Genomic DNA, 144,179 nt, shown 5'->3' with positions numbered 1-144,179 from the left:
CATGAAAGTATACAGTGAAATATTTATCCAAATATGGTTAGAGAACCTTGACCATTAAGGTACAAAAAATAGCAGGAACATTGGTTAGGGAAAATGGCATTACTAAAAATTCTTACGAATTGTACCTCGTTACACATGTTTTTGGTACATCCTCCTTGGAAACTCGTGCTTGATAGTAGTTTGATCTCAAATCCAACTTGGTGAATCACATACTATCCCCAAGTTTATCAAACAAGTCAGCAATAAGAGGAATTGGAACTTGTTCTTTACCTTAATTTCTTCGAGTGTCCAATAGTCGATACACATCCTCAGTGACCCATTATGCTTCTTATGAAATATAATGGGTGCATCGTAGGGTGATTTGGATGACTAGACTTGTCTAGCATCCAACATTTCATTGAACTTCCTCCTCAAATCCTTAAGGTTGGAAGGCACCATTCAGTATAGAACTACCACCAATGGTGTGCTTCCAGACACCAGCTTGAATGACATGTTTAGTGAGTTAAAATGACTTCCATCTTAGTTGGAGAGAGGTCATGTAACTGTTGACTAGATGTACTGAGCTTGAAGGACATGTTTAGTGAATTAAAATCCCAAGTAATATCACCCAATGTCACTAGTCATTGAACCCTTAAGACCATCTCGCAGCCCCCTAATGATATTACCATGAAGTTCGCCAAAAATTAGTGATCATGCATCACACATTGAAACCTTTCACAAGCATAAGAGCACAACACTTCTAGGCCATTGGCCACAGTAATTTTGATTGGATCAATAGCCTTCAAAGTGCATCCCAACCCCTTTACTATCATAAGATCCAGAAAGTTATGTGTGCTACTTGAGTCCACCAAAATGTGTAGTGACTTCTTAAAATTGGCAATTAACATCATTGCTCGGGGCGATTTCTCCCACGGTTCTCCCATAACACATAAAAATCTCAGTCAAATCTGTCATACCTTTTGTTTCCACTTCCAACTCTTCTTTTGGGCACTCTTGTACCATGATCATATGCATGTAGCTCTTCTTACATTAGTGGTTTAGTGTAAATTTCTCATCACACCAAAACATAGATATTTGACCCTCTTATCGGCTAACTCTGTCTCTGTTAGTCTTTGAGCTTTAAGCTGGGTTGGCAATGGCCTAGTGTTTAGTGGGGGCATGGGTTCTAGGATTTGGATGAAGGAATTCAGTTAGCAACTTAGGAGTGTTTGGTGTAGGTAGAAGTGGATGTTTATAATGGGTGGATGTGGAGAACGAGGCAATGAGGGTGAGTGCTCTATACATCTTATATTCAATCAAGAGCATAAGCCTGCTGTAGTGTTTTGGGTTCCAACATTTGTAGTGGATACTCAATTTCAAGGAAACGATTCAAAACATTTTCTTCTAAAAGGTTTACTTTATGTGAACAAACATCTAAGGCCTCCATGCATTCCAAAGAGAGAATTTGTTTGAACCAAACCAGCTGCTTCAAATCAGCCATTAGATCTTCATACACCCTTTCCCCAAATCTCTCTTTCACTGCAGTGACCATATTCTCTAGGTAATACTGATGTCACTCTAATGCTCTACCAGTCAAACCTTAGCATTAGTTGGCCGTTTGGTCAATTTAAAAAACCATCCTTCCAAATCGGTTCCATCAAACCTTGGAAAACCAACCTTGGTGAATCTCGTAGTGAGTTGACAAGGCTAGTGTTTTGAGGGAGGGAGGAACAACTTTTGTATTTCAAAATTGCATAACCAGCTCAAAACCAATTAGAGGGGAGAAGATAATAACAGACTACTGAGGATAAGACACGGTTATCCTCCCTAACTAACTCAGCTAATCGACAAAAAAGACTAAAAACGCAGCTTATATAAATAAAACAACATTCAACTTATTTTTCTCACATATCAGGTCTCAAGCACAAAATATGTCATAATACAAGGAGAAGAGGCACCTGCAGCAATTGGAAGACATTATCAGCATCTCAAACTTGGGTCATTTACATAAATCAAGCCAGCCTAAAATTAAGCAGCACACTTGCCAATATACAGGAACCTCACTCCAATAATCCATTTCCATTTTCATTTTCGGTTCCTCCAGTTTGGATATAACATTTAATGCTTTACATAGTGTCAGGAGGCAGTTTACTTTCTAGTCTCTCTTTTCTCATCCAGTTTAAACCACACCAAGCTTGCTTAATCAAGAATTTTCCTGCAACCTGTACATTGTGATTTCCTGCTGCTTAAAATATCGTCGATCTTCCTCATCGACCAGAACAAGGTTCAAATAATACTTCACACTGAATTTGTTGTTAATGTTGCGATGTGTTGGTGTCAATTCGTAAGGGCTAAGGAACAATCTGATTGGTATTGACTCACCTGTGAAAATAAGCATACTCTTGTAAGACTTGCTACATTTGTTTGCAACATAAATCAGACTGATCTATATAAACATTTCATATTTAAGGGCTTCCAAAGTGAAACAATGGGCATCTTTGTGCTTATATCTTGTTGGTTAAATTTTAAAATCAACTTTAAAACTTATAATTAGCATACCTCTGACTGGAGCTCCGTCCATCAATTCAAATTTAGCTAGTGTTTCTGTCTCAACGTGTGTATTGGCCCCTGCTCCTGTTGATTCACGGCGCCTGATCTCAAGATCCATATTCTTTATCTTGATTCGTACAAGGAGAAAGTATATCTTTCCAATTATTACATCTTTGAGATGGTACCTGTACAATTTAATTTCCAATTAACTGCAGAAATATGCACCTTTCAAAAGCTAAATACCAGAAAAATAAAGTCATTCCCATCAAACTGTTATTCAGTCAATAAGAGATTGATTGAATGCCTATTCACTAATAGACTTACTTGCTTTTATTGTATTCAAACTCGATATGTAGACAATCTTCAATTCCAACTTCCATCTGCATAATTCACAATATTCTAAATTAAGGCCAAAGAAATCATAAAGGGATTGCCAACTCTGCACTTCTGGGGAATCTGTAGTTTCAAACTTACAAGGGTTAACCACCCTAGCCCCCAACCAAAGATTTTACCTTAATAATATTTTTTTCCATTCTCATTTCAAATTAAGTAAATTCACTCCTTTCAATATTATTAATGAAAATTGAAATTTAGTCAAATTTAAAAATCTCATAGGCTATTTTCTTGTATAATTTAAAATGTCATAGACCAAAATGTTGTGTGAATTGATATTTGTATAATTAAAAACCACTAGAGTATACAACATTTAACAAATCTTAAGAACCAAATTTTATAATTTTAAAAGCAGGCAAAGTATTTTTTCAAGGTCAAACCTCAAGAAATCATAACTTCGTTCATTTTTCATTGAGGAGACTGGACACCAGCTAACCCGCCAAGTTATCTCTTGTAGACTATGAGACAAGTACTAGTAGAAAGGGCCCTGAACTTTCATGTTTATTCAACTTTAGTATACCCTTTATATATAGGAATTTTTTAAACACAAGGGATGCTGTTTATTGCTGGTTGGGAAAACAAAAACGAAAAAAAAGGTATATCTATACAATTTAGTGACCTCATTGACCATATTGGTTGGAATATCCTGATGCTTTCTGCTAGATAGTCATAGGCTAAAAGCTCAATGCAAAGGCTTCTGTAGAAGGCATTGTGGCGTCAAATTGTGGCTAGATATTGACATAATGAGTATGTGGAGATAATAGTTACTATTCGATGTCAAACTGCAACTTTCTCGAAATTGCTTGTGCTAATAGATTGGCAGGTGTAGGTTATTGTCATGTAACCATTTGAACTAAAAGCTCCAGCTGATAGTTAAGGCCCAATGTAGATCTTATATTAGTCTCTGACACACCCCCACACGCAAATGCCCCTTGGGCTTGCAGCGTCAGCGTGTACAACACAGGCCCATCCCACCATGTGTGTTTTTAATTCCACAAATTAATGAGGTTGCCAGGACTCGAACCCTCGACCGTTTGGTCCAAGCGGCTCTGATACCATATCATGGAACCATTTGAACTAAAAGCTCAAGCTGATAGTTAAGGCTCAATCGTAGATCTTATATTAGTCTCTGACAGTTATTATGATGGGTACTGGGAAGGTACCTTCTAGTTTCTGTAGCAAGTAACAACTAATTCCAAGGTACCACAATAATAGCTTAGCAAACTAACCACAATAATAATAACAAGAATTGTCCCCCGATTCGTTATCAGCTCTATTATCATGAATCTGTTATTTCCTCTTCAAATATGGGAAATTAGTCACCTAAGTCTGAGAGTCATCACAATGGAAAACTGAAAACATAAGTACTGCTCTATAGAATCACATTACTATTAATAATTTTTACCTTGATGCTATTGTTGATTGATGGAGGTGGGGAATAGTTGCGAACCTGATCCATGACAATTATATCAAGACAAACATTAGAAAAGATGTTGAATTAGTAACAGTAAAGCAGATGGACCAATATCTGGTCTTTCTAATACAGACAGCCGTTGCTGCGACTGATGAGATTCGCGTTTTTCATATACATATTGATGACTCTGAATGGAACTACACATTCCAGAACTAGTAGCACCCATATGCCACGACTCACAAGTACTGAAAATTCAATGACAAACAATTGGCCGAGTTTCAATAAGAACTCCTTAAAAAGCACTTACCAATACTATGCCATTTAAATTAAGCACCAACAATTGAATCATGCATTCACACTTGCTTGTGTGCGTTCTGTGCAAGCATACACTACAGGAAGAGATGCAACCCATAGAATATGAAAATACATTACCATGAAGTCCTGGTATTCAATGATGCTTCCTGCATAACCACGACTAACAGTCACCTTCAGAACATACCTGTACAAGAGCAAAAAGCAAACTGTTGTAACATAAGTTTTCTATTATACAAATCAACTTTAGATTTAGAATTTAAAATTTTCCTATGTTCTAAATTACCATATATATATATATAGCCAAATTTTTGAAGTGACATATCATCAATTATGCAAAAGAAAGCCAGTAATTTACACAGAAATACAGTTGAAACTGAAAGTATGAGATGCACGTATATGATTCTAGTCTCAATTTTTGCTTTAAGTGAAAGCAAGTTTTAAATTGCTAAATCACGCAATGCCAAAACCAAAAACATAACATACAGATGCTTGAGCATACATACGAACAGTCAATAAACAACAATATTGGAGGAACTATCGGGGTTGGTACTTCCATCAAGGAGTTCAAAAATAGAAAAGTACTAAAATCATGGCGAAAAATAATTCATCCCCCAGCAGATCATCAGCACTGAAGCAACCATATTTCTGAGAAACTTACTACCAGCTTGACAAAGAGAATAGGGGAAAGTTCAAATAAAACCCCTGTGGTTTCACTAATTTTCAGATAAAGGACTGTGGTTTACTTTTTGTCAAAACGAGGACTGAGGTTTCGCACTTTTAATAATGCTATTAAAACTATCTTTAACGACCTGAAAATGAAAATTTTCAAGAATTAAAGTTGTTCAATGTCATATTTTCTATGGAACTACATTTTCGATTTTAGAAAATCATCTTTTTTGGAACTTTCTCTCTCTAAACATTAACTTTCTCTCTCTTTACCAAACATCATCTAAATAATCTTGAAATAAAAAAGTTGAAGAATTAAAGTTGCTTAGAATATTAGTAGTTCTTAAAATATGTCATTTTTGAAGTTGTTAAGGGTGATTTTAATAGTATCAATCGAAAAAGTCCTTATTTTGCTAAAGTTGAAAACCTCAGTCCTCGTTTTGACAAAAAGTAAACCACAGTCCTTTATCTGAAAATTAGTGAAACCACAGGGGTTTTATTTGAACTTTACCCAAGAGAATATGCAGAAGAAAGAAATCTGAAAGACCATCTTTATTCTATCAAACTGTCAAAATCAAATCTAACTCACTTCTTGTAACAAACTAACCAAAGGTGCTCCATAAAATACCAACCAATATTCAATAAAAAGGGATTCAAGGTTTGCAAATAAATATTGCATACCTGAGTCTCACATTCACGCCATTATATGTCTCGTAAGGCATCTCTACTGTAGAAAACTCAAATGGGTATGATTTTCTTTCATATAGTTCCCCGGGAACATCTAATTCGCGTACTGCAAGTTAGGCAAAACCAATGAATTTTTTTTCTTTTCCTAAAATGAATTTTATTGATCAAAGATAAAAAAAAAAATAACAGTTCAAAGATTGCTCGGCATTTTAGTTAGAATAGAATAGCTTTTGGAATAATAACGCCACTGGGAAACAGACGGCTTTTCAGATTAAGATAGCTGAAGCATTCTGAAAGTAAATTTTTGCTGCTTCTGAGGATAGGATCCAAATAAGCACTTCTGTCAATTAAATATGGATACAGAGAAGAATTGCATACTAACCAAGGGAAGTAAAATCATAAAAATTTCCTCTGTCAAAGTACATCTCTGCAAGGTACAATAGAAATGTTATTTAACTTCATGGGCGGCAACAACCTTAAATAGTTTGAAAGCAATATAACCAACAAACTTCAGCATGCAGATAATGAACAGAAATTAAACATCATACAGTAGAATCCAAGTTCAACCACCTAGTGCACACACATTATAATAACACAAAGAATATTCCTGAAGAAACCAATTCTTGCATATTTTGTAAATAAACAAATGGCTAGAGCTTACAATCAGTTTTGCACAGCTAAAGTTACTAAACCTTAGTCTCTTTCTTGTGGATTCAGGTTGTGAACGTGTTCAACAACAGGTTAAAGCAATATGCCTAAGAGTATAAACCGGCTCAGCCACAAAGTAAGAAGGCTCCGAATAAACAATAGGGCTCCACAAGGATGAGCACAATCTGCTATTCACAACCCCCATGGAAAGAGTAATTGCCTTTATACCCAACAAAGGGATTGTGAGGACGACACCCTAATGGTACGATACAGTTTAAACAATTAAGAGCAGTCGGCATGTACTAGCGGAAAACAAATTGTGAAATTATAAAAACAAATAAGAAAAATGAAAAAAAAAATGAAGAAAAGAGAAGATTAAGTAATAGTCGTGGAGGATAGCTTACTTTCAAACAATGTGAAAAGGGTTACATATTTTTTATTTGTTTTTAGGGAAGCTTCTACCATTACTTTGTTTTAAATAAGATGTATATTCTGTTAATAACCACATTTGGATGACTATGGCTTAACATCAGCAAAGACTGTATAAACATAGTGGAAGTACAAGCAAACTGACACCATAGAAAGCACCCTATTTAATATTTGAGTGCATTTGTGATTTCACAGCAGAAACTTTGATTTTAAAGCGTTTCACATTTCCGTATCCATTTTGGAAACCCGAAACTCTTGGAAACTTGTACGAAACATTTCAGGTCATGTTTCCGTAATTCAAAAAAAATAGGAAACTTGTTTCCTAGGATGTGATGTGTTTCCAAAAATAAATGAATGCTAATCACATGATCAATAAATCCTTAATAGTTTCTAGATCATCTTCTACAAGCTCTCAAAATGAAAGGAAAAAAAAACATCCTTCTATTATGTGACCTATATGTAATTTTTATAATGTATATATATAAAAAAAATTAAACATATATTATTATAATTTTAAAAACTTATAGATATATCTATATATTTTTATTATTTACACATTTGTGATTCCTATACTTTTTACAATATCGTTTCAGAGTTTCCGTGTAACATAGTTGCAGATATTTGTTTCAGAGGATTTCAATCTACTGAGAATTACAGATTTGGTTTTCCACCAAAATATTAACAGGGAAAAGATAGATGATGAAGATTGGAGGGGGGTGAAACAGATTGCTTTAAGCACCAGTATCCATATTTCTGGCAAATTTGGTCTTGTATAACATGTTGGAAGAGAATGATGCAAGGGCCTATAAATAGACATGAAACCTATGCATGACAAAGGGTGGAACAAGTAAAGTTTTCCTAAAACATCTGCATACCTTCAAGTTACAAGGAGGTAATTTGATAGAACATATTCGCATGTTTAACCAAAAAATCAATGACTTGTTATTGAAGCGAAGTTTTGTAATGAAGATAAAATTATGTTGGTATTTTTTGTTTACTTTCATTGTTCGCTAATTTGTACATTGCCTAATGGTTGGAAAGAACATAAGTATCATGTGAGACACTCATCAGACAGAGGAATTCTTAAGTCACAAGCTTCTAATTCAGAAGGGATGATTATTAGTTCAACTAGTGAAAGAGGTAACTAGAGAGAAAGCTCAGTCATGAAGCAAGTCCAAGGGCAGAACCAAGTCCATGGCTAAAAGGGAAAATTTCAAGAATGGAAACACAAGGGATACTCCAAATGTGATTTTCAGGAAAAGAAGATAAATTCTCGATTTAACATTTGTGCTAGTGTTGGAAAAGATGAAGACTAGATGCTCATCTCATCATGTATGAATTCCCATATTGCTGTTATACCTAGACTCATCCAGCTTGCCTCATTATATTGTACATATAGACTGATTTGATATTATAAAGTATGTAACTCTGCTAGTGCAATATTGGTAATTATTTTTGTAAAGTGCTAGGCATGGAGAAAGTCAAAATAAGAATACACAACAGGATGGTTTGATTGCTTAATAATGCTAAGCATGTTCAAGAATTGAGAATGAATCCAACCTTCCTCGGCTATCAAGAAAAGACATTGCACAACTATTCTACAGATGTAAGCCATATTGGATCACTTTTTGAGTTTTGACTATAAAATTTGATGTGAATGATCTTGGTGCTGCAGAAAAGACCATTCACATGAAAACTGAAGTATGGGTTTCATAGGAAAAGTATATCGTGCAGGTGCCGATTTAGCATGCACAATCAAAAATCAATATCCACTCCATTATTAGATACTTCAGATAGTCTACTTCACAATGCCATCAAATAGATAATGAAGTAGAGTCAATGTTATAGTTTCATTATGCTAAATGCAATATGTTGCTTGATGTGTGCTACGGCATACACTAAATTAGATTTAGCTTGTGGTGTCTGTGTGATTATCAAGTTTATGGCCAAACCAATAAAGGAAAATTGGCACGAAATCAAGTAGGTATGCCAGTACATGAAGGTACATCTCTATATAATATTTATTTCAACTCAGTTAATAAGACAGCTTCAGTTATAAGATATATAGATGTGAATTATGCAGGTGATTTTAACAATAGAAAATCTAACACACGATATCCAAATTATAGTGTATGTAATGTCAGCCAAAGCGCAATTTATTTGCCAAAGTATCATGTGTATCATGCTCTACTATTATACTCACGTAAGTTCTCAAAAGATCAGAGTTGATGTCTTCCAACGACATACTATTAATGAAAGTGGGTAAAAGTAATAAAGCAGCTGAGACTTTGACAAAAGGTACCAGCTATGTTGCACAGACACGGACAGGGAAACGTTATTTCTAAAGCATAACCTTCATAAAATAGTCTTCAAATACAAACAGAACAGACACGGATATAAGAAATGGACACAGACACGCAAGGCAGAATGAGGAGTGCCAGTGCAACATAGGGTCCCAGCTATCAAGAAAGGCAAACATCAATTAGACTTGCTCAAAGTTTATTCTTCTTGATTAATAAGATTCCTATTTTAGGTGGTGTATATTTTCTATGGGAGGGTTGTCTAGGGCTCGGATTGCTTCCGCTATTTAGGGTCTATTATTCAAACGGATGGAGAAGTGGATGGAGATGTTGCTCATAGGATTAATTCTGGTTGGTCGAAGTGGAAGAGTGCTACAGGTTTCCTTTGCGACCCCAACATGCCTAATAGATTGAAGGGAAAATTCTACCGCACGACAATTAGACCTACATTGTTATATGGTACGAAATGTTGGGCAGCGAAATACTGTCACATTCATAAGATGTTGGTGGCGGAGATGCGTATGTTGTGATGGATGTGTGGTCATACGAGAAAGGATCGGGTGAGGAATGAAATAATTAGGACGAAAGTAGGGGTTACATATATTGAGAATAAAATGAGGGAAAATCGACTAAGGTGGTTTGGCCATGTAAGATGAAGAGCGCTTGATGCGCCGGTTAGAAGGATTGAAGAGTGGCAAAGGGATGCAATGGTGAGGGGTAGGGGTAGGCCTAAGCAAACTTGGAAGAGGGTGATTGAGAATGATATGAGTTTACTAGGGATTGAAGAAAATATGACAGTGGATAGGACGGAGTGGAGGGAGAGAATTTATGTTGCTGACACGACTTGATTTCACGGTTTCATATGACGGTTCATGTTAGCCGAACCCGAATCATTTCGGGACTAAGGCTTTGTTGTTGCTGTTGTATTTTTTCTATGGGTTACGCTAATTTGAAAGGGTAGTCACCATGGTGGAGAATCTTCTGTTATGACATTTATTTTCAACAGACATTTTTCACCAAAATGCTCATAGTAAGGTTTGGATGCGAGAATATTATTTTTGGGTCAAAAGTTGCTAACTGCTATTTCACCTAATCTAATCTTTTATATCTGAAAGAAGTGTCGGATTTTTATATAATTACAGGCATATAACTTTTTGATATTTATCATAATTACAGGCATATACCGGGTCTAGTGAAAGTCAAATCATGCTGAATGTCTTTAGTACCATATTAAGTCAAGTGAAAACATCGAAAAGATTGTTTAAGTTCAAGTGACTTTTAATGTTTGACAACAAATTTAAAGCATGCTATGACTTGCACAGCTGACACCAAGAGATTGTCAAAGATGGAAGAGATGAAGAAATTATGAAGTGGAAGAAGATGAGGAAACTAAATAAATAAGGAAAGAAAATGACCTAAGGAAAGAGAATAGAGTAGCGAACAAATCTATATAACTAACTAAAGAAGTGAACCAATCACTAACACTCAAATCTCAATAGTCATCATGCTTCTTCAATGAGTCTACACTACACAGACAAAATTATTCATTGACAAAATTAATTAATGCAGATAAATAAATAAAAACCAACAAATATATGGAGCTCATCGACAAACATAACAAACCACAGCTCATTTAAAGCGTCAATTGAGATGACTAGGGTTAAAAGAAAAATAGGATCTAGCAGTATTAACCTATCATAAATGTAGCCATAAACACAGCGAAACAAAGGCAACCATGGAAATAGCCAACTGCTGAGTTCAGCAGCTTGAATTTCTTTGTTCTTGAAAAGTTTAGAAAAATTACAACTCATTTAAAGTGTCAACTAAGATGAAAGGTTGAAGAAGTAAAAGGTTAGCAGTATTAATCTATCATAGATTTTAGATGAAAACGCAGTTGAACAAAGCAAATGATGCATATAACCAACTGCTGATTCGGAAGCTCGACTTTCTTTTTCCTTGAAAGCTTTAGACTAATTCATATATTCATGTAAATCTTTTTACTTCCCAATTCTAGTTCTCATGTTTATTTCTTGGTAAATCTTTAGAAGGCTAAAATACAATCCATAACATGGTCAAAAGTCATCCATGTGAAAGGCACCCTCTTCAGGAAAGGCATTAATAAATTAAAACAATCTAATAAATTAAAACAATCTGTATGTGTTGCATGTATTTATTTTTACGGTGGTGATCTTTAGGTGCATGAGGTTCACCTTACAACATTGGGAGATTTGTTATAGGCCGTTTTGGGATTTAGCAGGAAGGAGGCTAAAAGAACAATAGTGATAATTTGAACTTGCTGTAACCCAGAGAAAAGTGCCAAGATATTTTGACTTCCATTTTATTATCCAACTGTGAAGAAAAATATATGTTTCTATCTTCATATAGTGTTCTGTGGGGGGGTTGCTCTCGTTGATATTCAAACAGATGCCAAAGTTTTTTAATTTCATTTAGAGCAGCCTAAGCCTAGTATCTTTTTTGTCATTATCATGTTCTTTTCTCCTATTAAGAATTGATCTTTCTCCATAAAAGGGAAATGCAAGTATTAGGAAATACTCACCATTATGGAATCTGCACTATATTCTCTTTAAAGTGTCAAGAATCCTTCATATGGTAAGCATGTTTTGTTACAAGAAATTTATCACATCCAGAAAACTCACCTATTTGACCAAGAAGTTCAACTTTGATGCCATTGTGTTCAACCTTCTTCCCTTGAAGTGGCTCTACAGAAATCTAGAGTCACACACACATGAAAATTTTCAAAGCATTAGTCACTAACTTGAGAAGCGTAAGAATTTTCACTACAATCAACAACAACAGCACCTTCCCAGCAATATTTTCTTGACTTTGGAACAGTGGAACCATGACCGTTTGGCCATTCTCCTTCTTCATAGGAACCTATACACATGCAGCATAATACCAGAAAAGGAAGAAAAAAAACATAAGATCTATAGCACACTACATAAAGAAGAAAACCTGAAGTATCATAAAGGCAGAACCCATATAACAATAAATAAATATTTCATTATCTGTAGGAAATTCAAGGAAAATTGGTAAGCAAGCCCACATATCAATCCTTTTTTCCCCTAGGAAGAACTATGCAAGTACTCAATACTAAAACTACATAGAGAATTATAGCTAGACCACGTTTAAGTTCCACCCCATTTTCTATAATTATGCTAATAAACTAAGTTAGAAACATAAAGTAAGACTAGAAAACAGCAATTGATAGAAGAAAATAACAGTATTAAATAGTACGCCACCTGCTTGCGAGTTTTCCCATCAGTAAATGTGATGGAGATATTACAAGCTGGCTTGAAAGCTCCAATCAGGTAATTCTACGGGAAAAAAAAAAAAAAAAAAAACTTTGTTAGTAGATAATCATCCATACTTCAACCAGAAAATACTAATTTGGAAAAAAAAAATCACCATGCTGTTTATGGTACAAGCCCGATCCTAAGCAATCTGTTGCAAACACCTGTAAATTCAGCGACAGTGTCATAAATGGACGAATTACTGATCAATTTCTCAAATTAGCGAATCCCAATTCAAGTGAAAAAAGCTGCATTCATCAAGCTCTGATTAATTTAACTATAACTATCATATTGATTACCAAAAAAGAATTCGAACAAAACCTAATAGTAAATTATAATGATGATGATGTAAGATGCAGAAAGAGGATGATCTTGTTATGAAAGAGATGAAGAGGCAAAACCAAGGAGTGAAATTGAAAATATCAATGTAAGTGAAGTTAAAAATTGGAAATAGGGAATTGATCGCGATACCTGTAGATATAAATATTTGAGAGAAAGATGGATAGTGATGACTGATGAGCTCGAGAGATAGGACAGGAAAAGAAAAAGCACATAAACCTAGCTGACTTGAGATTTCGCATAAACCGATCCGAGATGGGGTTTGTTCCTTTTCTTTGTTTTGTTTTCATCGACGTTATATCATATTAGAAGGATCTCATGCTTTGGGAAGAAATTAATTTTGAAAGCCAAAAATCTATCTTTTTTTTTTTAACTGAAAAATAAATCATGTACTTTGAAGTTTTTTTTTTTTTTTTAACAGTGGAAGGCTAAACACCTAGGGAAAAACACAAAAAGAAGGAAAAAAGAGCAACAAAAAAATCTAATTTGTTACAATCCTAGATAAAGTGACGCCGCTTTCATCATCAGACAGTAAATGCTCGAGGTCACGAGGCGTAACACACTCGTGAAAGCCCAAAATAAATGAGCCTGCGAAATTCGCCATCCAATCAGCAGCTCTACTTACTCCCCAAAAAAAATGAGTAACTTTGAGATCCCAATTCATGATTTTGAAATTATAACTCTGCGTGATAATCCAAGCACATGGATGATAAGTGTGGAGGGGATCATTCATAAAATTAACCACAATTTGAGAGTCTAATTCAATCACAATCCGTCGGTATCCTTTCTCATAGGCCATATTTAAACCGAAATACAGACCCATCAGCTCGGCTAAAACCGGTGAACAGATCCCTAAATTTGCAACAAAACCGCCATGCTAATTCCCCTATAATCACTGAGTGGCCCCCTTGCAAAAGCTAAGCCTGGATTACCAATCTCGTATTTTAAAACTTTATAAACATTTAAATGGCATTACTAATATAAGTATATATTAAAATTACATGTGATTCGAAAACCAACACTAACCTGATTATACTACATTTTTTTTTTAGATTAAATTAGAGTGGATTGATTTGATTTAACACAATTTTTTTTATTATAACATACATTTTTTTCTATTAAATTAGGATTGACTCATTTATTCACCTGATAATCGCACCAACACAAGTCAATAATTGACATCTTTACCTAATGGCTTTCTCAAATCAGACTATTTTTTTAAGTATCTCGCCAACTATTAAAAGGCTAAATTTACCCCTAACGTTTCAAGTGAAGTACAAATTTAGTCCTAATATATGAAATGATGTAAATTTAATTCTAATATTTCCAAGCAAGATTAATTTGCTATCAAATTTTGAAAAGACTGATTTGATTATTATTTAAGTGTGACATCGAATCTTCCAAACAAATTTATCGGTAAATTGAAACGGTTTTGTACACTGTAGCTGGTTTTTTATAACTATATTAATAACATAGTAAATATTTTAGACAATTAGACAAAAGAAATTGTGATTAATGTATATGTAACAGATTTCGTTTTTAGCATTTTACAGAATTTTTGTAATTTTTATCAGTAATACATTAAATATTTTAGATATAATTGAATTTGGAATGTTTGAAATGACAGTTAAATACTAGTTAAACTAGTTTTTTTATAATTTTCGATAACGTATAGTTAAAATTGATCTTAATTGAAAATGTTAGGGTTAAATCATTATTTTATACATTAAAACTAAATTTGTATTTCTTTTAAAACGTTAGAAATAAATATAATTCTTATCTACTAATTAAAATTGACTTCACTTAAGTTAGGTTTGAAATTGGAGCTCTAATATAAATAGAAAGCTTTAATGTGAACTTAAAAGGTTCTTAATGAGTCAATCAAAAAAAAGTTCTTAATGAGACTCCAGCCGGGAAATTTGATAATTTATAAAAAAAAAATGTTGTCTTTATCCCGTTAAAACAGTATAGTTGGGGCCGGTTTGTATATATGGATTATAATTTAATGTAGGTTTTATTTTGGTTTTGTAAATTCTATCTAGCATTTAATCGCGGCTGACATGGTGGAATTGTCAAGGGAAACGCTGATTTGAAAAAGAAAACAAAAAGGGAATTATTATTTTTTAAGCAACAAAAAGGGAATATTAAAAAAAAAAAAAAAAAGAGAAAAGTAACCCAAAAAAGAGGAGGAGAAAAGAAATGTCTACGTACTAGTATTTCTTTTTTTTTTTTTTGAAGAAAAGTTATCAATCTCATAAATGAGCCCTTACAGGACAAACATTATTCATTACATGTACAATTGAATAAGGTATAGTAGACAAAAGAGACGGACAAGTAGAAGAACGGGATCCCCTAGCCAAAGCGTGAGCGACCTCGTTAGCTTGTCGTTTAACAAAAGAAACTCTGTACGAGTCATGTTGTTGTAAAAGGGTACGGCAATCATTGATAATATCGCCGAACTCGTTGCAGTGTATGTCACGGGACAGAATTGCGTCAATGACAACTTTTGCATCAGATTCGAATTCAACTCCTGCATACCCCAATTGGCTTACCGATTCCAAAGCTTCACATACAGCAGTGGCCTCGCATTCCGCTAGCGGTGGAGTTCCTTCAAATATATTGGTCCTAGCGGCCACAAATCTTCCGCTGTCATTGCAGAGAACTGCACTAATACCGAATCGAACTGCACTAATACCTAAAAAAAAAAAAAATACGGTATTCTTTAATAATTTTAAATATACACCTGCATCAATACCCGCTTCTTAGGTAAAATGGAATATATTATTTTTTGGTATACAATTAAATTTGTTGTTACAACAAAATCAATTAAATAAAAAAGATAAAAAAAAAAAAAAAAAGCTTCTCAGAATTTTTTACATGAAGGAATTTGCTAAAAAATAAATAAATAATTAAGCAGCATGCCTAGATGCCTCTTTTTCTTTATCTAAACCAGAAGAATAATCTATCAATGGAGATTCCTCTTTCCTTCTACTTCCCATTTTCAAAAGTCCATACAGTTTCCTGAATTCTCTTACGGTATGAACACTTTCTCTGCAAAACACTCCAGCTCCTCCATCATTTTCCACCGCCGATGATGATTCCGATACTGATGATCTCTGACTACTTATCTTCATCTGCATAGCTGAAATCACCGATTTCAAAGCTCTACTCGGCGAATTCCTATTCGAAATCATAATCTCACCAATTTCTGCTGGACTTAATGATGAACTTTCAAACATTTCTTCAACTTGGCTGAAAAGCTTGTGTTCTTTCACTCCTAAATAACTATTTGCTAAACTCTTGAATCCTGTGAAATTGCAGTGTTTGAATTCAATATGAACATCTATTCTTCCTGGTCTCATCACTGTTTCTTCATCAATTTTCTTATTCATTGTGAAAACCATTACTCTTTCTTCTCCACAGCTTGATATTATTCCATCCATGAAATTCATTATTCCTGTTTTGCTGATCAATCTTGGCTTTTCCCCCAAAAATTGGTCCAGATCTTCAATTACGATTATCGAACGACTTGTGGTTTGCAGTAGAAGCATTTTCAGATCTGAATCGTCGCTTACCTTGGACATATCTATCTCATAAACGTCGTAGTTTAGGAATCTCGCCATGCCTGCTACGAAGCTTGATTTACCGGTACCGGAACCGCCGTAAAGAAGGTAACTCCGTTTCCAAACACGCCCTAATCTGTGATAATACTGCTTTGACTTCAAAAATGATTCCAGATCAGCTTTGATTTTATTCTTCAACTCGCCGTCCATAACAACCGTGTCGATGGTGGCCGGATGAGTGAACGGAATACCTCTCCATCTTCTTCCTTTTTCCGTTTGGAGATTCATGTAGAACTTAATCTCTTTATTTCTCTGTTCAATCTCGTCGGCGGCTGCAAGAATGTGCTGCAAGTAAGGGCGGAGGATTCGTTTCTTGTCCTTCTTTCTGAGCTTGAGAACTAAATTAGAGTTTCCGTCATCAGTTTCAGATTTCTGATTACTCCACCAAACTGTAGCACCGAAGATAGAGTCCTGAACCACCTGATTTTCGTCGAGGCGGAGAATGATATCGTTGGATTTAGGACCAGAAAAGAGGTTGGTGAAATCGGAATCTTCCATAGCCGGCAAGGAACTAAGATAAGTTGAGACCTTACGAAAGAGGTGATTTGGTTGAAAATTTTCATTGAATTGAGGAACTTTGTAGAACTGGTAAACATGAAAAAGATCTTCAAAGGATCGGAAGCATCTTAAAATGATATGAAGAAAAGACGTTTTGGATAAGAATCGGAGGAAGATGATGATAAAAATGACTGGGAAAACAGCGAGAAGAATGTTGGGAAAGATCATGATAATCATCAACTATTTGGAGTGTTGATGAGATAGTTACAGAGAAGTTATTATGTATAGAGATAAATAAGAGAAACAATGGATGAAAAGAGGAGGAAGAAGAAGAGGAGGAGGGAGGAAGGAAACAAAGCAGCGTTTGGTTGGCAGTGAATTTATGACTATGTATATGGGAGAAATTTCATTAAGAATGAAGGAAGAGGGTTTGGTGTTGGTTTTTGAATACTTCAATTCAACTCATTTATTATTCAATTTTCTTGACTTTCTTTTTCAATGACAGGTTTTTTGGAATTTTTACACTTTCTTTTTCTTTTGTCTAGAGCACCTTGTGACACCATGTTGTAATTTTAGTCTTACAAATTCAAGCAGATTACTAGTAATAGGTTCGCACGACTCTAATGGTAAGAAAATCACTAGAGTCCTGGTACAAATCTTCAACGTATACAAATACACGAGGTATATCACATTCATTATGTCCTAGTAGTTAACCATCTAGTCAGAAACTCAACCTTTCCGATAGGAATGAATAATTCGAACGTCCCAATCCTTAGCTAGCAGTGCTTTACCGTGTTGAATGATCCAGAAGTAAGGGTGATATGATATGAGCGTCTTATTCGTGTACCCCACCACGAGTCCAATTCCACAATTAGTTTATGAGTACCATTGTCCCACGCCAAAGTTAGACCATAGTACAGTCCCCACAACTATATCATAGTCACAGTGCATATCCCGATATTAATTGCAAAACCACCTCGCCACACGCCATTGTGATCACGTTTGTCACGACCCATCCCACGGACCGTGACCGGCGCTAGGGAACGGGTAAACTGAAGCTACCGGAACCCGTAGCAAGCCTTAATATAATATAAAATCAACATTACCAATAATTTTAACATAATTTAATATTAAAACCTTCAAAAAGAAACGCACACATAATCCTCAAACTGGTACTGCGGTCTAGAATATAAATTTTTAACATAATTCTTAAATAGTCATACATAGTAAGATAGATGTGCTGCCCGAAGAAAGAAATAGGCTGCAACAGACTTCTAATCACCTGAAAAATTAAAGGAGTCAAACCTCCCATAGTGAATTAATTATATGCAATGTATGAGTAATTTAACATTTATGTCACACACAATAATAATAATCATAATATATAATATAAGTGATCATACAATATGCTTTTCATAAAATTGTCTTATAAATAAATAGATAGGTGGTTTAATACGTGTGTTAGACCCTAAACCTCAATACCCAATCTAATAATCCACCAATAATCACCATTTCACTCCTATCCAATATAATTGGGGGACGGAGAATAACTCAACCGACCACACGTCCAGTTAGCTGGAGGACCGAGAATAACTCAACTGATTCCGTACCCAGCCTCACTTAAATCCAAAATCCACATATCATATAGCCCGAGAATATCTCAATCGAGCTTATCCATATATCACAACATTCACAATACTAGTATCATCAATATCCAATAACCCGATAGTACCTGTGCGCACAAGGTCCTGATGCCGCTCACCAGGAAGCATGTCCATAACACGTATTTATTCACAAATAATTACGTATAAATTATTATAAACAATAAGACACTTTTATAAGTAAAAATAATATTTTACTTGAAATATTATGAAATCATTTATTATGAATGCAAATGCTAAATTAAAAATGCAAAACATATAATTAACTCACAAATTGCTCCTAGCCGACTGTCCTAATTTTCAGGTACTGCTGCTCCTCCTACCAGTTGAGTATCTAAAAGAGATAATATTATTTTTAGAATTTATATACGTTTAGAAAAATATTAAAACTTATTTTGTCTCGTTTTACAGACTGTCTACCGAAAATTCGGCAGAGTCTCCCCTATAAAACGAACATCCTCCTAGTAATAACTAGGGTCAACCCTGCAATAAAATACACTTCTATATTCAAAATATCCAAAGTCCAAACCGGTACTCCATAGACTGCAATTATCAACCCGGTTGGACATCAATCATCCGACAGTTCCATAACTGTCAGTAATTCCAATACTTTACTTCCAAAATTACTCATAATCAAATAACATATAAACATATATACTTATAATTTATTTTCACAATATCTATATTGATCAAATTAACTAACCAATAATTTTAAGAGAAGAATTAATTAATTATGCTTAGTTCAATCTCCCTTCAACCTTTATTTTTAAAATTATATATTCTGGATTTTTATATAAATGAGGATCCAAAAATTATTTTTAACCCAACTTAATTATTTTCCTTAATTTCGCTTAACTATATACCTTCATAATTTATAGAGACTAAACGGTAAGGAATTTGGCCAAGGTCCAAGAATTAATATTGCGCCAAATAATATTTAGAACATTCTGAAGTTAACCAACAATTTTTTCTGCACTTATTTCGTATGTCAACGGAAAATATCACCGGTGTTCGGGATCCGCCTATCGGAAAAATTAAAGTTGATTGTTTTGAGAAATTAATTATACCACTTTGTTCCTTATGATTCCAGGAGTCTGGAATCACTCTCAAAACACTCAAATTCGACCGGAAAATTAAACTTTGGTTAGATTTCTTACTTTTTCCGGTGTAGCTCCGATTACACCTCAAAACTCCTTGTATCATCAAAATCTAGTGTATCCATAGGTAAATCGATCCCCTGAGTCCATTTTTGGTGTTAGAATTACAAAATAGTGAACATAGGACCAAGAAATAGAGAGAATAGCAAAAGTGACGAATTTTCTCTCTCTAAACGATTTTTAAAAACTCAAAATCTCACAATAAAACTTACATGCACTTGTAGCTGGAGTTGAGAGCTTCGTTTCGGTATAAAGAACGCCAAAAATGGTGAAGAAATGAGGGAGAATGAGGTTAGAGAAGAATAAAGAAAGGAAATGAGACTTGAAGGTTACGGGGAAGAAGATGATCATCTCCGATTAGCACAGATCTTATTTTAAAAAATTGGCCAAATGTCCATAATAGTCCTTATACTTATAATATCTTTTAAATTTTTTCTCAAAAGTAATTATACTTTAGTCTTAACTCCTTCTAACTAATTCATTTTAGCAATTAGCTTAATTATATATAAATTGGGGTATTACAATTCTTCCCCCCTTAAGGAAATTCGTCCTCGAATTTAAAATTGAAGGACTAACGTCATGATTGAAATAGATAAGGATAATTGTTCTTCATCTCCAATTCGGATTCCCAAGTACACTCTTCCATGGAATGATTACTTCATAACACCTTCACCATTGGGATGACTTTTGATCGAAGTTGGCGAACTTGACGATCCATTATTGCCACTAGTTGCTCCTCATAAGATAAATCTTCATTAACTTCTATCGCTTGAGGATGAAGAACATGAGAAGGATCAGGAACATATTTCCTTAGCATTGATATATGGAACACAGGATGAACGTGTGATAAGTTAGGAGGCAATGCTAATTGATATGCAACTTCACCTATTCTCTTTAAAATCTCAAATAGTCTGATGTATCTAGGTGTCAACTTTCCTTTCTTTCCAAATCTCATCATTCCTTTCGTTGGTGACACTTTGATAAAAACATAATCCCCTTCCATGAATACCACGTCCTTCCTCATTGGATCCACATAGCTTTTCTGCCTACTAAAGGCAGTTTGCAATCTTTGACGAATGATAGGAACCTTTTCAGAAGTTATTTGTATTATCTTGGGACCAGTGAGCTTCCTTTCACCAACTTCTTCCCAACATAAAGGAGATCTACACTTTCTACCATATAATGCTTCATAAGGAGCCATTTGAATGCTTGAGTGGTAGCTATTATTATATGCAAATTCAATGAGAGGCAAATATGTATCCCAATGACCACCAAAGTCCAACACACACATTCTCAACATGTCTTCCAGCGTTTGGATTGTTCTTTCAGATTGACCATCTGTCTGTGGATGAAAAGCTGTGCTAAAATTTAACCTAGTGCCCAAAGCACTTTGGAGTTTTTCCCAAACTTTTGAAGTAAACATCAGGCCTCTGTCTGACACAATTGACACTGGTACTCCATGTAGGCAACCAATTTTATCCACGTACAACTGTGCCAATTTTGCCACTGAATATGTTGTCTTTACTGGAAGAAAATGAGCTGACTTGGTTAATCTATCAACTATGACCCAAATCGAATCATATCCGGTTAACGCACGGGGCAATCCAACTATAAAATCCATGGTTACTCTCTCCTATTTCCATTCTGGAATAGGCAATTGTTATAATAATCTAGAAGGCTTTTGATGTTCGAGTTTCACTTGTTGACAAGTCAAACATCGAGATACAAACTCTGCTACATCTCGTTTCATACCATTCTACCAATACAACTTCTTAAGATCTTAGTACATCTTAGTAGAACCCGGATGTACATTATAAGCTGCAAAATGCGCCTCTTCCATGATCTCTTTCCTCAAATCATCTACATTGGGAACACAAATCGGTGTCCATGCCGTAGACATCCACCATCGTCAATTCTAAAATCTCGAGCCTCACCATCATTCAATTCTTCTACAGTCTTACACAACTGAGGATCTCTTGATTGAGCTGCCTTGATTCTATCAAGTAATACCGATCTAACCTTAAAGTGAGCTAATAATGTGCCATGATGATTCAACTCTAGTTGCACTCCAGAATCATACAGAGCGTGCATTTCTTTAATCAAAGGCCTTTTTTCTGAGCTAATATGAGCTAGACTTCCTGAAGATTTCCTGTTTAGAGCATCTGCCACGATATTAGCTTTAACATGATGATATAAAATGGCACAATCATAGTCTTTCAAAAGTTCCATCCAACGTCTCTACCTTAAATTCAAATCCCTTTGCTGGAATATGTATTTAAGACTCTTATGATCAGTGTAGATTTCACAAGCTTCTCCATATAGATAGTGTCTCCAGATCTTTAGTGCAAATACTACTGCTGCCATCTCTAAGTCGTGAGTTGGATAATTTTGTTCATGTTTCTTTAATTGTCTTGAAGCGTAAGCTATAACTTTATAATTTTTCTATCAGTAAACGTCCCAAGCGAACTCTAGAAAAATTAGAATATACAGTGCATCCTCCTGATCCAGATGATAATACTGATGTTAAAGTCAAACATTCTTTTACCTTTTGAAAACTATTCTCACATGCTTTCGACCATATAAAAGGAACATTTTTCTGAGTTAGCCGAGTTAAAAGTGTTGATATATTGGAAAAATCTTGAACAAATCTCCTATGTTAGCCGACTAAACTTAGAAAACTATGAATTTCTGTCACTGTAGTAGGTCTCTTTCAATTGGTGATTACTTCTACCTTTTCAGGATCTACTTGAATTCCATCTTTGGACACTACATGTCTTAAAAAAGCCACACTTTCCATCTAAAACTCGCATTTAGAGAACTTAGCATAAAGTTGGTGTTCTCTCAAAGCATGTAATACCATTCTCAAATGGTTGGCGTGTTCCTCCTCGTTCCATGAATATATCAAGTTATCATCAATGAACACAATCACAAAGCGGTGTAAGAATGGTTTGAACACCCTATTCATTAGATCCATAAAGGTCGCTGGTGCATTGGTTAAGCCAAATGACATTACCAAAAATTCATAATGGCCATATCGTGTTCTGAATGCTGTCTTGGGTATATCTTCGCTCCTGATTCTCAACTGATGATACCCAGACCGCAAATCAATTTAAGAGAAGTGACACGCACCTTGCAACTCATCAAATAAATCATCAATTCGAGAAAGAGGGTATTTGTTACGGATTGGCACCTTATTCAACTATCTATAATCAATACAAAGCCGAAGTGATCCATCTTTCTTCTTAACAAACAACACTAGAGCACCCCAAGGAGACACGCTAGGTTGAATAAAGCCTTTATCAATTAAATCTTGCAACTGCTCCTTCAACTCCTTCAATTCTGCTGGTGCCATCCTGTAAGGTGGCATGGATATTGGGGTAGTACCAGGAACTAAGTCAATACAAAACTCAATTTCTCTTTCAAGAGGTAACCCTGGTAATTCCTCGCGAAAAACATCTGGAAATTCATTAACAACAAGAACATTCTCTACTTCGCCCTCATTTACCACTGTATCCTTAACTAAGGCCAAATATCCTTGACACCCTTTTTGCAATAACTTTCTAACTGCTACGGCTGATATGAAAATCAAATAGGAAGTATCTTTATTGCCTTGGAATTGGAATTCAACATCTCCTGGTATGTTAAATCTCACCACCTTCCCACGAGAATCTAAAGTAGCAAAATATTGAGATAACCAATCCATTCCCAAGATGACATCAAAATCAATCGAATCTAACAGAATCAGCTCTGCTAGTAGATTTCTTCCTTCTACTGTAACAGGACAAGGAGAAAATACAAGATTTGTTTCCACCGAGTTACTTAGTGGAGTAATTAAGATAAGAAGTATCTTAAATTTATGGAGTTTATTTTATTCTTATAGGATATCATGAAGCAATAAAAGAATGGGTAACTAGGATCCAAAAATATTGTAGCATCCCCCGAAACATTTCAAGTCTAATTATCTTGTGGAGCAAAAGTGAATTACACGCTAACTTGTCCATGTTCAAACTATGAATTTTTGCCAATTGTCCTGTCTCTACAAACAAAACAACTCAGTTGACCCAGATGCATCCCACACATTCTAGAATTAAGATGATGTAGAAAGATTCCCAATTTGAATAAGTAGTTTGGTCTCAATGCACTAGATGAAGACCGCTGAAAAAGGAGGTTAATTGGTTTTTTTTTTTTGCGAACATTATTTCTCATATGCCCCCACTACTTACATAATATCTACTGGTTGTAACATAATAAAGACCATGATCATTTGGTCATAAATATTATTATCTTTTTTTGATGGTTACAAACTTTTATTATTATTATTATTTTGACGAGGACTTCATTAATTAATTTCTTAAATTTAGCCCATATCATACTTTTCGCTCAATATTAAATATAATCTTTGAACCATACTCATATATCACTCTTTAAAGAGTATTCTACCATAAAGATAGTAAGACAGTCGTCACACTTTTCTCTACTTAATTTAGCTAGTCCATAGGGTCATCTGTGACACCATCATACATGGTATGCATCATTCTAGAAAACCTTTCAAGTGACATAAACCGCAATAACTTCCACCAATATTCTATTATCTTATCAAAATTTGTACAAGTTGAGTTGAGGTGAATAGTTGTGTGTGGTACGAAGGTTAGTAGATGGTCAATAGGGTTAATAAGTTCTAGGTTCGTTAGAAACATGTAAAAAAACGAACCAAATTATAGATATATGTGTCGCACTTAGGAATTGAGGGCAAAATGAGATAAGCTTTAATGTAAGGCATTGAGGTCATAATTCATAAGAAAATATAATAGCAGTTCGGTAGACCGAAGTTTGAGGAGAAATGTAATACTAATAGAACAGATGAAGGACAATGAAAAATAATTGATTGAATTTTAAATCGTCGACATTTCTAGAGAAAATTATTTCTCCTTGCCGAACTTGTTGGTTCAAATGAGATTCCACTTATTTAGTCCTCTAGTTCGTTTCCCTTATAAATCCGCATCTTTATCTCTGAGAAGCTAGTCAGGGTAATAGATCATTCCCCTTTTTTGCGAACAAAATTTCATCATCAAATTATGTGTAATCATTTGATTTAATAATTCGATTTAAACTATTTTAGATATTGATTGCCTCGTTATGTAAATAAACAAAAGAGTATTAGCAATTAACAAGACTCTTACGGTACGCTGAATCTAACTAAAAGAAGACTATCAAAGACGAATTTGCAATCCTAATTCCGCAGTAACCAGATTTTCTATCATCTTAGGTCATACAATCTCTAACCTAGGCTCTGATACCAACTTTGTCACGACTCATCCCACGGACCGTGACCGACGCTAGGGAATGGGTAAGCTGAAGCTACCGGAACCCGTAGCAAGCCTTAATATAATATAAAATCAACCTTACCAATAGTCTTAACATAATTTAATATTAAAACCTTAAAAAAGAAACGCACACATAATCCTCAAACTGGTACTACGGTCTAGAATATAAATTTTTAACATAATTCTTAAATAGTCATATATAGTAAGATAGATGTGCTGCCCGAAGAAAGAAATAGGCTGCAACAGACTTCTAGTCACCTGAAAAATTAAAGGAGTCAAACCTCCCATAGTGAATTAATTATATGCAATGCATGAGTAATTTAATATTTATGTCACACACAATAATAATAATCATAATATATAATATAAGTGATCATACAATATGCTTTTCATAAAATTGTCTTATAAATAAATAGATAGGTGGTTTAATACGTGTGTTAGACCTTAAACCTCAATACCCAATCTAATAATCCACCAATAATCACCATTTCACTCATATCCAATAACTGGGGGACCGAGAATAACTCAACCGACCACACGCCCAGTTAGCTGGAGGACCGAGAATAACTCTACCGATTCCGTACTCAGCCTCACTTAAATCCAAAATCCACATATCATATAGCCCGAGAATATCTCAACCGAGCTTATCCATATATCACAACATTCACAATACTAGTATCATCAATATCCAATAACCCGATAGTACATGTGCGCACAAGGTCCTGATGCCGCTCACCAAGAAGCATGTCCATAACACGTATTTATCCACAAATAATTACGTATAAATTATTATAAACAATAAGACACTTTTATAAGTAAAAATAATATTTTACTTGAAATATTATGAAATCATTTATTATGAATGCAAATGCTAAATTAAAAATGCAAAACATATAATTAACTCACAAATTGCTCCTAGCCGACTGTCCTAATTTTCAGGTACTGCTGCTCCTCCTACAAGTTGAGTATCTAAAAGAGATAATATTATTTTTAGAATTTATATACGTTTAGAAAAATATTAAAATTTATTTTATCTCGTTTTACAGACTGTCTACCGAAAATTCGGCAGAGTCTCCCCTATAAAACGAACATCCTCCTAGTAATAACTAGGGTCAACCCTGCAATAAAATACACTTCTATATTCAAAATATCCAAAGTCCAAACCGGTACTCCATAGACTGCAATTATCAACTCGGTTGGATATCAATCATCCGACAGTTCCATAACTGTCAGTAATTCCAATACTTTACTTCCAAAATTACTCATAATCAAATAACATATAAACATATATACTTATAATTTATTTTCACAATATCTATATCGATCAAATTAACTAACCAATAATTTTAAGAGAATAATTAATTAATTATGCTTAGTCCAATCTCCCTTCAACCTTTATTTTTAAAATTATATATTCTGGATTTTTATATAAATGAGGATCCAAAAATTATTTTTAACCCAACTTAATTATTTTCCTTAATTTCGTCTAACTATATACCTTCGTAATTTATAGAGACTAAACGATAAGGAATTTGGCCAAGGTCCAAGAATTAATGTTGCTCCAAATAATATTTAGAACATTCTGAAGTTAACCAATAATTTTTTCTGCACTTATTTCGTATGTCAACGGAAAATATCACCGGTGTTCGGGATCCGCCTATCGGAAAAATTAAAGTTGATTGTTTTGAGAAATTAATTATACCACTTTGTTCCTTATGATTCCAGGAGTCTGGAATCACTCTCAAAACACTCAAATTCGACCGGAAAATTAAACTTTGGTTAGATTTCTTACTTTTTCCGGTGTAGCTTCGATTACACCTCAAAACTCCTTGCATGCATCAAAATCTAGTGTATCCATAGGTAAATCGATCCACTGAGTCCATTTTTGGTGTTAGAATTACAAAATAGTGAACATAGGACCAAGAAATAGAGAGAATAGCAAAAGTGACGAATTTTCTCTCTCTAAACGATTTTTAAAAACTCAAAATCTCACAATAAAACTTACATGCACTTGTAGCTGGAGTTGAGAGCTTCGTTTCGGTATAAAGAACGCCAAAAACGGTGAAGAAATGAGGGAGAATGAGGTTAGAGAAGAATAAAGAAAGGAAATGAGACTTGAAGGTTACGGGGAAAAAGATGGTCATCTCCGATTAGCACAGATCTTATTTTAAAAAATTGGCCAAATGTCCATAATAGTCCCTATACTTATAATATCTTTTAAATTTTTCTCAAAAGTAATTATACTTTAGCATTAACTCCTTCTAACTAATTCATTTTAGCAATTAGCTTAATTATATATAAATTGGGGTATTACAACGTAGAACCCCTCCCACAGACGACCAACCCGGGTTGCCTTTGCAAGCCCCATCCATGTTCAACTTCTCTCATCCCTCATCCGGAGGCTTTCATTTAATCCAAATCAAGCTACTAATCCGCTCACTACCATGGTGCAGGGATGTATAAGCAGCCACACATTCTTTGGCCTTGGCAAGGACGAACTGAGCTCGAAAGCAGTGGACTGAGCGATCGTTGAAAACCCACTTGTTACGCCACTTCCACAACCACCATAACGATAATGCAAAGACAATAGACCACTGGACATTATCAATTAGCATAAAGGAATTCAAGTTTAAAACTAACCACGATATGAAGATACCTGAATTGAAGCTGGCCCGAGCACGAGACAAAAACGAGAGCATCCCAAACCTTGCTTATCTGCCTGTAGCTTTAGAAAATATGGCTATGGTCTTCCTCTATGCCACACGATTTACACCCGCTAACCAGTATTAGATGCCATCATTTCCTGTGGATGTTCGTCATCAGGCTGTCCCGAGTGAGCAGCTAAAGGAAGGTTCAAATCCGCTCCAGCACCCCAATGCGCCAAACTAGCGACAAATCTATGATCAGAGGAGGCTCTGTGTCTTTCTAAAGCGCATTATAGCATGCTGTAGTAGAATAGTCTTTCGTCGCTGAAGAGTTATAGTACCAGCTATCCGAATTCTTGGTTTCCGGGAACACCAAGTACGAAGCCATTACAAAAACCATAATCACAGGGAGGAAGTGAGCAAACAGGCTCAAGTTCTAACAATTATATATCGTGCGATAGCTAGCTACATCCAACGACTGCAGCTCCAGCCCGACCTCTGTGATAGCAAGTTCAATCAAAGGTTTATTCCCGCACCAACTCTCTTTCCAGAAATTAGTATCCCTTTCATTCCTAAGGACCCGCCCCACACATTTGCACAACACTCAGAACCCACCACAATGCTATGGCAGACAACCGACTCCCCACTCTTCGGAATAAAAATTTCCAATCCAGATTTATTCTTGCAATATTTTTTCTCTCAGAACCCTTACCAAGAGATTATCCACATCCACTAAAATCTTCCAACTCAGCTTCCCGAGAAGAGCAAGGTTCATATCGCGGGTGCAACGTATACCCAAACCTCCTTAAGCCTTCGGCTTGCAAACCCCTTCCCAGCTAACTAGACTCATTTTTAGTGTCATTACTGTTGGTCCCGTGTAACGTAATAAGATTAGTTCCAAGGGGGGGTTAGGAACTAATATAACTTTTTCGCTTAATAATGCTGAGTTAATTGAATGTTTGATATTTTAACTTAGTTTCAGGTCAGCAAGGCTGAGTGTGGTGTGAGACAGCTTTAATCAGATGCTGACTAGAGCTGTTTCAGTTGCGAGTTGGGAAGTAACACTTAAGTCAGTTTCCAACTCAGCACTCAGATTACTCAGCTTCAGCTTGTACAGATTATTTACTGAGTAATTTTAAACAAGAAACACACACACACACACACACACACACACACACACATATATATATATATATATATATATATATATATATATATCAAGAGAAAGTGTTAGAAGTTACTCAGCAGACTTATCCTGGTTCGGCCTCTCCGCATACGTCCAGTCTCCGGAATCCCTCCGAGATTTTTCAATCCTCTACTGAGCTCTTTAAAGGTAGAGCACAAACCTTTTACAATAGCAACTGAGTATGCAAGAGTACCATCCTCTATTCATCTACTCAATCCTATCTACCACTGAATACTATAACCGAATATTCTGCTTCTCTCTACCACTGAGTACTATAACCGAGTACTCAGCTTCACCTTTCTAACCTTTTACAAATGATAAGAAGTTGTTCTTAATACAACAAAAAACACTTTAGATTACTGAATCAATCTAGACTTTTACACAATGATTGGAGTTTGGTGTAAGAGCTTGTTTTTTTTTCTTTTCAGACAGTTTCTATTTTTGGATCTTTGACTTAGCGAAGATTTTATTGTCTGTCTATATCTCTTGTATGTGTGTCTTTTATCCAAGTGATGATTTGGCCTTTATATAGCAATCTTGTGGCTTCAATGATTTGAATTCTGACATAGCCGTTGTTGGAAAACGGTCTTCTTCGTCATCACGTGGTCAGCTTCCAGAGCTGCAGGCCAATCCTGTCTTCTGTTTTGGACAGGTGCCAGATTTATCTTCTTATGCCAGATTTGTCTTCTTACACCAGGTTTGTCTTCTAGCAAAAGTCAGATGGTCCATGCGTCTCGAAAAGGTCCTTAAGATGGATTTTTTAGGCTTCTGATTTGTTTCAGACATTTTTCAGATCTTGTCTTGCAAGTTGATGGATCATTGATGCTGACTTGATTATTACTCAGCTTGATTCAGCGGCTTCGCCTTCAAGCTTTTCTGAAGAAGACATTTCTTTAGCAAAGCTGACTTGCATTCTACTCAGCTTCTGATGTGTGACTTGCTTAGGCTGACTTTGTTCTGTCTTTCTTTTATAGACTTTCAGTTCCTGTTCTCGTTAGTTAACTTACTCAAAATTGAACAAACACATTAGTACAATTAAATCAAAACACTTAAATTTAATCGTTTTAATCATGGGAATAATTTTGTCAAATCAAAATCATGTGTAAAGGTGTTTCAACAAACTCCCCCATGATGTTGGTATGATGGTGATAAAGGTCTCACTCCAAGAATCAATCATAGCTCCCGAATTTAAAATGTCAGAGATAGCAGTACTAACTTGAGAGCCAACACTATTCTAGAGATGATGAAAGAAGATGGCTTAGAACGCATTCGGCCCCGAGGCCTTGTATGGATCTATGCTAAAGATAGCATGTTGCACTTCTGTAGCTTCAAACGGGCGGAAGAGCTCCCTACTATTCTACCCCCCATGAATCGAAAAACCATTAGACGTATAGAGCATAGGACAATCAAGGTTTTCTTCCATGTACACTGTCCCAAAAAAAAACGATTATTATATCCTAGAGCTTAATATGATACCAAACCCACACACCATTCTCATTTCAATCCTTCAATCTTATTTCTCATGTGCTTGATAAGAGTATAAGTGTGAAAAAAGGTCATATTCCAATCAACAAAGTAGAGCCATTTAACCCACGATTTTTGGTACCACATAATTTCCTCATACCCTAGAACATCATCAAGTTCTATGTTAATCTTTTCTTCCATCCGGAGTAACCTATTGTTTGTTGTACTTGCCAAAAGTCTCCACACACCCTCAATCCTGAGGATCAAACTCTACTTTCTGCTATTAACATTCCCAAAGGCCGCCCGGTTCCAGCTTGAGAGTGGCTCAGTCAATGCAGCCAAACCGCATATAGTTTAAATTTGAGCTGACTCTCCTAACCTTGGTCGTAGCCGCGAAACGGGAGAGGAAAATGTCTTTGAGTAGGTCAAATGAGTGAAATGGATTCAGGAGCCAAACCTATGTACCATTCTTACGCACTTCCGTACAAGGTAGTGGGAAAGACTTTAGACATAATGTCCTCATCCTTCGAATATAAGTTTATAATGCTCATAAATGAGGCAATATGGTCATTGGGTCCTCAATGGTGGAGTAGAAAGCGAGCTTATGGGTTTTCGAATCATTGGGAAACCGAGTTTCAATAATGCGATGTACGAGTGGGGTTTTGCTTGATGTGATGTTCCCCCATAACTATGCCTAAGGCCCACTTATCAATGAACACTTGGATCTTGGATTCCAGTAGCTCTTCGACATTCTGCGGGGGGGCATGGAAACTAGTGCTAGAATGACCACTGATTGCATAACTTGGGGAACCTGACCGACAGGCTATGGGGCCATCACTGGAGATTGGATGGGAAGTGATGTAGGTGGGGTGACTTCGGCGAGCAAGGTTGGGATTACCATCATTGGTGCTTGAGAAGTTGATACCATAGGTCACTGTTGTGGGCTCGCTTGGCCTTTTATGAATTCCAAGATCTTGGTGTTTTCCATTTAGAGGGCTTGTTGTTGCTCAATGATTTTTATTTGGGCCACCATTTGCACCGCATGTGTTGTTTGAAAACTCCTAATCATGTTGATGAGCTGTGCTGAGGGTTCGAAAGCCTCTTCATCAGAATCGACCTCTGTGAGCAAAGGGCCAAGGTTCTGATGTTAACCCTTTAGGCTTAGGTGGGCTTCTTCCTACTGGGAGCTTGACGCCCTGATCAGGAGGTTTTAACATTTCTTTAACCGATATGGGAGTTGGTTGCTTGTCCAACATTGAGTATATCTTCGCAGAAGGAAGTTACAGTAAATGATGAGAGTCGTTTGTTACTCCACATTCACCGTATGAAATAATAAGAAAGTGGAATCTTCGAACGGTTCATGTCGGTTGATTCTCCTCATGTGCTGGAAATGGTCCCTGAGACACTTTGATGGTCAAGTTAGTAATCGAAAAAATTGAGAGTAATATATATATTCAATCCAATCTCATTCTCAATTATTTCAATTCTCCTTTTAGAAGAGTTTATGTGGTTTATCCTTTACATGGGTTTGACTTAAAAGTGAGCCTGTTGGGCTTGATCATGTAACTAATCAATTTTTCCTATATTTTACTGATCAATATTTGTAATTAGATTAGAATTGATAATTATTCTTTTAAAAAAAGGAAAATTACACAGAAATTCATCTTTTAAAAACTATTTATAACTATGTCAAATTATAATTTTGGATTATATCAAATTAGTAAAATTGGTACTTTTAATATATTTTAAAGATTATAATTTATAAATTAGAAGTCCAGAATATATTTTCTAGGGTTTATAATTTATTAATTGGAGTCTAGAATTTTTAAATTATAGTATAAAATCATAATATATAAAGAATAATGATATATTAAAAATTAAGTTTGGTGATATGACTATTTATGCATTTGATCTGTAAAATATATTTCTGGTGATATTTTAATTAATTAATATATATTTCTGGTGATATTTTAATTAATTAATATTGAATGATAAAAAGAAATTTCAGTGAGCGCCATCTCAGGGCACATGTACATACGAACAAAAAGGTACATGAATTGTCAGCATAATGAAAAACCAGGTGCAATTAACTTTCTATTTAAAATAATTACAATATGATTTCAATTTAAAAGAATTGCCAAATTTGAGAATCTAGGCTCTCCGGAGCCCCAAACAAATACCTGATCTAGGGTTTGGGCCTGCGTCTGTAGTCTCCCCCTCTGATGGATTTCTTCGTTTGGAATGTTAGAGGTGCGGCGAGCAAGGCTACCCGCATTCATGTCAATGATCTCATTAAACAGTTTAACCCTTCCTGCTTTGTCCTTCTTGAGACCAAGGTTAGTGGAGCCAAAGCAGATGAGGTGGTTAGAAAGTTTAAGAATTGGAATTGCGTCAGGTCGGAGGCTACTGGCCGGGCAGGGGGGATTTGGCTCTTTTGGAAGCCAGGTCAAGTCAATATTGATATTGTTACTATGGACAGTCAATTCATCCATAGTAAGGTGTGTTACCCGGGTAATAAACCCTTCTTTATTACCTTCGTCTATGCTGATCCTGTTTCGACTAACCGAAGAAGGCTGTGGGAGATCCTTCATTCTTTTAGCTCTAACATGGTGGAGGCGTGGTTGGTTGCCGGGGATTTTAATGACATTGCCCTCTTGAGTGATCAGAGAGGAGGGAGTAATCATTATGTGAACCGGTGTCTTAATCATAAGCAAAGTATGGATATGTGCGGGCTTTCGGACCTAGGTGCTGCTGGCCACAAATTTACCTGGAAAAGGAATAGTGTGTTTGTTAGGTTGGATAAGGTGTATGCTAATGTTGCAGCGATTTATAGGTTTCCTGAGGTCAAGGTACTTAATCTCCCTTTCCGTCACTCAGACCATTGCCCTATCCTCATTAATTTGGTCAAAGGAAATCGGCTGAAAGGTAATAGACCTTTTAGGTATCTGGTGGCTTGGGAGTCTCATCCCGAGTTTAAGGATTTCGTTAAAAGCAATTGGCATCCCCACTCTGATGTTCTCCTCGCTACTGAGGAATTCAGGAGGAATGTGGCTGTTTGGAATAAAAATACTTTTGGTCATATTATCAGGAGGAAGAACAAACTCTTGAGGAGAATGGAAGGTGTTCAGCGTTGCTTGGAGGTTCGTTTTGATCATAGCCTGAATGGTCACCTAAGAGCTCTTCAGAACGAGTTGGAAGCTGTGCTTAGACAGGAAGAGCTTCTGTGGTTCCAGAAATCTAGGAAGGCTTGGATTCAAGACGGGGACCGGAATACCAGGTTTTTTCACCTCTCAACGATCATTAGGAGACAGCGAAATAGGATCGAGGCTATTAAAGATGCCAGTGGTGAGTGGATTTTTGAGGAGGAGGACATTCGGCGCCTTGCCCTTGATTTCTACAAGGACCTGTTCAGAGAGGAAGCTGTGGACCTAGAGAGTGCCCACTTTGGCATTTCCTTTCCTCGTTTGGGGGAGGATGCTATTAATAATGCTTTCCATCCCATTGAGCTTAAAGAGATTGATCTGGCCTTCTCCAGCATCGGTTCCACTAAGGCTCCTGGTATTGATGGTATCCCCGCTAGTTTCTATCATAAACACTGGGACACTGTTAAAGAGGGTATATACAGCTTTGTGTTAGGTGTCTTTAGTGGTTCGAACGATATCAGTTTGGTTAATAAAACCCTCCTTGTCTTGATTCCTAAGGTTGCCAAGCCTTCTTCCTTTCTCCAGATGAGATCCATCAGTATTTGTAATGTCTTGTATAAAGCTATTACTAAGATTGTGGCTAATAGAATCCGGAAGATCCTTCCGGATATTATCAGCCAAAATCAAGGGAGCTTTGTTCCTGGAAGACAATTGATGGATAACGTTGTTATTGCCCAGGAGGTTGTCCATTCTATGAAGATTAAGAAAGGCAAGAAAGGGATCGTGGCTCTCAAGCTGGATCTGGAGAAAGCCTATGATAGGTTGAACTGGAGCTTTCTTCTGGATAGTTTAGCCAAAGCTGGTATCCCGGAGAACTGGAGGAATTTGATTGGAAAGTGTATCTCCTCTCCTGTTTTCCAGGTTATGATCAATGGGGATATGTCGGATGAGTTCTCTCCATCCAGGGGTATTCGTCAAGGGGATCCTATGAGCCCCTTCCTTTTTGTTATTGCCATGGAAAGATTGTCTCACCTGATCCAAGAGGCGGTGAGCAAAGGGACTCTCCACCCTATTTCCATCAACAGACATTGCCCCCTTGTTACCCATTTACTCTTTACTGATGATGTCATGCTTTTTGTGGAGGGTAATGAGGAACAAATTAAGGTTGTGATGAATATCCTCGACTGCTTTTGTGAGGCTTCTGGCCAGAAGATTAACATCCATAAATCCCGTATGCTTTGTTCCAAGAATATGGATAATAGCTTGTGTAGAAGACTGAGTGAGATGTCTGGCATTCCCCTGACTCAATCGTTTGGGAAATACCTTGGGGTCCCTCTTCATAGTGACAGGGTGTCCAAAGCCTCTTTTAAAGACATTTTGGACAAATCTAACGGTTTGTGTGCTAGCTGGAAAGCTAATTCTCTTTCCCTTGCAAGTCGCCTTACTTTAATCCAGTCTATCAACTGCGCTGCTCCAAATCACATCATGCAAGCCTGTAAGCTCCCTGAGCCGGTCCTCAACGACCTTGATAAAATTAATCGGCGTTTTCTGTGGGGAGAGTCTGGGGATGGGAGGAAGATTCACCTGGTCCCTTGGAAGGAAGCCTGCCAGCCTAAGAGCAAGGGGGGTCTTGGTATAAGGCAAGCTAAGGACAATAATAAAGTCCTGTTAATGAAGCTTCTTTGGAGAATGTGGCAATCCCCCTCCTCCCTTTGGGTTCGTCTTCTGTGCGGCAAGTATAGGAAAGATAGAATCTTTGGTGGCCCGAAGGAGAGGGTTGTCAGCTGTTCCTTCCTTTGGAAAGGGCTTAGTGCTGTTTTTGCTGAGTTCTGTACGGGGATTGGCTTGGAGGTGGGTAATGGGAGATCCATTAGTTTCTGGTATGACACCTGGATTGGTGACAAACCGTTGATTGAGGTGTGCATCGCCCCTCCGCCGAATGATCTCCTCTCCTGGAGAATTGCTGATGTGGTGGACTCGGAGGGAGACTGGATCTGGTCTAAGTTCGACTCCTTTCTTAGCCTGGAGACCCTCCTTAATATTAGAGGTGTGAAGATTAGTAATCAGGAGGAGGATAAGGACAGACACTGCTGGGCCTTGACTAATAATGGTTCTTATTCTTGCAAATCGGCCTATGAAGCTTTTACCCCTAATAGGGCTGATCCTCCTTTGGAAATTTGGAAGTCCATTTGGGCCCTCAAAGTCCCCTACCGCATTAGGAGTTTCCTATGGCTGGGAGTCAAAGACAGGCTCCTCACGAATGCAGATAGACACAGAAGGCACTTGGCTGTATCTGGTGCCTGTAGCAGATGCAGCGGCCATGTGGAAACCTTGTGCCATGCTTTGAGGGATTGCCCGAATAGTAGAAAGGTTTGGGAAGGGGTCCTTCCTCACCACATCCTTCCTTCCTTTATGGGGTTCTCTGATATTGACTGGTTCTCTGAAGGCGTTAATGGGAATTTGTTGGCCAGTATGGAGCACGGGGCTATTCTCTTCGCTATTATTTGTTACCAAATGTGGAAATGGAGGAATGAAGAGTTATTTGCTGAGAAGACTGTCTTTATTCCTGACCTCCGGTTTTACTTCTCGAAAAAACTCTCTGTTATTACAAAGAGTTTTGAAGGAGAGCCCCTGGTTCACCCCTCCCCGGTTAAAGAGGTCCAGTTAGTTGGTTGGAGGAAGCCCAGGGAAGTGGTTGTCAAGTTGAATACGGATGGCTCCTGCCTTAGTAATGGCAGAATTGCTGCTGGTGGAGTTCTTCGGGATGCTGGTGGCGCCTGGCTGGCTGGGTTTACCCATAACTTAGGTACGGGCTCCTCCTTTACTGTAGAGCTCTGGGGGATCTTGTCTGGCATTAAACTCGCCATTCGCATGGGTGTTAAAAGACTTTCGGTGGAGTCTGACAATTTGGAGGCTATCAACAGGATTTCGGATAGACAGGCTGTTTGTCTTAAGAGTCAGAATCTCATTAAAGCCATCTTGAGGCTTCGTCCTGCCTTCGATTCTCTTACCTTCTCCCATATTTATAGGGAGCAAAACCGCGTGGCGGATCGCTTGGCAGCTGCTGGGCATGGGGGGATGTTAGGTGTTTCTACCCTTTCCGTTCCTCCTTCTTTTCTGTTACCTTCTCTTCTTGAGGATAGGATTGGGATCAGTCTTCCTAGACTGATCCCGGATTAGGTTTTTGTTTGTTTTTTTTTTTCTTCCCTTCTTACAAAAAAAAAAAAAAATAGAAAGCAATCAGTCGAGTATTCAAAAGAATATTGATTTTTCAAAATGCAGCCGCTTGAATAAGAGTAGTATTATATTATTTGGATACATTACATATGATAATATACTCGTATGTGCCGGTCCAATTTTACAACCTCTCACCCTTTACAATCAATCTTCAATTGTGTTTTATACAAAAATCAACCATCATTTTTTCAATATATATGTATATCATACCTTTCACTCTATCATTTCTTCTGAAGTACACATTTATCTCTAACATACAAAATAATACGAATTTGTTCTTAATATTTTTAAACAAGATCAAATTTACCTTTATATATATATATATATAAAAGATATTTCAAATAAATTTATTGATATAGTTTTGTATATTTTGGTAGATAATTTGTAACTATATTATTAACATAAAAAATATTTTAAAGGTTTATTTGTAACATTTATATGTGGCAGATTTGTTTAACAGGTTTTTTAATATCATTCCTTGTATGCTGAGGTAAATCTAAACTTTCCCCAAAAAATGAATTAACACTTTTTGATAAAAAAAAAATTTTTGAAGAGATCTGTCGAGAAATTGTATTATGGTCCCGGTCCATTGGGCCTTGCCAATAGAAACATGGCAATTATACAATTTCTTTCCTTACATCAATCATCTCCCAATGAGATAGCATGATTCTCTTTTTTCATTGGCCGCGTTCATTGCACCCGGTCTATCATAGAAGTTCTCGAGATCTGTCTGGTAGCTGGCCATATATATTATTGGTGCCGTTTCACGTGCAAAATGCTCCCTACTAATTAAGTTTTGCTGGCTGCACTCTCCCTCTCTCTTTCCATGTATTTATTTATTATAAGGATTAAAATACTATTTGAGCTTATTTGGTAAGCTTTAGTGGCAAAAAAAGTGTTTAATAAAAATATTGCTTTTGCTTCAAACCTTCATGTAAGGGAGAGAGAATAAAGATATAATGATAGCACAAGTGTGGTCAAACTGAACAGTGTTGAAACTTTTGAGTTGTTGGATAAGCTTTTGCCTAGACAAACAACTAAACAAGGCAAACGTTGTACTTTACTACATTACTATATACATCGTAAAATAAATATAAAAAACCAGAAAATAAGAATAAGCATGAAGAATATCTGAATTAAAATCAGTATTTTTCTCTTGGGCGGTATCCCTAATAACAAAAGAAGAGCTATCTATGTAGGCTGCTTTTATGACGGCACATTCTGCAAAAACAAACAAAAAAATCAAGCAAGCACTCTTCTTTTATGTAGAAAATCCTATAAATCCTAGAGCTTTTATACCACTGTTGATAACAAGAATTATAGTATTTGTTACACTACAGGATAGATATCTGAAGAAATAGTAGAATACAGAACCAACGTACGGCATGAATTTCAAGAGTCCTGAGCAGCATCTGTATCGGGCGCTTGCAGATTCAAGATTTGGGAAACTACAAGCTTAGATAGCTCAGTAATTGTGGCTTGAACATCATCTGATTGCCTAGGAGACCATCCTCCACCCACTTGTGAACTTGACCTTGTGTACTCATTTGCAGCCACTCTTGTTTTCGTTGATGTTGATACTACTTTCTCCAAATCTTTTTGCGACAATGCTCTTGGTGTCTATAAGTATAAACACACAATCACAATCACAAATTCAAACATATAACTTGTAATAATAAGACGAACAATAAAAGAATTTCAAACTTCTTCATACTTACACTGAAATTTTTCCCCTTCTTCTCCCCTTCCAGTAATTCCCTGATTGGAAAGTAAGCTGCTTTTTTGCATAGTTCAAGCAGATCAGAACCTGTGTAACCTTCACACATGCTTGCTATATAGTCAAAGTCGATGCCTTCCTCCACTTTCTCGCCCTTCAAAGTAACTTTTAATATTTCAGCCCTCTCTACACGATCAGGCATCCCAATCTCAAAAGCTTGGGGAAGGCGACGAAGTATTGCTTCATCAAGTTCAGATGGCCGATTTGTTGCGGCAAGAACCATCACTCTTGCATTCTCTATACATATAGAAAATCAAAAAATTGCTCAACACTCATAAATCCCACAGACTAACACATATTACAATTTACATGGTACCAGAAGAAAGAAAAACATAATTTGTTTTGAGTACAAAAAATTACTCACGGTCAGTTGTAAACCCATCCCATAAAGCCATGAACTCAGTCTTCATATTTGTTAATGCCTCATGATCTGTTGCCCGACGCTGCCCCAGGAAACTGTCAACCTCATCAATAAATATGATAGCAGGCTGAAGTTTATATGCCAGGCTAAAAACAGCAGCAACTGCAACAAAATAGCAAACAATCAAACAGAGAACCAGGTTATGAAGCCACTAACATACTTTACTTAATTCTAGACTCAAACGAATCATTTTGTAGGCCATGAAACACATAATATATGACATTAATCAAAGGGCAGAGAAGGAAGGCAGGGTCAAATACAAAACCTTTCCTCAAACCTCAGATCAAAAAACAAAGAAATATATGAAATGCTGCCATAATTTGAAGTTTATTACAAATCCAAAAAGGCAAAAAACATACCATGTTTAGAGATATCATCTCATACAGGCTTTATTTTAAAGAAGGATGTTGACACCATTCTTGGTTTTTCATCCAAATATTAAGCATTATTAACCATACTGTTCCTCTTTCACCAACAAAGAGTTAACTATAACAATAACTTCACTTTTTCTTAACTATACATTAAATCATATAAACTTTTGAATCCAAGGAAAAAAGAGAAGGCAATAAATTCAAGAGAAGTCATACAAATAGAAGTTGTATACTCACCAAGCTTTTGTGCATCACCAAACCACTTGCTCATCAGATTGGAGATCCTTACATTAATAAACACAGCTCCAGACTCTCTTGCAATAGCTTTGGCAAGCATAGTCTTACCGGTACCTGGTGGTCCATATAACAAGACTCCTTTCTGAGGGCCAAGAAGTTTTCCATAACAAAAGAGTTCAGGTCTCCGTAATGGAAGAATCACCAGTTCGTATAAAGCTTGCTTGATGGTTTCTAATCCTCCAATTGAATCAAATTCCACATCAATGCAATCAGGATTGATCACATCACATGCTATTATATCCTGTTAAATATAAAATATGGAAATTAACAATACAGGGCATTGAAAGAAGGCCAAACATTCATCAACTATGAGATTGATCATAAAATCTTAGAGAACATTTAAATAATGAAAGATACTAGCAAACATGTGTTGTATTCAGAACTTCAGCCCATCAAGTACAAAACCACAAATTTTCCAGCCCTTCCATAAACCAAAAAGAGTAAATATTTATCTAATATAATTTTGCTTTGCTATTTTCACACAAAATTTGTAATCCATATACAACCAAAAGCTGGAATGGCTTGTTACAGCCTGAATACTGATTCCAAGGCAAGTTGGAGTCAATCTAAAGTTCAAGTGACACTATAAAATGCTATATCCATCAGCTAACCCTCAAAGAGAGCTAACCCTATAAACCTGTAACCAAGCCTGTTCCAGGTCACCAGTCCTGTTTAAACCCACCAACGAGCTTTCCTTCACGAGACAAAAGAGATAAATAACCATATTCTCCAACTTATCACATCCGATCAGCAAAAAAATGTTGCTTCAGCAGTCACAACTGATTCTCCAAAAGAACCCAAGCAAACCTTTAATAAGCATCTCTAAAGCAGGAACTTCTGTATAGAAGCAGACAAGACTAGCCACATTGATTAAAGCAGCGATTAACAGACAGACAAAGAAACTTTTGAAGCAAGGAAAGGAAGTAGAGGTGAGCTCTCTTATGACCCTAAGGGCGAACTAAACTCAATCGGAAGAGGGAGAGAACAAAGATAGAAAAGAAAGTAAAGTACGCAGGGAATGTTAATATGTTTTAGGAGTACGAAAAAGATGTGATTCAGTTCATAAGGTAGACAGCATTCACATAGTTGGTTTGCCACAATCAATCAGTGGATCAAGCTACAGAAATCAATGGAAGTGAAGTTACAGGCATTGCCAATGAACTGGGCTTTGAGATCCGATCTTTCATCTAAGGTTACTGATGTGCTGGGGCGAGCTCTTACGCTCTCCTATCCAAGCAGTTACTTTTGAAAGCCATCTACAAAGCTCTTTCATTACAGAGAGGCAAAAAGGTGTCTAATAGTAACTGCAGTTATCCCCCTAATAGCAGAGCAGAATGGCAATATCTTGGATAGTAGTCTGTCCTCCCACAGTTTTTTGTAAGACGGTTAAGATCTCTCTGAAGATACTTGCTTCAATGACACTCTAAAATGCTCGTACTGTGTGATCTCCAATTCATAAAAATTTAAAAAATGTTGGTAAAAATAGCAAAGTAGTTTCATTGGCTCAATTTATATAATAAACTACTTTGTACAACATTATGGACAATAGGCGTATCTATGAAAGAATCGAATGCCTTTCAAAAGCAAAACCAAATTGAACATACACATGATAAAAAGGTATGCCATTTAACACATAAAATGCAACGAAGCCTAAACTCAACTTCATGATAGTGTATTGTAAGCTAAGCCAATTTAAAATCTTCCATAATTTTCAATTCTATAGAAAAATTTATACGAACATATACTAAGACAAGAAAACCAGGAATATTCTATAATCCCATGTTGAGTATCCCATATTAGATGACTCAACCCCAATATAACCATAGAAAGAAACACAATCCTTGACTATTAGACAACCAAAAAGGCACAAAATGGATAGAGAAAAAGAGGGATTGTGAAAGTAAATAACAAAAGCACCTCATAGGGATTGGTCTGGATGAGAGGACGACCCAAGCGCTTGGCGATTTCTTTCTTGTGTTCAAGGGCCTTCTTAGAGGCCTCGCGATTGGGGTCAAGATGTTTAAGCCCTGCGAATAAAATCAAACAACTTATAGCTGCACTTGCCGCATATATTATGAGCTCTTGCAAGAATTTGGTCTCTGATGAACCCCCCATTTGCTTTCTATCTTTCTTTTCTGCAATTGTTTTGATTAGGTTATGCAGATTCTGGAATTAAGACTCTGAAAATTTCTCAAGGGTTTCCCTTTTCGTGGTTGTATTTCCAGAATTTTGTTAATTCCTGCCACTGCCAGCCTACGACAATGCCCTATCTTCTTAATCCAAATTTCAGAGTTGATGTCTTGTTGGTGAAGTTCTGGAATTATTGGATTTTAAACTTTTACACTCAGATTTTGGGCATAGGGCTCGCCAAGTTCCAGCTTTCAACCAGCCCAATAACTCGACGATTTTACATACATATTTTCTCTTTTAAATAAATAACTAGAACGCACCCTGGTCTTTTTTTTTTTTTTTCGCTCTTTGTAGTCGTTCTATTTCCCTTTGTGGATTTTATATTAGGCTTTAGTCTATATATGATAAGGTTTTTAATCCTTACTATTTTCATATATCATATACTTATATCTGATTAGCTAATGAAATATATATGTATTATTATTAAAAAAAAAAACTGTTAGAAATGCGTACAATAACAAAGGGAAAAAATATAATAGTTATTTGGTATTACGTATTTTACGCGCATTTTCTTATTCAATGCATTGCTAATAGATATCTCAAATGACGGGTTGTCTTTCTTAAAATGTAAGGTTCTTTGTGTTGGGACGTTAATCACATGCTGTGATACAGGTGAAGTAAGATGAGTAGATGGTATGTACAATGAGTTTGAAATTTCCTTTTTAGGTGTCAATTGATGGGAAAAATGAATAAAATTGTGAAATTAATTTAAATACCAACAAACACATCCCTTCATAAATAGTTGTGTCCATTCGTGAACAGACATGTCCTGAGTTCTATTTATACAGAATGGAACTATCAAATTTAGAGAAATTAGAAAAATAAAAATACTCTATTTTCTGCTTACGTTTACATTGTTCTTATTTTTCTACTCTGGTGGTAATGAATTTACACACGGTAAGAGTTCGCTTGCATATTCTATTGTATCCTGGGAGACGATCGTCAATAGTGACGAAATCTGCCTTGCTAATATAAACCTTAGATTTGTCTAATTTTGTGCTTTAGTTTCATTTTTATTGTTTATATTTTTTTTTGTTTTGTTTTTTTTTTGGTCTAATCATATCTAACATTCTTAATACATATTATTGTTTCTAATTACCCAAATAACATATAGAAGTATTATTTGAAACGAATCTTAATTCTTTCTAAAATGCTGACAAAAATATGTAGTTCGAATGATAAAAAAGACTAAGTATTATTACCGTTCTTAGAATTAACCATGTCTTACTGATATTAATAGTATTGATATTAATAGTAGAGTTAATTACAAATCTGCACCAATTTGAAAGCTCATTTATATATTTAGCCTAGTTCTCCAACTTCTTACCAATCTAGACACTTTAACCTCGTTTGGACAAAAATACCCTCATTTTTCTCATTCTCCCTTTACTGCAGACAAAATTGGAGAACTGGTTTCCCTCTTTCCTTCTTCTCGGTTTCCCTCTTCCCTTCTTTTCTTTCTCTTCATTTTCTATAACAATTTAGACAACAATCTAGAGAACAATACAATCCAAGAGGGAAAGCTTTGTTCTTCCAACATTCCAATTCAAAAATCAAGTAAGTCTTGTGTTGATCATTACCTACATTTCAATTTCAAGTTCATACAATATTGTAAGATGATGGATACTTGATGTATATGTCAAATGGAAATGAAATTAGCTTAGTTAACTCTAATGTCGAACCTATGAAACCCATTGGAACTCGCATTGTCGTTGAAAATGGCGTAAACCAGTATGTCTCTGCAATTCCCGACACTTTTCGCATTGAAATGTTGTGACCTAACATGACGATGGAAAAGTCATTTCAATATTGTTGCGTTGTCACGTTATATTATAACGTGACAAACATCAGTAGCCAACAGACTGTCACTTTGTCACGTTATATTATAACGTGACAAACATCAATGGCCAACAGACTGTCACTTTGTCACGTTATATTATAATGCGACAATATGTAATGTTTAACGGACTGTCTCGTTATATTATAACGCGACAATATGTAATGTTTGAAATATTATCGGGTTTTGTTTGTTAATGTGTTTTTTTTTTGTGAAATGTAGAAGTATGTCGACTGGAACCGTTCCATGTATGCTATCGTGACACGGACATTGGAAAATCGTTTTGTTTTGCAACTAACACTGATTTGCAAAAGTTAAAAGAGAAATTTTACACTTCAGTAGGTGTTGATGCAACCTCATTTGATCTGCATATGTCCATGCAGTCGACATACGGTCCAAACAAAGTTCTTAAAAGAGTAGCACCAATTGAAGATGACAAGGATGTAGTTCGCACAACAGATGCATATCAGTAGGTTGATCCTTACTACACGAATGAAAAAGTCAAATTAGCATGGGCCGAGTCTATATATCCAGTTGGCCACCAACTAGAATGGATGATCTGCGAACCCCCTATGACAATTCTGCTCCCTAAAGTACTTAACAAGCCTTTTAAGGGACGACCAAAGAGTCAACGTAGAATACCATCCCAAGGCGAAGAAGTAGTTTGCACAACATGTAGCAGGTGTGGGAATTATGGTCATAACAGGTTGAATTGTCGTTGTCCACTTCAAAATGTGATTCGGATGCCAAGTAACATCTCAAGTTCTGCAAGCTGCTCGATTCCATCGAATATTTAATTTATGTTTTATGTTTGTTATTGTACTAAATAATTTGATGATCTTATGATCATTATTGTACTTTTATTATGATTGTTACTGTATTGATTAATTTGATGATCTTATGATCCTTATTATACTTTTATTATGATTGTTATCATACTAAACTATTTAATGATCTTATGATCCTTATTGTACTGAATAATTGGATGATCTTATGATCCTTACTAGACCTTTATGATTGTTATTAATGTACTTTTAAGACTGTCGCGTTATATTATAACACGACAAACCAAAGTAGCCATGGACTGTCGCATTTTATTATAACGCGACAAACATCAGAAACCAAATAACTGTTTGGGGTCAATGTTTTACTGATAACGTTACACGAGGCCAAATTATATTTGTTAGATACTTGGACTGTCGAATTTATGGCACACGGGTACATGAAGTTTTTCTCTGTCTTCCTCTTTTTGTTCTTACATGACAAATAATAGTTTATATAGTATGTCGCGTTAAATGAGAATACGACATATTTTAGCTTATACGACATATTTTAGCTTATGTTACTTGTCGCGTCATATGAAAAAGCGATAACGCGACGAATTTTAATCCTTAAATTGTGTCTTGTTAATTGTTCTTTTCTGTTGCCTCTGATCATACTGCATATATAGCGTTGTCGCGTTCACAATTAACAAGACAAAATTTAAGGATTAAAATTCGTCGCGTTATCGCTTTTTCATATGACGCGACAAGTAACATAAGCTAAAATATGTCGTATTCTCATATAACGCGACATACTATATAAACTATTATTTGTCATGTTTTCATGTTGTCGCGTTTCCGTATAACGCAACAGATAATATAAGCTAAACTATATCGCGTTGTCGCGTTAAATGTAACGCGAGCTTATGTTATCTGTCGCATTGTCATATTAAATGTAACAGACACCATTGTGACACCATTGTTGCCGCAGCAACAGCAAACGACTGTAAATCCATCCATTTCCACATATAACCATCTCAAAACGGGTTTTTTCATAACACATTGTCTAAATTTGCAGTAAAATCATATAATTACACAACAATGTACTGTATGAAACGAAATTATGAGGATTATTTACCTTTCGTTTGCTGCGATCTTCGTTTTTCTTCCTACCCATGAGAACGACGCTGTAAATTACTTGTTTTTGGTAGAGAGAGGTTGTTAGAGGTTCTGAATGGTTGAAATCGCATGTTGCTGCTTCGTTTCTCTTCACCATTTTGTTTCCCGCTGATGCTTCTGCTATCGCGTGTTTGAAGAGATGAGGAATAAGAAAAGTGGATGTATTTTTGTCCAAATGAGATTAAAGTGTCTAGATTGGTAAGAAGTTTGAGTACTATGCTAAATATGTAAATGAGCTTTCAAATTGGCCAAATTTGTAATTTTCCCATTAATAGTATGATTAATCGAAGGTAATGCTAAGTAGTTCATGCCAATTTTCTTTATACTTACTAATGGTGTGCTGAATAAAATAACTATTAAAATTGGTTCAATATTAATTTATAATTGGTGTGTATCAGGGAAATGTTGCAAGATTTGATTTTGTTTCTTTTTAGTATGTGTATCTTTTGTTTCAAAATGAAGATACAATGTCATTTGTTTTAAATGGTTGGTTTTTTTTTCTTTTCTTTTTAAGTTAGGGAGAAAACAAATAAAAAGGAATAGTAATACACAAAAAAGGAAAAATTTCCTTTTTAAATAAAGGTTCATCTTGTGCTATTTTAAAAATGGTTGATTACAACTATTTTCATCAAGTAACATGAAAGTGGTGTTACTCCCACTAAACTTGATGGTGTTACTCCCACTAAACTTGATCTTATATTAGGAAGATATATATACACTTTCCAGATAATGTAAAAGACAAATTTATACCTGATCCCAATAAAAGATAAACAAAAAGAATGAGACTGAATTCATATATCCCACAAAACTAAAGCTTCAAGCACTATTTTGGCCCTTAACCTATCCAAAATATTGGTCTTTGCCTTTTGACTTATAAATTGATCATTTAGCCACTAACACTGGTGAAATCTTAACAAACATTAATCTACCTAACAAAACTCTTAAAAATTCAATAAAACTATTAACTCACCATCCATAATAGTTGAAATTTGACCAATTTTGATAGATCATATGGCAAAAGTAACCAAATAATAGATCAGAAGCTAAAACAAACATCTTGGATAGAGCAGGAAGCTCATAGTGCTTTAAATCCAATTTATGACGACATGTTATATAGCAAGAAACTAATAAAAACAAATAAATAAAATAAAATAAATGAGGTTTGATAGATATCGAGCTCAGCACACAAACTACTAGCACAAAGCTTGTTTTAGGTTATGTTCTAATACGTTGTCTGTTTTCTTCTCCAAGTTTGGCTCTTCAGCTAAGTTGTTCTTTTTAAAGATAAGTAGTACAAACTAAAAACAGAACTAGCACAGAAAAGAATTTCCTCCGGATCCTAACATGCTGACAAAAATTGCTATTCGGCAGACATTGTAAAAAAAGCAAGCACCTCCAATCAGAACAAAACGAGCTATGGAAGAAATTGCCTTAGTATTTGCAGATCACAAGATAAACAAAATCAGTCTGTGGGACACAGCTTCAAAAACTATCATGTTATCTTGTGCAATCCAACGTGCAGATCAGAAGATATCGAAATGAGGAGCGGAAGATTGTAATGCCAGACTGCTTTAAAGACTCGCTTGTTATGAGCTTTAACAGATTGGGATGGCTTGTTAGAATTGTACCTTATGTCAAATATGTGAATCACTGGATCCACTGACCCGGATGTCACGTACAAACCATCAGGAGACCAACTCTGGTTGATCAGAGCCGACTGTGAGTCACTGCTTTCTTGCTTAAACCCAAACGAATGAAGCTCTGTCTGCCTCAGTCTTATATCAAACAACCGCAGCTGCTTCTGAGGGAGCCTGCATATCACATATTCAGTTAGAATTCAGTTTTCAGATGCTATAAGATATGATTGAAGTGAAAAGTGCATACCCTGTCTGCACCATGAATAGATTGAAGTCACATGGATTTGGCAGTACACTCATGCATTTATTATCTAATTGATGTTTGAACTCTACTCTCCCCATTTGAACATCAAACCCTATAATTCTCTTGTCTGCACCAGCGGATAGAACGATGTTCTTTTGCTGCAATGCAGCAACTCCCATGACAGCAGAAGAATGCAGATCCCTGTGCAATGCCTTTGGTTTCCATGAGTTTTCATCACCTTTCTCATTCCAGAGTACAACAGCGTGATCACTGCCGCCAGTGGCAAAACAGGGATTTTCCCAGGGCATGAATGTTATGCTGTTGATAATACCTTTGAAATGAGGCTTATCATCTAAGAAAGTCACGCGAGATTTCTGCCACCATGAACACATACCGGTTAGTTCAATATGTAAGATAGTTATATTCCATGCTTGTATATGGCTACTCTACCTCCTTTCAACAGGTGCATATATTTATAAATAATTTAGACATACAACTAGTTTGCTCAGGCCATAAATCTTAGCCATGATCCTTACCCCTTGTGTTTTATTCAAATTTAGGATTGATATCTGAGAATCACCACCATCAGCACTATAAGCGGAAAATAAACTGTTTCCCAGTGGGTGCCAAGCTATATCTTCTGGCCATCGCCTCTGCGTTTTAGACCCACAATCACTAGTGCTAAGAATAGAGGCACTTGATCTGCAATTTAATGAAAAAACAGACAGCAAAACTGACAAGTGAGAAACCTTATATCCCAGTACTGAACTGAATACTGAAACATTGTACATGGCAGAAATTGAGAAATATTTATAAAAAATGACTAACGAAGATTAACAAGAATCTCTCCCTAGATGATTTCCGGGTATAAGGTCCCATAACGAGGTCCAAGTCAGGGGCTGGGCCGGTAACATGATCTCCAATATATGAACATAAATGGCTAAAAGAACAAACTTCTGCAATACTCTTAACATTTTATTACTTAAAGAACCCATAATTTCCAGTTTTTCGCCTCTTTTGCCTAGAGTATGGAAAATAGAGATAATAACAAATTTCAATAGAGGCTTTGGCAATTAAATGCTTCCATTGTCTGCCCTGGCAATTATGTACGCAAAGTTAATTTCTTTGCCTGTATTCTAGCCAAATTATTTTTCTAAAGATCATAGGCTGACAATGGAAACTTATTCAGAAATATACAGCAATTAAGTAATTGGCTTAGATGTTTGATAAAACTGAAAATTTGAGCATTGGATATTATTCATCCTGAAAGTGTTATTTATAAAGTTGTTTCTCTTAGGAAACAAGATGCCAAAACCTTCGTCCTGAATAAGCTTCTCAACAAAGGGAGGAGGATGAAGAATACGAGTACAACCCAAAGAATAATCATGGGCCAGATTTGAAGAAAAGAAACTATTAACAAATTTGATAATAATAAGAAAAAGACATAAAATTTACAATGAACAAACAAAAGCAAAGTAAAACTAAACACATATTGTAAGCTTTCCATGTCTTTTTTTTACACACACACACACTTGACTTGACAACACTAACCTAAATACAACTGGAACGCATAATACACAGTATTTATAGCATTTTGACAAAATAAAGCCAAAAGCATTACTTACTAATACCTCAATTATGTTTAAATATAGAGAAATGCGTTTAATCAATTGGATCAACAAATATTGTTACTTTAATAACAGGAGGAAGATAAAAGGAGTTAATGAATACAAAATCTTAAAACACTTTCAACTCAGTAAATACAGTTATCATAAATATAATAGACACTTCCAAATCATTTAAATTTTACCTAAACAAAAGCAGAATTCCAATTTTGGCATATACTTCTCTTGTTGTGCGGATTTAACGAAAGATAAATAAACAAGAATCGAAAACACAGATTTACGTGGTTCACCAACGTTGTGTTGGGTAGTCCACGGGCAGAAGGAGAATAGCTTTTATTAGGAGGCGGAAAATCAGATTACAAATTAGGTTTACATAATGGAGTATTTATAGTACTCAATCTAACCTAATCCGACTTGGAATCTACGATGTCCCCACGATGTCGCTTCCAAGTAGAAAACCGAAAGCCAATACTAATCCGAATAGTAAACAAGATATACCGTCGGGCCGGGGGCGACTCCGCCCCCGGACCCCAGGCCAGGGGGCGCATCGCCCCCCTGGACCCCGACTCGCTGACCGGGCAGCGAGACCCCGTTGCTTCCTGTCGTACTGTCGTAGTGTGTTATACTGATTCAAGGCATTACAACACTTCTCTGAAAAAGCATTAAATTACAAAGGTATCTCTTAAGGTTTATTTTAGATGCTCTTCAGCGCAGTAAAATAACTTCTGGTTTTGCTAATTTCTTTATTATATATTTTTCAAATGTTAAAATTGTAGTATATATTTTTCTTTGTTTAAAATTGAGAAAGAAAATGAAAGTAGAATTTGTAATAAAATATTTCATTGGTGGTAAATTTCATATGAACATGAAAATGTTGTGATATTTTTGTCTCAAACAAAAGAGGAAAGTTCTGATTTTTCCATTATGTTAAGGAAATCTCTACAACACATGTTACTTTGATCTTCTACAGTGAAATCATTTGGTAAATAGCACAAGCTTGTAGAATTTTGAATTTCAAGTACAAGATGATTACAGATAAGCAGATTGTTGTAGCACTTCCATTTTCAATTAAGCTCATTCAACATGACAACACAATTGGTCATTTCAAACTACCATAAGGTTATAAATCTTTACCAAGTAAAAAAGCCAAACTCTGAAAAAGAAAACCTTAATTTAAAATCAGAAAAGAAAAGGTCAGCACTAGTTGCACAGACTCGGACTCAGATAATATTCCTTAATTCATCTTCAACTTCACCAAGTCAAATAAATCCTTAATTCAAAGCTGCAGTTTGATGACATTTTTTTTTTTTATCTTAACAGCTTGATGACATTAGTCAGTGTTAAAATCACAAATAAATACTCCATAATCATAAAACCCTGCTCATAATAACAACTTAAGATACATTAGAATTCTACTCTAATTAGTATAGGACAATCTAATAACAATTTATCACACCATAGTTTCTAAGATGTTGCAACTCTCCTTCAAATGGCAGATCTAAGGTCTCACAACGCTAAAGCCTATCAACAATTTTGCATGTATACTCTTGTCAACTATAGTTAGTAAAGGACAGAACCTGACTGCATAAATTTGATTGCCAACATAAAACCTCAGTTCATGCAGAAAAGATGCTCCATAAAATGTCACTAGACTATGCAATAAACATAGAAGCGGCTCAAGCATGCATCTCTTATCATATGCATAATGTTATAGCCCATAGATAGCATGGTTCCCTATCAAATGTACACTGTCATGCAGCAATCTAATCTGCAATGCCGACATTCTTTTTCACTAAGAAAAATATCTAACCAACTATGCAAATCATCTATGTCAACTATCAAGATCAGTTAAAGCAGGAAATTGTACGTGAAACTAACCAGATTCCTATAGGAGTATGAGAAAAAGATACATGCCCAAACATCCTTGGCATATGAATACTTCAAGCTAACATGAAGAGTCAAAGTAATGCATAAAGAGAGACCAGATTTCGGACTTACCCCTTTGCTTGAATTTGCCACAAGTTGACCATTCCATCCAAAGCACTGCAAACATACCACAATCATGAAGAGTCAGATATGGAAGATCATGTGTTATTGAGCCACAATCAAAACAAGGGAATCCAGCTCTTTTCAAATAAGTTGAGTGTCCTTCTTTATCAATTATCTTATTAGGAAGTTCATTGAAACATCTCATCTTTATCTAGTCTGGTTTTGTTACGAAGTTTTTTAAATATCTTAATAGTTTGTTAAGGTTGTAAATCCTTCATAGAAGAGTTGAGGCATAAACAATTGTAGTAAGATTTTCTTAAACAAATTTATTTCTTCAGATCAATTATGCACAACAGCACCATCAGTTATGATTCTTTCCATAGTGTCCCTGTGTCAGTGCATCCTTCAAACATCACTACACTAACACATATAAATTTTAGGGATAAGGTACCAAAATACGCCTAAGATTTTTGGGAAAGTATCAATATGGACTCCACGTACAAAATAGCACCAATGTAGGTTTAACGTTTAAAAAAGAGTACCAATTTAGGCCTCAATAACGAAATGTGACACATCGTTTATATTACTCCATTAAGTTCTGATTTCTCTCTCCACGTACAACTGACAGAACTTAACGGAGTAGTATGAATGACGTTTCACGTTCCGTTATCGAGGCCTAAATTGATACTCTTTTTTAAACGTTAAGTCTATATTGGTGATATTTTGTATGTGGAGCCTAAATTGATACTTCCCCAAAAACCATAGGCCTATTTTAGTACCTTATCCTTAAATTTTATAATAAATTGTCAACTGTAGAGCATTTTGGCTTATGTAGAAGTTGTGTTTCTTCATATATAACTATTTGAAGTTAATTAAATTTTTTTCTTATTGATTAGCAGGAAAGAAAATACTTCCTTTGATGTGGGAGCAAATTATCCTTCAAAAATTATACATGGGTACAGGTAGTAAAAGGTTGAGAACTTCTTTTGTGCACGACTATTTAAATAGTAACTAGAAGTTAAAGGTAAGAATGATAAATGCAAAGTGTTCCTCATATTGTCACAAATATATATATATTGAATCCTTTTATCTCTTGCAGGGTTATTCATGAAAACTGGTCAATTACCTTGTCACAAATATAGAATCTTTTTTATCTCTTGCAGGGTTATTCATGAAAACTGGTCACTTACCTGGTTGCAAAAAGCTGATCATTTACTGGGCACACAACGAGACTTCTCAACTTTCTCTTGTGCTGACTAGAGATGGAATTGCTAGCATAACAGTTGATAGTGCATGGAGAAGAGCTACTGCGTATCAATGGTATCAACTCCTTGTGTTCCTTCTGTTCTGAAAAATATAGAAAAATTATTGTGACTGTTGACTAATTTAAAAGATTGAGTATCAAGTGCTGTCAAAAACAATTCCAAAAGCAGAACATATACAAGCCATGTGATGAAAACTAATGGTTTTTCAAATGAAAGCATTACCAAGCTTTCTTTTCATTCCCCTGTGGTTAATTTCAACAGCTTCAACATCATGAGAACTTCTAGAAGGTCCTTCCAATTTTATTTTTGAAACAGCACTAGATTGTCTAGAAGTTGAATGAGCACTGGCACCAACAGAGGCTCTTGCACTGGGCTCTACCACTTTTATAGGTTGAGAGATTTTAGGATTAGCAGCAGGAATTACTAATTCCGTCCTTGACTGAGGCTGATGTCTAGAAGCATTTTCATCAACACGGGAAGGACTAGTTGACATTCTCTCCAACTTCACAGTTTTACTCGCATTCCGCGTGGAAGCTTTAGAATGTGGTACAATCCTTTGCGCGCGTAAGCGAACCAATTTAGTTTCTGTATCATGCAACTTATTCTCTGCTTCTTGGAGCTGCAAACTTTTCAAAGGAAACAATTAGCAAAAAGATTTCAAATGAATCAAGCAGAACTAGTTACGCATATTATCTTCAAAACCTAACCCAATATATATCCTGTCAAACATACATAAATAAACCATGAAGCATATTGATATCTGTTTGCACCAAAAATAAAATTTTCGTGATGCATACCCTGGTTTACTCTTTTCATAGGATAAACTTTTCTTTTTAGGAAACTTTTTCTTAAAAGAACATTTTAGGAAACTTTTCCTTAAAAGGACTGTTTAGAAAACTTTTCATTTCGGGAAACTTTTCATATTTTCCTAGTACATCATTCCCTTAGGAAATATCTCAAAAAGTGTACCTTAGGGGAAACATCAGTTTCCCTCAAAGGAAACATCTCAAAAAGTGAATCTCAGGAAACATCTCAAAATGTGTACCTTAGGGGAAACGATCTAGTGTACCTTAGGAGAAACCAACTTCCTATATAGCGTATCTTAAGGGAAACCAACTTCCTATATAGTGTACCTCGTGGGAAACCAACTTCCTAGAGCGAACATCATGGGATACTTGAGGTAAACATAGGGGAACCAAGTGCCAGTTAATATTTTAACATGTTTTTGTGAGCCAATTAAAAAGCAGGAAAAATCAGAAAGTGTACATATCAATCCATCGTGGAAGTCAAAATGGAGGTTACTCAATATGGTGGAGAACGTGGATTAGTGGAAAGAAGCAGGAAGTTACCTCCAACATCTATTAAAGGAAGAAATCATGACGAAACAGACCCAACTCAACAACTTAACAACTCAACAAACACAAGCAAAAACTCTAGCAAATTACCTCTAGACTGCAGCATCTTTTACAATTCTAAATTGTTCCCTTAGATTTAATTTTCAGATCCAAAGTCCATTCATTTCCGAGTACAATTATTTGTTGTTCAATCATTTTCTGTAAGGTCGGTATCGTTTTGATAATCGAATCTTTAGGAATTTTCGGTCTCTTTAATTCTTACAGTCGATTGATATTTAGAAGTTAGAAAGCACACTCAATTTCATTCCGTAGTTTGATAATACTATAATTATCTGGCACGCCCGCAATTTCCCACGGAAGAGCCAAACAAAAATTGGCACGCTCGGTGGGACGCAATCAAAAGAGCCAAAACAAAAATTGGCACGCCCAGTGGGACACAATCACAATACCGCCAAAGGAAAATGATAAAAAAAGCAAAGATCCTGATAGAAACAATACCAAACAAGAATAATTTGTATTATATAAAATGGGAAAGAAAGCAGAGGAGACTTTATTGATCCGAATTAGAAGAACATAATTAAGGAACAACCAGGAAGAAGAATCTTCCCTCTCTCAAAGAGAGCCCTGCTACAGCAGAAAAGAGATACAAAATTGCCTGCCTCTTCTAACAGATTACCCTCCTATATAACAGAGCGTAATACCCTAGGAATAACTAATTGTGCACTCTCCCCTAGGAATAACTAACTTACTTGCTAGCTGGTTGTTTGGGTCCCACAGTCATTCTCTTATTCCTGCGTACATACACTTTTAGCTCTTTAGGACCATTTGGGTTTACTTGAAGAATTTCATCTGAATTAATAGCATAATCCCTATCATTACCGCCCCCTTGAGAAAGAGTCTTGTCCTCAAGACTGATGTGAGGAAATTCGCTGCGTAACACAAACTCATCCTCCCAAGTAGCGTTGTCTATCCCCTGTGACTGCCATTGAACTAGGAATTGAGAAACAGAATCACCTTGCCGTTGAATTATGCGGGAAGCGAGCACTTTTTCCGGAACCATAGTAAAAGAGGAGTCCAATTCAAGCTCAGGAGGTAGAGTAGAAGAACATGGAAGGGTGCCAATCGCTTTCTTCAGCAAGGAAACATGAAAGACGTTGTGTATCTTGGAGGAAGCAGGGAGCTGCAGTCGATAGGCAACAGTCCCGATCCGAGCTTCAACCAAATAAGGCCCAAAGTACCGAGCAGAGAGCTTAGGATAGACACGCCTGGAAACTGATTGCTGTTTATGGGGCTTGAGTTTCAAATAAACCCAATCACCAATGTCAAACTGGATATCCCGACGATGTTTATCAGCTTGCCGCTTCATGAGTTGTTGGGACAACTCTAAATGATGACGGAGCTGTTTGAGGGCCTCATCTCGGTCAATCAATTCTCTTGCCACGGCTTCCACTTGTATTTCACCCGGAACGTACTGAAGCACCGATGGAGGCTTGCGACCATAGACAATTTCAAAAGGAGAAGTACCTGTGGAAACATGAAAAGAAGTATTGAACCAAAACTCCGCCCAAGGGAGCCAGTAATACCAAAAACGAGGTTGATCTGATGCGAAACAGCGGAGATAAGACTCAAGACAACGATTAACTACTTCAGTTTGGCCGTCTGTTTCGGGATGATATGAAGAACTGTATTTCAGTTGAGTCCCCTGTAATTTAAACAACTCCTTCCAGAATTTACTCATAAAAATCGGGTCCCTATCGCTGATTATAGACTTGGGGAAGCCATGAAGACGAACAATCTCTCGCACAAACAACTCAGCAATCAACCGGGCGGTATATGGATGTTTTAGGGCGATAAAATGGCTGAATTTGGACAGACGGTCAACAATTACCATAACTGCATCATACCCTTTGGATTTTGGGAGGCCAATAATGAAATCCATCGAGATATCTTCCCACACAACTTGGGGAATGGGAAGAGGTTGAAGCAGTCCCCCTGGAGAAAGAGTGGAAGATTTATACTGCTGGCAAGCCGAACACTGCTTTACATAATCTTTTATGCGTTGTACCATTCCGCGCCAATAAAAATGGGACACTATTCGACGATAGGTCCGGTAGTAACCAGAATGGCCCCCAAGAACAGAATCATGAAACTCCGTGAGAATAGTCGGAATCCATTTAGAAGATGGTGAAATAACCAAGCTGCCTTTACGGTATAGAACCCCTTGCTTCACCACGTACCCTGGGCGAAGAAGGGTCAAGCTGTAAAGTTGTCATGATTGATATTATCTGAGGGTCTTGTTTGGCCTCCTCAATCAGTTGTTGTCCATCCGACCAACTTGGGGCAGAAATCATGGCATACAGCGAAGGAACCTCATGTTGTCGAGAAAGAGAATCAGCCGCTCCATTTTGTTTTCCCGGCTTATAGTGAACCTCAAAAGAATAGCCCATGAGTTTAGCTAGCCAACTTTGTTGATCCATTGTAGTAATGCGTTGTTGCAGAAGGTGGCGAAGGCTTTTCTGATCAGAATACACCAGAAATTTTTTTCCCAAAAGATAAGGCCTCCAATGTTGGATGGCAAGGGCTAACGCCATAAACTCTTTTTCGTAGGCAGATTTGGCTAAATTCGCTGCAGAGATCGCTTTACTGTAATAAGCAATTGGGCGTCCTTCTTGTATAAGAACAGCCCCTAATCCACACCCTGAGGCATCACACTCAATGCAAAATGGTTTAGTAAAGTCAGGTAAAGCTAAAAGTGGAGCATTACTCAACTGAGACTTTAGGGTAGAGAATGCTTCTTGAGCCTGTGAATTCCAAAAAAAATTATTCTTCTTGGTTAACTCTGTCAATGGGCTAGCAATGCGACCATACCCTTGGATGAATTTGCGATAATAACCAGTGAGTCCCAAGAAACCTCTGACCCCTTTAACATTCTGTGGTTGTGGCCAATTATGTACTGCTTCAACTTTGGAAGGGTCAACCTGAACACCAAATTCAGAAATACAATGCCCCAAATAGTCGATTGAAGTCTGGCCGAATGAGCATTTTTTCTGGTTTACCTTGAACTGATTTTCTGCCAAAATTCGTAAGGCCATGGAGAGATGTTGAATGTGTTCGACCCAAGTCTTGCTGTAAACCAAAATATCATCGAAAAAGACTAAAATCATCCGACGCAAACAAGGTCGAAAGATGTGATTCATCATGCTTTGAAATGTGGACGGAGCATTGGTAAGCCCAAAGGGCATTACTAAGAACTCGTAGTGGCCCTCATGAGTTCGAAAAGCTGTTTTAGACTCGTCTCCCTCCCGCATCCGAATTTGATGAAATCCAGATTGTAAATCCAACTTCGAAAAATACTTAGCGCCGTTTAATTCATCCAATAATTCATCCACCACAGGGATAGGAAATTTATCTGCGACTGTTACTTTATTCAGAGCTCTGAAATCGATACAAAGGCGCCAAGAATTATCCTTTTTTTTAACTAAAAGGACTGGACTAGAGAAACTGCTCTGACTATGTCGAATTACTCCCATCTGTAACATTGCTTCAATCTGCCTTTGGATCTCTTCTTTTTGGATGTGCGGATATCGGTAAGGCCTCACACTAACCGCGTCATGCCCCGGAAGGAGAGTGATAGAGGCAGGCAAAGCACGAATTGGAGGGGCTTCAATGGGCTGGGTCCGATTTTGGCCCATGTCTCTATCTTTACGGGCGGGTTGACCCATATCTCTGGGTTGAGAATTCTGTCTCCAGGAATAAGATGTCACGTGAGCAGCACCTGAGTGATGCCCTACCTCTTTCATTCCTGTCTTCACGCTAGGAGCTGTAAATGTCCGTTCAGCATTTCTAGCAAGTTCCATGGCTTCTTCACAGGTTTGTGGTTTAAAAAATCCTACCCAACCTCTAATTTTCTCAGTCAATCCACCAACAAAAAATCCCACAAACAATTCCTCGGAATATTTAGGAATAAAAGCTGTCAACAATTCAAATTCCTCAATATAAGATTCTACAGTACCTGTTTGGAACATTACCCGCAACTCCTCATATGGATTTTGGCACCGATTACCCGAGAATCGTTGGGTTAGCTTGACTTTAAACTGCTCCCAAGAAATGGTCGGTTCGTCACGGAGGATTCGAGCGAACCAAGTGATGGCAGCGCCGGACATACACATACGGGCTAAGGTAACCTTCATTCGGGATTGGGTTTGGTGCACGTCAAAATACATCTCCGCCTTCGTAAGCCATTCACGAGGATCAGGTCCAGAGAACACCGGAAGCTTGACCTTTGGCAAAACGATCGTTCCACCGTCGAAGTGGTTGGGTCGAACAAACCCATCGAGTCTGGAGGATTGAGAAACGCCGCGCTCTGTATCGTTGGTGGATAAGATCGGAGGAGGTTCTGATTCAGCATCTGGGTGGTGTTTTTCAAAAAACTTCTGATTGCGAGCTTCCATTCTATCAACCTTCGCAACCACCATCTCCATAAATTTGCGCATATCATCTAGCGATTGCTGGATACCCCCTACAGTAAGTTTCATTCCTCCCATGGCATCCTCTTGCTCTGCAACTCGAGTCTGCAAATCAAGTTGTGACTGTGACCTTGTCTGGACTTGTGGGTCATTCCCCATTGCTGACAATTAGTAAGACAGAAAGGTTTCCCACAGACGGCGCCAAATGATAGAAACAATACCAAACAAGAATAATTTGTATTATATAAAATGGGAAAGAAAGCAGAGGAGACTTTATTGATCCGAATTAGAAGAACATAATTAAGGAACAACCAGGAAGAAGAATCTTCCCTCTCTCAAAGAGAGCCCTGCTACAGCAGAAAAGAGATACAAAATTGCCTGCCTCTTCTAACAGATTACCCTCCTATATAACAGAGCGTAATACCCTAGGAATAACTAATTGTGCACTCTCCCCTAGGAATAACTAACTTACTTGCCAGCTGGTTGTTTGGGTCCCACAGTCATTCTCTTATTCCTGCGTACATACACTTTTAGCTCTTTAGGACCATTTGGGTTTACTTGAAGAATTTCATCTGAATTAATAGCATAATCCCTATCAGATCCTGTAGCAGCCAATTCTAAAGAAGAAGAGATCATGGCAGCATGCAATGTTCCACATATGGTGGGAGGAATTGGAGGGGAAAATAATGTTAACCCCAGAGGACAATCATGGATCTCTGCAGAGATCCAAAATTCACAGTTCTTGCAGAGACATTTCAATTCCATTGAAAGGAATCTGGAGGCTCTAAAAAGCGATATGAATCGGAAGATGGATAAGATACTCTAGAAGTTGTCCTCACCAGGGGTAATCACGAGTGGAGGAAACCATGTTCCTCATGGCTCATCGGAGTCCAATAAAGGATGTGGTATGTCCGACGATGAGAAGTGTCACATTCCGCTATTGAAGGAGGAGGTCATCTTGCAGAAGGCCGTTAATTCAACAGGCCAAGAAAATTCTAGTAAGTCACCTACTCCTCAATATTTTGGAAACACTAATCCTACCTCCCACACAGCTTTATATAATGAGGAGGCAAGAGGCCACCATATCACTGGAGAGACGAGGGATAACTATAGAGGAAATGCAAGAAATACTGGATTTCCCCATGTGCCTTATACTCACCAGCAAATTGACACCCCTCAACAGATTTCCTCAGTTACCATGGAGGTCGTCCGAGAAGTTGTCCTGAAACCATATGCTTATGCCCTCCGTCAAGTTGGACACTTTGAGTTTCATAAGCCAAGAAAAAAAAATGAAGCAGCGATGAGATGCCAAATCAAGAGAGAAGTAAGAGGTGAAGTTGAGGCTGGTGAGCATTCCTCCAATTGAGAAATGAGATACTAGAATATCGTGTGACACTTTGACACCATGGCTTTTGAAGAATCAAGCATGAAATTTACATTCCTCAAATTCATGCTTGAGGGGGGCAATTGTTTGCACCAAAAATAAAATTTTCGTGATGCATACCCTGGTTTACTCTTTTCATAGGATAAACTTTTCTTTTTAGGAAACTTTTTCTTAAAAGAACATTTTAGGAAACTTTTCCTTAAAAGGACTGTTTAGAAAACTTTTCATTCCGGGAAACTTTTCATATTTTCCTAGTACATCGTTCACTTAGGAAATATCTCAAAAAGTGTAGTGTACCTTAGGGGAAACATCAGTAAACATCTCAAAATGTGTACCTTAGGGGAAACGATCTAGTGTACCTTAGGAGAAACCAACTTCCTATATAGCGTATCTTAAGGGAAACCAACTTCCTATATAGTGTACCTCGTGGGAAACCAACTTCCTAGAGTGAACATCATGGGATACTTGAGGTAAACATAGAGGAACCAAGTGTCAGTTAATATTTTAACATGTTTTTGTGAGCCAATTAAAAAGCAGGAAAAATCAGAAAGTGTACGTATCAATCCATCGTGGAAGTCAAAATGGAGGTTACTCAATATGGTGGAGAACGTGGATTAGTGGAAAGAAGCAGAAAGTTACCTCCAACATCTATTAAAGGAAGAAATCACGACGAAACAGACCCAACTCAACAACTTAACAACTCAACAAACACAAGCAAAAACTCTAGCAAATTACCTCTAGACTCCAACATCTTTTACAATTCTAAATTGTTCCCTTAGATTTAATTTTCAGATCCAAAATCCATTCATTTCTGAGTACAATTTTATTTTTATTTGTTGTTCAATCATTTTCTGTAAGGTCGGTATCGTTTTGATAATCGAATCTTTAGGAATTTTCGGTCTCTTTAATTCTTACAGTCGTTTGATATTTAGAAGTTAGAAAGCGCACTCAATTTCATTCCATAGTTTGATAATACTATAATTATCTGGTAGGCCCGCAATTTCCCACGAAAGAGCCAAACAAAAATTGGCACGCTCGGTGGGACGCAATCAAAAGAGCCAAAACAATATCATATCCTATTAGCTTTTAGGTAGCATTATGACAGTTCATGTCAATACCTTTTCAATTAATAATATAGAACTCCAACTGCATAAAAATGAGGAACTCATTAAACAGCAGGTATCCAAGAACTTCAAGAAAAAAAAAAGGGAAGTGATTCGAAAAGTTCAAATCCTAACAATAATCTTGTAATTTGAAAGTGAAAAAAGGCTGCCCCAAGCAGATAATTGATATAACAAGCGGAACTGCAAAAGTCAATCAGTAATCGTGGAAACTGATTTTATTAATCAACACAATAGGTCAATACATATAAACATCGCTGCTTCGTTTCAATGATCAACAGTATTACTGAGAAATTGAAGTAAAGGGGCTATAAATAAACTCAACACTAAATTTCATAAAACCTCCATTGAAAAATCCCCAAATATATTGGAAAATCTGGAAATGATCACAGCGCAACAATGTTGGATGATTTAAGAAGAAATAATACAAGTAGAAAAAAGTAACCTGATTTGTATAATAGGAGATACGTTTCTTGAGGTGTTCAACTTCGCGAGTACGGTGCTCGATCAGGGCAACAAAAGCCTCTTCTTGCTCTCCAATGCTTGTACCTTCCCCTCTTTCTCTATCTCCTTGTCCATTCTCTTCTCCGGTCATCGAGTTGGGTTTTTCTAGTAGCTGGTGGTTATCGTGGTCGAGTTTTGGCCTTTTGAGCATCGGAGTAGCAGAGTTCACAATTGGTTTGGTTTGGTTGCCTCCTCCCTGTCTAACTAACTAGTTGTGTTTGTTCATCTTCTCGGGGAGCGCCAGGCTTTAAACGTGATTCTTTCGATTTTGGACGGGTATGGTAATTACATTAAATTATCGCCAATATAAGGGAAAGTGTTCAACTTTACATATTCGTTTTTTCAAAACATCCAAATTTACTATTATTCTATAGAATTAAACCTGAATCATGAATTCAACAGTAAAATGAAATCAATTGAGATTTCAATTTGGAATTTTTCTTTCCATTTGTATCCTCATTTGGTGAGAAGAATTACCTTTCCACCTCCCTCAAAACGACATAGCTTTAATAAGACATATCCTTTCTATTTCAGGATTTTATAGAGTAGGTATACACGTGTTACAAATGCATTCACACCATAATGCTGGATAAATTACACCAATGGCCACTAAACTTTATCTATTATCATTATCATACTGAACTTTATACTTTTTAACACCCGTAGTCACTCAATTCCTCAAAACGATCGTTGACGGTCTCAAAAAAAAAAATTTGAAAAGTTAATAATACTCTAAGGAACTTTAATTCTTGAAAATTTTCGTTGTGAGGTCATTTAGGTGTTGTTTGGTTAGGAAAGAGAGTTAATTTTTAGAGAGAGAAAGTTCCAAAAAGGGTGATTTTGAAAAATAAAAAATGTAGTTTCATAGTAAATGTCTCTCTGAACAACTTTAATTCTTGAATATTTTCATTTTAAGGTCGTTAACGGTTATTTTGAGAAGTTAGTTAAAATTGAGTGGCCACCGGTGTTAAAAATTATAAAGTTCAGTGACCATACCGTTAAAAATTGAAGTTTAGTGACAACAATATTAAAATGGATAAAATTCAGTGGCCATGAGTATATAAATTTGTTTTGGACTCTAAAATCTCAATGAGTACCAGTTAAACGTGTTTTTTTTTAATATTTTGTACGATTTTTCAATTTGAAATTCATTAAGTACCATTTAGATGGATTCTCTTCTAATTAAAGATTTCTATGTATACTAAAATTCGAATTCGAAACCTAACTTAAACGACTTGAAATCATTAACCTCATAAGCCAACTTTAATTGGTATAGTATAAATTTATTTAGTAAGCAACTCACTAAATAAATACTATTGGTGGATTCAATATTATTTATATATGAGATAAAATATCAAAAAATAGATTTAAATTTTTTTTTGGAAAAGTTTCAATTTCACATATGAAATATCATCAATATAAGCTTAATGTTTATAAAAGAGTACCAATTTAGGCTTCGATAATAGAACGTGACACGTCATTCATATTCCTTCGTAAAATTCTGTCAGCTGTATATGGAGAGAGAAATCAAAACTTAACTAAGTAATATGAATGATATGTCATGTTTCATTATCAATGCCTAGATTGATACTCTTTTTATAAACGTTAAAACTAAATTTGTGATATTTTATATGTAGAGCTTAAATTGATGTTTCTATAAAAACTTTAAGTCTATTTTGATAACTTATCTTTTTATATATGTATCAAATCAATAATTTGATGACACATTATAACTTTTAGAATTTAAAATCAAGATTTAAATTTTTACATAAGTAAGTTAATTGGCATAACACTCATTTAGCTCATCAAATTAAAACTTCAAAGTCAATTAGGAACTTAAACTATACAAAATCATCAACCAGATCCCTTAACTAAGCAAAACCATCATTTGAGTTCACAACCTAAGCAAAAATCATCAATTGAGTCTTTATCGAAAATCATTCGGTTGAACAGTTTCAGATTCTCTTCCCAAACCTATTTTAAGTCATCACATAAATCATTACAGTCCATATCAAATAGTCACAATTTCTGAGTCTAGGATAGAATAATAACTCAATTAATAATTTTTTCTTAATTTAGAAACCTAATTAATCATTTTAATAGTTTAAAGTTGCAATTGATTCTGAAATTTTAGTTCAAAGTTCAAATGAATAGGTTGTACACCCTTGAGTCTTATTTGTGATTACATTATAAACAAATTCCATATCAATGACTACTCTTATCGCCAAATGTTTTTCAAACAGGTTGGTTTTAATGGCTTTCTCAGGTTGCCTTTCAAACTCGAGGAATTTCTCTTCTAATTTTGATTTTTGGTTAACATAGAAGATATATTAGTTTTTTTTTTTTTTTTGTTTTTTTTTTCGAAATTAGATGTCAGATACAAAATTGCAACAAGATACGTGGAAGCTTTGCTCTAGCTTCACCAAGAAAAGGGACAATATGTAGAGCACAAGGATGTGGAATCGAGCAATATAAATATATAATACTAGACTCAGGTTTTAATGTCAAGCTTGGTGGTTTTGAGTTAGCAAGAATAGTAGGGTAGATTAAGAAGTTGAGTCACTTGCCATCAGAATATGGAAAAACATGTTGAGATAATACAGGTAAGATGTCCACAACTTACTTTGCTTACCTTGGAGATTTCTACAGGAAAAATGGCTAGGGACTCGACTGGACCCATATCTAAATGAATGTTGTAGAGTCAATGTGGAAACTTTATAGAGATGTAAAACCTGTCTACTATCTTTGGTTGCTAGTAAATCTTAAGAGAATAAACATATTCATATATAGTTAAACAGAACTTATAGTTATTATTTTTTATTGTAAAATAAAATGGTTTATTATAACAATAAAGCCATAATCTGGAAATAGGAATTATCTAAGTAGAAAAAAAAGCAAATCAAGCAAATTTTTTCAAAAGAATGAGTACTTAAATTGAAGTGAATATTAAAAGAAAAAACAAGTTATGTTTTGGTTTCTTTAATATAATTACAATCTTTTCATTAAAAAAAAAGAGTGATAATCAAATTTTCTAAAGAAATTAACTAATTAGATAAAAAGAAAATGTTAAATTTGATTTTAAAGTTTTTTAAAAGTATGTTAATTTTATTTTTTTAATGAAAAAATTGAACGTGTTCGTTTGACAATCATTTGATTATCATATTGGATCTTCTAAAGAAGTTTATTGATAAACGGAATCAGTTTCGTATATTTTTAGTTGGTTATTTATAACTATATTAGTAACACAATAAATATTTTAGACAATTTGATAAAAAAAAATTTATAAACACACTAAATCAACATTTTATATGGGGTAAACTTTTTTTTTTATGAAAGTTAGGACGATGTGGAGCGAGATTGTAGACATCCCGACTAATTGTTAGCTTTTCAATTGTTTTTTGATACATATGTTAGTAACACATTAAATATTTTAGACATATTTGATATTTGATTCGATGTGATAATTAAATAATAGTAAACCATTATTTTTAAACTGTCGGTAAACTAACAGTAAATTTGATTTTATTTGCAAATTTTGAAGATAAATTTATACTATTTCGTACCATTAGAATCAAATCTACAATTCTCGAAAACATTAAGATCAAATTTGACCCTTATCTTTTAAATAAACAAAAAAACTCATTCTAGAATTCTATTTCGATGAGCCACTGACTTAGTCAACATTACAGATGCTAATGATGATTAGCTAAAATAATTAGGTATCATGTTAGTACGAATAGGATTTTGATTATTATTTATATAATTATTATTAGTCATTGATATTTATTTTAGTAAATGTAAAATTGCTACGTACTATTCATTAATGATTTATACTTATAGTTGTCTCTTATGTATTTTTAGTAATATTTATTATTTTATTTGTTAAAATGATTATGTTTTTTAAATACCCAAAACAAAGTGAGGGTTCCGTCCTAGTTGCAATTATAGCCTAATATTACTAAAAAAAGTCAATTTAAATTCATAAAAATTTAAATGAACTAATTTGATTTGACTAAAACACATCAAAATTATCGATAAATTAAAACAGTTTTATATATTTTAATAGTTATTTATAACTATTTTAGTAATATAATAAATATATTAGACTAAAATATTAATATTTTGATTATAATAATAATAAAGTAATGAAACAAATATTTTAGAAAAAATTAATATTTAAAAGTTCTGATACGACATTTAAATAATAATTAATTATTATGTTTAGTAAAGGTATGATTGATTTTATTTGAAAATATTATAAGTAAAATTATATCATTTTACATTTTACACGTTTAGAATAATTTTATAGTTTCCAAAAATGATACGAATATCAGATATTATCCCCAAATATAAATATGGGATTTATGTTTGCCAATTTTACAAACTTTCATGTAAAGTTTATAATCTATTTGTGTGGTTTTTTTTCATTTATAAGGATAAATGTTTCCACTAGAATGGTTAAAGAATTTTTATCTACTGTTTATAACTATTTGTGAGGTTTCATTCCTTTTGTTAGTGTTTGTTTTATTAATTCAATCATTCTTTTTCTAATTTTTTTAGTTTTGAGATTACATTAGAGACAAAGGAAAACCTCTAACTCAACCCAACCCAATGTGATTTGAACACATGACCTCTACAGTCATAGGTAAACTCTCAACCAATAAACTAAGGTGCCGTTTGGTTCGCGGAATATAATAGAATGTAATAGAATTGTTATTCCAAAGGAATAGAATAGCGAGGAATGAAATAGAAATTCTTTAGGAATAATCATTCCTATGTTTGGTTGGTGGAATATGATAGAATGGAATAGATAATTTTTTTATTCAAAAAACAATATTACCCTCAAATGTAATTTTTTATTTCTTTTAAAATTTTAATTAAAAAATGTTCAAATATTTAATATATATTATTTTAAAAATATATAAAAAAACAGAAAAATGCGAAATATGAAACACGGAAAAAAACACGAATAATAGAAAAATGAAAAAATTGTAAAAACACGAAAAAAGATAGGTGGAAAACAGTAACCACAAAATGTAAAAGCGCAAATTAAAAACACAAAACAAAAGAAAAAAACGAAATAAAAGTGGAAAATGGTGAAAACGCAAAAAATGTGCAAACGGTAAAACACAAAAAAAAAAATATAGAAACGTGGAAAGCTATGAAAACGCAAAAATAGGAAAAAAATATAGAAAAAAACCCATGAAAACAAAAAAAATGCAAAAAAAAACACAAAACATAAAAAACGTGAAATGGAAAGCACGAAAATGTAAAAAAAAAACGAAAATGTAAAAAAACACGAAAAAACGCACAAAGACGTGAAAATCATGAAAATCACGAAAAGTAAAAAAAAAATATTAAAAACATGAAAAAGGTGGAAAAACACAAAAACACAAAAATGTGAAAAAATGAAAAATATATATAAAAAAAGAAACACATGAAAACATGAAAAAACGTTAAAACATGAAAATGTGAAAAATGCGCTTATAACGTTTTTTCATATCTTCATGTTTTTTTTCACATTTTTTTCGTGTTTTCAAGTTTTCTTGTTTTTTGTGTTTGTCTACATATTTCGTATTTTTCGCATTTTGTCACGTTTTGGTGTTATCACGTTATTGTTTTTTTTTCATTTATTCCTTTTAGTTTTTCCCTTTTTTGCGTTTTTTTTTCGCATTTTCGTTTTTTTCGCATTTTTTTTGTATTTTTTGCTTTTTGTTACTCTTTCGTGTTATTCACATTTTTTCATGTTTTTCGTATTTTTTCGCATTTTGTCACGTTTTCGTGTTTATTCACGCTATTGTGTTTTTTTTGCATTTTTGCATTTTTTTCATGTTTTAGTTTTCTTTTTTTTCTTTTTTTTTTGTGTTTTCGTTTTTTTCGCGTTTTTGTATTTTTCGCATTTTATTACTTTTTTTGTGTTATTCACGTTTTTCGTATTTTTTTCACGTTTTCATGTTTTTTTTTATGTTTTCGTGTTTTGTTTGCGTTTTCGCATTTTCATTTATCATGTTTTTCACGTTTTTGTGTTTTAGCATTTTTCGTGCATTTCGTATTTTTCACGTTTTTGTATATTTCATACTTTGTCACTTTTTCGCGTTATTCATGTTTTGTGTTTTTTCGTGTGTTTTTTTTGCATTTGTTCACGTTTTTTCATGTTTTTGCGTTTTTCTTCATTTTCTCGTGTTTGTAACGTTTTCACGTTTTCCGTGTTTCATATTTTTTTGTATTTTTATATTTTTTAACGTTTTCCTTAATTTTTCATTTTTTATGATATAAATTATGGATTCGCCAAAATTGATAGGATTTGAGAAATTGGCTAGAGAGAAGATTAAGGATTTATTAGAGGATAATTTTATAAATTACAAAATACAATATTAAGAATATGCTATTATTTGGCTAAATTGGAGAATATCTATTTCATGAAAACAAGGAATATGGATTCCATGGAATAGCTATTCCATCCAAAAAATTCAACCAAAGGTGGGAATAAATATTCTTTAGGAATAAGTATTCTTTAGGAATAAGTATTCTATTCCCCTCTATTCCGCGAATCAAACGAGCCCTAAGAGCTTCACCACTTCCCTTTCCCCTCTCTTACTAACTTGAACTTTTAACCTCCTTAAATTCTACTTTTATATTTTATTTTGGTTCATATATTTTTTATTTTTACTTTTTTATCCTTGAAATAATTTCACTTTTGATCCTTGTACTTATATATTTTTAATTTTATTTCTTAAAAAATATTTTTAACTAAAATTTACTTTTTTGTTGTTGTGATCCTTATACTTATTTACTTATACATTTTTATCCCTAAATTAATTTCACTTTTGATCACTGTACCTATTTATTTTTACTTTTTTACCCTGAAAATAATTTAGACCAAATTTTTTTCTTTTATCACATTATTCAGTTTGAATATTTATTTTTAATTATTTTCTTTTTAAAATATAATATTTATTATTATTATTAATAGAGACATGTATGCATATAAATTAGGGAAAATTACAAAACTGGGTCAAATGGGAGGTCCATTTACATATTTAACCCATTTACTCATCCTACTACATATCTAGACTGATTTTATGTGACTTTCCCATAATACCCTCAATATTTACGCGCCTCTGTCTCCCTCCCGCCTGACTTCGCAGATTCGACCATATGCGAAGTCTGCGAAGCTAATGTTTGGATTTACTTAATGAATTTAGTTCGCATATGCGAAGCCTGCGAAGCTGAAGTTTGTTTTGCTTGATGAATTTAGTTCGCATATGCGAATGCTGGATATGTTTTGAAGCTAATTCGCGAAGTGGTATATAACAAAAAATGGCAAACAACAACGGATTCTAACATTAAAATCATAACATTATCAAACTTTACAACAAAATTGCCACAATAACAACATTCAAATCATAACATTATCAAAATTTACAACAAAATTGCCACAATAAACTCCTAACAAATCACTTCAAAGTGAACCTAACTAATCCGGTACTAATTTCTGAAGCGAATGAGTAATCTTGGTGTGCACCATGAGACACATCCATCCTAAAAGGTCTGGACTTCCATTTCTCATCCCAGAAGGTCCGGACTTCTAGACCTTTTGGGATGGACGTGTCCCACGGTGCACATCAAGATTACTCATCCGATTTAAAATTGGTACCGGATTAGTTAGGTTCACTTTGAAGATTGGCACCATAGGATGGACGTGTCCCATGGTGCACCCCAAGATTGACACAACCTCTCCTAACCAACCATTTTAGGAGTGAATGTGTCAATCTTGAGGGAAGTTAATCCATATACAGGAAGGAAAATCATCTGCCCTGCAGCCCAGTACGTCGCCTTCCAGAAAGGGGTGTTACGTATTCAACCACTTTCAGAAAAAATTAATCGTGTTAGGCAGGGAAAAAGAAGATTTTGGCTTCGCGAAATGAAGATTAGCGAAGCATGCGAATGTAAATGTGCAGGGAAAGAGGTGATTTTACTTTGCTAATCGATTTTTTCGCGAAGTTTGCGAGGTCTGAAACGTGACTATCTACATCGCATATCGATGCTTTCGCGAAGTCTGCGAGGTCAGAAACGTGAGGATCTATTCGCAGACTTCGCGAACTAATTGATTCGTGAGGTGGATCCATACGTTTCAGACTCTTTCTCTTCGCATATCTTCGCGAAATCATCGATTCACGAAGTAGATCGTCACTTTCCAGGCTCGTTGTCTTTGCAAAGCTTCGCGAAACCATCGATTCACGAAGTGTATTCATGAAAAAATGCAAAAAAACAACAGATACTTACATTTTTTACCCCTTTCACCCCCAAAAGCGACAATAACAATATGATAACATGGGAAGAATGAAGGAAATAAGGTAGAAAAACCATTTCTAACATGGTAACAAGAAGAAAGAAACCAAGCAACGAACAAGGAGATAAAAAACCATGACTTCGTTTTTTAGGGTTGGGAAGTTGCAGAATCAAGAGATGAAGAGAGGAAAAAGAGAAATTCATTGTGATTTGGCGAAATGGTGCAGATTTCGTGCAATTTAAAGGAAGAAATGAAGATCAAAAGTCTTGAAATCATTAATGCAGGAGCCATGTTTTCACGTATCCAAGGAGATAGGGGAGCGGCCGTTCGCGAGTGGTGGGAAGTGGGAAGGTTAGGGGTATTATGGAAAAGTCACACAAAATCAGTCTAGATATGTAGTATGATGAGTAAATGGGTTAAATATGTAAATATGCCTCCCATTTGACCCAGTTTTGTAATTTTTCCTATAAATTATTGTTAAAAACATAACTCTGGTTTATTAACTCATTTGAACCAAACAACCACAAAAGGAATCAGAGATATGTCATTCCCTTTGCGGAACTGCAACAAACATACAAGGGAATTCAATGTCATTACATTCATTTCCCGTTGTTTTCCTTTCTTGATTCCATTCCTTTACCCCTATGCGAACCAAACACTCCCTTAGTGATTTGATGAACCACTAAGAGATTGTTGGAGCTAATTTTTAACTTTCTCTCCTTAATTTTTTAAAAACTGAACTAAGAGGCAGTTGGAGATGTGCTCGGCAATCACAAAAAAGATATTGTTATAAAATTTCATTTTTGTAAATGAAAGAAACCTCAAATTCAGGTTTACAACAAAAATTTATTTGCAAATACGTAAAATTACAAAGTATTTTTTGACTTTGCAGTATAAATATTTTATAAATTTACTAAACTGTTTCATTTTGAACTAAGTTGACAAAAATTGAAAAATGAAATTCATTTCAACTAAAAAGTTACCAGAGAAATCATGCCATTAATGCTTATTCATTTCCTTTCCTTTAGTTTATCTTTCTTAATTCCGTTTCCCTTAAGTGTTAGTATAATATTGTTGTGATTAATATAATATGATGTGGAAGAATGTATTGTAAGAAAAAGTGTTAGGGAAAAAGTTAATACATTGTACATGACAAAAATTGAAAGTTATTGCTATTTTTGAAATTAAATTGAAAGTTAAAAAGTTGAAGTCTAAGAACTATTTTGATAGAAAAAAATAATACTACTAGTTATATTCCCTAAAAACTATAAATTAGAGCTTTTTTTTAGAAAAAAAATATAGCTTTTTTCAGAGATATTTTTCTTAAAAAAAGAAAACAATTTACATTTACTAAAACATTGGCCCTGTTTGGAAATTAACTGTTAGCTATTAGCTGTTAGCTGATTACATTAGATTTAGCTGATTTGACTAGCTGTTTGTGTAGACCTGTTTGGTAAAAATTAACTGATTGATAATAACAGTTTGTGTAAAAAGACGAATAAGGGCATTTCTTTTTTTTAATTTTAGGACCTGCAAACTAAAAGTAGGATTAAAGAAGTCTATTAATTTTAATATTGCAAAACGCTAATTAAAAAAGCTTATAAAATGAGCTTTTTCTAAATTAGCGTTTTCATCCCAAAACTCTCTCTCAAACCTCTCTCCACCAAACACTCCAATCAGCGGTTTCAGTGGTCAAACCGCTAAAGTTGGTCAAAAATGCTCTTTTTATCCCAAAACGATCTTTACTAAACAGGGCCATTGTCTTTTTATGAGAAAACTAGAAAATTTACTTTCAGGATATGAGAAAGTAATGTGAAACGCGCACTAAGCCAATTAGTTACTCACCGATTATTGTACTTCTAAAGATTATTGTACTTCAATCTATATACTATATATATAAAAGTTAAAGCATATAACTTAATTAAAAATTGACACATTCATAAAAAAAAATAGTGACATGTAGTTGAAATTGATTTTTGGTGGTGATGGAGGTGGAGGTGGAGGTGGACATTCTCCATCTCCTCATTGGTTCTGCTCAAAGGCTTGTTAAAGCAGCCTTCAAACTCCACTATTATTCATTCCATAATTTGCTCTGTAGAAATCCCCCATTTATTGCGTATGAGCTAGATTTGATTTTTCTACGGGGAGTTTCAACTCTTGTCTTAAAGCTTGGAATTTCTCGTCAATGGCTTCCAATTATTTATGGAAAATTCTTGAACCAAACTAAAAAAGCTTTCAGATATTAATCTCTGACATACTCCACACATGTGTATAACACATGTTCATCTTACTATGTGTTTTTAATTCCATAAATTAATAAGGTTGTTAGGATTTTGGGTCTCGACCGTTTGGTCTACGAGGCTCTGTTACCATGTTATAGAACCAATTCAACTAAAACTCAAACTGATAATTAAGGCTTAATTAATCTATATAAATATGATGAATTTCAGTTTCCAAAGAGAATTACAGAAATTTGATTGAATAAAAGATCAACTTACACTCCATGCAGAAAGTATTTATACCCCTTCAAATCCTTGAGTGAAAATTACAAATAATTCAAAGAGTTATTTTGTTTTTTTTCTTTATTGAGCACAAATAATTCAAAGAGTTAAACAGGCACCAAACTGAAGGTAAAACAATAAAAGGATTAAAAAGGTAAATTTTTAGTTAAAGGGGGCGGAAAGGTACATAAATAATAAAAAAAGGATATGGATGGGGAGGGAGGGGGAGGTCCGTCTTTCCATTAATGCGAATTTTTTAATTTAAAGAAAAGGAGGAAAGAAGGGTGGCCAACGGGTGGACAAAAAAACCGGTCAAACTGGTAACCGAACCGAAAATTGGTAATTCGAACTAGAAAATTAATGATTAAAAAAATAAATAGGTTCCTCAAAAAAATAAAAAAAATAAATAGGTACTGGTTTCGGTTTCGGGTTAGAGTGTTCAAAAATCGCGGTTAACGGTTAACCGAACCGTTTAATAAATATAAATTTTTTAAATAATCAATATATTATATAATATAGATTATATTATAAGATTAAAAAAAATCTTTAACATAAATTATAACATTTATTAATATAACATAGATTATACTACTTTACTTTTAAAAAAACAAATATGCTATCTTTTAAGCATAAGTACTTTGACGAAATATTATTTACATTTCTTTATGTTTTAAATGTAAACTTGATGAATTATTTTTTTAGTTCGGTACTTATGTTTAAATTCTGAACTTTTATATGAATTCGTTTCGTTCGAATTTTTGAAATTATATATATTTTAATATTGTTCAAAAATTTAGATTTTGGTAAAAATTATGGTTAACCATTGATTTTTGGTTAACTAGTGAGAATTGGTTAAAAACCGTTAACCGAAAAACCTGACCGAAATTAATGGTTAACCGGTTGTATGGACCGGTTTCGATTTGGATGGTTAAAAAACCGTTGATAACGGTTCGGTTAATTTTTTTGCCTAATGGGCCGGTTAACCGAACCGTGCCCACCCCTAGTCGCCAACCATGTCGAGCATGAAAATGTCGGGTAAATTACACCCGTAGCCACTGAGCTTTATACATTTTAACACTATATTACTAAACTTCAATTTTTAATCGTATAATTATTGAACTTTACAATTTTTAATATTGGTAGCTACTCAGCGTCTCAAAATGATCGTTAACTGCCTGAAAATAAAAAATTCGAAGAGTTAATGATATTTTGAGGAAGTTTATTTAATGAAAATTTTCGATTTGAGGTCGTTTATGTATTGTTTGGTTAGGAGATAAATAATGCATTTTAGAAAGTGAAAACTCAAAAAATGTGATTTTGGAAAATAAAAAATGTAGTTTCATGTTAAATATCGTTCTGAACAACTTTAATTCCTAAATATTTTCATTTTGAAGTCGTTAACGGTCATTTTGAGAAATTAGTTAAAGTTGAGTGATCACCAATATTAAAAAAAACGTACAATTCAATAGTCATATCATTAAAAGTTAAAATTTAATGGTCATAATATTAAAACTGGTAATATAATTTACTCTGAAAATGTTCAACCCGTTCCGTTTTGCTTCTCTATTGGTTTTTTTTTTGTGCTTTTGTATCTCTCGAATCCTTATGGAATTAAAGAGATTTTTTTTATAACTTAAACAGATTTATACCCTCATAGATGTTAATAAAATTAGCACATGGTAAAGGCCATGCTTACTTTGTTTTTAACAAAGTAAGCTTTACTTTGTGTGTTTTCACCATTGAATTAATTTTCTAATCCATCATCCAATGGTGAAAACACATTAAGTAATGGTACTTTGTCAAAAACAAAGTAACCGTAGAAGACACGCACATCATATTATTTTTAAATTAATTTTTATTTTATTTTATTATCGTGTAAAGTTTTTTTTTTATGGTGTAAAATACAGTTTTTTTTTAGTAAGAAAAGAATTAGACTCCTTGTATAGTATTTTTTTTGTCTACCGAAAAGGTACTGCATTATTTTTTTATTTTTTATTTTTATAGGAATACTGCATTATTTATTACCCTAGTAAGTATATTGTTTTTTTTTTTTTTTGATAAATATAGTAAGTATATTGCTAAGTGATAGGCATGAATAATCTGGGGGAAAATGGGTGGAAGGAAAATTTTCATTAATATTAAATAATTAAATATGAGTTATTTAGTCAACTCAGGAGTCATGAATGAAGCCATAATGATAAAGAATATAAAAACCACCAGGCAAATTATAAAAACAAAAATAATTTAATTATGGTTTTATTTTCCTATTATAATTTTGAGTTAAGGTGCAAAATACTTCTAACGTTTTGGGTCAGGAGCGATTTTATCCCTAACATTTAAAATTATGTAATTTTACCCCTAACGTTGGAAGTCAGGAGCAATTGTACCTTTAACGTTGATAAATTGGTTCAATTTCAGAAATAATTCATCAAACTGTCTTCTCAGTCATGAATTTTGTCATTTATACTTCACATGTGTGTTATTTTATCAGTAACAAATCACAAGTATATGTTGGGATGTGAAAAAAAATAAAAAAGACTGTCTTTTTGTACGAATTAGACAAAAAAAATTCACCTAATTTATAAATATTAATCTCCAATTCCATTATTAAATTATAAAAAATATGAAATCTTTTTTTTAAACGAATTGTCATACAATTGATTTAGAATAAGAAATAAAAATATATGTGTTTTATAATAGTATCTGAAATTGACCCAATTTATTAACGTTAGGGGTAAAATTGCTCATGACTTTTAACGTTAGAGGTAAAATTGCTCCTGACCCAAAACGTTATGAGTGTTTTTGCACCTTAACCCTATATTTTAATACATTAGTATTTATAAAATGGGTAATGATATATACAGCCCTTAGGGCTGTATATTAGCATTTAATAGGTAGTATATTTATGTGTATTTCTAATATTTGTATATATTATTGTATTGAACCTTTGAATAAATTAAATACAATTGTATATTTCCAATATTTACATTAATAGGTTTTATTGTATTTAAAATTTCAATGTAATAATAAATATAAATAATACACTAATAAATATAAATATACTATCCTATTAAATGCTAATATACAGCCCTAACGGCTGTATATATCATTACCCTTATAAAATTATAACATGAAACACTGTTTTTAAACGGATATTTTTTTTACACAACAAAAGGAGTAGAAATTGGTGTAATCGATTATAAAAAAAGGGGAAGTTGGTGTAATGACGTCATATTGAACCAATGTTAATAGTGGATGATGGTGATGGTAGAAAAGGTCTGCATCAATCTCTCTTCTTCATCTCTGGTTTGTTTTTTCTTGCAATCGGCAACACAATTGTAGTGGGAATATAAGAATGCATAATTTCTTCTTTACTCCACAAACACTAAGAGAATACGCTTTTAAGTCAAGTCATCATCGATTATTCACCATGAACCTCAACCTGAACCTGAAGCAGTACATGTTCTTCAAAAAAAAAAAAAAAGGTACGAAAGTCAACTTTAAGTGATCCAAATTTAGTTGCAGGTCAAGTGTTCGAATACATTACATCCTTATTTCGATTTATGTACTGCAAACTCTCTTTTGTACTTCTTTTTTTTTTTTACTTTGTACTGCATTTAAAAAATATTTGACTTTTCAGTTAGGATTTCAATATAAATTATGGAGTTACGTTACGTAACAATATCTCGTCGCTCTAATTTGATTGACAGAAACCTATTTGGATTTGGGGGAATTCTTTTGTTGTGGAATTTAATTGCATTGGAAGCCTCGATTAAGCGTCTGTCTCCTTCTCCATTCAATTTCCCTTTTCGGGTATATCTCTGCTTGATTTTCTCGACATTTCAGATTTCAATTTTGCCATTTGGCTTCTTTTCATCTGAGGCTTCTCATTAATGTCTGCCTGGACCTAAAGAGAAACATTAAGGTAATAATGGTGCATATTTTCTTTGGATTGTGATACTATTTCTATAATTTGGTATTGAATATATATATATATATGCTTCATTGCTAGGTTGATTGTTAGAGGGAGGAATTACGATAGTAAGATGAGTAATCAAACGAACATGGAAGAAACAGAAGAGGTAATTGATGAGAAGGAGGATTCAGAAAGGGGAAAAGATGAGGTAGAATCAGAAAGAATTGCTCCATGGAATACTCAAATCACAGTTAGGGGGCTAATAGTCAGTTTGGTAATTGGCATCATTTACAGTGTAATAGTGCTGAAACTAAATTTGACGACAGGATTAGTCCCTAATCTCAATGTTTCAGCTGCTCTACTGGCTTTTGTTTTCATTAGAGGATGGACTAAAATCCTTCACAAAGCTGGAATTGTCACTAAACCATTCACTCGGCAAGAGAATACAGTAATTCAGACTTGTGCTGTTGCCTGCTATAGCATTTCCTATGGAGGTAAGATCCTGATCCTTCATATTCATGTCTCAATTTGATGCATCTGTTAATGGAATATTGAAATTGCAGGTGGTTTCGGGTCATATCTCCTGGGATTGAACAAGGACATATACGAGCAAGCTGGGGTTGAGACACCAGGGAATACTGGAACAATTACAGAACCTGGGATTGGTTGGATGACTGGCTTTCTCTTTGTTACCTGTTTTGTTGGTCTGCTTGCTTTAGTTCCTCTTAGGAAGGTACTTCATTTTCCCCTTCTAAACACCTTACACTTAGGGCTTTAATCTATGATTGCATTGTATTGATTTGTAAGTGTTTATATTTACCAGATTATGATAATAGACTACAAATTAAGTTATCCTAGTGGAACTGCTACTGCAGTTCTCATCAATGGTTTCCACACTCCCAAAGGAGACAAGACGGCTAGGTATTCCATACATAACAATTCTTTAGATTTGAATGCTTAATTTAAGGGGCAAACATATGTATTAACACATCATCTCTTGTTACAGGAAGCAGGTTCATGGGTTCATGAAGTTTTTCTCAATAAGCTTCATTTGGGCTTTCTTTCAATGGTTCTATTCTGGCGGAGAAGCATGTGGATTTGTTCAATTCCCAACATTCGGATTGAAAGCCTGGAGAAACTCGTTAGTCTGCCTATACTTTATTCAAACATTGTAGCTTTTGTCTTGTGTTATTTTTGCATTTTCATTGATGAATGAAAATGAACTCTGCAGATTTTACTTTGATTATAGCATGACTTATGTGGGAGCTGGAATGATCTGTTCCCATACTGTGAATTTATCTTTGCTTCTTGGTGCTGTGATTTCTTGGGGAATCATGTGGCCACAGATAGGCGGTCTTAAAGGAGATTGGTACTCTGCTGCTTTAAAACCAAGCAGTATGAAGAGTTTAAACGGTTACAAAGTTTTTGTTTCTATTGCTCTGATCCTAGGAGATGGCCTCTACAATTTTTTCAAGATACTCTATTTCACTGCCTGTAACATAAGTGCAGCAGCCAAAAATGGCAACAGAACTTGTAAGCTGTTACTCCTTGTAAATTTGATAAATTCAGTTTCGAAAAGCATAATCAAGCTTCTGATGATCTTGAACTCTTGCATTTTTATTTCTTTGTTCAGTTTCTGAAAAGCATGATCAAGCTCCTGATGATCTTCGACGAAACGAGGTTTTTAGGAGAGAAACAATTCCAATTTGGGTAGCTTGTTTAGGGTATGCTGCATTCTCCATAGTCTCCATCATTGCGATTCCTCTCATGTTTCCGGAGCTAAAATGGTACTTTGTAGTTGTTGCATACATCCTAGCACCATCTTTGAGCTTCTGCAATGCTTATGGAGCTGGTCTGACTGATATGAATATGGCCTACAACTACGGAAAGGTTGCTCTCTTTGTGCTAGCAGCCATGTCGGGAAAGAATGACGGTGTTGTTGCCGGATTGGTAGGGTGTGGTTTGATGAAATCCATGGTTTCAATATCTTCTGATTTGATGCAAGATTTCAAGACCGGTTATCTGACTCTCACTTCGCCTCGTTCGATGCTTGTTAGCCAGGCGATCGGGACTGCAGTAGGCTGTGTCGTAGCTCCTCTTACGTTCTTTCTCTTCTACAAAGCTTTTGATGTAGGGAATCCTGACGGGCAGTATAAGGCTCCTTATGCAATCATCTACCGAAACATGGCGATTCTCGGAGTAGAAGGGTTCTCTGCTCTTCCACAGCATTGCCTGCAGCTTTGTGGTGGATTTTTCGGGTTTGCTGTAGCAGCAAACTTGTTGAGAGACCTAACCCCTAAACGTATTGGAAAATGGATCCCTCTTCCAATGGCAATGGCAGTGCCATTCCTTGTAGGGGCATACTTTGCAATAGATATGTGTGTAGGGAGCTTGATTGTGTTTGTATGGCACAAGCTAAACACCACAAAGGCAGGATTGATGATTCCTGCTGTGGCTTCTGGATTGATCTGTGGAGATGGGCTGTGGATTCTGCCTTCATCTATTCTGGCCTTGCTCAAAATTCGTCCACCCATATGCATGAATTTCCAGCCAACCAAGTAGAATTTTGAAAATCCGTTAGTCCGGGATCGATCTAGAGGGCCGGGAGGCGCTTCAGCATCCATAGGTATTGAAATACCTTTACGAGTGAATTCAAGACCGGTGACTGTTTGGTTGATTACAAATAAAACTAACTGCACCACCGAAGTTACAAGTCAGGTGCAGAACTAATTCAGCAGATAGATTAGCTAGATTATTAGAGAGTTTTTCCATTTACAAAGTCATTATAATCATTAGAAAGTCATAGTTGAAATGAGCAAATATAAAAAGTAGTAGCAAATTGGCTTAAATTGGTGTTGTTCAATTTAATTTATGATACCCATAATGCTATCATTGGATTTGAGGTTTTTCATTGTAGAAAAACTCGGCTGAAAGGAGACAAAAGGAATTTTGCTTTGAACTTGAGATGAGCAAGTCTTTTGATCACATTGAAAGAGTTTATCTAATGACAAATAGAGATGAATACATTCTTTATTCCTATATTTTCTTAATCCTTACCAAACCTATTACATCCTATTTATATAGGATAGCATGCTATATAAGTAAACTGTGTCTATATTGATTAACTCTTTTTTTTCAGTTTTTAAAGAAAGCAATTTTACATTTACTAAAACATTGTTTTTGTGAAAAACACTAGAAAATTTACTTTTTTAGGATATGAGAAAGTAATGCGAAATGCACATTAAGCCGATTAGTTACCCACTTAATAAAATCTTTGTTGTACTTTAATCTATATAAACATAAAACTTAACTGAAAATTGACACGCTCGTTAAAAAAAAAAAATAGTAACATGTCAAAATATATGGATAAAAAATTCTATTTTGTAATTATTGAAAGAAAAAAGGAGGTTGTCAAGATTCGAACTCTCAACCGTTTGATTTATGAGGCTCTAATACCATATAGCTAAAAGCTCAAACTGATAGTTAAGAGTAAATTATAGATCTTATATTAATATCCGACACAAATGATGAATTTTAGTCTCCTTACAATGCTAATCGATTTTTATTTTCTTTATCACGGTGTAAAGTATTTTTTTAGATTAATTATAAATCTGGCCCATTTTGAAAGCTCATTTACATATTAAACCTAGTTGTCCAACATCTTACAAATCTAGATACTTTCACTACATTTGGACAAAAATACCCTCATCTTCTCCATTCCTCATCTTCAACCAAAACTCCTATCTTTCCTTCTTTCTTCTTCTTTTTTTTTTTTTTTTTTTTTGGCTTTTCATATGTGTGTAAGATAATATATATAAGATGTATATGCCAAGGATTAATAAAAATAGTTTAGGTTTATGCAATTCGAAACCATACATCCCATCGAAACTCTGCATTTTCAACAAATTTTCGTAATACTGTACTTTTCTGAAATTCCCGACATTTGTCGCATCTGTCCCATTTCGACCTAATGTAACAATGGTGTAATGTGTTTCACGTTGTCGCGCATGTCGCATTTTAAAGTATATTTTCTGATAAAATGCGACAGGCGCGACAACATTAAAAACACCACACCATTGTCGCATTAGGTCGAAATGCGACAAATATCGAGAATTGCAGAAAAGTGCAGTATTAGGAGAAATTGTTGAAAATGCAGAGTTTCAATAGGATGTATGGTTTCAAATTGTATAAACCTAAACTATTTTCATTAATCCTTTACATATACATCTTATATACATCATCTCACACATATATGAAAAGCAAAAAATCAATAAATACATATCATTCTTTGTTTCCAACTCTGCCGTCTAAACTCAGGTCGTCGGAACCGCAAAACTCCATCATTAACTAGAGATCGACAGATTTGAACCAGAAAGAACAGATCTGGCATGGAGGAGCTTCTCTGATTTAAGTTAGTTTTTTGACAGTTTTTGTCTCTTTCCCACTACTAAAAGGGAAAGAAACTGACAGACGAAAAGAGAGAGACAGTTTTATCATCACAAGGCATCATTTTAGAGAGAAAAAAAGAAAGAAAGTTGGTAAAATTGAGTGAAACTAAGTGAAAATGAGTGAAATTGAGAGAAAAAGTGATGTTTCTGCACCAAATCTTACCAAATTAGTCATTTTTAGAGGTTCGAACACCCAAATCCAACATAATTTTAAAGTTATTAGTCGAGGAAACACGTTCACTATAATTATCCCTTACTGATTATCAATCCTGAAGTCACTAAACTTCCAGAATTGATCTTTTGGGTCAAAAACTCATTTAAACCGGTGAATTTCGGTTCAAGTTCGTGGGGTACCATATTCTGATCATTTAAAAACACTTGCTACACGGGTCCAGGTTGTTGCTCAAGTCACAATCACACGTATGTCAGTCCACTTTGCACCAAAACTGGAAAAGCGTTTCAAAGCTAACTTCTGAAGGGTTTTAAAAGCTCACCCCTACTGTTTGCAATTTGTTTTTTCCCCTTTTCTTCTTTTTTCTTTGTTTTTTGGTTCTTACACGTAAAAATAAAGGGTCTGCCCGAAAAGCAGCCACCGATCGAAGACCCAGTCTTCGATCGGGGACCCCTGTTACTGAACGGGGACTACCTCATATCAGTAACAGAGACAGACGACCAGGCCCATGTTTTTTTTGTCTGGGTAGTTAGGTTTCATTTCGGTAAATTTATTATTTCTGTTTTATTATAAATGAGGATAAAAGTAATCTCGGGTTATAAGGGTATTTTAGTCATTTTTATTAAAATCTACTAGATGAATGGATTAGGCTTCGGAATAATTACATGTTGACGTGTTAGATCTTAGGAATAAATGAGTCATATTTGATCGAGTCTGACGTCATAGTTAAATCCGAAAATGGGTCCCAACATCCTGCAACTAATGTTTATTGTCTTGCATGTTTAATAGATTTATTTTCATAGGGCTAGATTTGATGTATTAGGGCAAAATGATGCCATTTGTGAAAAGTTGTAATAATTTTATATTTCAGTATTTATTTATCGCTTTTGAACGCTAAAACGATATTTAATTGAATCTGGAATAGAAATAAAATGGTATTTTCATAAAGACAAGTCTACATGTTTATTAATCAGATCCTTGAACCTAACTCTGAAGAGATGACATGTTGTGGACCCGTGCGTCATCTAATTTTTTGACATGTTCTCGAGCATTAAAAATCGAATGACGACTGATATAAATATTCTAACTTTCAAAACATGATAACAAAAGTTAGAATATAATTAAAAGAATTCATGCACCGGAAGGGACACACTAAGTTCGTCCTTAAAAATAGGAAGTGGAGGTGACATGTAAAAATAGAACTCTATTTTGCGAAATCTTTCTGAGAGTAGGATAGTCGGGTTCCACAGCCGCTCGCAGCTGCTCCCTGAAATGAAAGAAAGAAATGAGGAAGAAGATGAAGGAATGAGAAAGATGAGGGTATTTTTGTCCAAGTGTAGTGATCTATTGGCGATATATTTGGAATATCCCAATTTTCAACCTTGATATGCGTTTGCGGGGATTAAAAATGGTAAAAATAATGCGGGCGTGCTAGAGAAGCTAATTCTCAAAAGGTAAAATGGTAATTGAATAAAATAAATAAATATAGTGCGCCTAAATTACTTGAATTCTAAACGAAAAGCGATTGACGACCGTTACAAGGACTGAAAATAAAAACAACGGTTTTGGGCCCCAATGTTATTTAACAGGTCGGTCGGAAAAATAATTTTTTAAGATAAATACAAAAAATAAAAGCAATAAAACGACACAAAGATATAAATTTTTTAATTTTCTTTTATATTTTTATTGATTTTGTAAATATTTTATTTTTTGTATTACAAATAAGAATAAAACATAAAAATTACAACTTAAAAAAATAATTACTTTAAAGCTGGAAATATAAATAAGTTGTAAAAACAATATGTATGAGATTAAATAAAATTAACCGATCTCTTTGACGTTGTTGGGATGCATGAAAACGAGAACTGGAACTCAGGGAATTCGTCTAGGGGGCTGTTGCGATGTCCAGGTAATTCTGGACGAATTTAGAGCAATTCAGAGAGTTCAGGGACCTGACCAAAAATTTACCACTAGATCAGTAGCAAGTCTAAGAGTAAAATGATGCTTTCGTGGGTCTTTTGGACTCGATTTCGGGAGCTATAGAGGTCGGGTTGGAACGAAACAAATGCTAATATTTAAAGTTAATGTGCAAGGGAAAGGGCTGAAACTGGAATTTTAGAAAAACGTCGAGTAATGGAGTCGGAATAAATTATTGAATACGGGCCTGACAGAATAGTTGTTTGATGGTTGAAAAACCGAAAACTTGATTCTGTTTCGTGGAGGGTACTTTAAGAGCGATTTTCAAGGCTGTAGGATGTCGTTTTTTACGAAATAAAAATTGGGAGTTCTATAACCGATGTAATTAAGAAGATTAAAATTAATTTGGGATAAAATGAAAGACTAACAACTTGGAATAAATTTTGGAAAACGACTAACCAGAAAAGTTGTTTGATGAATTATTCAATGATAAAAAATTCAAAAGCTTGTTTTCTGGGTCTTTTTAATTGATTGAGATCAATAAAAAGTTACTAAACATGATTTAGAATAGGTGTGTAAACTAAGAATGACTCGAAAATGGGATTTCGATGATCTCGGTTTCACGAAAAATGCTTAAAGCTTGGAGGAAGATGACAATGGTGAAATTTGATCTAGACTAATAGAGCTTGAATTGAGGATTGAGTAACGATCTTACTGACTTAACTAAGAGATTGCAAAAAACGATTTGGGAATTGATTGAGTAAACTAAGAGAATTTCGGACTTGAAATTTCTGAATTAGAAAGCTTTTCTGAGGAACTTGAGATTGAAGAACTAATTCTGGGAATTGAGAACTTGTTTAAACTAATTAGATGCTAAAGAACCATTTCTAAGAACATAAGGATTGATAAAATGGTCCATTTTGGCAAGAAACTTGATAGACAAATTGGGAGTTGAGAATAAAGGATTTGAGCTCAATTCATAGTTTTTTGAGCAACAAATTTCATGTTAGTGGTCCTTAAATTTCTCATCCATGATTCCCATTACCTTCCCATAAGTTAAAGAAAGAACATGAGTGAGTTGGAAGCTAGAAAAGTGGAGTTGGGGCCATGAAACACGTTCTTGAGATGTGTAGACAAGTTCAAACCCGTTTTCAGCACTAGTGCTCTTTGAAAAATTCTACTGGCTTCGTTACAGCTTCGTTTTGCTCCATTTTTTATATTCCGGAAAGCTAACATCCTGAACTTTCTAAGAAAAATACTGACCTTCCGATATTTTGGTGTTTTCGGGGTCCATTTTCATTGTCGAAGTTGCTAGACATGTTGCTGAAAAATGGTACAAATTTGCCCTTGATTTCTATTATTTCTTTTTCTTTTTCGATAATAATCTTTGATATTATTTCTTATCACATTTTTATTTTGTTGAGAGATAACTTTAATTAAATAAAAATAACTATAGAGTAAAATTATAGCCTATGCTAAAAATATAAAAATTAAATTACCCCTAACAATGCCTAGATTTGTAAGATGTTGGACAACTAAGCTTGATATGTAAATGAGCTTTCAAAATAGACCATATTTATAATTAACCCTATTTTTTTTGGTAAACTGTTATGGTGTAATTTTTTTTTTGGCCAGTAAAAAAGAATTATATTCCCTTTTTTTTTTGTCTAGCGGAAAATATTGCATTATTTATTACCCTAGTAAGTATATTGCTAAGTAGTAGGCATGAATAAATAATCTGGATGAGTGTGGATGGGAAATTTTCATTAATATTAAATAATTAAATATGAGTTGCTTAGTCAACTCATGAGTCATGAATGAAGCCATAATGATAAAGAATATAAAAACCACCAAAATAATTGAATTGTTTCTTTTTTTTTGAGAAAAAATTATTGAATTGTTTTAATTATATTTTATTTTCCTAGTATTTTATTTTTATACATTATTTTGAGAATATTAAATATTTTATTTATTTTATTATTAAATGCAGAAAATTATTAAATACTTTCTTATTTTATAAAATGACAACTACGTCATTCTTTTTTTTCGATATTTACTCCCTTCATTTTTTTTATAGAATTTATTCTCTTCATTTTTAAAAATAATATATTAAAGGTAAGAATTTGGTATACTCAATGAAAAAATTATTAAATTGTTGTTTAAAATGTTATTTTACTAATGATTACGGTAGAATTATCTTCGACCGGAAATACCGTGCCGTTGGATCGGCAGAAACACTCTAATGCTAAAGTTATTAGAGTAGTTGTAAATAATAGGCCTAATGCATACCCAGCTGTCACGTCCGTGTCTAAATTTCTAGAATTTATACCTTGATAGTAATATATATTATAATTATTAGGTGTGTGATTTTTATTTGGTGTTACGGGAAAAATTTGGAGTTCATTTGATGATTTTAGGTATAAATTAAAAGTTTAGAATAATTTTTAAAAGATTATAAAAAAATGAAGGATCAAATGTGATATTTACCAAACTTTTCTTAAATATTCCAGATGATATGCCATCATCATCATCTATAACTATTATCTTTTCTTTTTCGTTTTCAATTCCTTTTTTAAAAATTTATCAATTTTCTCTGAACCATTTCTCCACCGTTTCTTTGATTTATGAAGAATCGACCGTCCGAATCATTTGAAATTGGAACCATAACATCTTTATGCATAGATCTAAGTCCTAGCCGAAGAGTTTTTGAGTTTCGGCAATGTTTGGAGGGAAATGTCTTAGACAGAGTTTCGAGGCGAATTGCACGGGTTTGTGGTTTTCAATTAATAGCCAAGGTAAGTAACTATCAACTATATTTTGAGTTTTATGTATATAGATAAATATATATCAAAGATTTTTCAGAAATTGATATTTTAGGGTTATGCAGGAATTTTGTAACATTTGGATTTTTCACGATTTTGTTTTTTATTGTGAAATTACGGTTCAAATGAAGCTATTGATTATGCTTCTATGTTAATTTTAGATTTTACTTGATTATGTTGATTTAAGGCTTAAATTGGTTGATTTACATATATACATATATGTTTTTGGTTTCAATATATATATCTATATTGAACAAAATGAATTTGATGATTTCTTACAAATTGTTTTTGGATTGAGAAACCTATTGCGGTTATTGTTGTTATTATTTTGGATTGAAGTCCAAATATGATTTTTATGATACAAAAAAGCTAATTGAAGCCAAATGATTTATGGTTATGAAATAGTTTGGAATTTGATTGTGAAAATGAAATTTGAGCACGCTATGATTTTATGATTTTATATCCATCGAGAGTTATCCGGATCGGTGGTTTTATATTTGAAGACCATGTTCAGTGAGGGACATGGCCTGTGTACACAGTCTGAAAGACCTATTGGGTATGGCAAAGAAGTGTTGGGTAAGACCATATGGGATAGACAATGTTAAGAGACGTCTCGATTATATATGTGGTTATGGATTGATACTTAAGGGGAGAAACTCGAGGATGGATACAATGTTTTAAGTTCAATTGGATTATGTTTTCGGTTATGATTGATTTTGATATAAGGTTTTACGTTTGATTAAATACGAGTTGGTTTGATAAAACACTTATTTGATTACAATATTTTATAAGGTATTGAACTCAAGAATGGATACAAGAGTATATATTTTTATGGTTTTGGTTTACTACTTTGACTATATTATATGAACTTTGGTTTTGAGTATCGTTTATGAGGTTTTGATTAAATCCCTTCCTAAATGTATATATGTAGCTATGTTAAGTAAAGTTGGTTTTTATGGCTGATAGTTTCTTATTGAGATTTTTGTCTCGCGTTTTTAAATGTTTTAATGTTTTTAGGTGATAAAGTACAGGATATAGAGAAGGTTACCGATCGATTAGGCGAGGTTTGGAAGTTGGCTGCTTATTATTAGAATTATGGTTAGAACTTTGGTATTTCAAGTGTATGATATTATGGTATTTGGATGAATTGGACACTCCTAAGTATTGATTATTATCTTTCTATTTCACGCCCGATGCCGATTGAGGTCATTTAGGGTCGGGTGTGACACCAGCCCCCTAAAGTTGTCCGTTTTGTTCATTTAACCCCCTCACCTTACGGGACAACCCTTTAACCCCATAAACTCCATAAAAATGGTATTTCTCACCTCCTTAACTTGTCCAAATTTGTCATTTTACCCCTTGTCAACTCATCGAATATCCTATTTACCCCCTCAACTCCATAAAAGTGGTATTTCTCACCACTTATGATCCTATTTACCCTCTTAATTTCATAAAAATGGTATTTCTTATCCCTTTATAGTAGTAAAAAAAGTTGAATGGAGAAAGAACGAATAAAAAATACAAATAACAAGAACATTAATATAAACAAGTTTAATACATTATATGTAGGGATAATGTACCGAAATGGGCCTATGATTTTTAGGGAAGTATCAATTTAGGTTCCACTTTTATGGAAAACATAAATATAGGTTTAACGTTTAAAAAAAGTTATCAATTTAGGCTTCGATAACGGATTGTAAGGGGTGAAAAATACCACTTTTATGGAGTTAAGGGGGTAAATAGAACATTCTATGAGTTGGGGGATAAATGGACAAGTTAAAGGGGTGAGAAATACCATTTTTATGGAGTTTAGGGGGTTAAAGGGTTGTCTCGTAAGGTGGGGGGTTAAATGAATAAAACGGACAACTTTACGGGGCTGGGTATGCATTAGGCCTAAATAATAAGAATAATAATCAGTAAAAGATTCAGAATTTTGTTTGTGTACCTTAGGTTTTATATAACTGGAGTATTTATATAGATTTTTTTTTATAACTTTTAGCATTCAATGGTATGAAGTTGAACAGTCATACTTTTAATACTCATTTAATGGCTATTAATTGTTATATAACCGTTTTCAGTATTAATGACGATCGGTTCAGTTTAATCCTTTGGTGCTTATAATTGTTCGGGGATATAATAACGGATCCTTTGGTCGTATCTCCTTCTATGGGTCTTGGTGTATCTCCTTCCCTTCGCGAGGCTTCACTGTACTGCACATGGCTGGTTATAATGTTGAAGGCTCGTGGTTTCTTTTCTTCTTACACTTCTACCTCATAATGTATCAACTAATATATTTTCTAGAATACTAAATATTTTATTTATTTAATTGTAATAAATATTAAATATATATTTATAAAATGAAAAACTAATTTTAAACGGATATGTTTTTCTTAGTATTCTTTAAAAAAAACAAAAGGAGTTAGAAATTGGTGTAATGACGTCATAATGAAGCGTTTAAACGACACGAACCAATTATTAGAGTGGATGGTCATGGTAGAAAAGGACTGCATCAACCTCTCTTCTTCATCTCTGGTTTGTTTTTTTCTTGCAATCGACAAGACAATAGTAGTGGGATTCTCATCTATCTTCATCTATATAGAATATTAGAATGCAGAATTTCTTCTTTACTCCACAAAGATAAAGACGAGACGCTTTTAAGTCAAGTCATCATTTTGATTATTCACCATGAACCAGAAGCAGCAGTTCATGTTCCTAATTCCCACCTTCTTTTAACTACTATCAACCAATCAATCTGATGTGATGATAGCTCAACTTTAAGTGATCCAAATTTAGTTGCAGTACAAGTGTTTCAATTGAATACATTGCATCCTTATTTCGATTTATGTACTGCAAACTCTCTTTTGTACTTTTTTTTGAAAAAGATATTTGACTTTTCAATTTGGATTTCAGTATAAATTATGGAGTTATGAACAATATCTTGTCGCTCTAATTTGATTGACAGAAACCCATTTGGATTTGGGGTATTCTTTTGTTGTGGAATTTAATGCCGTGTTGATTGCATTGGGAGTCTCAATCAAGCATCTGTCTCCTTCTCCATTCAATTTCGCTTTTCGGGCTATATATCTCTGCTTGATTTTCTCAATATTTCAGATTTCAATTTTGCCATTTGGCTTCTCTTCATTTGAGGCTTTTCATTAATGTCTGCCTGGAGTTAAAGAGAAGAACATTAAGGTAATAATGGTGCAGATTTTCTTTGGATTGTGATACTTTTTCTATAATTTGGTATTGAGAATATATATATGCTTCATTGCTAGGTTGATTGTTACAGGGAGGACTTAAGATAGTTAGATGAATAATCAAAGGAACATGGGGGAAAGGGAAGAGATAATTGATGAAAAGGAGGATTCAGAAGGGGGAAAAGATGAGGTAGAATCAGAAAGAATTGCTCCATGGACTACACAAATCACAATTAGGGGGCTAATAGCCAGTTTGGTAATTGGCATCATTTACAGTGTGGTAGTGATGAAACTAAATTTGACGACAGGAATAGTCCCTAATCTCAATGTTTCAGCTGCTCTACTGGCTTTTGTTTTCATTAGAGGATGGACTACAATCCTTCACAAAGCTGGGATTGTGACTAAGCCATTCACTAGACAAGAGAATACAGTAATTCAGACTTGTGCTGTTGCCTGCTATAGCATTGCCCTTGGAGGTAAGCTCCTGATCCTTCATATTCATGTCTCAATTTGATGCATATGTTGATGGAATATTGAAATTGCAGGTGGTTTCGGGTCATATCTCCTGGCATTGAACAAGAAGACATACGAGCAAGCTGGGGTTGACACACAAGGAAATACTCCTGGAAGCACTAAAGAACCTGGGGTTGGTTGGATGACTGGCTTTCTCTTTGTTAGCTGTTTTGTTGGTCTGCTTGCTTTAGTTCCTCTTAGGAAGGTACTTCATTTTCCCCTTCTAAACACCTTACACTTAGGGCTTTAATCTATGATTGTATTGTATTGATTTGTAAGTGTTATCGTTACCAGATTATGATAATAGACTACAAATTAAGTTATCCAAGCGGAACAGCTACTGCAGTTCTCATCAATGGTTTCCACACTCCCAAAGGAGACAAGATGGCTAGGTATTCCATACATAACAGTTCTTTAGATTTGAATGCTTAATTAACACATGTATTAACACATCATTTCTTGTTACAGGAAGCAAGTTCAAGGGTTCATGAAGTTTTTCTCAATGAGCTTCCTTTGGGCTTTCTTTCAATGGTTCTATTCTGGTGGAGAAGCATGTGGATTTGTTCAATTCCCAACATTCGGATTGAAAGCGTGGAGAAACTCGTTAGTCCGCTTATACTTTATTGAATCATTGTAGCTTTTTTCTTGTGTTAGTTTTGCATTTTAATTGATGAATGAAAATGAACTCTGCAGATTTTACTTCGATTATAGCATGACTTATGTGGGAGCTGGAATGATCTGTTCCCATACTGTGAATTTGTCTTTGCTTCTTGGTGCTGTGATTTCTTGGGGAATCATGTGGCCACAGATAGGCGGTCTTAAAGGAGATTGGTACTCTGCTGCTTTAAAACCAAGCAGTATGAAGAGTTTAAACGGTTACAAAGTTTTTGTTTCTATTGCTCTGATCCTAGGAGATGGCCTCTACAATTTTTTCAAGATACTCTATTTCACTGCCTGTAACATAAGTGCAGCAGCCAAGAATGGCAAACACAGAACTTGTGCAGTTTCTGAAAAGCATGATCAAGTTCCTGATGATCTTCGACGAAACGAGGTTTTTAGGAGAGAAACAATTCCAATTTGGGTAGCTTGTTTAGGGTATGCTGCATTCTCCATAGTCTCGATCATTGCAATTCCTCTCATGTTTCCGGAGCTAAAATGGTACTTTGTAGTTGTTGCATACATCCTAGCACCATCTCTGAGCTTCTGCAATGCTTATGGAGCTGGTCTGACTGATATGAATATGGCCTACAACTACGGAAAGGTTGCTCTCTTTGTGCTAGCAGCCATGGCAGGAAAGAATGACGGTGTTGTTGCCGGATTGGTAGGGTGTGGTTTAATGAAATCCATTGTTTCAATATCTTCTGATTTGATGCATGATTTCAAGACTGGCCATTTGACTCTCACTTCACCTCGTTCGATGCTCGTTAGCCAGGCAATCGGGACTGCAATAGGCTGTGTCGTAGCCCCTCTTACATTCTTTCTCTTCTACGAAGCTTTTGATGTAGGCAATCCTGATGGGCAGTATAAAGCTCCTTATGCAATCATCTACCGAAACATGGCGATTCTCGGAGTAGAAGGGTTCTCTGCTCTTCCACAGCATTGCCTGCAGCTTTGTGGCGGATTTTTTGGGTTTGCTATTGCAGCAAACTTGTTGAGAGACCTAGCCCCTAAACCTATTGGAAAATGGATCCCTCTTCCAATGGCAATGGCAGTGCCATTTCTTGTAGGTGCATATTTTGCAATAGATATGTGTGTAGGGAGCTTGATTGTGTTTGTATGGCATAAGCTAAACACCACAAGGGCAGGATTGATGATTCCTGCTGTGGCTTCTGGGTTGATTTGCGGAGATGGGCTGTGGATTCTACCTTCATCCATTCTTGCCTTGCTCAAAATTCGTCCACCCATATGCATGAATTTCCAGCCTACCAAGTAGAATTTTGAGAATCCTTCTGTCAGGGATCAATCTAGAGGGTCGGGAGGGAGCTTCAGCATCCATAGGTATTGAAATACCTTTATGAGTGAATTCAAGACCCGTCACTGTCTTTAGTTGATTACAAATAAAACTAGCTGCACCACCCAAGTCAGAAGTCAGGTGCAGAACTAATTAAACATATAGATGGCTAGATTATTAGAGAGTTTTTCCATTTACAAAGAGTCATAGTTAAAATGTCACATATGTATATTTTTGGGCAAAGAAATGTGAAATTAATATGTATACAAGCTAGTTTTTGTTATATCCTTCTTCGCAACTATAAAAAGCAGTAGCAAATAGGCCTAAACTGGTGTTGTTCAGTTTAATTTATGATACCAGTGTCCCTTTGTTCCTCGTCGCCTTACAACTCATAATGCTATCACTGCATTTAAGTTTTTCCATTGTAGAAAACTCGGCTGAAAGCAAACAAAAGGAATTTTGGTTTGAAAAATGAGATGAGCAAGTCTTTTGATTCGTATTGATTGAGTTTTTGTAATCAACAAATAGATATGAATATAAATATTGATCATGTCCGGTTTGATACAAATAAAATTGATTCGAGTTTCTGGTAAGGCTTTGGTGAACACATATGCTTGTTGGTCTCTCATTGGTGAACACATAAGATTTGGTGAACACAATTAATATCGGGATATCAATTACTTCTTGTCAATAAGTTTATGATCACCTGAGAAGGAAGAAAACCGTCGGACAGGGGCTGGAAACCAACAAACCCTCTTCGATGCCTAGGTTAGTATCCGAAATACATAACTTGAGATTTATTTAGTGAAAGTGGTTAATATTGAATTGTGTACCTAGTTCTTGCTTCATGTGCTATTTATAGACATTAATGTATGTGTCATTGCACACATGTCAGTATGTTACTGGTCCAGAACCTATATTTTCGTAATAAAGTGTCTTGAGTGTGCCTTTTGAAATCCAAAGCTCCTTTCTTTTATTAATTCCGAAAAAGCCATTCTTAATTGGATGAACCGTCGAGATATATGAAATAATGGATCTGGACTTATGTGCTTAAACCCATTATATTATTTCATACCATATCAACACAATATATATGTATAAAATTGTACAAATATCATCTAGTATGAACTTTTTTATATTTCAATAAATATTATATAAAAATTATGTTATCTTTTTAATATTTATAAGAAGATTTGATTAATATTTAAATATTACATAAAATAAATTTTAAAAATTTAATAAATTATATAATTTATGTTGGAGTATATATATATATATATATATATATATATATATATATTATAATCTTGATAATAATAATAGTAACTATTTAGTTTAAAAAATATGCATTTTATAAAAAAAATTGAGCTTATATATTTTACAATTTTTAGTTTTTAAGTACATCAAATTTTATTATATTTTTAATTCAGTATATTGAATTGATAAATTTGATATTTTCAATTTTATTTGTATAATTTTTATTAATATTGTTATGAGGTAAAATGTGAATAAATATTATTTTTATTTGATTTTTTTAATTTCGATTAAACTTCGGTTGAACTGCGATTGCACCTCTAGCTTTTATTTATTTATTTATTTTTTTTGTCTTTTCTGATTTTTTTTTGACTGGTTTGGTTTTAATAATCATGTTTAAGATTGTGTGGTTTTTATGTTATAAATTTAGTACATTTTAAAATTGGGTTATAATATTAGTTGGGATCAAGTTGAGTGATGATATATGCAATTTACTTTTAGAAAAAACTGCACGGTTGTTAATAATAGGGTTATGCTATACGTCGCCTCTACTTTATTTACCGTCGCCTTCTGTTTGACATTTTTGCCATTTTTATTTTTTATTCAAAAAAGTGAAATTCTCTCAATCCCGAAGAACAAAACGAAGAAAAATCATGCCTCCAAAACAAGGAAAAATAATTGAACATCTAAGTTTCGTATTTACCAATAATCTGAAATTTAACGAATTGAACTTAAAAAGAAATTTTTTTTTGGTTGAATTTGCTCTAAACGGGTAGTCCATACGGTCCGGTCCATGGACTGGTAGCATGAACTACCCTATTTTGCCTAGGCAAAACGGGTAGGCTACCCTATTTTGCCTAGGCAAAATAGGGTAGCCTACCCGTTTTGCTTAGACAAAATAGGGTAGCCTACCCGTTTTGCCTAGGTAAAAACGGGTGGGCTACCCGTTTTCCTTTAGGAAAATGGATTTATTTATTTTAATTATAATAAATATTAATTATAGATAAATTATGTATTAACGCGTGCAATACATAATTTATGTATTTTTTATTTCCAATCAATAATTTATATATACGTTTTTTCTATCCAGTCAATACATAATTTACGTATAATTAAATTTACGTTCTAAAAGGTAAATAAATATAATTTACCAAATAAAAATTAATTGGACATTTCAATACGTATTTTTTATTTTTTATTTCCAATCAATACATAATTTATCTGTAATTAATATTTATTATAATTAAAAAAATAAATAAATAAACCCGTTTTCCCTAAAGGAAAACGGGTAGCCCACCCGTTTTTACCTAGGCAAAACGGGTAGGCTACCCTATTTTGCCTAGCCTAGGCAAAATAGGGTAGTTCATGCTACCGGTCCATGGACCGGACCGTATGGGCTACCCGTTTAGAGCAAATTCAACGAAAAAAAAATTTCTTTTTAAGTTCAATTCGTTAAATTTCAGATTATTGGTAAATACGAAACTTAGATGTTCAATTATTTTTCCTTGTTTTGGAGGCATGATTTTTCTTCGTTTTGTTCTTCGCAGTTGAGAGAATTTCACTTTTTTGAATGAAAAATGAAAAGGGCAAAAATGTCAAACAAGAGGCGACGGTAAGTAAAATAGGGGCGACGAATAGCAATCCACTAATATTAAACATGTCAGCCGATTTTGTTAGAAGAGCTATAAAATTTAGGGTTAATTTCTAATAAATGTCATGAAATCACGTTTTTGTAGATCTAATTCGTGTTTTTCTTTGTTACAATCGAATTTTGTAGTTTGTAAAATTTTCATTTTTTTTGTTGACTTTGTCAAATTTGACCGATAATGATCTCAAAATGAAAATTTTCAAGAATTAAATGATATTTTCAACCTTTTAGATTTTAGGTCATTTAGAGCATCTCGAACAGCCTCTTAAATTAGCTCGTAAGTTAAAATTTGAGGAAGGAGAATAAAAAATCAGCTCCAACAGCCTCTTAGTGGCTCCTCAAATCACTAAGGGAGTGTTTGGTTGGAGAGAATGAGGGTAAGGAATGAGAATGGGAATGAAATTTTCCCTTTGTGGATGTTTGGTTAACTAACATTAAGATTGGAATGGGATTCACGTTCCTTTAAACATGGGATTTAATGTTTCCCCTTCCTTACCCTATTAATCAACTTGATTCCCTCCGTAAACCTCCCACACCCACGATCTGGTTTTTTTTTTTTTTTTTAATAAACCTAAAATCCTATTTAAAATCATTTTATAACCTGTGACATTAAAATTAGTTTACAGTTGAATGAATTCAAGATAGTTCGCATTCCTATTATAATACTAATATGTCATAAATCCTTATATATTCTAAGTCATAAATGCAATTTGAATTTAATTTTTTTTTTACTTTTTTTTATTAAAATTATAATAATTATTATTATTTAATAAATTATTTTTAATAAAAATTATATTTATTCCGATTCCGTTCACTAGAGAATCAAACAGTTCCAAAAGGAATAGATTTCGATTCCAGATTGAACCAAACAGACTAAATAAATAGTCATTCCGATTCTGATTCCGTCACATTCCGATTCCGATTCCGAAGTTTAAACCAAACGCACCCTAAGAGTCTCTCCATCCCCTCTATTAATAGAGAGCATCTCTCCACCTCTTAGTGCCTCCTAACTTCATTTTTTTATTAATACTTTATAATTGATGAGTCTTTCTCCTCACACTATTGGTAATATAACAATAAATAATAATCTTAATAATAGAATAATAAATAAAAAGTGAATATAAGGAGCATTGTTGGAGATGATATATCTTAGTCACTCTTAAATCACTAAGAGTCAATTATTTATATTATTTATAGAGAGTTCACTAAGAGTCTCTTGGAGATGCTCTTAGGTGTTGTTTGTGTATGAGAGAGAAAATTAATTTTTAGAAAGAGAAAACTCTAAAAAGAATGATTTTGAAAAATAAAAAATGTAGTTCATAATAACTATTATACTAAACACTTTTAATTTTTGAAATTTTTTTATTTTAAAATCGTTATTAGTCAAATTTTGTAAAATCAATTCAAAATAACTAACGATGTCAACTACATGGTTTATTTTATATAAAAAAAACCACATATAGTAAGATGTGAAACCACGAGATATTTATTTGATATTAAAACAAAAAAAATTTATTCAAACTGCTTTTTTCTTAACAAAATAGTTTACTGTTTAATTTTTTTTTAAAGATTCTTTGATGAATTTTATTTAAAAAGAATTAAAAATAGGAATATTGTTGATGATATTTTTGATATTGACTTATATTGGCTGTTTCCTATTCTAGTCGTGTGGTCACCACAGGCTGCCGATTTTGACTTTTCAAAAGCTTGAACAAATAATTCCAAAAAAAAAAAAAAAGAAGCTTGAACAATATGTTCAATAATTTCTTTGTAGATACAATCCCTTTCAACACAATAAAAACAAATAACATTTTCTCTCAAACAAAAAAGTAAAAAATAAAAAAATTAACGTTTTATGAAAATTTTAACAATCAATCAAGTGACTTTCTTTTTGTTGCCCAGAAATTGTTTTGTCGGAAGAATTTGGTTTTACGTGTAGTTACTTGCAAAAAATTTACAAGTGTTATATAATATTATCCAAAATCTTTTTTATTCAAGAAAAAATCACATAATATTCTATTAAAAGAAAAATGAATATAAGAAAACAAAAAATTCTATATAAATACAAGTTAAAGTCAAGGAAAAATAAAATAAAAGGCAATAAAAACTATAAAAGTAACACTTGAAACTAGGGTTGTAAACGAGCCGAGCCGAGCCGAGCCGAGCCGAGCTTTGGCCTGTTCAAGCTCGGTTCGCTATAAAATTAACGAGCTCGAGCTCGAGCCGAGCTTGCTATAAAATTAACGAGCCGAGCCCGAGCTGAGCTTTGGCTTGTTCAATGAGCTTGAGCCGAGCTCCGAGCTTGTTTCGAGCCCAAAATCCTCTTTTGGACTTGGTTCATTAAGAAAATTATCTAACCATGAATTGTTTGTGAGTAAATTGTTAATTATATTTGTGAAGTTTGCTCACAAATAACTCTTTAATTGTGTATATAAACAAGCTCACAAGCAAACTTCGTGAATAAATAAACAAGATACTTACAAATAGTTCGTCTATTACTCATTTATTATGTTTGTGAACGAACTCATCTAATAGCAAATAAAATAATATTAAGTTTAAATATTTGTGAACTAACACAAAACTAAAATTTGTTCATAAATGTTCTAATCGAGCCTGCTCGCGAGCTTTCGAGCCGAGCTTTGGCCTGTTCAAGCTTGGCTCGTTTACGAACCGAGCCAGTAAATCGTGTTCACGAGTGGCTCGTTTACAAATTGAGCCGAGTCGAGCCGAGCTTTTATCGAGCCGATCACCAAACCGCTCATGAGCGGCTCTGTTCATTTACAGCCCTACTTGAAAAAAAAAAAAAAACTATAAATCAAAATATGTAGAAAATTGTAATCCAATCTTCGTCAGTTAGATCTTTTAGATAATCTGATATGAGTCATTTTTACTGCAACCACATAGATCTAGTGAACTACGACAAAATAAAATGCTTATATTCTTGCTAAACCTGGAAAATGTATAAATGAAATAATTATAACTAACAGATTCAATTCAGACAAAGTAAAAATTCCAATGAAATATATAAATTTCAAGAAAAAATGAAAGCATTAACAAAGAAAAATACACTAAGCACATAGATGGAAGAAGAAATAAAGAATATAAACTTTCTTCTTCTTCCTTCTTACGTTCGCTCAAAGAAGGGAAGATTAATAGGTAATATTGTGCCACCCGCAGTTTTTTTTTTTTTTTATGGAAATGCTCAAATTTCATTAAGTAATAAAATTGCTAGTATATGATGATAACAGCAAGGAATAAAACCTCACACGCATATAGGCTAAGCCTAATACATGATCCACATGAGTAAGAAAAAGACTACGAAAAGCAAAAAAGACCATTAAAGGTACATCTAAAATCGAAAAGAGTTGAAACATATATTTATCGTAACTCCAGATACGCAGCATAGCAACTGTAGTCCAACCTTCATCCTTTGAACCATTCTGAAACTTCGGATCTAAGTCTCTTCTTTTACAACCACGTAGATCCTGTGATCTACGGATAAGATCTACCTTTTCTGCACTTGCTACAACAGAAAAGGTTACAAAAACAAAGATCTTAACCAACAACTGCACTTCAAACGGATCGATAGATCGGATAAAGTATAGATCCAACCAAAATAAACTAATGCAAGCCAAAAGAAAAGGAAAACACACTAGCAGAAAACAAAACCAGGGAGAGGAGGAAGAAGGAAGACAAGATTCCCTCTTCCTTCTTAACTAGATAGGATCAATTGGGTCTTTGTTGTGAGTAGTTGGAAAAAAGAGGAAGAAAATGGGGAAATCAGATATTTTCCGAAAGAAGAGGGGGTCGGGGGGTCGGCGGCAGTGCTCAATGAAAGAGGAGAAGAAAAGGTTAAAAGCCTAAACAGAGGAGGGACCTTCTCTCACTAGGCGAGCATGATGAAAATATGGTGCATTGCTAGTTGAGGCTATCAAAATATTAGGTTATTTCTTGCTTATAATTTTTTTTTATTTTAATGGTGGACCGACTACTTATAATAAATTAGAAAAGAAGATCCTAGGATTTAATGTTTTTTTTAAAATAATACTTATGGTTTTTTTTTTTTTTCTTCAGAACCACTGTTTATAGTTCGAAACATTAGCAAATCGCGGAATTAAGTCTCATACCGTTAAAAATATGACGTGACATAAGAAAATTTGTTTTAAAAAAGTGTAATCTTCTTCGAGCTTCTGAAAACGCACGAGATTTCTAAACATTTTTTAATCGAGATGGAATTTCCAAAATCTCGAATTTCCAGATTTTAAGAAGAAAATGGAAAAGAAGAGAGAGAAAAATTCGAACAAAAATGTCCCTATGTCACATCGTATTTTTTAACGGTGTGAGACAAAATTTCATGATTTGCTAATTATGCTACAAGAAAATTGTGGAGAGCAAAAATCCGTCAGAGATCAACATCTCACTGGAATACAGACGGATTGAGATCCACCGGTAAAAGGCCTGTAGGAGAAACATACCGACCCCATTCCATTTAGTTGGAGATTTATTCCGACTCGGTCGGAGAATTTTGCGGATAAATTTCAAACACCGACCGATTATTACTGCCAAGTTTGGCTAGTGATTATTTTCGAAAAATATTTTCAACCAATTATTTGTTTTTTATTACTTCCAAAAAATTTAAAAATGAAATTGATTTGTTTTCTAAAAAATATAATCAAATCATTTGAATTGAATGGAAATCTTATATACATATATAATAAAGCACATTAAAGAAAATTCTTCGTTATGAAAAAAGTAAACATCCATATATAGAAGACAAATCACTCAACTCAATTTAAACAACAACCAAAAGCACAATTCAAATGTCTATTTTGAGATATTCCCTGTTTTTTTTTTCACTTTGACATAAAGTTAAATGAAATTCAAAAAAGAAAACATGTGCTTTGTATTAATTTGAATTAACCAAAATCACATCTTATGTCATAAACTAATAAACTGTTTCCTATTCATTGAACTTCAACCATCACTTTCAGAATTGTATAAATTCAGTAAACAATAATGGAGGTAACAGAGAGAAAAAAAAGGACAATTACAAAACTAGCACCTTCTCAGGTGTTAGTTTTCTTTCTAACTCCTTTTTCTCGCGCGCTCTCTCTCTAAATAACAAATCAATTTACAGAACGACTACGAATAACAATCAATCCAACCCACAGTTCATGCTTCAAGATTTTATATAATCATGTAAGTTTTTCATTTGTTTTTAGTTCCATTGAAAATAGTTAAAACTTCGTCCATTTATCGTTAAGATCTAACATTTTGTTTCTCTAAAACCCAATGTATATTATTTCTGTTGCCTTTTCATGTTATTCCTGGTCGTGCGAATCCCTAAAAACAGTGACATCATTGTAGGAAGATGCATTTTAGTTGGGAACATCACTTTGAGCCTATTTTTTTATTTAAAGGCTTTTTCATTAATATTATTTATCACTAAATACATTCCATCTTTGAAGTAGGGGTGTGCATCGGTTCGGTTTAAACCGTATACCGTACCGAACCGAGTGAATTCGGTTTTTCGGTTTGGTTTTTTTAACAATTCGGTTCGGCATCAGTTTTAATTTTAAGTGTATTTCGGTATTCGGTTCGGTTTGGTTCGGTTTGACAGAAAATGTAAAAAAACCGAATCGCACCGAATTACACATATTTTACATTTTTATATATATACACACATATATTTGATTATACAATAATTTTTTTTTATTATTGTTGAGATAATAACCCAATATAGATATATTTTGGAAATATTTCAATTTTTGTTGTTGTTGAGGTAAATTTAATGAGAAAATATAGTGATTTTTATTTGTTATTTGTTATTTTTAACTTAATTCGGTTTGTTCGGTTTAAACCGCACCGAACCGCATATTTCGGTTCGGTTTTAATTCGGTTTTACCTATTATTCGGTTCGGTGTCGGTTTGAATTATTTTGATCATTTCGGTATTCGGTTTTTCGGTTCGGTTCGGTTTTGTACCGATGCACACCTTTACTTTGAAGGCGTTTGTGCAAAGTAACACAATTTTTTTTATCAAGTTGTGATCAACTGGGAATTTTAGTTTGATATGCACTAATTACTGGAGGAAAATGACTAACATCAAAAACAATTTTTTTCCTATTTGAATGAATCTTTGAGATAACTATCAAATAAAGCAATAACCAAACACAATAATATAACGACGAATAGAAAAATGACGGCCACACACCAAGCACAGTAAGCAACAATTTTTAGGTGAAACCCCCTCTCAATGTGAGGAGTAAAACCTCGGGGATCATCGTCCGCTTAAAACTTCCACTATATAAAAATAATGGGCAGCACAATAGTTTTTTCCTGAACAATACTAAAGGCATACACAATCAACATCACACTAGTGGAAATCTTCTTCAAGAAGTATGGAATCAAAGAGAACACAAAAGATGAGAGATACCCAAAAGTCACAATCTGCCTACAATCTTCCCCTGGTACGAACTGGCCTTCCAGTCCTCCAAACAAAGATCCCTCCTATCAGATCAAGGAACAAGATGTCTAGAAGCTCTTGTCCAAAAATCACGACGATATACGGTTTAATCTCTATTTAGAGGCAATTATTTAAGACTGGACGAATGTCCCTCTTCTCTTTTATGTTTGTGGCTGCACTTATATTATAAAAGCTCTCTAACTTACCCTTATATACTTCTAGGGTTAATACAAGCCTAAGCCATTTTGGAATACTCATGGGTTAGAAAAGCCTAACCAATCTCCCCAATTCTGATTATAAGAAGGAGTCCGCCATCTCGGTTCTCCCTTGCTAAAGCCTTTGATAACATATTGGAACAGTTATCATCCGTGTGAACTTTGTCAAGTTCAAACAACCCTTATTCAAGAGCATCTTTAATCTAATTATACCTCATATCAATATGTTTCATTCTAGAACGGTAAGTAGAGTTTTTAGTAAGATGGCATAGTGTGAGTCCATATGTCATCTAATTTAAACCCCGAGTGGCGACTCTGACATATCGAATTAGCCTAAAACATGATAAAATAAGGCTAAGTAATGCATACACCGAAAGAAACGCACCAAATGTCGTCCTTAAAAATGTTAAGTGACAGTGTAATGTAAAAATGGACCTTTCAAGTAAAGGACTGGGCGCTCACATGAGGGTTTAGGTGAAGACCAACTTTTTGCTTCAAAATCTATTAGAGATAGTTTTAGTTGCGAAATTGATGTCTGCAAAAACTAAAGGTGATATTACTTTAGAAATTATTCTGTCTTTTATTTACTTCCCTTTTCAAGAATATTGAGTAGAAAGTACTGCATGTTGAGCAATTTGCACTATAATTTGGATGATTCATGCACGACGAGTGAACTCTTTTCTTGATTTTCATTTCATATACCAAGCAATTTGTTATATGCTCCAAGAACATTTCTGATATTTCTTGTAAATTATTGTGCTTGTGTAGCTTGGGTGCACTTTCCTTTTGAGGATTCTTTATCCCTTTTTGGCACTTCTAAATACATTCTCAACAAATGGACTTAGATGATTTTTGTTGGCCAACATTATCCCTGTTACTAGGTTGATTATCTTTTACGACGAAGAACACGACATTCTATAATTTACTCTGAACAAGGCATATGTTTAGATTTGACCATATGCAATGTTATATTCTCTATTTATATATTCTTTTTTAGTAGTGGGTGCCTGTGAGTTTGTGAGGTGATTTATAATAAATTGATGTACTGATTTAGTTAATATGAAATTTATGAAATTGTTCATGCAGAAAGATCTATCAAGTTGCTTGGTGCATCGTATTGTAACTTTGCTTAATACATATAGAACGTTTGACAAGATTTCAGACTATATGAAGTCCACACAATGCCACTTTTACTGAGAGTGATAACATGGCGCATATGTCGAATGGAAGAGAAGATGGACACGTTAATGATGGTGGTTTTCACCTGATCAGTCACCATTAGATCTAAGCTTATTTAAATCTTATGGTGGAAATTAAAATCATTATAGTGTTTAATTCACACCTCCTAGATCTAATGGCGACTGACCAAATTCACCTGGTCAGTCACTGACTATATGAAAATTATTGCATTAATGATATCTGAAACTGCAAATGCTAGGTTCTTAATTATATCATTCATGTGTTAGGGGGAAATTATTCTTAACCGGTAATAATAGGGGTATTTTTTTTACTTTATCCTGGTATATCTTTCTATGATTTTTGGCTGTAAATGTTGATCTTGTGGTTCGTGCTGCAGTACCCTTTCAACAGGCAAAGAAGTGCAGTGTTCTTGAAGCTGCTATAGAGACCAAGGTGAGCAAAGGTAATATGTTTCTACATTTCAATTTAAGTTTCAGATTTTTTTATAAGCATTTGGTCTTTGCATAAACTAGTATATATCTTAGAACTGTATTTTTCTTTCAACATACTTCATAAGTTGATTTTTATGATGATACAAACTACACATTTTGTGCCAGATTTTAATTTACAGTGTAGTGAAAAGTTCTTATATTGGCATAACTAGTTTTGATAATTGTTGTTGTAGTTATGGCAGCGGAACTAGTCTGTGCCGCTACAACTGAAAGCAAAGCAAATGCAGAGAGGCTGAGGTAAGCATCTTTCTTTTTCTAGTTGCAGTCTAAGAATGTTTTTACTCGCCAAACTCACCCTAAAAGGTAATAACAAATTCATGAAAATTGGGATTTCTATGCATGTTTTGGAGAATTATTACAACATTGGGATTTTCTGCTTTTAGGTTCTATTACTACACAGTAGGAACTGGTGGAGCTGGTCCAACCATATTAGCTACGAGTTTCTTGCTTATCGGTGAAGATGTAGTTGCATTTAACAAAGGTCTGTTTCAATAGCATTTTACAAATTCTCTTATTAGTTTGTTGTCTGGATCGCGTATTCTTATATAAGCAACTCAAGTAATGTTCAATTTACTATGATCAGGAAAAAAATTTAAACTGAAGCCATATAGCTAGTGGAAAAGCGAGATGTTTATCTGTTGTACGTACTATTTGCAAGAATATCTCATTAGGGCAGCATGGTTTCTTGTTTTACTTGAAAAAACATTATGATATGACAATATATGTGAAAATTACCACCTGGAATGAACTGCACAATTTCTAGTTCCTAAACAAAAAAAAAATCTACTCGAAAGGAAACTCAGACTGAATTTCAACGAGTGGCATCAAATAAATCTGCTACAAGTAGCCCTTATTTGACAAATTTGGATATATATATATATATATATATACATTTTTGTAAGAAATGAAAAACGACTTCATTAGATAATATATGAAAGTATATTCTTGATCTTAAGATTAAAAATTTAGTTGATTGGATTTATTAAAGGTATTTTGTAATAATTTATTTTATTATAAAAAATATTCAAATATTGCTAAAAATTTCTCAAAACCGTCACAAACAAGTCATTTCTTTAGAAACTTACCCCAACGCCTTATAAAAACCGTCGCTAGAGTAACAATGCATGTTGTATCGATAGTTTGAAAACCGTTTGTAGAATATGCAGAGACAATTAAAATGTCGCTATAGAAGATAAATTCCATCAGCAAAAGCTTTGTTTTTTTTTTTTTTTGTAGTGTGCAATCTCCTTTGCAATGAATAATGAATTACTAAGTTAAAATTATGAAATGAAAAATCTAAGAAATTAATTTTATATTGACACTTTTTGTAGTAATGATTGGTTACTGAAATAACTTTTTGTAAAAAGTATTACAAAATACTTTATAGTTTCATGTGTTTATAAAAACAATTACTTGTTTTCAAACTTTTTTACATAGATTAGAGGTTTTCTCCGTTACCAAAAATATGAATGTTCATCTATATAGTCCGTAAAATCGTAGAAGTATTTGAATTTTTTTGCTATTTTTTCTTTTTCCATGAACTTCATCCTCCTTTACATTTTTTTTTTAATTTTTAACATATTAAATTTTCTAATTAAAAATTCAAGACAAAATTTTGAAAATTTCAAGTTTGGCCATTGTTTGAAATTACTCTCCCAGTAAACTGATTTTGATTTTTTAAATGGGAATAGGATTGGATTGATTTAACATATAAATTTGGTTGAATTGATTATATTGGGTCTCTATTTTCCATTGTTTACCTATTAATATATCTACTAAATCTTAAGACTTCCGCCTGCTTAATTTATTCTACTCAATTCTTAAATTTTATAATTAAAATATGTAAAGGAGGATGAAGTTTGCAGGAAGAAGAAGAAAATAATGGAAATACAAAAACACTCTTGTGATTTAACGGTCGATAAATAGAAATGTATGTTTTGCTAATGGAGAAAAGCTCGGGTCTGTGTTTGCAAATTTTTATAATTCGGAATTCTCTTTGTAAATGCTCGAAACTACAATTTTTTGCCTTAATTTTTAACCAAAACCTAATTAAAAAATCTCTTAATTTTATATTAATTTTTTATAATATTTTTGTTTGAGTTCTTCAACTTAAAGTTGTTTAATTTTAAATTTATTTCTTAAGCAATTAAACTTTATAATTGAATTTAATTCGCATTTCTTTCTTTTTTTCTAATTTCTTGTCAAAATCTATCATACGTTATTTATGAAGGAATTTTCTCATACATTGAAAAACATGACATATTTTAATTATAAAATTTAAGAAATGAGTAGAATAACTTTCAAATAGAAAAACTCAAATAGATTAAACAATTTAGAAAGTAAGAATTAAATTTCTTTATATTTTTAATGTGTGGAAAAGTATTAAGGGACCTCTTAGCTATTTTACCTATTTTATTGTATTTATTTGCTTTTATCTAATTTGTACTGTTAGAAACTTTCTCCTGGCTGAGACGTGTCATTTGTCTGCTAGTGAGTTTGTCTCTTTTACTGCTTTACCTTTTAGTCTGTAAGGGTGCTGGCAAAACCTCTCAGATGATGGAATAATATTTTCCTTGTTTTTCCTTCATTCTCATCTTGCTCTGATATTTCTCTGTATTGGTTTCTTGGTATATTTTGCTCTTTATGGTATCAGAGCCTACCAATATGAAGAGAAATAAGAGTTTCTTTCAGTGTTCCTGATTTCCCTCTTTTTTCATCATTCTTGATTTCCCCTCTTTCTTTCACCATTCTTTCTCTGTCTAAGATTTGAATCAATACTCTGTGGTTCGATTTTCCTCTCTTCTCCTTCACTTGGGTTACCTTGGATTTTTTTTATCTCTCTTCAAAGAAACCAGAAATGGCAGCTGCAGCAAAACTTTCCTATCAGGATATGCTCAATCCATTGTTTCTTCATCCATCTGAAGGAGCACACTCTGTCGTGGTGGACAAGCTTCAAGGATCTTCGGACTATAGAGCCCGGCGCAGAACCATAGAGATCAACCTCTCATCAAAGCGCAAACTGGGATTTGCAACTGGATCTGTGAAGAAGGACAATGATGATGAAGCTAAAGCAGAGCTGTGGGAGACCTGCAATAACATGGTAATAGCCTGGATAACTCATAATCTTTCTCCTAATATTATGAAATCTGTCATGTATATGACATCTGCTAAAGATATCTGGTCAAATCTGGAGAAAAGGTTTTCTCTCACTAATGGATCTAGGAAGTATAAGCTTAATAAAGAGTTATTTGAAGAAAGACAACAACAAATGAGTGTTAATGATTATTATACTGCCATGAAAGCTGTGTGGGAGGAATTAGACTCTCTTAACCTACTTCCAGTTGTGAGCGAACCAAATGATGAAGTTAAAACTCTGCTTAATGCCATTGATCTTCAGAGAGAGGAAGCAAAACTATTTCAGTTCTTAAATGGCCTAAATGACTCCTATAATGCTCAAAGGAGCCAACTTTTGCTGCAAAGTCCTCTACCTTCAGTTGAAACTGCCTCTGCAGCTCTGCAACAGGAGAAGGCTCAAAGAGAAGTTCTTAGTTGCTCAAAGTTTGACTCTGAAATTTCTGCTATGTATAGTAGGACTCAAACTGACAAGGTGCAGATTTGTGCTGCTTGTGGAGGAAAGGGTCACAATATAGACAGATGTTGGACTATAGTTGGGTATCCTAAATGGCATTCTAGGCATAAAAGCAAGCCTAAAGGCGGATATCAGAACACATCTACCTCTACAAATCCAAAATGGACCTCTAAAAGTGGCCAAGACACTAGTAAGATGGCTGCCACAGCTCAAAGTAGTCATAAAAGTGATGCTGCAGGTGTAGACACCGAGTCGGAGGACCTGTGACGAAAACCTGAAAACAAGACGGTCGAAGCGATTGATTTCGGAAGTTTTGAAAAATATATAAAGAATAATAAGCGGAGGAAAATTAACGGCACGACGCGGGCGCGCAACGGCATCCCGCACGCGGACGACGATGGTCGAACGCCCGCTCGACGGCTCGAGACGTGCGCGCGGCGTCCGTCAGACGCACCGCGAGTGGCACGCTCTCGACGTCCGAGCAATGCCTGGGACCGCTGGCGGTGCGCGCCCTCGTGGGCCGTTGAGCGCACGTGCCTGGCAGCGTGAGGCGCGCGTTCGGCGGCCACGGAGTGCACGCGTCCGACGGCGCGGGGCACGCCCCGAGGGTCGCCGGGCGGGCGCCCAACCACGTCGGGCGAACGCCCAACGCGTCGGGCGGACGCCCGACGAGGATTGGGCGCGGGCGCCCAACCTCGCGTTGGGCGGCCGCCCAACAAGGTTGGGCGGTAGCCCAACACTAGGTTTGGCGGCCGCCCAACCACAATGGGCGACGCCCAAATTTTTTTGGGCGTCGCCCATTGTTCCGGGATCCGTTTCCCTATATAAGGGCACGGATCCCAAGGTGAAAAAGAGGGGCTTTTGGGGGATTTTTGGATAAACTTTCTCACTCTAAACATTTTTAGAGAGAGAGAGTGAATTTTTTTGAGAAAAATATTTTTTTTCTCAAAAATTCCAAATTTCCTAAGTTCAATTTTTTACTAAATTTTCATTAAAAACGGGAGCTCGCGGTTCGTGGAATCAATCGGCTTCGACTGTCAGATACCGAATTAAAGGTACTATCCGAGGACTAGACTCTTTATTTTATTTAATTTATTCTCTCCTTCTATTTATTTTTTTTATGCTATAGTTCTTATTCCTTTAGTTATTTATTTATTTTGTCACGTTTTATTTAGTTAGCGTATTTATTTAATTTTCGTTTCGTGTTAAATAAAATTCGGTTTTGTTTTAAAATAAAAACCTCGTTTTGGATATCCCAATACGAACCGTGATCCGATAAAAAGGTAGTTCGGGTATCAAAAATGTTGTAATTATAAGTTTTTTTAATTTAAAAGAGGTTTCCAAATAACGTTTTAAAATAAAAACATCGTTTTAGGAACTTCCGTTTTCGACTATGATCCATCTTTGGTAGTTCGGAAGTCCAAAACTATTGAATTAGATTTAATTTAAAGCTTTTGAATAAATCTAGAAAATATTGGAGTGCTGCTGTAATTTGTCAATTCTGTCACTAAATGCCGTTTACCGACGGAGTTTCCGTCGGTAAATCTGCCAAAATGTAAAAAATGTCATTTTGGTCCCTTTTTCTTAACTTTTAGACTTTTAATCCTTAGTATATATATATATAATTAGGGTAATTAATTTATTAGTCCCTATATTTTGACAAAACATACTGTTTAGTCCCTATATTTTAAAAAACACATGATAAAGTCCCTAACCTTTTTCTAAATGAACTGTTTAGTCCCTAACATTTTTCTCAGTGAACTGTTTAGTCCCTGCCATTAGACTCTCACGAAGATTTTGTTAGTCAATTTGGATTTGCGTTCTTCTTTTCCTTTCCTTTAAACTCTAATGCATCTGAAATCAACTTTGAGTGTTCTTCTTCTTGATTTTTTTCTTAATCGTTCAAATTCGTAAGCATTGGATCTTTTCTTTTTCTTGTTCTCCATACAAATAGCTTCTTCTTCTAAATTGGATTTCCTCTTCTAAAGTTTGAAGGTAAATAGTAAAGGGTAATTTAGTCATTTCTGAAGTCATAAACGGTAAAAAAATCTAACAAACAGACGGAAGGACTAAACAATTCACTAAGAAAAAGGTTAGGGACCTTACCATGTGTTTTTGAAAACACAGGGACTAAACAATGTGTTTTGTCAAAATATAGGGACTAATAAATTAATTACCCATATAATTATGTAATACATGTTTTTCAAATTATTTTAGAATTTTAGTATATACATTTATTTTAGAATATTGGTATATCATTTTTATTTTATTTTATAATATAAGTATAAATATATATATAAGTATTTTCTTTTTATTAACTTAGGCTATGTTTAAATATTAGTTATTTGATATTTTGAGAAATAATGGATGAATATTAGTATATGTCAGTTTTGGTATTTAAACTATATTAATTATGTATATATATGTATAGTTTTGGGAACATTTGGGTTATTTTGTTGATTATTGAAGGAAGTTATTTTTGGGTAAATATTATTTTCTTATCCATTAGATTTACTTATTGCTTTAGCATTTTTAAAGTATAAGTATATAGTACCTATTATTTCCATATACATAAAGTTCCTCTTATATTAATTTTTGGGTTTTTATATCCTCCTTTTTGATTTACTTGTATATATATATATATGTCTAAATTATTTTCTCTATTCTTTTGGGCCCATTCATGGGTCCATGTCTCAAATGGGCCTTGTTTGATTATAAGTCTTGCTTTAAATAAGTGTCTTATTGTAATTATAATAGTTAGAGAGTCCATTAAATAAGTGGGGAAAACAAATCACAAAAAGAGAGTTTTCAATTAAATTGTTTAAGCTAATGAGCTTTCTTAGATCTCTAATGTAGATAAATAGAGTCATTTTGGTTGATATTTCAAATCGTCTTCAAAACACCACGCTTTAAAACCTTAGTCCGTTCCAACGACGGATTAAGCGAACATTGTAATCAAAATCGTTTTCTTTATTAATAATGGAGATTTTGAATCGCTTTCTTAATGAATTTGTACAAAATAAAATTGACTTGTATGTTTAACCACGTTTTCTTATTAAAAGGCTTTTACTTTAACGTTTTCAATTACTCGAGTCGTTCCAACGGCGATTCAGGTAAGCTTCATCAAACGGGGTTTTAAAACGCACCTAAATCGTTCCAACGGCGATTAAGGTGCGAACCATGTAAATAAACTCGTTTTGGGGAAATAAGTTAGAGTAGAATAAACACACAACATAACATTTAAATACGGTTGTAAATAAATCACTTCTTTCCCCCCCCCCCTCTCTGTGTATGTATAAACATAAATGGGTGATTCTTTACTGATGTGGCTTTTCAATAATATATCCTCAAAATGGTTTCTAAAAAGAGAAAGAAAAGGGTTTCAAATGAATTTTAAACTTAAAGAAGTATACGATTAGTCCGTTATCACCTAACATGCTGAGTAGGAGGCCGGTGGTTCATAACCGGGCGATGTCGGGGTGCCTAGTAGCCTTTCTCCGGAAAGGAGCTAGCCTTCTCGGCTCATACCTAAGTTTCCCGAACCCACACCGGTCTCCCGCAAGGGATCGGTGTTCATTTTCCCATTCGTGGGTGGCGACTCTTCCATATCTCCGAGCTCCGGTCCTGCCGAGCAGCTTGATTCCACGATTGGTTGCTTTCGGCGCCAATCACCGCTTACGTCGCCATGAGGTTGTCCACCCCCCGGTCCGCCCGGGAGATTAGGCCGCGGCACCTCGTCTAACAAGTGGCGACTCTGCTGGGGAAGCGAGAAATTTGATTCCGGAAGGCGTGTATTAAGCCCTTAACGGGGACGGATCGTTTTACTTCTTTTCGTATGCACTCATATGCATTATTGCAAGCCCTTTGGGTAATTTCCGCGAAACCTCTAGCGAGAGTCCATTCGTCGCTCGAAAGAGGCTAGCGTAAGTTCCCCCTTACAGTAAGGCGCTAGAGGGTCCCCATCCATTCGTTAGGGGCGAATCTGTGCGGTCCTGTGAGGTCCCGCGGTCAGCCGTGTCAGCATATAGTAGCCTTAGAAGTTTCCATAGGATTACCCGTTACTATTTTTGATGTGATAAATGAACCAGTTCGTGTTTTCAAACCGCCATGATACGTGTCTAATCCTAAGTTATGTAAAGAAAATGAGACGATGCGTTAATATATACTCATGAATCGACATACTAATTACCCTAAAACATCGAAACGATTTGAACTAAAGACGACTTAGTCATCTCATATGAATGAACATGTGCGACCCGCCTTGTCCCTTTCGGTGTCCCGACAAAGGCACGTGTTCAGGAAATACGTTATGACGTAAGCACGTATTAGTATGAATCGGTTCGGTGTTAAGGATAGTTATATTTCGATACAAAAGACTATATTAACGGTAGCCGTTATTCATATTCTTTAGATAAATTGGGATAAAACGAGATCACGACGAAACGAAAACGAAGAACATTTCTGTTTCGAACGACCTTGTTGTAACGTGAAAAGTTTCGCACAAGTAGCCCGTCCCTTCCGAATAAAAGACGATCTTTTACGTTATGCTTCGTGTCGTTCTTAAGAGAAATGGATGTGTCCGTACAGATGACTAAGAAAATAAAGAAGAGAAAAATGAACTAAACGACCAAAATCATTCCGAATCTACGATATATATCAATACCGAGAGTAGTTAAAGAAAATAAACCAATGTCGTTGAATACGTGCCTCGGACGAGTGTATACCCCGTTTAAAATCTCGAAGCCGAATTAAGCCAAAACATATAATTGCGCCATATGGACGAGACTGTGGGTTTTGATTAACGACTCGATCATTTCGACCGTTACCAAAACTGCAAGAAATATGGCCCGATGTACGTGTTTGCTTAAATCGTGCCTAAAGGAAAGAGAACGGTGATGTCCTCGCTTTGAATGAGCATGCGATTCAACGAAACGTTGATTTTCTATAACCACACTAAGATGATATATCCCGTGGATTGGGAAGAACAACGAACTGTTGCTAGCCGAAAGGTTACCGTGCGCTCAAAATAAGACTCGCCGTCTTTTCACGTAGCTAAAATGAGCAAACGGATCCTCGACGCTAAGAACAAATGCGTTACGCGATGAGTCCGTTCCCTAAAATAAAATCCAAAAGTGATTCCATCACTAAATAAACACGTGGTTACGTCCCTCGATAGATCTAAAAGATCCTGTTGTAATCGAGACACGAACCCACGTGAACAAAAGGGAACGAATCATTGACAATAACGAACGATTGGACTAGAAGAATAACTCGTACCACGTCTAAAAACTGAGATGCGCTCAAAAGGAGTCAAAACCCGAATTAATGCGTCTCGCGAAAGGACAAAAGACGAGTTATTCCAAAAGGACAATCCGCTTGGTCGATTTCTTAGTCACCGAACGTGGATACGTCAAAACGAACTGTATTGTCTGATGGATGATTTAATTTCCCGTAATAATCGACGGCATCACGCGTCCCCTGGACCGCAATGTGAGCCAAAAACCAAAATCCTAGGAAAGAGACCTGGACCAACGAGTGTGTGGAGGAATAAGGGTGGAAGAGAGATGTTGTGATACGTGTAATTAGAACTAACGTTTGTTCTTCTTATCTTATAATCATAAATAAATAAACGCACACACCACGAATCATGCATATAAAATCATGCATACATACTAATGGATACCGTTCGCGCAGACGTCATCATTAAGCGGTTGTGGTTTCGCGAGAGTGATCGGCTTGTCAGACAGTTTGATCAGTTGCGAGTAGACAGTCCCGAATCAGTAGTTGTGGCTTCTGAATCGTCTTCATCCGAGTATACTCAGTCTTCCGTCAGTATGTCTGCAACCGACGAGAAGGTGGCTGAATTGGAGAATTCTGTGAATAATATCAACGATCAGCTGGCCGCAATCTTGGCCCAGCTATCTGAGCTAGCACTAAAGGACAACAAAAGTGGAAGTAAGCGTGCTGAGAATGAGGTGAACGATGGCCCTCGCTTTGGGAATGAGGAGGATTATCAGGATTATATCCGAAAACAGCTGGAAAAGGAGAAAGCTAAGGAAGAGGAATGGAAGCAACACATCACACAGGAAGTGCAGGACTTGCGCGGAGGAAGTTCCGGGAGTCAGGACTTTTATAACTTGAAGAATTGTTTGGCGGCAACAGCTCTGCCTCTGAAATTTCGTCTCCTCGACATGAAAAAGTTCGATGGAACTGGAGATCCCACCGCTCACATGAATCAGTATGTTGCGGTAATGAAGCACACGATCCTGACTGAGGATCAAGTCCTGGGGCTGTTTAACACCTACCTAGAGGGGGCTGCCCTCACATGGTTCCATGCATTGCCAATGGTGACAAAGAAGGATTGGAAGGAGTTGGCGAAGTCATTCATCGCTCAGTATAGCTTTAACACCATGCTGGAGGTCACTTTGAAAGAATTAGAGAGTACTAAGCAGCAGGCTGGGGAATCCTTTTCCGATTTTGTGAAAAGATGGAGGGCTAAGGCCGCGGTCATGAAACAGAAGCCGCTTGAGCAGGATCAGATCCGAATGGTGGTTGGCAACACATTGCCGTATATTAAGAATGAGTTGAGATATATGCCGTTCACAGATTTCAATCAGATGTATAGTTGTGCCTTGACTGTCGAAGGAGATGGGGAGCCGAAGAAAGCTTATACTAAGTGGACGAAGTCTGGATATAGTGCCGGAGGGCCTAGCGTGAGTACAGAATCCGCAGCAGTGAAAGTGGTTGATCTTAATGCTATTGAAAAGAGGCGGTTTGCCAAGTTCGATCAAACCTATGCTAAAGTTTTCGAGCGTCTGCAGAAGAAGGGATTGTTGAAAGCCCTTACCCCGTATAACAAAGCTCAACCTACTCCGCAGATTCAGGCTAGAGGGTATTGTGAGTTCCACAGCAGTTATGGACATACGATTGAGAATTATGAGAGGCTGAAACACGAAATCCAAGATTTGATTGAGGAGAGGAAGATAGCTGATCCTTCGTTAGCAAACCCTTCCGTTAGGCGCAATCCATTGCCTAATCATAGGGTAAGCGTGATCGGAGCTGGTTTGACGGAAACTGTGGTGATGGAATCTTTTGAGGAAGATGTAGAGGAGTTGTTGGACTCCGTCGAAAGAAGTAATGTGGGAAATGGTCTGTATGTGTCCTTCTTGGGGGAGGAACAAGAGGATGAACCAGTGGAGGAAGGATCAGATGGTGGAGCACCATATGATGAGGATAGTGCCGAAGAGACCGGTGAAGGGTCGTCTCGGACTATCGTGCCAAATTTGGGTTTGTTCAGTGGAGGAAGGGATCCCGAAGTGCACTTGCGTGAGTATATGCACGACATGTTCATTGAATCCTTCGGAGTAGATGAGATTGCTCAGTGGTTCCACCATTCCCTGGTAGGTGAGCCTTTGGAATGGTTCCATTCATTACCCGACTCTTGCAAGCACTATTGGGATCGGTTGTCGGATTTGTTTCTAGAAAAGTATCAGAGAGCTGAAGATAAAACTGCGGAGCGCTTTGCGATGCAGATTGGACCCATCAAGCGTCCATTGCCGAGGGTGAGAAAATATAACGGCAATAAGGACCCTATGGAGCACCTCCACTTCTACTTATCGGCTATGACAGCTTTGAGTTTTAAAGAAGAAGAGATCACTAGCTTGTTTTGTAATTCACTGATGGGTGAACCGCTGATGTGGTACATGTCGCTGCCGATGTATGTTAAGACCGATTGGGCAGCTATGACGAAGAGATTTATCAAGGAATATACGGTATGGATGCTAGCAGAGCAAACTCCTGATTCCCCGTCTTACCAAACACCTGATGCGGTGTTAGCAATGCCTAGGTATGGTGGATACCAGGATCCTGTGGAGCATACGAGGATATTTCGCAATCATATGTATAACGCTGGATTCCCACAGCGTGAGTTGCATGAACATTTTTCAGAAACCTTGATGGGTGAAGCCTTATTGTGGCATCAGGGGCTATCAGAGGAGGAGATGGGTCATTGGATACCGCTCCGAAATGCCTTTGTGGCGAGATATGAAATGTACATTCCATGGACGGGATCCCTGGATGATCTGGACAGGATTAGGCAATTCCCCGAGGAACATTTTGTGGATTATGCTAGAAGGTGGAGGCACCGTTATGAGCAGTGTAATGAGACAATGAGCGATAAGGTGCAGCTTATGTGCATACAACGAGGTGCTATTCCGTTGGCCGCAAGGAGGATGAGCTGGGTGTCCCTCCGTGACTATGATGAGTTGATAGGTTGGGCTTTGTACGGATCAGCGGATCCCTTTTTCCTGAATCTGAGTGTTCCTCACGTCATGGATTTAATGGTCGTAGACATTTGGGCGAGTTCCTCGGACGAGGAGGATGCCAATCGAAGGGTTCGTATTAACATTTGGGACGAATCGGATGATGAGCCGGAAATTGTGGTAATGACGAGATCAGGTCGTTTGGCCGAGGGAAAGGCACCAATGGTAGAGACTGAGATTGGAGAAGGGTCGGCTCCTAGTTCTTGAGCAGTTGAAGAAGACGCAAGCTAAGTCTACGGTCTGGGAAGTTTTATGCCATTCTAAGTACCATCGTGAGAACCTGATGAAGGAGTTGCAGAATTTGGTTATTTCCACCGATACTGAGCCGGCAGCGCTAGTAGGGGCAATTATGGCCCGAAAGAAGACTGAGATCACATTTACTGACGAAGATCTTCCAGAAGAGGGGAAGGCTCATAATAAGCCATTGTATATCCGAGCGGAAATTAACGGGAAGAAGACTAGCTGTGTGATGGTCGATGATGGATCGGCCATTAATGTTTGCCCATTGAAACTCTTATCGAAGTTGGGAGTGGAGAGAGGAGACCTGACAGCCTCTGAAACTGTGATTAGAGCATATGACGACAGTCGTAGGCACATTGAAGGAGTCTTCAAGGCCAAGTTGAAAGTGGGGCCGCACGAGGAAGAAACTGAGTTCACGGTGCTGGATATCCCGGTAACTTTTGCTGTGCTGTTGGGACGCCCTTGGTTCTATAAGTTAGGAGGTGTGCCCTCCACGCTCCACCAAATGATTAAGTTCCCCTTCGGGGAGGAGATAGTGACGATCAGAGCTGAGAAATTAAGCTCGGTGGCAGCATTGGGAATTGAGCCACAGCTTTTCTCCGGATTCCAAGTCTCCGGGATTTAAGAGTCCAGCATGACTGTAACATCCCTAAAACCCTAACATATACATCTTCCCAAATTCATATATGTTTTCATGATTGAATACATACATTTTAGATTCATCGCATTGTCATTAGAAGTTTCATATGCATAATGCGATTACCGTGCGATTAGTAGACGATTAGTGTATCGTTAAGATGTAACGATTGGTTAATTGAGTTAGGACTTAAATGAATGAATGAATGAATTCATATGTCCTAAATTGATTAAGTTACACTTTAGGAGGGCTGAATTTGAGGTTTGTGAGCAAGCACGAGGTGTCACCCCAATATTAAGACAAAATACACCTCTTCATTTGCCAAATGATGTGCACAACTCATTCTTTATCTATTCCAGCCACAATTTCGACCAAAGCTTCAGCAAAACCTTCCTTGTTCATACCCTGCTTTCAGTCATTTTGGAGCATGTTTTTCATATTGATATTCTTCGAATTTTAAGATACATAAAGAATAACATATGTTGCTATATGTGTTATGAAAAACATGACTGCCTCGAAATTGAATGTCATGTGAGGCAGCCATGTTGATGTAGAATTTTGAGGACCTTAGAGTCATAATTTGAGAAAGGTTATTTATATAAAAGTGTTCCTAACTACTTGAACCAAGTGCGACGGTAAGCATATTGCTTATATATGTGTATGAATGTATTGTGCCTTGTGACTTGTTGAGTGTGAGATGTGGTTGAATCTGATGTGAATGATGTGGATAATGTTTGAGTGTTTGTGATACGTCATGATTGATAAGAAAGTGATATGATTGAGTATGTTGCAGTGTTATGAGTAAATACGGCATGTTGAGCCTTGTGCACATACTGGAACTGGATAATGGTTGGATTATAAATGAATATAAGCTTGCTTAGATGGATATGTGAAATGGTCCAAGTTGAGAGTGCTATCCGAATATTGTGAGCCGGAAGCACATGTGTTGAGATATATGAGTACGTGAGTTGAGTGTAACTCCTCCGTACAGATGATTGTATTCCGAATTTAGTGAGCCGGAATACAGATTGGGCCCAAGGACCATTTTAAATATATTGTCTAAGTATAGCAAGGCCTTACTTACTAAAATAAGTATTACTATAATAAGTGAAACAAGTGAATATCTTTCTATTGATAATTCTAACTTGGTACTGATGATATATTTTGCTCTGTGTTCTTTACATTACTTTTGTATACATATATGCGTAATATGATTATTGAGTAGGTAGCTCACCCCTTGCCAACAGATTTTACAGGTTAGGAGTAGTTCTTCTTGCTTAAGGTCGCACCGGCAGTGTCAGTCCATTCTCATCTAGGCATTTTGGAGTCTTGTGATGTACTTTTGTTTTGTAAATCCTCTATGTAGGATAATGACTTAAACGTGTATTGTAAATGCTTTCTCTTATGTATAATATGTAAAGTTTATATGAGATTGAAGTTTATATGATTGAGAATTGAAAGCATGTCTATAACTGATATTGTGTGAGATATCATGTGATCCAAGTGAGGGGGTTACAATGACCACCGATGTGGTGAAGATGATGAAGGGAGGTTTCATCCCAGGAATGGGTTTAGGAGCACACCATCAGGGGTTGCCAGAATTTCCGGACTTTAAGAGTCAGAAAACCCGGAGGGGTTTGGGATATGAGCAGGGAGGTCTGCCCAATGTGAGTGGTGAAGGAAAAGTGGGCCTAAGGAAGTACTTCGTGAACAAGGGGCATGGAAAGGCGTATTCAGGGACCCCCGAGGCATGGACTAGCACGGAAGGGAAGATTCTGCCAGGGTTCGAAATCTTCAATGATGTTGCCGACTGGGGCAAAGGAAAGGCGAGCTGCTTTGTCGAGGAGATCATGATGCTGGATTTAAATGCCGAGGAGCAGGTCATCACCATCGAAGCGACTGCGGGAGCGGTGGACGAGCCTAGTACCTCCAAAATTCATGAGAAGTCCGAAGACCCTGATGATGAAAGCTGTATTACTGCTTTGTTTGAATCTGATGATGTAATCACCCATGCTATCAATGAAAGGAATTCTGATTTTGCTTACTTGCTTGATGTCGATCATGATCATTCCATGCATTCTCATTCATATAACATGCCTACATTTGAAATCAATACGATAGAAATGTCAACTTTTAATCTTGGTACGGATGAAAATCCTAAACTTATACAAATTGCTCAAGAACTAACTATTGAAGAGAGAAAAGAATTTGAGAGAATAATTAAAAAATACAAAATTGTATTCGCTTGGACATACGAAGACATGCCTGGAATCGATCAATCAATCGTAACTCACCGTATTCCAACATATCCCGAGGCGAGGCCCGTAAAGCAGAAGCTCCGACGTATGAGACCCGAATGGGCAGATAAGATCAGAGAGGAGGTGAAGAAGCAGTTAGAAGCAGGATTCATCGAAGTGATCGACTATCCCCCTTGGGTCGCAAATGTAGTGCCCATCGCAAAGAAGGACGGCAAAGTGAGGATGTGCGTGGATTACAGAGATCTTAACAAGGCATGCCCCAAGGATGAGTTCGCATTGCCTCATATCGATGTATTGATCGACAGTGCAGCGTCAAGCGTCTTACACACGAATGTGGACGGTTTCATGGGCTACATGCAAGTTCAGATGGCCGAAAAGCACAAAGCGAAAACCTCGTTCACAACTGAGTGGGGGACATACTGCTACAGGGTAATGCCGTTTGGTTTGAAGAATGCCGGGGCAACTTACCAGCGAATGGCTACAGCACTGTTCCATGATATGATACACAAGGAGGTGGAAGTTTATGTGGATGACATGATGGTCAAATCAGAGACAAGAGAATGGCATTTTGCCGCGCTCGAGAAGTTTTTGGCCCGAATTGCAGAATTCAAGCTGAGGTTAAACCCGAAGAAGTGCTTTTTCGGCGTTTCGTCGGGAAAAATCTTAGGCTATGTAATCGGAAATAAGGGAATCGAGGTAGATCCTGATAAAGTAAAGGCTATACAAGAGATGCCGGCGCCGAGAAATGAGAAGGAAGTGAGAGGGTTTCTGGGGCAGGTTCAGTATATCAGTCGGTTCATAGCAAGACTCACCGCAATCTGCGAGCCAATCTTTAAGTTGCTAAGGAAAGACCAACCCGCCATTTGGAATGATAAATGTCAGCAAGCGTTGGAGAGCGTCCGGAGCTATTTGTCTAATCCGCCAGTGCTGAGACCGCCTAAACTAGGAAAGCCGCTTCTCCTCTATGTAGAAATTGAGGAGCGATCTATTGGGGCAATGTTGGCTCAAGAGGGAGACACCGGTGTGGAGCACGCGGTGTATTATTTGAGTAAGAAGTTCCTGGAGTACGAGCTCAAGTACAACATGATCGAAAAGACATGTGTGGTAGTGGTGTGGTTGACAAAGAAACTGCGGCACTATTTCCAATCGTATAAAGTGATAATTATTTCTCGGATGGACCCCGTGAAGTATCTGTACCGAACTCCATCCTTAACGGGGAAGTTAGCCAGATGGTTGTTGCTTTTATCCGAGTTTGACATTGAATATGTGACGAAGAAGGTTATCAAAGGAAGGGTTGTGGCAGAGTTTCTGGCTAACCAACCCCTGAATGCAGAAGAGGAAGAAGTAAGCTATGATTTCCCCGATGAGCACTTGAACGCAATCGAAGTTATACCGTGGAAAATGTTCTTCGACGGAGCAGTTAATTCGAATGGAGCCGGAGTAGGAGTACTACTTACCTCGCCGGAAGGAGAAAGGATCCCGATGGCCAAGAAGTTATCCTTCCCTCTCACTAATAATATGGCCGAATATGAAGCGTGCATTTACGGTTTAGAGTCATTAGCGGCACTGGGAGCATCATATGTCGAAATTTGGGGTGACTCCAAGTTGGTCATCGAATAGGCACAAGGAAACTGGGAAGTGAGAGAAGAAAGGCTACGTCCATATCTAGATCAACTAGAAGGGTTGGCACAAAGATTCAAGGGATGTCGTTTCTATCATATTCCTCGAGCACAGAACCAGGCGGCGGATGCCTTGGCTACTTTGGTGTCAGTTTGGGACAACCCCCGGAACCTTGCTTCGAAGCCGTTGGTATTGAAAAGATCTCACAAACCATGTTACGAGGATGTAATGCTGTTAGGGACAGATGAAAAACCATGGTATTTCGATATCGTGAACTTCATGAAAGATGGGACATATCCGGCAGAGTCAGAACCTAGGGATCAAGCTGTGATTAGAAGGCTAGCTCGTCAGTTCGTCATCCACAACGACTTGCTTTACAAAAGGCACGTTGATGGATTACAACTCAGATGCTTGGATGTGGGAGAAGCCCGCGAGGCAATGGAATCAGTACATTCGGGAATTTGTGGAGCCCATATGGGAGGAGCAGTACTAGCTAAGAAAATTATCAGACAAGGCTTCTATTGGCTCACCATGGAAAGAGATTGTAACGAGTGTGCAACGAAATGTCACGATTGTCAAATCCACGGCGATTGCAGTCATCTTCCGGCCATGGAACTACATGTGCTAGCACCTATTTGGCCATTCGCTGCATGGGGCATTGACATCATCGGCGAAGTAAGGCCTAATGCTTCAAATGGACATAAGTTTATTGCAGTCGCCATCGATTATTTCACCAAATGGGTAGAAGCAGAGTCGTTTAGCAAACTGGGATCCAAGCAGATGAGAAAGTTCATTGAAAAACACTTGATCACCAGGTTCGGAGTGTCTCATCACATGATCACGGATAACGGAGTCCAGTTTCAGGGGGAAGTAAGGAATCTTTTCCGAGAATATGGCATTGAACATCACAGGTCTTCTCCGTACCGTCCACAGGCTAATGGGGCAGTAGAAGCAGCTAATAAGAACCTTAAAAGGATCCTCGTAAAGACGGTGGAATCACATCGGAACTGGCATGAGCACCTCCCACTCGCGTTATGGGCTTATCGCACGACAGTCAGAACCTCGACTGGGGCAACATCATTCTCCTTAGTGTATGGGGAAGAAGCAGTTCTGCCTGTTGAGATTGAGAAACGATCGCTGAGAATTGCGGTAGAAGCAGGGATTCCCGAGACAGAATGGGTGAAGAAGTGTTACGAATAGTTGGCTTTGATGGATGAAAAGAGTATGAAGGTTAGGATCAGTCCTATCAAAGAAGGGGATATGGTGCTGAAACAGATCCGAATGACGCACACCGACCCTAGGGGCAAGTTTAGGCCTAACTGGGAAGGACCATTCGTCGTGAAGAAGATACTAACCAAAGGAGCGGTGAAGTTAACCACAATGGACGGCATGGAATTCTCCGAACCTACCAACCTGGATAGGCTTAAGAAATACTTTTCGTAAAAAAAAAAAAAAGAAAAAAAAAGAAAAATTCCCGATAGGTTGAAAACCCGCAAAGGGCGACCTATGCAACAATAAAGGAAATCCCAATGGGTGAAAACCCGAAAGGGCACTCATTTAAAAATTCCGGGATAGTAAAAGGAGAGGAGAAAAATCGTCGGGATCCGAAAACCGAAAGGCGGGTCCTGGTAACAATAGTTATAACTTGAGCAATTACAAAAACAATGTATAAGAGACTAAGTATTTCTGTTGTTTGTAAATAAATAAAGGCATGAATATATTTGACGAGAATGATTGGAATCATTATAATCTACCGAATGCATGGTAATATGAATCACGGGTTATACATTTCCTATCCTACTTTTCACAAAAAGCCTACCTGTTATCCACCCCACTCCCTATACATCAGCTATACATCGGAGAAACCCTAATAAAAGCTACAAAGCAACAATGAAAGCTACAAAGCAACAATGAAAGCTACAAAGCAATACATAACAAGCCTAATACGGAGGGAAGTCCCAATAGTTCTCAAAATCTCTCAGGTGAGATGCCCGCTCCGCAGATAGTGCCTCCTCGGCAGCACGCGCTCTCTCATCAGAAACTCGCGCTCTCTCATCAGAAACTCGTACTCTCTCGTCAGCAGCTCGTACTCTCTCCTCTGCAGCAAGGCGTCTGATCGATTCATCACGCGCCCTCTCCTCGACGGCAAGGCGACCCTCAGTCTCCCGTCGCATCATCCCCGACCAGTGGTCGTTCCTCTCTTGATACACATGACCAACTCGGGCATCAGCTTCCCGCACTAGCTCGCTCTGTCTCCGCTCATGGGCATGCAGATCACTCTAAAGAAAAAGAAAAAAAAACACAGATAAAAGGCAGCATAGGCAAAAACATAAATCATACATACATGCATACATTTCACTACACTAAAGTACAGTAATGATACATACCAGGTGATCGGTGCAGCGCAAGCTGAGGCGGTCTCGGAAATAACCAGACAGCCCCACGTAATCCGTACAGGTCTCTCTCGTGGTCAGAGAAGCGTCCGAGGGATCAAACGGGATCCTCGAGGAGAAGATAGGAGGGACCGCCTCAAATCCCGCGTAAGGTGCCCCGGACTTGTCATAGCAGATCGTAGCATAATCTCTCCCATAGTCTGGTATAGGCACGCCTATGGACGACCTCTCCGGTCGAGCTGCACTGGAGGACTCACCGATAAAATAGGGCTGCTCGCACACCGGTGTTTGAGCCCGAGTACCGTCGAAAAAATCAGATAGGTGGGCACTCCGCCAGGATCCCTCCTACAAAAAAGCAAAAAAAAAACACACAATAAAACCTCCGAGCATATCATGAACAAAATGAAAAGAGGGTGGAACCACTTACCGGAACCTCCGCCTGACCAAAGACGGCCTCGACCGCCTCTCTCGAAAACACGTCCGCCACTGGATCTACCTCCATCGCTACCGCCGGGGCATCCCTCGCGCTCAGTAAAGTGGACAAATAAGGCTCGCAGCCCCCGGCGTGAATCCAGACCACTCTACCGACAAAATGACGGGTCAGATCTCGACGAATGGTCGATAAGGGCAGAGTCCGCACAGCAAACATGGAAACGGGAATCTCCCCCGGCGTCCAGTGAACATCACTCACTCCGGTGATGCCTCGATCTCCCAAATACCACGCCCGCATGCAAGGGCCGGTGAGCACGCACTGCTGCTCCTGGATCATCGATGTGTATGAATACTCGGGACCAAAGTCAAGATCGTCCCACCTGAACTTAATCTAAAAAAATATGCACAAAGAAAAGGGTCAGAAAGACTCAAGCCAAAAAGACTAAGCGAAATCTACCTGTGTGAGGACCAATGAGTCAATCCGATCTAGGAGCCATGGCACTGTCCGCCTCCTCTCAGCGCTCAGATCAAAATCTCTCAATTGAACCATAAAAGGCGGCCTCTGTGCTCTCAATCGAGGTCGAGATCGACTGGGAAGGATGCGTCTCTCGTATGCCCACACATGCGGTATAAACAAGGACTAGGAGTGTGAGAAAGAAAAAAAACAAAGACGGGCAAATCGAGAAGGCGTCACGTACCAGCAGAGCAAAGGTGTAACCACCGAAATCCTTGCGCTTACGGCAAGTCAGGTCCAGAAACTTGTAGAGAAAAGCTAAGCCTGCCCCCGCCCAATCATAGGAAGCTGCGGCATCTAAATCACTAAGGGCCTGGATGAGACCCGCATGCACCTTTCCGCCCTTCGTGCGGAAAATCGTCTTGCTAAGAGCATATACAAGGAAGCTACGAACCGCCAGATCAGTAGCATCAGTCTCACAGAAGTCCCGTCTACTCAAGAGGCTAGCAGTCGAAATAAACTTCGCCGGGGTAGATTTGGCGCATAGAGGAACTCCTGGTCCTATCAAGGCGGCAAGCCTAGCAGGGTCGACCCGCGGTCGCATCATGCCATAATGGAAAGGGACGGGAGTGTTGCTCCCTCGTAATCCGGTCAATAATGAAAAATCTCGGGGCGAGATGGTCATCTCCCCGAAGGAAAGGTGGAAGGTGTGGGCCGAGTCAACCCACCGCTCAGCCTATCATACCATGAAGGAACCTCGGCAGTGGTCCCGGAAATCTCGATGAGCTAAAGAGGAACAAGATAAGAAAATTTAAATACAACTCCTAAGGCAAGCGAGTGATAAGAACGCGTTAAAACTAGGTATTCGTTCATCCGGTCAATTAGGGCCAATTTTCTGTAAAAATCTCTCCCGTAGGATCATTTATGTAAGGTTTAGTCAATTCTTTTATCCACACTCGTCTACAGGTGACGAGGAACATAGATTAGGCTTTACTATTCACGTGCATTAGTTAAGTTTTTACTATTCATGTTTGCACTATTCACGTGCACTATTCACGTTTTTACTATTCACGTTTTTACTATTCACGTTTTTACTATTCACGTTTTTACTATTCATATGCATTAGTTAAGTTTTCACTATTCACGTTTTTACTATTCACATCGTTTTTACTGTTAGCATGCATAAATTCGTAGTGTCACTATTCACATGCATATAACGCGCATTCTCACAAAAATAAACAGGTGTTACGTGTAAATAAAGGAATTCACGTTTTCTAGCTAAAGTCCTCTAAGGCAGTCTAAGGGTTAGCATGCAAATCATGTTCGTATAGGAATACTAAAGCCTAGAGTTCGAGTCAAATAAAAGTGAGAAACCACTTACCTCGTTGCAGCGTGTCCTGCTCAAGTGTGTCGTAGGGTCGTGGAAGGTATCCACTCTATCCAGGTTTACGTAAACCTCGTCCATGCCTCTAGTGCCATCCCATTCATCTAAATCCATCCCGAGAATAATCCAAATTGAAGTCTAGTGAGAGAAAGAGGAGAGAGAAGGTGTGGGGTTGAAATGAAAACCAACCACCTTATATAGGAAAAGGGAATGGCATTCCCGTAAATAGTGAAAAAGTACGATTTGACATAAAGGTAAAAAGTAAATAATTAATTACCAGGTGCACAGACCTCCGATTTGCAGTCCGTTTCAGCCTGCGTTTCTTCTAGACAGTGACCAACATTGTCAAAACATCAACTCCAGACAACAGTCAATTTTTACAGAACAGTGACACCAGTCAAAATACAGACGACAGTCAACAGAAAAACAATCAGTAGTCTATGTCATTTCGGACTAAGACATGTGTCCATCAAATCTTCGAGATGATAGCTCCAGTGAGAAAATACAGACAACAGTGTGGTAAGAAAATCCAGAAACAGCCCCCGCTTTTTAGCCATTTGACTCTTGGTCGCAGACCGGAGTTGCTTTTGAGCCATTTGACTCTCGGTCGCAGACCGAAGTTGCTTTTTAGCCATTTGACTCACGGTCGCAGACCGGAGTTGCTTTTGAGCCATTTGACTCTCGGTCGCAGACCGAAGTTGCTTTTTAGCCATTTGACTCACGGTCGCAGACCGGAGTTGCTTTTGAGCCATTTGACTCTCGGTCGCAGACCGAAGTTGCTTTTTAGCCATTTGACTCACGGTCGCAGACCGGAGTTGCTTTTGAGCCATCTGACTCACGGTCGCAGACCGGAGTTGCTTTTGAGCCATTTGACTCTCGGTCGCAGACCGGAGTTGCTTTTGAGCCATTTGACTCTCGGTCGTAGACCGAAGTTGCTTTTTAGCCATTTGACTCACGGTCGCAGACCGGAGTTGCTTTTGAGCCATTTGACTCTCGGTCGCAGACCGAAGTTGCTTTTTAGCCATTTGACTCACGGTCGCAGACCGAAGTTGCTTTTGAGCCATTTGACTCTTGGTCGCAGACCGGAGTTGCTTTTTAGCCATCTGACTCGTGGTCGCTGACCGGAGTTGCTTTTTAGCCATCTTCACCACGGTCGCAAATCAGGGTAGCTATTTAGCCATTATCCCCGTGATCTTGAAATAGGGTAGCTGTTTAGCCATTATCCCCACAATCTTGAAATAGGGTAGCTGTTTAGCCATTATCCCCGCAATCTTGAAATAGGGTAGCTGTTTAGCCATTATCCCCGCAATCTTGAAATAGGGTAGCTGTTTAGCCATTATCCCCGCAATCTTGAAATAGGGTAGCTGTTTAGCCATTATCCCCACAATCTTGAAATAGGGTAGCTATTTAGCCATTATCCCAGCAGTCGTAAATCAGGGTAGCTATTTAGCCATTATCCCCGCAATCTTGACCGGAGTTGCTTTTTAGCCATCTTCACCACAGTCGCAAATCAGGGTAGCTATTTAGCCATTATCCCCGTGATCTTGAAATAGGGTAGCTGTTTAGCCATTATCCCCGCAATCTTGAAATAGGGTAGCTGTTTAGCCATTATCCCCGCAATCTTGAAATAGGGTAGCTGTTTAGCCATTATCCCCGCAATCTTGAAATAGGGTAGCTGTTTAGCCATTATCCCCGCAATCTTGAAATAGGGTAGCTGTTTAGCCATTATCCCCGCAATCTTGAAATAGGGTAGCTGTTTAGCCATTATCCCCGCAATCTTGAAATAGGGTAGCTGTTTAGCCATTATCCCCGCAATCTTGAAATAGGGTAGCTGTTTAGCCATTATCCCCGCAATCTTGAAATGGGGTAGCTGTTTAGCCATTATCCCTGCAATCTTGAAATAGGGTAGCTGTTTAGCCATTCTCCCCGCAATCACAAATAGTGTAGCTATTTAGCCATTATCCCCGCAATCTTGAAATAGGGTAGCTGTTTAGCCATTATCCCCGCAGTCGTGAATTAGGGTGCAGCCCGAAGCATAGTCTGAAGAGGTCAGAGAACAACGCCGGAGCGCGCAGCGCAAAGGTCAGGTATGTTCCCTCCTACTCGTTACGTGTCTTTTCTTTTATATGTTTTACATTGCATGTGTACGTTAGCAAAAAACGTTTTCGAAACACACACATCACTGTCAAAATAGAAAAGTAGGGGCAACTGTAGACACCGAGTCGGAGGACCTGTGACGAAAACCTGAAAACAAGACGGTCGAAGCGATTGATTCCGGAAGTTTTGAAAAATATATAAAGAATAATAAGCGGAGGAAAATTAACGGCACGGCGCGGGCGCGCAACGGCATCCCGCACGCGGACGACGATGGTCGAACGCCCGCTCGACGGCTCGAGACGTGCGCGCGGTGTCCGTCAGACGCACCGCGAGTGGCACGCTCTCGACGTCCGAGCAATGCCTGGGACCGCTGGCGGTGCGCGCCCTCGTGGGCCGTTGAGTGCACGTGCCTGGCAGCGTGAGGCGCGCGTTCGGCGGCCGCGACGTGCGAGCGTCTGGCTGCGCGGAACGCGCGCTCGGCGGCCACGGAGTGCACGCGTCCGACGGCGCGGGGCACGCCCTGAGGGTCACCGAGCGGGCGCCCAACCACGTCGGGCGAACGCCCAACGCGTCGGGCGGACGCCCGACGAGGATTGGGCGCGGGCGCCCAATCTCGCGTTGGGCGGTAGCCCAACACTAGGTTGGGCGGCCGCCCAACCACAATTTTAGAATTTTAGTAATACATGTTTTTCAAATTATTTTAGAATTTTAGTATATACATTTATTTTAGAATATTGGTATATCATTTTTATTTTATTTTATAATATAAGTATAAATATATATATAAGTATTTTCTTTTTATTAACTTAGGCTATGTTTAAATATTAGTTATTTGATATTTGAGAAATAATGGATGAATATTAGTATATGTCAGTTTTGGTATTTAAACTATATTAATTATGTATATATATGTATAGTTTTGGGAACATTTGGGTTATTTTGTTGATTATTGAAGGAAGTTATTTTTGGGTAAATATTATTTTCTTATCCATTAGATTTACTTATTGCTTTAGCATTTTTAAAGTATAAGTATATAGTACCTATTATTTCCATATACATAAAGTTCCTCTTATATTAATTTTTGGGTTTTTATATCCTCCTTTTTGATTTACTTGTATATATATATATATGTCTAAATTATTTTCTCTATTCTTTTGGGCCCATTCATGGGTCCATGTCTCAAATGGGCCTTGTTTGATTATAAGTCTTGCTTTAAATAAGTGTCTTATTGTAATTATAATAGTTAGAGAGTCCATTAAATAAGTGGGGAAAACAAATCACAAAAAGAGAGTTTTCAATTAAATTGTTTAAGCTAATGAGCTTTCTTAGATCTCTAATGTAGATAAATAGAGTCATTTTGGTTGATATTTCAAATCGTCTTCAAAACACCACGCTTTAAAACCTTAGTCCGTTCCAACGACGGATTAAGCGAACATTGTAATCAAAATCGTTTTCTTTATTAATAATGGAGATTTTGAATCGCTTTCTTAATGAATTTGTACAAAATAAAATTGACTTGTATGTTTAACCACGTTTTCTTATTAAAAGGCTTTTACTTTAACGTTTTCAATTACTCGAGTCGTTCCAACGGCGATTCAGGTAAGCTTCATCAAACGGGGTTTTAAAACGCACCTAAATCGTTCAAACGACGATTAAGGTGTGAACCATGTAAATAAACTCGTTTTGGGGAAATAAGTTAGCGTAGAATAAACACACAACATAACATTTAAATACGGTTGTAAATAAATCACTTCTTTTTCCCCCCTCCTCTCTGTGTATGTATAAACATAAATGAGTGATTCTTTACTGATGTGGCTTTTCAATAATATATGCTCAAAATGGTTTCTAAAAAGAGAAAGAAAAGGGTTTCAAATGAATTTTAAACTTAAAGAAGTATACGATTAGTCCGTTATCGCCTAACATGCTGAGTAGGAGGCCGGTGGTTCATAACCGGGCGATGTCGGGGTGCCTAGTAGCCTTTCTCCGGAAAGGAGCTAGCCTTCTCGGCTCATACCTAAGTTTCTCGAACCCACACCGGTCTCCCGCAAGGGATCGGTGTTCATTTTCCCATTCGTGGGTGGCGACTCTTCCATATCTCTGAGCTCCGGTCCTGCCGAGCAGCTTGATTCCACGATTGGTTGCTTTCGGCGCCAATCACCGCTTACGTCGCCATGAGGTTGTCCACCCCCCGGTCCGCCCGGGAGATTAGGCCGCGACACCTCGTCTAACAGCAGGACTACTCTTCACTCCTCAACAACTTGAGCAATTGATGCAAATTATGCCCAAACTTCAGATGCAACAGCAGGGGAAGGGGTCAGAGACTGATGAAGAGATTGACCATCACTTCTCTGGAATGATCACATGCCACTATGCAACTGCTCACCCTGATGAATGGATCATTGATTCAGGGGCATCTGATCACATGACACCCCATTTACGCAATGTTGTCAATCCTATGGCTTCACACACCAATGCATCTATCAATCTCCCAAATGGACACACTGCACCTGTGACTCACACCGGCAATGTAATGCTACCAACGGGATTGCAACTCACCAATGTTCTGTGTGTGCCGTATTTCAGACACAATCTACTATCTGTGCAAAAATTAATTCAGGCCAGCCAATGTGAGGTAACATTTTATCCCAGTCATTGTTTGATCATTGATGGTGTCACTAAAAGATTGCTAGGTATAGGAAGACAAAAACATGGGCTATACTATTTGATTAATCATGTTACTGAGAAATGGCCTAAGGAGTGGGTGTCTAGTGCAAATGGTTCTATTTGTCTTACTGCTGAGCTAAATATAAATGTTTCTACTACTCTTGATGTATGGCATCACAGATTGGGGCATGCCCCTGTAACCAAACTCCAACATATCTCTTGTGTCAAGCCTTATCTTAAGCATGCCAGTAAACTATGCTTGACTTATCCATTATCTAAATTTACCAAGCAACCTTTCACTTTGAGCAAATCTCATGCCACTGAACCTTTCTCTCTTATACATATTGATACCTGGGGACCTTACAAAGTTACCACTAGAGGAAAATACAGATACTTTCTCACAATTGTTGGTGACTGCACTAGGACAACTTGGGTGTACTTAATGCAATATAAGTCTGATTGCTTCCTGATTCTTGTCAAATTTCTTCATTATGCTAGAACTCATTTTCAAAAATCCATCAAGTACCTCAGGTCTGACAATGCCCTTGAGTTTACAGATGCTCAGTGCATTAATTTCTTTACCAAAAATGGTATAATTCATCAGACTTCATGTGTTAGAAGGCCCCAGCAAAATGCTCGTGTTGAGCAAAAGCATAGGCACATACTTGAGATAGCTCGTGCCTTGCGATTTCAGGCTGGTCTTCCATTGTTCTATTGGGGGGACTGTGTGCTTACAGCAGTGCACATTATAAACAGGCTTCCTACTCATATTCTTAACAATCTCACCCCTTTTGAAACTCTACACAATGCACCCTGTACTTATGACCATCTAAGAGTGTTTGGTTGTTTGGCTTTTGCCTCTAATCCTTCATTTTCTTCGGATAAACTCTCACCAAGGGGTGTACCCTGTGTCTTCTTGGGTTATCCTCCAACTCAGAAGGGTTATAGACTCTTGAATCTTACAACTTCCCAAATTTTCATCTCTAGAGATGTTCTCTTTCACGAGTCCATCTTTCCTTTTCATCCAAGCTCATCCTCCTCTTATATGCATCCACTTCCTGTCGTACAGTCCACTGGACCTTCTCCATCTCTGTTTGATGATCTTTACATTGATCATACCACATCTGAATCCTCACCAGATTCAACTCTTGTACCTGTATCCTCTCTAGATATCAATTCTTTACCTCCTACATCTATCTCCCCTCCCATTGACTCCACTCAAACCACTATACCTCTTTCCTCACCCACCTTAAGAAGATCTACTCGACACCATGCCCCACCAGCATGGCTCAAAAACTATTCCGCTCCTCATATTTCCAACCTTGCTTACACTAATTCCAGTCCTACTTTCCAATGCTTTGTTGCTACTCTCACCACCAATTCTGATCCCATCTTCTACAAAGAAGCTGTCAAAAACTCACACTGGGTTGCAGCTATGAATCTTGAACTGGATGCCTTGGAATGTAATGATACTTGGGATGTCACCACTCTGCCACCTCATAAAACTGCTATTGGCAGCAAATGGTTGTTCAAAACCAAGTACAACCCTGATGGCACTATTGAAAGACACAAAGCAAGGTTAGTTATACTTGGTTATCGCCAAAAGTATGGTGAAGACTATATGGAGACTTTTGCCCCTGTTGCCAAAATGACAAATGTGAGAACCTTGCTAGCTGTTGCTGCATTGAACAATTGGCATGCCTTTCAAATGGATGTCACCAATGCTTTTCTCCATGGAGATTTGGTTGAACATGTTTACATGCTTATGCCTCCAGGTTATACTCATCTTGGTTGCAGGATTTCTGTTCACACTGATTCATCACCAAGTGCTCATTCTAAATCTCCACATGTCTGCAAATTGAAAGAATCGTTATATGGACTTAAACAGGCTCCGAGGCAGTGGTTCTCCAAGTTATCTAACACGCTTTTATCATTGGGCTTCATTCAATCCAAATCTGATTACAGCTTGTTCATACTGCATACTGCTCACATCATTACTGTGGTCTTAGTATATGTTGATGATTTATTAATCACAGGTAATGATATCAACGCCTTCTTCTTATCAACGCCTCTTAGGCAAACTTATCTATTTGACAATCACCAGACCTGACATTGCCTTCCCTGTGCAACTCCTTACTCAATTTCTTCATCAACCCTCTTCAATTCATATGCAGGCTGCAAAACGCATTCTCCGATATCTTGCAGGAACTCTATCTCAGGGCATTCTCTTAGCTTCTTCTTCTGCTGCTGTCCTCACAGCCTACTGTGACAGTGACTGGGCTAGCTGTCCCAACACTAGAAGATCAACTACAGGTTTTTGCATCTTTTTTGGTGATTCTCCCGTTTCTTAGAAGGCCAAAAAGCAATCTGTTGTGTCCAGGTCCTTTGCTGAAGCTGAATACAGGGCTATGGCCCTCACTATTTGTGAGATTACTTGGCTCACAGCTCTTTTGAAAGATCTGGGCATTCCCACAGTTCTTAAGTGTGACAACCAGGCCGCCCTGGCCATTGCAGCAAACCCAGTCCTTCATGAACGCACGAAGCATATTGAGATCGACTGTCACTATGTGCGTGATCAATTTAAGGCTGGCACTGTCACTCCGATGTATGTCTCATCTGCCGATCAAGTAGCTGACTTACTTACTAAGGTTCTTTCTGTCAAGCAACACAATTATCATATGTCCAAGCTGGGATCAACTTCTTCATCTTCCTCCTCAACTTGAGGGGGAGTATTAAGGGACCTCTTAGCTATTTTACCTATTTTATTGTATTTATTTGCTTTTATCTAATTTGTACTGTTAGAAACCTTCTCCTGGCTGAGACGTGTCATTTGTCTTCTAGTGAGTTTGTCTCTTTTGCTGCTTTACCTTTTAGGCTGTAAGGGTGCTGGCAAAACCTCTCAGATGATGGAATAATATTTTCCTTGTTTTTCCTTCATTCTCATCTTGCTCTGATATTTCTCTGTATTAGTTTCTTGGTATATTTTGCTCTTTAAAAAGAGTATGAAAGTGATGTAAGCATTTATTAGCATTGTTTTTTTAGAAATTTATATACAAACTAATAATAAAAGTTATAATTTTAAATTATATCAAACTAATAAAATAATTATTTTTAAAGATCGGAATTCATAAATTCGGGTCTAACACATATTATCTAGAGTTTAAAATTTATAAATTGAATTTTAAATTTTTTAAATTAAAATGTAAAAATATATTTTATTTTATTTTAAGGAAAGCCCAATAAGAGAGAAAAAGCCCAATAATATATATTTATTATATATGTAAGTATTGTTCAAATGTTGGACTAATAAAAGAAAATTAATATATAACTAGCTAATAATACATGTGATTGTCAAAATCACAAAACAATTATAAAAAGAAATTGAGGAATAAATAAATAAATAAATAGGTGAGCAGGATACAGATCTAATTATAGTGGAATGGACTTCACAGATTTGAAAAATAAAAGTTACATAATAATAAAATAATTTGCACTTTATTGCAACTGTTTACCAGGTCTGATACATTAGGAACCAATCATTTTCTTTTCTATAAATGCATAATATTAAATAATATAGAATTGTAAACTTTACACAACTGTATTTTTTTTTTTTAGTAAATTTGTGGCTGCTTACATATTTAGATCATTACACCATCCTTGTGTATATATATAGACGCTAAAGGTTATGGTTACTTTGTTTTTGACAAAATAACCCTTACTTTGTGTATTTTCACCATTGGATTAATTTTATACTCCATCATCCAATGGTGAAAATACACCAAGTAATAGTACTTTGTCAAAAATAAAGTAACCATAGAAGGCACTATATATAGACTATTTTCAATTTGAAGTTTTCTAAAATATTCTTCATATATATAATACTTAGTTATTTTTTCTTTATCTTCATTCATTCTTTTTTTCTTTCAGCGAACTCGTCGGTTTTTCTGTGTAAATTCATTAACGATTTTTCAGTGTTTCTTTGGCGATTTCAATGGCACAGATCGAAAAGAAGGTAAGTATCTAACTGTTATCTACAATTTTATTCTAGGATGAGGGTTTTGTTTGCTCGGTTTGCGTTTTTTGCAATTTTGGCTTAGGGTGTTTTTTATTTGGTGCCATATCTTGTATGAATGCCATTTTTTTACGTATATTTTGTATAATGTAACTGAGAAATGGCCATATATTTTCGTAAGGAGTGTTATTTCGTCAGAATCCCACTTCGCAATTATGAGTTTGTTCCGCAGTTGTCGCAAAGTGCGAAGCAAAATCATCGCAGTTTGGTTCAACCGCGGAACAAATTCATGATAGCAAAGTTGATTTTTCCATATGCTGTTTCACAGACTGCGAAGCTGTTGAGTGAACTACGGAGTTGCAGTTTGACTTCTGCTTCGCAGTTTCACTCAACTGTGAACTATAATACACATGATTTACTTCGCATTGTGAAGTGTCCCTTAGGACTACAAAGTGTTTTTCTTTAATTGTTTCCCTAAAATTAACTCCATTTTTGTGAAGGTTTGATGATGCTAAGAAGGATTCAAAGAAGATGAAGAGAGTAGCTCCTGATGATAGTGTGAAAGGGATCAAATTCAAGTACCCTTTCAGATTGAATATAAAAACATCAATGACAGCGAGGCTGACACTGATGTGATGAAGAAAGTAAAGAGCAAATTAACTAAAGATCAAATATTGATGTTTGAGAAATATACTTTTAGGTATTTTGCGGATATGGAGGTGTGTACGTTATCCACTCCTTTATGCCATGAGGTCATTACTAGAGAGATTACTCCATCAAATCCAAAACATAGAGAGGTGTGGTTCAACATCAAAGGAGTTGAACTCAAATTCTATGATTTTGAGTTCGGACTGATCACCGGGTTGAGGTTTGGTGATCCGGCACCAATTTTGCTGAGTATGAGTAAGGCAAAGAAGGCGAACAAATTAAAAAATATGTACTTCGGAGGAATTCTGGGCTTAAGACACAAGAACATATACGAAGCTTTCGGCAACACAGATTAGCACGATAAAGAAGACGGTGATACAGTCTTCATGACGATGTTGTATGTTATACATAAGCTCCTATTCACTATCGATCCATATCATTTGGTTGATAACAACATCATTGACCTCACTGACTTTCTGAAACTTTTTGTTAAGTTTCCATGGGGTGTACTTGCTTGGGAGGAGACATATAAGATCATGCAAAGGTCTATAACTGGTTCGACCAGAAAGGAAAATTTCGAGAAATTTAGTAAAGGTAAGATCCATAGCACCACACCATATCAGTTAGTTGGTCTAGCACAAGCATTTCAGGTATGATTCGTATATATATTTGATTTGATTGATTTTAGATTTCCATTGTATGAAAGTATTTGAATTGAATTCAACTTTTTTACAGGTTTGGATACTCGAGGTATGGAAGGCGCCTCGTAGATTCTATCTAAAAAGAGAAAGTGACATACTCCCACGCTTAAGTAGATGGATAACTTCAAAAGATCCAACATTTAAAGAAGCATCATATGTTTTTATTGTAAATAATATGGTTTTCGACATATGTGTTTATTTAAATGATGGTGTTGTGTTTATCAGTCATCTAAAACTCCATAAGTTGCATTTATGGTTGAGGAAATTGAAAAAAAAAGTGTATGGTATAAGTCACTCTAGGACTGTATAGACGGTCATGATATAGATCCTGAGATCTTATTTGAGAAATGTACGATCATGGAAAAAGAAGGAGGAGGGGGAAAGGAGGAACAAGAAGCAGAAGGACGAGAAGTGGAGGTAGACGATAAAGATGAGGAGAGGAGAAACAATAAGAGGTTTAAAAAGAATGAAGATGTAGGTGAGGAAGCACAATCAAAGATAGAAGAAGATAAAATGGCAAGGATGTGGAGTCATATATTGAAGTTTAAGTCAATGGTTACGACGAAGGTTATGCTAGTGTTGATGGAAAAGATGGCAGAGTTGAAAGAGGAGCATATGAGAGAGATGACAATGTTGATGGAAGAGTATAATAGAGAGATACCAGTCTTGAGGGAGGAGCATATGAGAGTGAATAGAAGAAATCATAGAACAAGAAAATGCTCAACACAAGGTATATCAAGTTGACGATGACACCGAGGAGCAACAAAAGACTCCCATGATGGTAGATGGTTTAAACTGTTAAAAAATAGATGCCTTAAACTGTTTTCGTTTATTGTGGGATAACATTGCTTAGATTCATCCGATAATACTCTATGAACCACTCAACATCACTTGAATCAACAATCGGAACTACTATTCGAAGAAATTTGTTTGGACGATATGTAGTTTGCATGGTTATACGTACATCAAATGATGTTGAATCAACATATGCAGAAGTGTAGACTCTCTCTTATAAAATTTCGAAGTTGATTTTTGTTGAAAGCTGAAGCAACTTCGATTCACCCCCTTGTATGACATGACTTTTTCCATAGTTTTTCATTGGCCATTACACATGATCACACACAAGAAATGATCGGTTGATATACTACTACTGTTGAAAAATAAACATATTGTCAAACAATACTAAAGACAAGAAGGAAAAGCCAAGAAATGTGCTTCGTAGTTCACATAACTGCGGAAGAAATGATACAACTGCGAGGTTGTAGTTCTTCACAGTTATGAAAACTGCGAACTCTATTTCTTGCTATTATAGCTTCACAGTTTACGATTTTTTGAAACAAAATCATAAATTGCGAAGTGATTGAGTAAAGGCTGATAACATACCAAATGGTACGATTTTACTTAAAATACACAAAACTATTAAATACAAAGTAATTCTGGGATGTAAAATCAATAAAATACTTACATGAAATGTTTGGATCATGGATTGATGTATTAAATTGAAGGATTGCAAAGGATTGGAAGAAGAAAGAAATAAAGAAATAAGGAAGAGGAAGAAGAAATGGATAAGTTGTTATATATATATGAATGGTATTTTGGGAAAGTCCATATTGAAATAGTCTAGATATATAATAAGTGGTGTTATGTAAATGTGCCTCTCAGTTGAGCCAGTTTTATAATTTATCATTTTTATAAAACTAGAAAGCATGGTTAGAGATAAATAGTATTTTATCTGTATAATGATTATTAGTTAAGTACTTTTAAATTATCAAAGATAATATTTGTTAAATCTTAAATCTTGTGTACTTAGGGTTAGAGTTACATTTGTATATCCTCTATAAATAAAAAAAAAAAACTTGATATAAACCCTAACATAAGGGAAATTATTTTACACAATTTAATTCTTCTAATCCTAATTATCCTCTCTTAAATTAATCTGTTTCAATATGGTATCAGAGAAAAACGCTCCTACAGCTCCCTCCGCGGTAACCACCAAGTCTGACCCATCTGAGGCCAAACTGGCCATCTTAGTTGTCGCGTCTACAGTTGCCGCTGCCGACTCTGCTCCTTATTCTTTCACTTCTCATATCCCAAAATCATCTACATCGGGTTTGTCTAATTTCACCTTACTCACATATAACTTTTCTTTTATTCAACCCTCTTCACAATATAAGTTCGTGAAATAGAAGTTGAACATTCAAATATTATTACATAAAGTTTCAGCTCATTGTCGTTATATATCATTCATTCAAATAAATTTGTTGATCATTATTGTTTTTAATGGTAAAATATGGTGCTTATTTTCACATTAGTTGATGATTAGATGTCATGTCAGCAATCTCGGTGAGAAGATTGTCGAAAAACGTTGAGAGTTACTTTATTAGACAAAAGCATACTTGAGTGATTTTATTGACACAAATTAATCTTTTGTGATCTTTTGAAGATATTAGCCTAACTTTTATGACCACCGATGTTAATTACTCAAGAGAGGACTTTTTATTTATTTCACTTATAGGACTACAATTATGATCATTAGAATTAAAGCAAGATATAACATTAGAGTTGTCTTCTTGTCATTGTATAGATAAATTATATTAGTCATCGGGATTTTTTTTATATTAAATGGAGGACTTCTGATATACATTTTAATATGTGTATTAAACTAATAATTTTTTTATTGATTGTTGATGTGAATAACCGTTTAGTATACATACATTTTAAAATGTGTATAATGGATCTCTTCCTAATATAATTTCTCCATTGCATGTTGGTCTTGCTTCTATACTACAACTATTTATTGAATTAAGGGTCAATTTGATCTCTAAAATTGACAAATAAGTTCAGTTTAGTCTATATCATAATCTAAGTATCAACTCGGCCCTGAAATTGTCAATATTTAGCAAATTAGCCCAAACTTGATAAATTTTTAGGTATTGAAATTGATTTTATTTGGGCTAATTTGTTAAATATTGACAATTTTGAAATTGAGTTCATGTCTAAAAATTAATTAGACTTAAACTGGACTTATATGCCAACTTTAAGGGACCAAGTTAACTCTTAATTCACTATTTACTAGATCTGACCACTTAAGAACCAATTCTTGTCTTAATAAAAAAATTGTCCGATTGGATTTATTGTAAGGATAAAGTCTAAAGAGGCGAAGTGTGAGTAGCCAACATATGTATTAGTAGTTGAGTCAATTGGTTACTATTTAAGTGTTAGATGTGATTAACCAAAAAAACAAAATGAACACAAAATAATATAAACAATAAAACTGAAATGGAAAGAACAGAGTTAGACAAATATGAGACCTGCATTAGCAGTTTCCTTAAGATAGATGTCCTCGCTATTGAGGATCACCTCCCAGGATACAACAAATTACGCAAGCGAACTCAAACCATGTGTAGATTCATTATCACCGGAGTAGGAAAACAAGACAACATAATAAACAGACAAAGAGTTTTCTCAACCTTTTCAACAACTTATGAATTTGACAATCCATTCTATATAAATAGAACTCGAAAGGATATGTCTTTTCATGAACGAATACGACTGTACACAGATAGACACAACTATTCGTGACGGTTACGATTATTCATGAAAGGAGGTGTTTATTGGTATTTAAATTAATATATAATTTTATTCAAAATTTTCCAACGATCCTTCACATGAATAAAATTGGAAACGAGACGATTACGACATGGTGATAACTTTCTACAGTCGATTTTTGCATAGGATAGGTAGCTAATGTACCTTGAACCTTCCCTTGTGAAAGTATATTTACTTTACTAGCTGACTAGTAGACGCGATGTCTTTGAACTATTCTTCCGTTTGTATGAACGATGATATACCCCACACAGATACCAACATAACACGGTATTAGTTCTCATGATTATGTTCGTTATAGTCATGAACATCGCCTGGTTCTGCGAGAGTTTTAGAGAACTATGCCCCACTAGTCTCCTTTGAAGTGACCCCATTTCACTCTAACATAGGTGATTTATTTGCTCAGCATCTCTAACGCATAATGTATCATTAAAAGCATATAGCTTAACCTTTTTCCCGCTTTTGTCACTGTTTACATCTAGGAATGGACTTGGGTTTAACCCCCACAGTGAACATACAAGGTTTATGCAATTAGGTTGTCCCTTTTAACCTAGATCTTGGGATCTCCAGTCAACAAGGTAGGGTTTTCCTTCACATAACGTCTTTCCTAATGGGCTTTAGTCTTATTGCTTTCGTTGTCTTTTCAATTTTATCTCGGTTTAACCTATAGGTTAGTGGATCTGCTATGTTATCCTTTGATTCCACAAAATCAACAAGGATGACACTCGTTCAGATTAATTGAGAAAGTGTGTTATCACACGAAAGCTTTTCTACACGAGTTCTTCATTCGGAAGCTTTTTATACCGTATATTCACCAACTGATATGATGTGTTTGCTTCTCTTCCATCATTATGATGTACTCGTTTTAAGGTGATTTGATTTCTACATTTTTAGTGACTTTCACAATTTAAATCTAGCCAACTAATGTTCATCTACCAACGTTTAGCTCGACTAAATAACATTACTCAGTTTTTTAATTTGTGACATTTAACATTTCTAATGTAAATCAACCCCTGCGCAGGAGAATGTCATGGAATTTTCACATATCATCATCGTTTCTAAAAAAACATATTTTCTTTTATCACAAGTCTTAAAATTCATACAAATGAATTTTTCTAGACTTTCGTTGTGGCTTACATATTGCCACTGGTACAAGTAGGCCTAAAGCCTCTGAAGTGACCGTGTTCTTAGAACCGGAACCATTTTTAATTTTGTGTACATGTACCAACATATGTCAAACGACAATTAATAATTAATCATCCATTTTTCTGAAATTCTAAACAAACAAAATTAGAATGAGAAAATTGTAATCTATTTAAACAAATAGAAACATACAAAAAAAAAACAAAATATAAACTATATTTTTTTATGTTGTCCAATTTGTCACAATATAATTTTTCAATTATAATCTCTTCATCAAGACAATCCATCAATGTATTCATGTATGCATATATCTTTGGAAAAAATACAAAACAATAAATTTGTCTTAAGAATGTTAGATTCTTAAGAAAACAATAATATACCTTGAGAATGCTAGATTCTTAAGAAAACAAACAATCTGTCTTAAAAAATATTAGATGTGATTAACCAACAAAACGAACACAAAAAATAATAGAAACAGTAAAACTGAAATGAAAAGAATAGAGTTAGACAAATCTGAGGCCTGCATTAACAGTTTCCTTAAGACAAATGTTGTCACTATTGATGATCGTCTCACAGGATACAACAGATTATGCAAGCGAACTCAAACCATGTGTAGATTCGTTATCACCGGAGTAGGAAAACAAGACAACATAATAAACAGACAAAGAGTTTTCTCAACCTTTTCAACAACTTATGAATTTGACAATCCATTCTATATAAATAGAACTCGAAAGGATATGTCTTTTCACGAACGAATACGACTGTACACGGATAGACACGACTGTTCATGTATGAACACAACTGTTCACAATAGACACGATTGTTCAGGAAAGGATGTGTTTGTTGGTATTTAAATTAATATAAACTGGTGTTCAATGGATATGAGTCTTGTTCTTTGAGAAGTTTGGTTTTGACTTGTCCTTTGACAAATTTCTTCTTTTCTTTTAAATTCTTGCATCAAAAGTTCTTTTCCATCTATGGCATCATCAAGTAATTACTCTGAAGAATGCATTCTAGCTAAGATGAGAGCTTTTCAAGGAAATCTCAGTCCTCAGCTAGCCAAGGCCATGGCTATCAAAGAAGCTTTAAGTTGGATTAAGAAGCATCACTACAGTGAGAAAATTCAAATTCAGTTGGATTGTCTCGTCATAGTCAAGGCAATTCAAATGGATTTAGAAGGTCCTTCGTATTTAGTTGATATTATTTTTGGTTGTATTCATTTATTATGAGATTTAGAGCTGTGCTCTATCTCCTTTATTAAGTGTTTAACGAATTCGGCTGCCCATGCTATAGCAAAAGCGGTCAATTATGTGTCTGTTCGGGGTGAGTGAGCATGTTCACCACCATTTCTTAGCAATATCCTTTCATCTAATTTAAGTTAATAAAACTTGATATTATTTCAAAAAAAAAAATTAATATATAATTTTATTCAAAATTTTCTAACATTAGACGGGCTATTGATTGGATTTTTTCGCTTGGGCTGGTGGATGTTCAGATTGAAACTGACGCCAAGCTAGTTGCGGATGGTTTTAACTCTTCTCTTGTGGATTATTCTGAGCTTGGGATGATTATTAATGAATGTAAAGAGAGGTTAAGAGTTAGACAGGATATTAGAGTGTCGTTTATTTCTCGGAATGCGAATATGGTTGCCCATGTAATTGCAAGGCAATCTATTTCCAATGCTTCTGAGTTTGTTAGTTTTCAAGTGCCTAGTTGGTTAATGAGTGTTGTTTGTAAAGACAATTCATTCATTGATTAATTGATATTTTTTCTTTCAAAAAAAAAACCTTCAAAAAATGTTTTAATATATAAATCATTGAAACTTCTCATAAATAAAAAGGATGTTGAATAAGGAATGTCAATTCCATTTTTCTCAATAAAATATATAAATTTTCATTCATTATTTATCCATTTTGAGTTTGTAAATATACCGTTAGAATGGTAGAATAGAAGATAATAACATATTTATTGTTATTTAAAATTCAATCTATTCATTATAGTAATGCTTACTTTGTAAAAAACAAAGTAAGCATATCCTAACCCATTCATTATATATTTAACCCTCAAATTCACAAATAATAATAAAAATGTCAAATTTTCCAATAATATTGTTCTCAATGTTTTCAATTTGAAGCAATTTTTGGTTGAGGTAACAGTACATAGGGCAATTTTTTTTATCAAGATAAAGGAACTCATAAAACGTACTTGAGCCAAAAGGCGGAAGTATAGAACACATAGATGCCAGCACATCCGAACCATTGGAAACCATTTTTATAGGGGGTCGTTCCGCCTTTGTACACTTCTCCATCTTTCTTTGTAGGATAATGATTGAACTCCAAACAATCAAAGACTGGCCCAATCATTGTTTGGATGCAAAACTACTCTACGTTGAAAGCATTGATGATATTAAGAGTATATTTATACTTTTCTAAAAACGTTAAGAATAAATTTGAACTTTATCCTTTATTTTATTCTTCTTGCTTTTTTTAACAACCAAATAATAATAACAATTAGGCATAATACATTACATTGCTTAACTTTTCTAATTAGCTTTCTAAATCTAAAGATGTTTTATTAGTTTTCTAAACTTATTTAAAGTGATATAAAGTATTCCCACAAGATGAAACAAAAAAAATTGGGAAAGTGTTAGATCCTAGTGATAGAATTTACTTTTCTTATTTATTATATTATATGTGGTTTACACATTCACTACTTTCTTTCTAAAAAAACATTAAATTTATGTTTAATTTTTTTTATGGGATCATAATTTTGCTGATTATAAAATATTTTCTAATATCAATTTAACCTTTTTTAGAGTTATTGGTTTACTTTTTCTATTGCACTTTAAAAAAAACTAAAAAAGTTATTATTAAAGTTTAATTTCAATTATTTTGGATAAAAGTGTAGTTTCATTAAAAAAAAAAGTGATATTTAAATATATTGTTAAGTTGCGATCAATTTTATTGTGTTAGTTTTTTATTTATTTATTTTAGCTAACAACAATAAAGTTTTTTTTTTAAGAAAATGGTATATTTTGTATATTTTTTAGTTTATTGTTAGTATGATAATTTAATTTTCAACTATGATTTTTAAAATTATTTTATTTTATTATAATTAACTAGTATGTAAAAATTTTTATATGAATACATGTCTTAAATTAAGAGTAATCGTATTCAGTATTCTTAATTTTTTAATAAATAGTAAAGTATTGCTCAATCAAAAATTGATCTAATTTGTTAGGATTAAACCATACTACATTCATTTAGATTAATCGATAGGTTCATAGTTCACCTCTTGAAGCGTGGAATCGTTTATGTTAATTGCAGTAGAAAAATGAACATTGATGCGTATCACCGATTACAAATCAACTACACTGAGACACGTCAGAAGGGAAGACAATCTACGAACTAAGAACGAGAGACCAGGGGAAAAAGGGGACATCGATGACAAAAAAAGGAGAGGGAAAGATAATTTTCTCTTTCAGACATTTGTCGATATGCTACGGCCTGTTTACTAACATCATCATAGATGATTAATGCGTGCATTCCATTATCGTGGAAATATTCTCCCATGGCACACCCTGAATATGGGGCCAGAAATTGCAGAGGAGCAGGATCCGAGGCGGTGGCTGCTACAAGAATGGAATATTCTAAAGCATTCGCCTCTTAAAGAATTTGAACTAATTGTGCCACAGTTGAGCGTTTTTGTCCAATCGCTACATAAACACAATGCAATGTTTTACTCTCAGAGGTGGCCCTTGAGTTCATTTGCTTTTGGTTTAATATGGTATCGATAGCAATAGTTGTTTTCCAGTTTTTCGGGCAGTGATATAGTTTTTCTAATTCATTAAGTTATAAAGTTTATGTTTATTTGGGGTTAATTATAAATCTACTTATCTAGTAAGCATGCGGGTTAACTTAATAACCCATTTAACCCTAACTTGCTTCATATTTGTCATGGGATGATTATTTGGCCCACGCCAAATTTCCAACACCCCACTCACACTTGACGCAATATATTTCATCTACTTTCTCTTATTTCCATTCATACTCGCAAATAGTCCATGTAGCCGACATACAAACTAGAGTTCTAGTGTTATACACTCGTCGGAGATATATAGTCTTGATGGACATCTATTAAATTTTATATTATACACTCGTTGGAGATATATAGTCTTTTGATTGAAACATGGATCGTAACAGATTATATGTTTTATCCTAGATTCCACATCATATTCACTATAATTGCTCCAATTGTTACATTTTTCTATTTTCAGAATTACGTACAAATGCATATGTGTTGGGACAGTAAAACATAGAACCCAAGATGTGAAAATATGAAAATATTTCCCTCCTACTCTATTTTGTTCATCATAATATAACCCATTTGTCCGGTCGATATCCTACAGCCCGAATTATCTCATGGCCCTTTAAAGTATCCTTCCAAAATATCTACATAAGATCATACTTTCATAACAAGTTAAGGGTCCTAAGGATACACAAAAACCAAAGTTCTCCTAAGGATGCTTACATATCGTATTAATGGTCACTACAAGGTTGTCATACAATCTAATTTCTGTATGTTTAAACAGGTCTTATTGAACCTACCAATATACTCCCTCAACGGTTCACGTGGCTTTTGGCAGAGGTTATATAACCTTCAATATGCAATGGGGGGGGGGGGGGGGGGGGGGGTATGGATGCCAAAAACTTAGAGCAAAACTCATCCTTAAACTGCTCCCAACTATGTATCTATCCTTCCTCCAAGCCCTCAAACCAATATGAGTCTAGTCCAATCGGAGTCATTGAAAATATATGGCACATCTATGATTCATTAGCTCCACACACATCTTATTATTTGCTTATAAATTCAGACATGAATAGTGGGAACCATATCCCCATTATATTTTGGCAAACATTGTGGTTCGAATTTATTATCCCTTGGGTGAATATTGATTTGCTAGTAAGGGTTGGTATATGGGAGCTTTATACCATTCTAACAGTGATGCCATTGCCTTGTTGAATCTTGTACCCTGACTGTTAGGCTCTAAATTCAATAAAATGGGTTGTCTGATGGACCCCAAAGATTGTCATGTTATGTATCCTATATATGGAAAGAACTATGAAAAAAAGGATAAAAACTAAAGTAGTTACCTAAAGGATGACTCATATGGTATCTGACATATTAAAGATACATATAGGGCCCCAAGGGTGGCGTAGTAGAGAACTGATTTCCTATGTGATGAGGACCTCTAATATGTATATACTATTGGATTCTAGGCCGTATGGTTTTCATTGTGGCCTCGGAAACCAATAGTGCTTATGCGTTTAATTCTCCTCCCATTACCACCCCAGGATGAGGATGCACATCTCCCATCCACCATTGTTACATGCTCTCTGCCCAAGACTTCTAACACAGTTTAAGAATATGTTCCTCGGTTCAAGTAGGGTTGCAAATGGGGAGGGGGTTAGGATGGTGATTTCTTCTCCCAGAGGATCCACATCTCCCATCCACCATTGTTACATGCTCTTTGCCCAAGACTTCTAACACAGTTTGAGATCACGTTCCTTGGGTTCAAGTAGGGC

The 144,179-nt window shown here is 35.7% G+C and overlaps 6 protein-coding genes across 8 annotated transcripts; 2 read left to right on the top strand and 4 right to left on the bottom strand.

The window, feature by feature from the left end:
• Positions 1-1,834: 1,834 nt before the first annotated feature.
• On the bottom strand, positions 1,835-13,340 carry LOC136219589 (vacuolar protein sorting-associated protein 26A). 2 transcript variants are annotated; one of them, XM_066007048.1, is made up of 12 exons: positions 13,164-13,340; positions 12,808-12,856; positions 12,642-12,716; positions 12,202-12,276; positions 12,039-12,111; positions 6,387-6,431; positions 5,999-6,110; positions 4,769-4,835; positions 4,328-4,372; positions 2,854-2,909; positions 2,539-2,714; positions 1,835-2,361 (listed from the first exon to the last, which is right to left on the bottom strand). In XM_066007048.1, the coding sequence occupies exons 2-12, from the start codon at positions 12,808-12,810 to the stop codon at positions 2,183-2,185; spliced, it is 906 nt and encodes a 301-aa protein (XP_065863120.1). In that variant the 5' UTR covers positions 12,811-12,856; positions 13,164-13,340; the 3' UTR covers positions 1,835-2,182. The 2 variants fall into 2 exon arrangements, with proteins under 2 accessions (XP_065863120.1, XP_065863121.1); XM_066007049.1 differs by lacking the exon at positions 13,164-13,340 and adding an exon at positions 13,014-13,102.
• A 2,435-nt stretch (positions 13,341-15,775) lies between these two features.
• LOC136219588 (AAA-ATPase At2g46620-like) lies at positions 15,776-17,553 on the bottom strand. The gene has a single exon (XM_066007047.1). The coding sequence runs from the start codon at positions 17,387-17,389 to the stop codon at positions 15,941-15,943; it is 1,449 nt and encodes a 482-aa protein (XP_065863119.1). The 5' UTR covers positions 17,390-17,553; the 3' UTR covers positions 15,776-15,940.
• Positions 17,554-38,078: 20,525 nt separating this feature from the next.
• On the bottom strand, positions 38,079-42,204 carry LOC136219587 (uncharacterized). The gene is made up of 6 exons (XM_066007046.1): positions 41,753-42,204; positions 39,776-40,076; positions 39,111-39,269; positions 38,688-38,983; positions 38,352-38,589; positions 38,079-38,190 (listed from the first exon to the last, which is right to left on the bottom strand). Exons 1-5 carry the CDS (start codon positions 41,948-41,950, stop codon positions 38,362-38,364), a joined length of 1,182 nt encoding a protein of 393 aa, XP_065863118.1. The 5' UTR covers positions 41,951-42,204; the 3' UTR covers positions 38,079-38,190; positions 38,352-38,361.
• Positions 42,205-46,930: 4,726 nt separating this feature from the next.
• Positions 46,931-61,714, bottom strand: LOC136219586 (uncharacterized). Its single transcript, XM_066007045.1, has 7 exons — positions 61,334-61,714; positions 52,785-53,181; positions 52,488-52,644; positions 51,307-51,351; positions 48,220-48,385; positions 47,687-48,057; positions 46,931-47,613 (listed from the first exon to the last, which is right to left on the bottom strand). The coding sequence occupies exons 1-7, from the start codon at positions 61,541-61,543 to the stop codon at positions 47,295-47,297; spliced, it is 1,665 nt and encodes a 554-aa protein (XP_065863117.1). The 5' UTR covers positions 61,544-61,714; the 3' UTR covers positions 46,931-47,294.
• Positions 61,715-75,541: 13,827 nt separating this feature from the next.
• On the top strand, positions 75,542-79,008 carry LOC136219584 (metal-nicotianamine transporter YSL3-like). The gene is made up of 8 exons (XM_066007044.1): positions 75,542-75,671; positions 75,897-76,111; positions 76,199-76,596; positions 76,666-76,835; positions 76,926-77,023; positions 77,109-77,243; positions 77,334-77,635; positions 77,736-79,008. Exons 3-8 carry the CDS (start codon positions 76,233-76,235, stop codon positions 78,662-78,664), a joined length of 1,998 nt encoding a protein of 665 aa, XP_065863116.1. The 5' UTR covers positions 75,542-75,671; positions 75,897-76,111; positions 76,199-76,232; the 3' UTR covers positions 78,665-79,008.
• Positions 79,009-88,034: 9,026 nt separating this feature from the next.
• LOC136219582 (metal-nicotianamine transporter YSL3-like) lies at positions 88,035-91,405 on the top strand. Of its 2 annotated transcripts, none has more exons than XM_066007042.1 (6): positions 88,035-88,653; positions 88,751-89,134; positions 89,204-89,376; positions 89,466-89,563; positions 89,640-89,774; positions 89,865-91,405. In XM_066007042.1, exons 2-6 carry the CDS (start codon positions 88,771-88,773, stop codon positions 91,102-91,104), a joined length of 2,010 nt encoding a protein of 669 aa, XP_065863114.1. In that variant the 5' UTR covers positions 88,035-88,653; positions 88,751-88,770; the 3' UTR covers positions 91,105-91,405. The 2 variants fall into 2 exon arrangements, with proteins under 2 accessions (XP_065863114.1, XP_065863113.1); XM_066007041.1 differs by having other exon boundaries at positions 88,036-88,653; positions 88,737-89,134.
• The last annotated feature ends 52,774 nt before the right edge of the window (positions 91,406-144,179 follow it).

The sequence above is a fragment of the Euphorbia lathyris genome, chromosome 2, assembly GCF_963576675.1.
Source record: "Euphorbia lathyris chromosome 2, ddEupLath1.1, whole genome shotgun sequence".
Classification (NCBI taxonomy): domain Eukaryota; kingdom Viridiplantae; phylum Streptophyta; class Magnoliopsida; order Malpighiales; family Euphorbiaceae; genus Euphorbia; species Euphorbia lathyris.
Note: the sequence above shows the minus strand (reverse complement) of the source record. Positions and strands in the feature narration are given on the sequence as shown.

Bases quoted from the DNA above. Each gene is read 5' to 3' on its own strand.
- LOC136219589 (XM_066007048.1), bottom strand. The intron at 6,111-6,386 runs GTTAGTATGCAA...CCTAACTTGCAG, and splicing joins TTATGATTTTACTTCCCTTG to TACGCGAATTAGATGTTCCC. The intron at 2,362-2,538 runs GTATGCTAATTA...TTATTTTCACAG, and splicing joins GGACGGAGCTCCAGTCAGAG to GTGAGTCAATACCAATCAGA.
- LOC136219588 (XM_066007047.1), bottom strand. From the start codon at position 17,389: ATGATTATCATGATCTTTCCCAACATTCTTCTCGCTGTTTTCCCAGTC.
- LOC136219587 (XM_066007046.1), bottom strand. From the start codon at position 41,950: ATGGGGGGTTCATCAGAGACCAAATTCTTGCAAGAGCTCATAATATAT. The intron at 40,077-41,752 runs GTGCTTTTGTTA...TATATTTAACAG, and splicing joins TCCAGACCAATCCCTATGAG to GATATAATAGCATGTGATGT. The intron at 39,270-39,775 runs GTGAGTATACAA...ATTTTGTTGCAG, and splicing joins TGGTGATGCACAAAAGCTTG to TTGCTGCTGTTTTTAGCCTG.
- LOC136219586 (XM_066007045.1), bottom strand. From the start codon at position 61,543: ATGCTCAAAAGGCCAAAACTCGACCACGATAACCACCAGCTACTAGAA. The intron at 53,182-61,333 runs GTTACTTTTTTC...AAAAGTTTGCAG, and splicing joins TCTCCTATTATACAAATCAG to CTCCAAGAAGCAGAGAATAA. The intron at 48,386-51,306 runs GTAAGTCCGAAA...ATTAAATTGCAG, and splicing joins TGGCAAATTCAAGCAAAGGG to ATCAAGTGCCTCTATTCTTA.
- LOC136219584 (XM_066007044.1), top strand. From the start codon at position 76,233: ATGAGTAATCAAACGAACATGGAAGAAACAGAAGAGGTAATTGATGAG. The intron at 77,024-77,108 runs GTATTCCATACA...CTCTTGTTACAG, and splicing joins AAAGGAGACAAGACGGCTAG to GAAGCAGGTTCATGGGTTCA. The intron at 77,636-77,735 runs GTAAGCTGTTAC...TTCTTTGTTCAG, and splicing joins CAAAAATGGCAACAGAACTT to TTTCTGAAAAGCATGATCAA.
- LOC136219582 (XM_066007042.1), top strand. From the start codon at position 88,771: ATGAATAATCAAAGGAACATGGGGGAAAGGGAAGAGATAATTGATGAA. The intron at 89,135-89,203 runs GTAAGCTCCTGA...TTGAAATTGCAG, and splicing joins CTATAGCATTGCCCTTGGAG to GTGGTTTCGGGTCATATCTC. The intron at 89,775-89,864 runs GTTAGTCCGCTT...TGAACTCTGCAG, and splicing joins TTGAAAGCGTGGAGAAACTC to ATTTTACTTCGATTATAGCA.